Consider the following 144,179-nt stretch of genomic DNA (forward strand, 5'->3'; position numbering starts at 1 on the left):
CTGGTCCAACCAGACTCTCGTACATTCATTTCATTTGTACAATGAGTCTGGCCACGCTCCATTGCAAAGCGTTACTTCCGTTAAGGAGGGTCCATTGTTGAAGTTTAAAACTATTGGATCTGCCCAGAGTCACTCAGGATCTGCCAAAGCCAATCGCTAACATGTGGTCGTGACGTATATCATGCGCCGAAACGTCCGGAAACAACAAGTCAGAATAATCAGACAAACAAAACTTAGCAAAGCTGGTTCTTGCTCCGGCTTTAACTTCTGTATATTCGGCAGTTTTGCAACAACGGACCGAATAGCTTTTCTCACGTCTTTCTCCGCTGCCATTACTGAACTACAACTCAAACTGACGCACGACCTCAACGTCATCATTCTTAGCCACCCCCATCTGTTCGCTGATTGGTCCTGCAGATTTTTGCAGGAGAAAACGAAACTCTACAGAGATGAAACTGAAATGAAACTTAAGCGTACGCACGTAGGAGGGCGGAGCCAGGCTAGCATCAGATACAGTGATACCAAAATTTGAGTGTGCCTCATGTGCGACCAGTAAATTTGACCTTTTTTTTGTGATGTGACACTGAATTCGAATTTGAAACAGCACGTTGTACTTTCTGCATCTATCATTAAAGTATTTATTAGTAATACAGTGGTAATTAGTAGAAATGTGAATATTTGGTTTGCATGTTGATTTACGGTGTGTGCCCCTAAATTTTCTGGTTGCGCCCCCAAAATTTTCAGTTGGGGGCTACTGTGCTCCTAGTGAAAAAAGATAGTCTGGAGCCCTGCCTATTATGCACCAATTAGGTACAAATGTGTACCTTTGAGGTACCAAGTACGGTGTAAAAATGCAGCATAAAGTTAAAACTTGGTTTTGTAAGTCAATTCAACCTACTATTTTAAGTTTTGGCTTTAAAAAGTTGACATAACTTAAAAAATCAAGTTGGAATTGTTTAACTTAATTTTTTAAGATAAAGTATTATATAAAGTAAAAATACAGCGGGAAAAATAAGTATTTGACACATCAGCATTTTTATCAGTAAGTGGGCTATTGACACAAAATTTCCACCAGATGTAGCCGTCAAACCAAATATTGAATTCATACAAAAGAAATCAGAACATTTAAGTATACAAGTTGAGTCATAATAAATAAAGTGAAATGACTACCTCTATCAGTTTTTGTACAAACACCTGTGGCGTCAGTCGACGCGCTCCGCTGAGCCTGATTTAAGTTGCAAAATGGAGGGCATGCAACGTTGGCATCTACATTGTGCCGCCACAAACCGCAAGTGTGGAAAAAATTGGTATGGTGTTCCTGATTCTCATCCTCTGGATGTTTTTTACAGCTAAAAGGGAGTTTGGGAACTGACAATAAAGCACAGACGACAACAGGTTTGCTCGAGTCAGCGCAAGCTATCATGAAGGTAAGCGAATCTAGCTCGTCACGATTCTCTCAGACCAATCAATGGTCTACAGTGTTTTCACGTCACATTTTAGTATCAGCCCCCAAAAGTAAGCTGACCCGACCCAAACCATGGGGTACTCTGCCATGGAAAAGCGCCATCATGTGCATCCTTTATGTACAAATGTGTACCTTTTTGAAATTGTATCATCACAGTGACAGCTTTTGTCCATGGGTGAAATATGGATAACAAACATGAAATATCAAAGCCTCACAGAGTAGGTGTAAAGTAAGGCATTTTCTTTAAAGCTGCACTGTCAGAAAAAATGGTCAAAAACTGGTTCCTAGCTGTCACTGGAGCGGTACAGTTTCAAAAAAGTACACATTTGTAGCTAAAACATTTATATTAATACCTCAGAAGTACACATTTGTACCATATAGTGCATATTAGTACCTTAAAGTACATATTGGTACCAAATGTATAAATACTCTCTAAAAAATCTAAATAGCACTAAAAGCTCGTAATCATAGGGGAACCATTTTTAATGCTATATAGCACATATAAAGCACCTATGAAGAACCATACAGGGTTGATTTAGCACCACAATAGCACCAGATATGGTTTTAAATTGCAAAATATGGTTCTACACAGGTGCAATGGTTCCCATATGATTACAAGCCAGTGAACCACTTTTAGTGCTATTTAGCACCGTTGTTTTTAGATTTACCTTTTAAAAGAGTACTGCTCCTCTGTGAGAGCTTGGAACAATTTTTGACCATTTTTTCTGTCTGTGTTGTAAAAAGCGCTATGCAAATAAATGTGAATTGAAATGAAATATTTTTATCATTATGTATTGTTGTGGTGTCACATCATCTGTGGGGTATGAAGAGTCTCCACTTTGTTTTCCTCGAGTTGCCACGTTAATCAAAAGAAAAGCCATTATCCCCAATTTAACAACATCAGCGACAAGACTGCTAAATCGATTTCTCCAATAGACCCAACGCATGCTTTATACATGTCACATAATGATGTTCAGACATACTGCACATGCGTGTGCTGTAGCATTTGTCATCATTACCTTATAGGGAAGGAAAATGCAAGTTAATGCTATCCAATTAATAAAACCTTCAATTCAATTAAACCATCAGGTTTCTTAAAGTAAACGCAAGAATTACTATATGGTAAAGTGAATACAAAACTAACGTGATGGACAGTTAAGTAATAATTTGCAAGAGTGTGTGTTGGATATTATCAGTATATTTGAGTCTTGAGTGGATGGTTCGGCCTTCAGAAGCTGATGAACGACCGCTCATTAGAATTGCAAAGGCGGAGCGGGCCGTCGCCGTCAAACGTGCACTTCCAGACGGGGTTTGACAGGGCCACCAGACTCCATCGGGGTAATTAATTTGCCACATTAGAAAGGACGTAAGGTGTACTTTTCGAAATTAGGCTGGTAAAAAAAGTGCCAAGGGGGTCGTGATCGATTGATTACCACTCAGAGTGAGATGGAGGCGGAGCAGTAGGCTCTTAAAAGACTGATGCTTCTGTTTCTGTGCGTTCACAAAACCTTTCTCGTGCTACGTACACAAGGAAGGGATAACGTACAGCCATCCAGCTGTTAGCGCAAAATAAATCACTTTTGCTGTTGCAAGCTCACCAGCTTGACCGAGCTCAAAGACCAGAACATGACAGGTGTTTTTTCGTATCACAGCCCCAATATTATTATTTAAAGCAAACATATTACCAAATCTAGACTGGAACCGTGCACAAGGGTGTACATGCAAATTTTGTTTACTGATGATTTAATAATAAAAAAGTCTGAATAAAATTTGATCTCCATCTTTTGGTCAGCATCACCCCGTTACTACAAATACAACTTATTGCAGCATTTATAATGCTTTTAATTTATAATGGTCAATAGAAATACATGTGTTGTCTAATTGACTGAAATTTCTCGAATAAATAATGAACAATAACACAAAGTACAAATTGTGGATTGTAATTGTAATTATCTAAATGACATGCACAGCGCTGCACCCTAATGAGTGCTCTCCTAAGGGATCATTTCTGTTATTGATGCTGAGTGGGTGGTACGGGATAATTCCCAGAACAACATGAGACATCAGTAGACACAAAAACAAGGGTTGCACAAAATACAAAATCACTAAACAGGTTTAAGAGGTGACAACAACTGTATCTGTTTCAAGCCAACATGTGAGAACTTCAAGAGTTTCAATTACATCTTTTTCAAGACAAGTTTGCTGAAGTTTTTTGAAAACTGACTTGAGGTGCATCACTAAAGAATATGGAAAACCTTACGGTGAGTTTAAAGTTTTTATATCTGTAAATATCTGCTATAACTTTGGTTTTGAAAGTTTATAGACACACAAAGCTCAAAAGTTACTCTTTTTAGAAACATTTTAGGATAAGTGTTACAGAAAAACACAAATGTTGGTTTGGAAATAATTTAGCGACAAAAATAACTGTATGTTATATTTTAATATCTTCAGTCTAGTTAAACTTTGCTTAGAATTTGTAAAAATCTGTTCTGGACTCTCAAAAATTTGATTCATTATTTGGTCCAAGTCACCGATTTCAAAAACCTCTTTATAAAATAACAATTTTGTTAAGAAAATTAAAGAAACAAATATGTTTGAACGATTACATATTGTAAACTGTACAAAAAGAACTTTTAAACATTTAAGCAAGTGGCTTCTGTTCAATGTTTTTAAGATCATAAGAAACATTTCAGATAAGTGTGCAATGCAATTGTTTTTCGCAGCATGTATTAAATAATTATATAGCAGGGGCGACATGCACAAGTTTTTTAAAAAGGGGCATAGTTTGCACAGCTTACAGAAATTTGTGCATACACAGACATATTGTAAAATATTATAGATCTTTTACAGTCTTTTCCTTGGCATATTTCTGAGCCCACCTGCGTGTATGTAAAAACCACCAAAATAAATGCGTTGACTAACTTCATATTAAATACTTATATCTATTAATTCAATTAGAATAATGGCATTTTTTGTTAATTTACGTTCTGTTTAATGCATTTGCACAACAACAGCGTTATGTTTAAAATATAGTAACGTTATATAAACAAAATGCAAAACACATAAGCAGTCTAATGTTTGATAATGATTTAAAAAGAGTATGTTTTTTGAATAAAAATATTAGAGGAACGCATTGTCATAAATTTGACCTCATGTGAACATGTGACACTGACGTCGTATAAAGATGAATCTAGAAATCTACCATACGTCGATATATTGACACATTTTGAACCAAACATTTTCTACACAGCGGAGGTTAACTGCTTATTACCTTACAGGGGTTTAAAAATGTTGCAAATATTGATGGTCGCTTTTGAAGCACCGACCGCACTGCTTCATAAGGCTTCGAAACTTTAACGAATCTTTCGTTTCGAATCATCACGTGATTTTAGCAAACGAAGCTTCATTACGTCATAACTGTTTCGAAACGTTTAGAAAATCCGATGATTCACCACTAGGGGGAGCTGATCACAAATGACCGGTGTCTATGGTTAGGGGAACTCGGGTCAGATTTTAAACATATATCTTAAAAATAAATCTTGGTATTATTTTTCAAAAGTGTAAAATGCTTGGACAGATCTGCTTTTATACTATTGTGACCACTAGGTGTCGCCAGCGTGTTTGGGGTTTCGAACGCTTCGGAAAACTGAATCAATTTTTGAAGCAGTTGGTTCAATTGAGCGTTCTGACCATAGATGGTTCTGACGACGTTTAAATGCTTTAGATAGCAAAAATGCAGTTACAAGAAGCCCGCGTCCGCGCTCAGAGGCTGATGACGTCAGCGACTGCGCTGTTGACGTCAGCGACTGCGCTGTTGCGTCTCCAGCCTTATGGAGTCTGAATAAAGCGCTGCAAAATATAATTTTCTTATTTACTATTATTGTCTTGTTTTTCGTACAACTATCAACATCATTTTTTAATAAAGTTGCAATTTCTTGATGATCAATATTACCTAAGAAAATAAGTCTAGTATTTAGACAAAAACATAAAGGCGAAGTGAATTTGGCAGATTTTTTTTTTGTTTGGTTTTTTTGTTGCTTGTTTTAAGCTCAAATACACTTAAGTTTTTAATTTTTTTGCCAAAAAAACTAAATTCGTTTTCTCAAGTCATTTTGCTCATCAAGAAAATATATCAAGAATTTTTAGATATTTGTACTTAAAACAAGACAAGAATACTGAGTAAGAAAGTCATTTTTTGCAGTGAGTAACGCAATCAAAACCCTATCAAAACAGCGAAAATCTATGAAAAGTGACAAGGACTGATAATATTGTGCATATTTAACATATAAAAATACAACAAAATTAATGGATGTTTCTTTGATTTAGAGGTTGCATGCAAAATCCATTTGGCTCAAAAAAATAACTGAGAGTGCACGTTTGAATGGTCATGACACCTCTGATGAAAGTGAATGAAAAAGTATTTAAAAAAAAGTTCTTAAGAGCATTTCTCCCTATAGTTTTATTGATGTGTCTCATGTCTTTTATGTACTATATGAGCAGTCAGATAACTGGAGGGAGATTACAAACAAAAAGCTTCGATTTGCACCCGAGCTGATTTCCGCCATCCAAGAGGGCAACGGGGCCTGGGTGGAAAGTCTCCTCTCGCTCGGAGACGGGATCATTCGTCAGCTTGAAGAGTCCGAGGATCGGTTATGGAGGGAAACGTTGAACCTCTCCATCCGGCTGGGCAACGAAGAAATCATGTCATCCCTTCTGCTGGGAGTTAAATTTGACTTCCGTCAGATCCATGAAGCCCTACTGGTGGCTGTAGACACCAATCAACCCCAAGTGGTCAAAAAGCTCCTGGACCGCCTCGACCAAGAGAAAGGCAACAAGATGGACGTCCGCTCCTTTAGCACGGCCATCTTCGACCACTCCATTGACGACTCTCAATTCGCCCCTGGAGTGACACCACTGACGCTGGCCTGTCAGAAAGACCTTTATGAGATAGTGATGATGTTGACCCAGAGAGGTCATGATATTCCTCTCCCACACGCCATATCGTGCACATGCTTGGAGTGCACAAACGGGCGACAGTATGACTTGCTAAAGTTCTCGCTTTCCCGCATCAATACATACAGAGGCATCGCAAGCCGTGCGTATCTGTCTGTCACCTCAGAGGACGCCATGCTCAGCGCCTTCCACCTCAGCCGAGAGCTGCGCAAACTCTCCAACAAAGAACCAGAGTTTAAGGTGGGCTTGGATTCAGACTCAAGGATTTAAACAAAACATGTAGAGATGGTTGGTGCATACAAGTATCATTCACACAAACACTCATGGTAACACACACTAGAAATTACAATATTACTGGCAGCTGTTTACCAGTAAATTACCGTAGCATGAGGCTGTTTTATTCTGTAAAGATAAAGACTTGTTAATATTTAATGTTCATTTAACTTTGAACAAACTGTTGCCAGTAAATAACATGAATTTAAATTTACAGTAAGTTACTGGCTGGCAAAAAGCTGAATAACTACAGCACATTTTTTAAAGTGTACATGAAAATAACGCCATAGACATTAATTAAACACCACACAAAATATAACATTAAGCCCTCTAATGTGCGTAACTAGTAAAAAAATAATAAGATTAAACATAATTATTTAAATGAAATATCATCAAATGTGGAGGTTTATGCAGGGAATTGTGGTAAATGTATAATCCAGTTGAATATTATAGAGTTTTTCACCATAAAATATATGGTAATTCATACATTTTATTTAAAAAAAACCTTTAATTTTACTTTATTTTATTGTAAAATTAAATGTAATGTTTTGTTAAATCCATAACATGTTTTATAGAGATTTTCACCATAAAATGGTAATTCATAAATTTTACTTTCAAAAAAACTTTAATTTTACTTTATTTTATCATAAAATTAAATGCAATTTTTTGTTGCATTTTTTGTTGTTAATTTGACTTTTTTTCATTTTTTCATTAAATAATATTTTGTTAAATCTATTACAGGTTTTAACCGTAAATGTCGAGTTTTTTACAGTTAGCCAATTAACAGGTTTTTACCGTAGCATTTTTTACCCAAATAAAATTACAATTTTTTTACAATGTAATTATACATCAAGCACAATTTTTGCAGAACAATCAACATTATAGTGATTCATTATTTAACATTGTTTGTGATGTGTGATTGCTCAGCCTCAGTACCTCGCTTTGGAGCAACTGTGTCAGGAGTTTGCCGTGGAGCTTCTGGGAATGTGCAGGAACCAGAGCGAAGTCTCCACCATACTCAACAATGCCGAGGAGGACAGCGAGGACGAAGAACTGGAAGAGCAGACATTTGAGGAAGGTATCCCAAACCTTGCTCGTCTTCGCCTCGCTGTCAACTACAATCAAAAACAGGTACAGCATCTTCTATTGTCAGTGACTGAACAGTCTGATCAATCAGATACAGAGTCTATCATTTATTCATTACTTTTATCTAGTGCTGTGATGGATCGCCGTTGATCCGTACGGATCACGACCCATGGTTCGGCTTCCATGCGATTCGCGGATTACATTCAAGTGATTTTAACAATTTAACAGCAAAAAGGCGCTAAAGTGAGCAGCTTTCTTTACGCACAGACGCACATGCAGTTGAATGTTTCCGATCCAGATCCAATCAGAACATCCCTACACCGTTAAGAGATAAGAACTCTTGATGATGTGTAAACTTTAGAGATAGTTGCATACTGTGTCTTATGCTGTAGTCAATTAAAATACATTTGGTGAATAGCACTGAAAAACAACGTAACGTTTTTATGTGGGCCGACTGTTTATGCTGCGCCGTTCACCCTCCGTCTGTGTGCGCGCGCGTTTAAGTGCACTCAGTAGTGCACACACGGAGAGACGCGTTTCAAAAAGCAAGCGAACATTTAATCTTTCTGCTCTTGACAGGGCACATACAAACAAAATTATCTCCACAGTAGTCTTTTTCTAATAAAAACATTTGTTTATGTCTTAAGTGTAGATGAAAAAGAGATGTTTTTGGTGGAGTCCATTTTGGGTGGACTATGCCAAAAACTTGTTTTGCAGATAACTGCTGTCCTAACTTTTAGGTCGGAGGTCTCCAATTTTTTTAGGCCATGGGATATAAAGACCAGGCCACCCTTGTGTTAGGAGGTTAAAGCAGCACAGAGCTAAATCTGATAAAACACTAGATTTCATGTATTGTAGCTCTTATACAGACTGATAGATCTGAGAAGAAACACAGGGCACATGGACATCATAATTCAACCACACAGTTGCTTGACCTCCATGTTGCCTTATGGGATGGCTAGATGATTGACAGCTGGCCGGGAGACTACCGTAACTGTTTGCATCTGCTCTTCTAGTTTGTGACTCATCCCATCTGCCAGCAAGTGCTCTCCTCCATTTGGTGCGGTAACCTGTCTGGTTGGAGGGGGAGTCGGACTGCTTGGAAACTGCTGGTGTCTTCTGGGATCTTCATTTCTATGCCAGTCCTGTGTTTTGTCTACTGGATCGCCCCCAAGTCCAAAGTAAGTTTGAATCACCTGTGTTTCTGTATATACGGAGATCGTAAGTATATTTGTAGTATAATTTAATTGCAGATATCTTGTCTTTCTTGTTCTGCCAGCTAGGTAAAATGTTAAAAATTCCGGTTATCAAATTTCTCCTGCACTCGGCATCATACATGTGGTTCCTCTTTACCCTCCTGGCCGAAACTATTTTTATGGAGATCTACCGCGAAGATTTTGCTTCTCGCAAGCAAAACCTTCTCTACAATTCTCTCCACATGATATGGGTTGCAGGTACTGTAGGTTTCATATTCATTGAAAACGGTGAATTAACGTTCAGTCTAAACCATAATTTACATAATAAAATAATTTATGCGTGGTTTATGTGTGCGTCTTAAGGTTTTTTCTGGTTTGAGTGTAAGGAGGTGTGGCTTGAGGGTTTGAGGAGTTACTTCTTGGATGTATGGAATATTCTGGATATGATGGTGCTGAGCATGTATCTAGCATCATTCACACTACGCATCCTCATTATGCTAAAGGGCTATGTTTTCTGTCAGGACCCCAGCACACAAGAGCTGTGTGACTACTTCACCAATTCAGGTGAGATCAAGTTAATATTAAGTTACAGTATAGACAGACAGACAGACAGATATGGATTAACACAAAGCTGACAGACAGAAAGACAGATGGCTTGACATAAAAATATAGATTGATATAAATAGATAACAGACAGACACAGATGGATCAAAGACAGACATACAGACAGACATGGATAGATAACAGACAGACAGGGATATGTAACAGACTGACAGACATAGATAACAGACAGATAGACAGACATGGATAGATAACAGACATAAATAACAGACAGACAGACAGACAGACAGACAGACAGACAGACAGACATGGATAAACACATAGCTGACAGACAGACAGATGGCTTGACATCATTGATATTTGAGATAAATTGATATAAATAGATAGATAACAGACAGGTAAATAGACAGACACAGGTGGATAACAGACAGACCTACATACAGACAGACAGACATGGATAGATAACAAACAGACATGGATAGATAAGAGACAGACAGACGTGGACAGATAACAGACAGACAGACAGACAGACAGACAGACAGACAGGGATATGTAACAGACATAGATAACAGACAGATAGACAGACAGACATCCATGGATAGATAACAGACAGGCAGACATGGATAGATAACAGACAGGCAGACATGGATAGATAACAGACCGACAGACATGGATAGATAACAGACAGACAGACATGGGTAGATAACAGACAGGCAGACATGGATATATAACAGACCGACAGACATGGATAGGTTACAGACAGACATAGATAACAGACCGACAGACATGGATAGATAACAGACAGACAGACAGGGATATTTAACAGACAGACAGACAGACATAGATAACAGACAGACAAAAATACATGGATAGATAACAGACAGACAGACAGACAGACAGACATACATAGATAACAGACAGGCATGGATAGATAACAGACAGAAAAACATGGATAGATAACAGACAGATGGACAGACATGGATAGATAACAGACAGACAGACAGACATAGATAACAGACAGACATGGATAGATAACAGACAGATAGAAAGACATGGATAGATAACAGACAGACAGACATAGATAACAGACATACATGGATAAATAACAGACAGACAGACATAGATAACACACAGACAGGCAGACATGGATAGATTACAGACAGAGAGAGAAACATAGATAACAGACAGATAGATAGACATGGATGGATAGATAACAAACAGACAGACATAGATAACAGACAGACATGGATAGAAAACAGACAGACAGACAGACATGGATAGATAACAGACAGATGGAAGGACATGGATAGATAACAGACATAGATAACAGACAGACATGAATAGATAACAGACAGACAGACAGACAGACAAACATGGATAGATTACAGACAGACAGACAGACAGACAGGGATATTTAACAGACAGACAGAGAGACATAGATAACAGACAGATAGAAAGACATGGATAGATAACAAGCAGACAGACATAGATAACAGACAGACAGACAGACAGACAAACATGGATAAATAACAGACAGATGGACGGACATGGATAGATAACAGACAGACAGACAGACATAGATAACAGACAGACAGACAGACATGGATAGATTACAGAGAGACAGACAGACATAGATAGCAGACAGACAGACATAGATAACAGACAGACATGGATAGATAACAGACAGACAGACAGACAGACAGACAGACATGGATAGATTACAGACAGACAGACAGGGATATTTAACAGACAGACAGAGAGACAGATAACAGACAGAAAGAAAGACATGGATAGATAACAGACAAACAGACATAGATAACAGACAGACAGACAAACATGGATAGATAACAGACAGATGGACAGACATGGATAAATAACAGACAGACATAGATAGATAACAGACAGACGGACAGACATGGATAGATAACAGACAGACATGGATAAATAACAGACAGACAGGCAGACATAGATAGATAGCAGACAGACAGACAGACAGACATAGATAACAGACAGATAGACAATGATAGACAACAGACAGATGGACAGACATGGATATATAGCAGACAGACAGACAGACAGACAGACCAATATTAAAAACACATAATGCTTAAATATACACCTTAAATGCACTGTTGCAAGTTGCTATGGACAGAAGCCGAATAATAAATGTATTAAATAAATCCAAATGTGTGTTGTCTTTGTGTGTGAACAGTACGTGAGGATTGGAAACAGGAAGACCCTCAGCTCATTGCTGAGACCCTCTTTGCCGTGACGAGTATGTTGAGCTTCACTCGTCTCGCCTACATCCTCCCAGCCCATGAATCTCTGGGAACACTGCAAATATCAATGGGAAGAATGATTGACAGCATGATGAGGTGTGACCCTCACATCTGAGTTTGATCTTTAAATTTAGATATTCAGGTTCCAACATGCTTTACCATATACTACTTCAATATAAGCAAATGCTTTTCTTATTTTCCAGATTCATGTTTATCCTCATGATTATCGGTACAGCATTTTTATGTGGAATAAACAACATTTACGTCCCTTATGTGGTCTCCCCACATCTCGGCAGGTGATTATGTCAACCAATCAAGTCAAGCATTAGTTCCTAAAGTCACATGACTAAGAAGATGCATTTCTTGTATCTACTTTAGATTGAATGAAACCTTTAACTTCCTCTTCTGGACTATGTTTGGAATGGCGAATCAGGGATACGTGGACATGCCTGAATATGTTTTGGCCGAGTTTGTGGGAAGGGTCTTCTATGGGATCTTCACTCTCCTCATTGTTATTGTGTTGTTGAACATGCTTATTGCCATGATCTCAAATTCATTTCAAAAGATTGAGGTGAGCAGAACATAATGTATCACATAAAGAAAGATTTAAGGGTTTAACATTGACATCATATCATCTAATTCGTTCCTCACAGGATGATGCAGATGTCGAGTGGAAATTTGCTCGCTCTAAACTTTACCTCAGTTACTTCAGGGAGGGTCTCACCATGCCGGTTCCTTTTAATATCATTCCTTCTCCAAAGTCCCTGTTTTATTTCATAAGGTAAGAAACACAGTAAGCAATGCTTAAACAGTCATACTAAGCCTTGTACAGTAACTTTTGAGGCAAACTCAAATGATATTTTACACTAAGTGCAAATTTAGATCAAATGTGACCATCCTGTTCATCTATCTCATGTAGGAATATCTTCCAAAAGATTTGCTGTTGCTGTAACGACAAATCCCCAGAATATCCTCCCATCACATCTGTGGTTAGTATCTGCTCCTTCAGATCTTTCATGTTTCCTGGTTAAGCTTGGCTGACGGGATGTTTATCATTACTTATCAGTCTGGCAGTACCCAGAGTTTCGGCAAAGGTCAAGGTGAAGGCCGAGTGCCATACCGCCTGCAGGTTATCAAGGCTCTGGTTCAGCGCTACATTGAAGCGGCACGCAGAGAGTTTGAGGAAAGCATGCGTAAAGGTGGGTCATATCATCTGCATCTGCAAACCGTAGTACATTATGCTAACCATGTCCGACATGTTTTTTTCCGTTGCTACTAACTGTCAATATTGTGTTGTTCAGATGTAGGCAACAGAATAACCGAGCTGAATAAGATGGTCGGACGCGTGCATTTGGAGCTGCAGGAATTCCACCAGAAGCTGCAGTGGCAAAGCACGAGCGAGCCGGACCAGGCTAACATTCTGGGCAAATACATCATGGGGGCAAAGAACAACTTCCGTGACTTTAATAAATATGAAGCCATAAGGTATGAAAAAACAGATCTGCACATCCACACGCATCCTGGAGACGACGAAGACATGGAAGAAGACATGAAAGAAGGAGGGGGGGTTTCTGAGGAGAAGGAGGAGTCAGGGTCCGAATGTCCCACGGAGCCGTTCCCCGGAGAAGAAAGCACTTCTGAGACTGTTAGCACTCCTGATGAAACAAACAGCATAGAGTAAAGTCACAGGGTGATGGAAATACCCCTTTTAGCACTTATAGCACTTTCAGGTATTTGGTAATGATGAAAATTAGCTGATAATTTACTCAAGTTAATGCCATCCTTGATACAAACGACTTGCTTTCTTCAGCCAAAAACATTTAGAGTTATATGAAATAATATCCTGCCTCTCCCTAGCATTGTAATGGCACTGAATAGTAGCTGCGTATTTGAAGCCCATCCATCATCAAAAAAGTAATCCATACAACTCGGGTGGGTTAATATATAGCGCCCTCAATCTAATATGAGCACATTGAGACAATCGTCTCACAAGTGTTAAAGGTGCCGTAGAATGTAAAACTGTATTTACCTAGGCATAGATAAATAAGAGTTCTGTACTTGGTAATGACATATGATGAGCCTCAAACATGATTGTTTCCTCCTTATGTAAACCTTGTACATGCCAAAGACCGCTGGAAAACAGACAAATCTCATCCCCAGACTGTGATGGTACACTGCAAAAAATTATTTCCAAGAATGTTTTTTTTTTTTTTTTGACTTTTTGTCTTGTTTTCAGTTAAAATATCTAAATTAAATTAAATTAAGAAGCTTTTTCTTGATGAGCAAAACGACCCAAGAAAATAAGTCTAGTTTTTAGACCAAAAATGTATCAAATTTAAGTGATTTTGAGCATAAAACAAGCAAAAAAAAATATCTGCAAATTGGGTAAGCTAATTTTTCTTGAATTTAGTGTTTAAGAAAAATGCTCAAGATTGTTTTGCTTGTTTTATGCACAAAATCACTTAAATTTGATATTTCTGGTCTAAAAACTAGACTTATTTTCTTGGGTTGTTTTGCTCATCAAGAAAAAGCATCTTAATTTAAGGATTTTTAGATATTTTTACTGAAAACAAGACAAAAAGAGTAAGACTTTTTCTTGAAAACAATTTTTTGCAGTGTACAGTCACGATGTACACCCCCAACATTAAATAAAATATTGAATTAATTTCAGTGTTGTTACAATGCTAAAAACAAAGTTGTGACTGCTGAGTTAGCGTTATATTCTAGTTAATGCTATATGCTAACGTTTAGGCTGAAGTTCTACTATTAACGTTGCGGTTATGTTTTGCATGTCCATACTGAAAAAACAAACAAACTTACCACTGGAAAACATCCATTGAAGATCTCCAAATAATTGATTATACTAAAAATCTGTATCTTCGTCTGATATACTGCAAAAAAAATATTTTCTTATGGAATAAGAAAATCTGCCAATGGAATAAGAAACATTTTTTTGAAATAAGTTTACTTTTTTCATAAATACTTGGGAATAAGAAAAATTTTCTTGAATTAAGCCCAAATTTCCTTAAATTTCATATTTTTTTGTCTAAAAATTAGACTTATTTTGCTAGGGCATTTTGCTCATCAAGAAAATACATTTAAGAATTACTTTAAGAATTTGTAGATATTTTTACTGAAAATAAGACAAAAATACTAAGAAAGACTCAAACATAAGGCTACACACTGCAAAAATTACTTTCTTGCTTATTTTTGTCTTGTTTTTAGTACAAATAGCTCAAATATCTACAATTTAAGTGAATTTGTGCTTAAAACAAGCTAAATATCTGCCAATGGGGTGAGAAAAAAATCTTGAAATAAGAAAGTAGAAACTTTTTTCTTAAACATTTAATTCAAGAAGAATTCTCTCACCTCATTGGCAGATATTTTTGCTTTTTTTAAAGCACAATTTTACTGAAATTGTATATTTGTTTATTTTCTTAGGTAATTTTGCTCATCAAAAAATATAGCTTGATTTAAGAATGTTTTGTATTTTTGTCTTGTTTTCAGTAGAAATATCTAAAAATTCCTAAATTAAGATGTATTTTTTTTTTGATGAACTAGAGTTATCAAATTTAAGCGAATTTGTGCTTAAAACAAGCAAAAAAATCCGCCAATGGAATAAGACATTTTTGCAGATTTTTTCTTGTAAATGAAAAATTCAGCAAGATTGTCTTATTCCATTGGCGGATTTTTTGCTTGTTTTAAGCACAAATTCACTTAAAGTGTATAGTTTTGTCTAAAAAGACTTATTTTCTTAGGTCATTTCCTCATCAAGAAAATACATCTTGATTTAAGAATTTTAAGATATTTTTTACAGAAAACAAGACAAAAATACTAAATACGAAAGTCATTTTATATTTCAGAGCTACTGAAATAAGCCGCACTGAGAAACAACCAATCAGAGCAGAGCTCAACATTATTTTTCATGACCCTTTCAAATAAGGTACTGTAATTTTAGAACATTTCATTTTGAGGATAAATCCTTGTAAATGGACATGTAAAACCATCTCTGAATAATTTTAGCACGTAATAAAGCCACCAACCTTCTATGTAAATATCAGAGAACAGTGTAACATATTGAATCAATGCATTCTTTGGCACCTTAAAGTGATGAGCTGTGTCCTAATTGTTCACACATGAAAAGCACAGATTGTATAGCATCAGTTTGATTCATTTCTTCTGCAGTCAGAGTCCTGATTTTGTGACAACACACATAAGTCAGGATGAAGGATTGTTGTTCGTTGTTGGTAAAGCATGTGTGTTTTGAAACATAATGTAATGCTAAAGTCTGTGTAAAGTCACACATGGTGTAAAAAATGTGTTATCCACCAAATTTACAACATTAATTTACGTCATTTTTATTGTTTTGATCGTGCGCCATTAAGCTGCAGATACTACAAATTGTAGCTTTAATTGACGCTCGCGATTGTGTTAGGGGCGGGGCTAAAACAGTGGCTTGATGATGCACTCTGTGCTTTTGTCTAATATTCATCTTACACATTTCTTGTCTACACAGCAATGAGGTCTTTACTGTCCTAATACATGGGAGAGCAAAATATGCCTTTTGAAGAGAAATAATCTGTAACAACTGAGTTTCGTCACATGACTCAAACGAGAGCCATACTCTTTGAAGGATAATTCCGGTATTTAACACTTTGAGTCTCATTTCTGGTTTGTTTTGGATGAACTACAGTGATGGACACTGAAATTTTGACAATGGGTCGTGTCTTGACTTTTGACTCATTTAGAAGCGTCTCTTGACTGCTTCAGAATGGAAGTCAATGACCATGCACAAACATGTCATTAAAACAACACTTAACGTTCATTTTCAAAACTGTACTACTCACCGAGTGGTTTGTGGTGTTCGTTGATGATGATTAAAAACAAGTTGTGTAGCGAAATACAGTTTCTGTCGTGTTTTACTTGGCATTTTGTAAAATTCCATTGACTTCTCTTGGAAGACTCATTGCTCGCTGATATATCACTCCGCCACCGGGAAACAGAAAAGGGTCTGTTTACATGTGGTTGTAGTTTTTTCGCTCGGTTTCTCTCAAAATAAATTTTTCCCATATTTGATGGCTCAGTGACCAGCTTTAGGTTTGAAGTTGAGCTCGATTGTGACTGTCTATACGCTAGACACCGAGCGTACTTGTATGGCAAAGTGGTTGTCGCCATCAAGTGGTCTGGAGTGTGCTAACGCTTCAGACTCAAATATAGAGCGGAAGTATACGCGGTTGTGAGATATCTGAACAAATAGTTCCACTATAGCAAATAACACGGATTGAAATCATACATTGCGCTGATATATTTGTTTTTAATCATCAACGAACACCACAAATCATTCGGTGAGTAGTACAGTTTTGGAAATGAACGTTAAGTGTTGTTTTAATGACATGTTTGTGCATGGTCATTGACTTCCATTCTGAAGCAGTCAAGAGACGCTTCTAAACGAGTCAAAGACACGACCCATTGTCAAAATTTATGTGTCCATCACTGTAGTTCATCACAAAAAAAAACAGAAATGAGACTCAAAGTGTTAAATACCGGAATTATCCTTTAAATACAATTTGCTACAGATATGTACATATGAGGTACCAATATGCACCTTTGGAGGTACTAATATGCACTCTTTATGTACCACTTTTCTACTTTATTTAGACCAGAGTGTCACTAACATCAAGTGAAGAACAGTAATTAAATTTTTAAAGGCATCCAGGGTGAAAAACATATGGAGAGTTTAAAGTTACTTTAGCTATTAAACCCACTAAATGGTGTGCCGAGCTCAACCTATTCCCTCAACAATTTATATAAACCCATTTAATCACATTTACAATATGTACACTAGAAAAACACACACACACAAAAATGCCTAAAACAAAAATCCACAGTGACATCTTCCTCATCCTCCAATTTTCATTTAAACTCTGTACGGTGAACGTTCCCCGATGGTGATTCAACACATGCACTTTGTGGTGCATCCCCTCTGTCTGGGGATTACTCAGCTTTTGGGTGTTGTTTTAATTAATCGTGTGTTCCCGGGGCTCTGGGCAAATCACAGCTTGCTGTACACCTGCTGTTTGCTACACTTCGCGCAGAAGCCCGGGGACGCCTTACACTCTTTCATTAGAAACACACAGAGTCGCCCCTTCGGGACACCGTAACTCCAAGAGAGGGAGAAATTAGATGGGAGTCTGGAGACATTGAAGTGCTGCAGAACTTTCTGAAGAAGTATAACTCAGAAACAATGAACTAACTTCAATTGGCATTCATTTAAAAAATTTGACTTTATTAAAAATAATTATTCTTTTAAAGTGACGAATTGTAAAATGTAAAAAAAATTGTTGTACTGTAGTAAAAGCATATGAAGGTTAAACTTAAAATCATATTCAATACATTTCAAACAGGTATGGTCAGATGGTTTTAAAAATTTCAAGAGTAATTTTTAACTCAGCACTAGAAAGGGACAAACGCAGCCTTTGGGTTAAATTAACCAAGAAAACGTTATATTTGATCCAACAATGGATTAAAACAACCCAACAGTTTGGGTTGAAAGTATTCAGCATAGGTTAACGATGTTGGGTTCGTCCCTTTTTGACCCAGCACTGGGTAAAAAATAACCCAGTATTTTTTAAGAGCGTAAATAAAACAAATATGAATTATAATAGATTAATTTATAATAATTATATAATGAAATTTGATTACATTATATTACACATCACCAAGTGCTCTGTAAGGAACCACAAAGGACACTGAATCTAAAATAGAAAAAAACAAAGTTATCTCTGGTTTTAAGATTCCTCCTCTTCATGGGCTTGGCTAGATGATGAAGATGATGTTTGTGAAGGTTGGGTTATGGCGGTCGTCCTCCTTTTGAAAAGTCCAAATATATAAGATAAAGTTCCCAATCCTGCTGAAACTGTGGCGATGAGCTATAGGAACAGAATCAGAGAAGGTCAATGTAAACATTTAAAGGAGACATTTCAAGACTTTTTTTAAGATGTCAAATAAATCTTTTGTTTCCCCAGAGTACATATGTAAAGTTTTAGCTCAAAATACCATGTAGATAATTAATAAAAAAATTGCCAATTTGTAGTTTTGAGCAAATTTTCCGTTTTTGGGTTTTCCCTTTTTCTCTTTTCCCGCCATTGAGTCGTCATCTTGTCAATTAAGAGAAAACATTTTCATAAAAAAAAAATATTACCCATTTTAAACTCTGTGTATGTTTTGATAATCTTTTTGAACTGATCTCTAACAAAATTCCTTTATAAAAATGCAATTATTTCAGCTTTTTGCTAAAAAAAATATTTTTAAAGAAAATGGCCAAACTTAAGAGTTTATAAGCAGAGAAAAAATGTAGATATGATGACGGGATTTTTTCCGTTTCGTTTGTTTGTTTATTTGAAAGCAGAGGGTCTGTTCCTCCATTTGATATATTTGTATGTTTATATATTTAAAGAAGAAAATATGGATAGTGCATATTAAGGGGCGGTATTATCCCCTTCTGACATCACAAGGGGAACAAAATACTTGCAGAGATTGGTTGACCAAAACTAAGTTACTGGGTTGTTCTTTATCACATTTTTTAGGTTGATAGAAGCACTGGGGACCCAATAATAGCACTTACACACCCTTTAAATGTGAAATATATACATTCAGAGCCATTAATCATTATGACGTTAACACAGCAACTCCAGACGTTTTCCAGTCATTAAAATAAGAAGTCAAACAACCAGGAGTTCATTCAGGTAGGTTCTTGGACCAGACATACGAATGCAAACAAAATGCAAACATCCGAATATAAGGGGTATATACGGTGCACAAACCTTTATTGCTGTATTCTTATCCATTTGGAAGGATTGCAGATGTGCATTGAAGAGCGCCAGTGTGCACGGCAGGTATGCATCAATGCTGTTGGTTTCTATACATCTACAGCACAAAAACAGAAAGAGACAAATCCAACAACAGAGTAAATAGTGAAATTATATCTTTCAAAATCCTTTTATAAAACAGACATATGTCTGTATTCTGATTGAATATAAAATGTATAATGATTTGTTGAATACGGATGCTTTAACTGGATAAAAATAATAATAATAATAATAATAATAAATGTATTTTATTTTATGTGTCATAAAATATATTATTATTATTATTATTATTATTATTATTATTATTATTTTTATTATTATTATTATTATTATTATTATTATTATTATTATATTATTATTATTATAATTATTATTATTTTTTTTATTATTTATAATAATAATAATAATAATAATTAATTTTTTGTCTCACCTTTGAAACAAGGTGGTGATAAGCTGCTGTTTGTCTGTTAGGTAGAGATGAAGCAAATTAAGTTCGGAAAGCAGATGGAATGGCAGAGACTCTCCCTCCTGAACCAGCAGGCCGAGGTTATACCAACCCTGAGGAGATACAAGTTATTATTACATCATCAAAAACATGCAGAACACACGGAGACCATAACAAATCCCAAAAAGCACAATCAACAACTCATAACGTTCAGAAAATATGCCCAGTTTTGTTTCTTGACTAAAAATTAAATGTTATTAATTACAGTATATAGGATCAGCTGGTCTCTGTCATCACGTACCTGTGGGTCCTTCTTGAGCGCCGCTTGCTTGTACATCTCAGCTGCAGACGACACCCGTTTTCTGCCAGAAGCCTGTCCATCATACAGCAGATCTCCCATTCGGATCAGTGCTGAGAGGGAAATAAAGATCAACGGTATACAGTATACCTAAAGGATCATGCATCTCAGGTGCATTTCAGTTTGAGTAAAGCCGACTGCCGCCCCTGTGGTTTCACAGAGTTTTTTTTTTTTTTTCAGAAATCTGTATTCTGCTATATGTACCATTATTATTTTAAAGACCCATGGTCAAAGCTTTTGTAACTTATATTTATTTCTTAATCGTAGTATATTTACCATAAGGAGAATGATCATAAGCCTGTATGGACATGTTATAGTATCTCAACAAGCAGTCAGTCACCAGCGCTGGATTCAGTGAGCGCTATAATGGAAAAAAGTCAGTGGTCAAAGCTGATATTCATTTCAATGTCAAGTAAGTTTTTAGACGGACTCACAGTATTGAGTTCACAGAGGTACGCCACATTAAACTGAGCGCCTTCAAAGCCACTCTCCGCCGCACTGAGATAATAAATCAAAGACATTATCCTGTAAAGAGCGAGAGAGAGAGAGATTGCGACAGCCTTTTCTGATGTAAATCCAATATGAATGCCATTAATATTTTTATTTTTAATGAGAATTGCAGATCAATTTCCTCATTGAATTGTAAAGCATTACCAGTCTCCTTTCAGATAGGCATTTAATCCTTTTCTTAAGACCGTTCCCAAATATCCATTCTGTTCAGATGCCCATTTAACCCACCTGAAGTCCAAAGAGAAAGAAAACAATGAGGGAGAAAAATCGGTAACACTTTACATGAAGGGGTGTTCATAAGACATGACACCTTTATAATCTTGACATGAACATGGAGATTTTATGCATTTTTTGACAAGTCAATTATGTCATTTTTAATGCAAATATGACATTGTTTGAGATGTCTTTACCACAACTTGATATTAACCAATACATCATATCAAACTGACATTACAAATACAACATAACTGACCACTTTTTACCAGCGATAATGAATGTGTCATTAAAATGTCATTAAGTATTAATACTTATGTCAAATAGTTTTATAACAGCATCATGAATATCTTCGGTTCATAATGTTTTTAAGTTTCCTCGAAGTGTTTATGAAATAAAATCAATAATAATAATAATAATAAATTTTATTTTATTCCATTTGGAGAATGAGTTACCTAAAAATAAATGAAAATAGTACAATAATGGATTAAGCCATGCAGCGTTGAGAAATGGTTAATTACATTTAATTAATTTAATAATTAATTTATTTTTTGTTAGTTTTTCTTCTATGTAAGAAAATTTCAGGACCCTCTGTGTAAGGTAGAACAAGTTTTGTTAGTTGTCAGTTTTTAATGTATTGTGCACAGACAGGTCAAAAGATTAAACTTTATGTTCTCTATGTTGCATTTTGTTACGGTATTTAAAATTATTTGAAATATTATTAACACTTAATGACATTTAAATGACAAGTTCAATTTGTACCACTGTAGTTGAGGTCAAGAAAAATATTCATGATGCTATTATAAAATTATTTGACAGCATTTTAAATAAAACATCAATAATAATAATAATAATAATAATAATAATAATAATAATAATAATAATAATAATAAACTAATAAACTAATAATAATATTAATAAACTAATAATAATAATAATAATAATAATAATAATAATAATAATAATAATAAACTAATAAACTAATAATAATAATAATAAACTAATAATAATAATAATAATAATAATAATAAATAATAATACACTAATAATAATAATAATAATAATAATAATAATCAACATAATAATAATAATAATAATAATAATAATAATAATAATAAACATAATAATAATAATAATAATAATAATAATACACTAATAATAATAATAATAATAATAATACTAAAACACTAATAATAATAATAATACTAAAACACTAATAATAATAATAATACTAAAACACTAATAATAATACTAAAACACTACCAATACTAAAACACTACCAATACTATCAATAATAACTATTATTATTATTATTATTATTATTATTATTATTATTATTATTATTATTATTATTATTATTATTATTAAATTTTAATGGCAGTTCAATGTAATGTTAAACCCCTAAAGCTAGGTAGTTTCTTAAGTTTGATAATTATTCTGCTATGTCATGTTTATGACAGATTTATGACAAGTTATGATGTATTAGTTTCTGTCAAGTTGTCATAAAGACATTTCAAACAATGTCATGTTTGCATAAAAAAATGACATAATTGAAAAAATGACACTTAATGACAGTTATCATAAATGTGCATAAAATCTCCTTCATGTTCATGATTATGAAGGTGTCATGTCAGTCTTATGAACCCCCCCTTCAAGTACAGCGTTACTAAAAAATCTATAGACTGTAAACAAATATATTTTTGCACTTAAATTTTTAAGTTTAATATACTTTATCAAGTCATTTCAACTGTATAGACAGTTTTAACTTGATTTAATAAGTTACAGCAACTCATCATTTGTCATAATAGTTTAAATGACTTATAAATCCTAGTTGATTAAACTTAAAAATGTTAGTGCAAAATACTTAAACATTTTTTTTACATAAGTATCTTTAAAAATTACTGATGCGAGATAGGACTTAGGAGGTATTTGCTCTTACATAAAATACATTTGTTTGTGTGAATTTAGTTTCCTTTTGTCTTACAAGTATAAAGTATATGCTGTTAACTTCAAAAAGGCACATATCGTATCTATCATACTTACAAAACAGCATCTCCTGGACGTCTGGCCACTTGACCAGGAATCCCATGAATCCATACATTAGCCAGTGCGATACCACCGTTCACATGACCTCTCTGAGCTGACCTCAGGTAACACTGATACGCTTTAAACTGAACACAGTCCAAAAAATTACGCGTGCACCTCATTTGAATGTGAAAATCATGCAGATTAACTACTAATAAATGATGATTATGTTTAGCAGAACACTATGTTTATGTTACACACATCAGCATTCAAGGACTTGCCTCATCTGCCGGGTGTCCAGGATAAAGACCTTGGTGGAACATAGCTCCTAGATTCATAGCAGCTTCAGCGTGACCTTTAGCATCCGCCTCCTCCCACAAATTGACAGCTCTCTCGTAATCCTTTTCAAAATTCTCATAGTACCAACCGAGAGCTGTGATGGCGGGAATGAACCCCTGCGAGACAACAACAGGTTCATAGGATCATCAAGAATAAAAATATATTCAAACATCAGGATAAATTGTAGGGCTATACTTTGTAATGCACCATAAGTTACATAAGCGTTTGCCGAATGCAGAAATGTAAAAAATGATATTATTGTTAATGTGTCGTTTTAGGATCTACAGTAGAGATGTCATTATTGAAAAATGTATAGTTTAAAGGGAAGGCAAATATGACACCTGCGAGATGTACCTGTTCTGCAGCTTTCTTCAAGAATGAAACGGCCTTCTGCACATCTTGTGCAACTCCTTGCCCCTATTTAAAGCAAGAATATTACACTACAACAGTTCCCTCTACTGGACAGACGTGATATTACTAAGAGATAAATGATCATAACTGCACTTCTCAGAGCCATAAGAAACAAGTGTGCCAAACTTTTTATTACAAATACTTGTGCATGTTATGATCAGAAATATTAAAGATGCAAATCTGACCGTGAGGAGGACGATGGCGTAATCGTGCATGGAGGCGGGATCATTTAGTCTGGTGGCTCCTCTCTCATAGTGTTTCACAGCTGTTTGAATATCTGGAGATACACCTTGCTGACCCCAGAATAACATACGACCCATCGCTTGCTAAAGAGAACATCAAAACCCATAAATGCAAACTTTAAAAACAGAGATGTTTTTTTACAGGATAGTAGAGTCTTTAAAAAGTGTTCAGTACCTCTGCTTCGGCCACTCCACTTCTTGCTTGAAGTTTAAGCCAGTGAAACAGATCGCCATTTTCATTAGTTTGGGCCTTCAAGGTCACTTCGTCATTTAAGCGTATTAACTCTACAAATGTCTATAGAGAGGATGAAATTTTACAGATTTGCATGGTACCAAAGATAAGATCAGGTGCCTTTACAGTAAAAACACAATGAAACTGCACAGAACATTACTTATCAATCCATTATCATTTAAAGTACAATGCGTAAACAAATTATTCAGTCAAGGTTGAAATAATGAAAATGTGAAAAATTATTTTGGGTCCTTGCAGTTAAAGGACAAGTTCGGTATTTTACACTTAAAGCCCTGTTTTCAGATTGTTTATGATGAAATAGAACGGTTTTGACTGAAATTTCGACGGCTGCCCTGAGAATTTTCGGATGATTGTGTTTCACCTCACACCTCTACAATGGGTTTAATGGTGCACTGGAACAATCCTTCCTAAAATGCATTAAACTTTCGTTTACAAAGATGTGAAACTCACCGAGTGGTCAGGGGTGTTCACTGATATGCTCACACAAAAATCGCTGCAAAAGATGCTTTCCAACAGCTGTTTAAGCATTCGTTGTTAACTTGTGGACCTATTTTTCCAAACGCCTCACACCCGTACATTCTTCCGCTGAGAGCTTGAATAATAAACACTCCAGCCCAAGTGGTGGCGCTAATCCGCCATTGCCAATAGCAAGAATTGAAACAAAGTTCCCGGCGCGGAGTAATACCGTACCTCACAGCACATCTTAATACAAGTCAATGGAGTTGGCAAAAACTACGATAAAACCTGTTGGAATGCGTATTTTGCAGCGATTTTTGTGTGAGCATACCAGTGAACACCCCTGACCACTCAGTGAGTTTCATGTCTTTGTAAACGAAAGTTTAATGCATTTTAGGAAGGATTGTTCCAGTGCACCTATCAACCCATTATCGAAAACAATCTGAAAACAGGGCTTTAAGTGTAAAATACCGAACTTGTCCTTTAAGTCAATGATCCAAGGTTTTATTAATAAAAAGTTAAAAACTTTAGCATTTACAGAAACTTTGTCGCACAAAAGTTTCCTTGTAGTGGAAAAAGGTTTTATAACGTTCTTCACATGCAGCAATGCCATAGAAACCCCATTTTTGGTTCTTCAAACCACCATTTAGTCATAGGACCTTAGAGGAACAATTTCTTTCATACCTTTATTATAATCTAAAGAACCGTTTTCACTACAAAAAGTTAGTGTCCTTACCTGTTCTGGTGTTGGTGTTTTATGATCTGTGCTGGTTTGTCTTGCGATGTTGATGTAATACGCATATGAAAGCTCAGGGTCCGGCGTCATGTCCAAATCACCAACATGGTGCATGTGTCCTAAACGCAGCAGGGCCAATCTCCAGTCACCCTGAGCTGCCAACAGGGACAGCAGCCAAGCCTACGGGGCAGTGCATTGGGTTATATTTCAAAATGCACATCACATTGCATATATAACATTTTATATTTCCTTGCAAAAACAATTGAGCCTTTCAAATGTTATGGTTCTGATTTTTTGCATTTAATTCTAAATAAAGACCTTAAATATGAGCTTAATGACAAAATTTCATTCAAAGTGATAGTCCTGGCCAAGCTGGGATTGGCTGGTTGATGGTCTCGCACATAAGGTTGAGCGTTTATGGATCACTTTTTGTAAGGTTTAAACACTAAACAAATAAGGCAACATCTCTTTTCCAAAAGCACCTAGTCTATTATCTTAGTTCACCCAAAAATGAAAATTTTGTCATCATTTACTCACGTTTTGTTGTTACAAATAGGCATGGGCCGGTTACCAGTTTTAAAGTATATTGAGGTTTAAAACACTCAAGCTTTCAAAACCACTAAAATATTTTGTGATACCGTCTCCAAGGTCATGTGTAGTGCTGGACAAAGATTAATCGCGATTAATCGCATACAAAATAAAAGTGATTTTTTTTTGCATAATATATGTGCGTGTACTGTGTCTAATTATTGTGTATATTTAACACACACACACACACACATTCATATATTCATTTCAGAATTGTTTTACATATATATATATATATATATTTTTTTTTTTTTCATTTTTTTTTAATATAGAATATATAAAAATATAAATAAATATATATATAAACATGTAAATGTTTTTTAAATACATACATGAATGTGTGTGTATATATTTATACATAATAATTACACACAGCACATACTCATATATTATGCCAAAAAAAAAATCACTTTTATTTTGTATGCGATTAATCGCGATTAATCTTTGCCCATGTGATTGATTTGATGCTTACATTTAATATACATCACAAAAATATTATCTATTTTTAAAAGCATTTTATAATTTAAAAGGCTTTACTTTTACCTGGCATTTGAAAATAACAAATTTTAGTGTTGCAATGGCAGGGTTTCCCGCAGAAAATTTGTTAGTTAAGGTGGTAGGGTTGTGCGGGTGGGCGGGCCGGGGGCGTGGCAATCAAAGGGGCGGTAAGCCATGATAAAAATATTTTTATTTAAAACACTCAAATAAAACTCAATTTTAAAGAAAGTATGACAGAAAATGAATACATACTAGATTATTAATGAATTAAATGTTTTATCAACTGGCTAGTTATCCTCCAGACAGTGACGGACCACATCTTTTTCTCATTTCGGCCATGTGAAGCGCGTCCACGCTATTCTCCGAGATGCACTTGACGGGCTTTTGTGAAGGGAATTTTTTTTTTTTGGACGACCTAGTTAAGGTGGTAGAGTTTCCCAGCTTAGGTGGGCCGCCCGAACTGAAAAGTGCTGCGGGAAACCCTGAATGGCAATACCGCAACACAGTTAAACCGTGTTATTTTTGCTAAAGGTTATCATACCGCCAGAATCTTATACCGGCCCATGCTTTGTTACAAACCTATAGCTTTTTCCTACTCTGGAAGTTAATGGTTACCATCATTTATCAAAATTTCTTCTTTTGTGTTCCCCAGAAAAAAGAAATTCATACAGGTTTACAACAACAGAAGGATGAGAAAATGAACTATCCCTTTAAATTATTAAAAATCGCCTTCGCCCTCTTATTCAATTGCACATTCCCTATTTATCTTTCCTAGCCTAATACTATAGAAAGCTACTAGGCCTGGAGTTGGTGATGTTTCTTAGTAAAGAAACACTACACGCCTGCACACATCCAGTATGCTTCCTACAGAACGTCAAGTCAAAAAAGACGGCGATTTAGATTTAGCACTACAAGTGACCCTGGACTAAAAATTGCTACTTAAAATACAGTTTATCCAACAAACCCAGTTCTGAAGGTCACCATTGTTGTTATGGTTGTCAGGTACTTGCGCACACCCGCAGACTGGATACGTATCCGCATAATGTCACAGCTTTCACAGATTTAAGTGGAAATTATACAGGTGTTCAGAGATTTGCTTCAAAGTGCAAGTTGTTTTAAAACCCAAAATGCCACTGTTGTGTAAATGTACAGCAGAAACAAACTTTGCTGTTTTTTGTTGGAAACGTTCCTAAAGGCAAACCACAAATCTCAATGTTTGATCCATTTTACATCACTCTTACTGTATGTTGCTTTTGATACAGCACCTGCTAAATGAATATGCCGAAATGGAAATACACCTTGTATGGCTGTCTCTTAACTCCAAACCCACTGCTATAGAGAACAGAAGACAGATGAAGTGCTCTGTAGTCCCCCAAACATCCAGACTGCAGTAAGAAAGGCATCAGTTTGTTTATAACATCCAGTCCATCAGCTGCGCTCAGTTTACGCAGGACATAAGAATACAGCGCCCGACCCACCGTAGAGGCCATCACGCTACCTATAAAAAAAAAGACCAGATAAATCAGTGGTCTTCAACATGGTGCCCACGGGCACAGTCCGCGAGTTGCCCTCCAAAGCACATTCTATTAATAACCTCAATTTTAATATTTATTTATTACTTATTTTTATATTAGCTTGGCTTCTTTTATGCATGTTAACATTTTAAACAATTATATATATATATAAAAAAAATGTGTTACATGTAAAATAAAATAAAACTCAACAGTGTTGAGTAGACCATCAAAAAAGCCCTCCAGATTGTTTTATCCATTATCCAGTTGGAGACCCCTGGTATAAATATATATATTTAACTTTTACATTACATTTCTATACATTTTACAGCTGTTGCTAGTTAAGGTGTGCCACTGTTTGGCAGCATTTTTTGATATTTTATTGTACCACACAAATTAAGCAATGTGAAACAAACCATATTCATGAATGAATTTTGCATTGTATGCCGTGTATAATCGTACCATGTTTTTGTGACAGCAGCTTAGTCAATCGTGCCACTCGACGTCTGTAAGGATTTGCTGGTGATTCCATAAAAGTAGATTGTTCTGTTGTGATCTCTGTACTGTGATTTAGTAGCAGCTCGGTGTAGGTGTCCAAACAACTGCCTGGATGTAAACAGTAATGTAAAGGTCAAGTTTTTATTACGGTTTTAATGTGACATCTGATGAACTTAAAGGGAACTTACCAGACAGCCTCTTTACACCTCTGTAGCTGAAGAAAAGATCGGATTTGAATTTCTGACATGATTGCATCCATCCAGATATATTCACCTTTGCGATTATATGAGGAAGTTCAATTTCAGCCTGCAGGAAATAAAAAAATGTTGTGCTTAATCCAGAACTACACTTTCTTTTTCTCTAAAATGGAGAGCTTGAATGCACTTTAATTAGTTTTTGTGCAAAGTACACGTTAGTGATCCTATCAAGAACATTCCTGTTTCATAATTTTAAATATATCATATAAGAACATGTTTAGATATCATACCGGGTCAGCAGGCAGTCCCTTTGTGCGATAAAGTGTAGTCGGTCCAAAATATCCTTCAATGCCCCTAGCAAATTTACCACCACCAATAACAAAATAACCGTGGGTGTCATCCAGCATAGGGTTAATTCCAAACCTGTCACAGAGATCACAAAACATCACAGTCCTTATATTGAAGCATGCAACAGTATAATGAAACACAACTGCATGCTTTACTGAAGTTGAGTCATGTAAACAAGATGAAGGATCTTACACGTGCTCAAAACTTTTTATAAACTGCTCCTGTCCATCAGTGCATGCAATTGAAATCTTTGCCTAGAAAAGAAATGTAAAAATGGGATTTAAAGAGAAGTATTTTCCCATACGGCAAAAAAAAAAAAAAAAAAATCTCTAACCCAAAATAGGTTTAAAATTAAATAGATGCTAAATACATTTTGTAGAAAGTAAATCTTATTAAATATTTAAAGCCATTTTATAAAATATAAAAGTTTGTATAAAATGTATACATGTATAAAATATACAATTATAAGAAAAGTTTGCAGTTGAAAATATCTTTGTGGGTTTATACCATACGAAGGTTTTCTTCCAATGGGACGTGAATATAAATGCTTTAAAATAAAATTGACACATTTTACAAAAAAGGCCAAAAATAAATTTGTGAAAAATATTTTTGTAAACATTTTAAAATATATTTAAGCACATATATTTTTGGCCATTTTTTGCATATTTTGAAATGCATTTAAAATTATATTTGAAAATATTTTTTGATATATGGGTTGCAAAAGAAGAGGTCTACAGAAAAATAACTATTATATGTTTGCTACAAAATAATAAATCCAGCACGTCAGTAAAAACATGCATTTCATTTTAGGGTTTAGCGAAGATTCTCTTTGTTATTTTTGAATGATTTACTTTAAACAACATAGAAATACACAAACTGTAAAAAGCAACCTACTATTTTATGTTTTGACTGACTTGTAATGTTTTTTACTTAAGTTAAAGTAACATAATACAAATAATTTAATATAGTTTTTTTTACAGTGCATATGGTTATAGATGTTTTAAAGGTGCAGTGTGTAAATTTTTGCGGCATCTAGTGGTGAGGTTGTGAATTGCAACCAATGGCTCAGTTCACTGTTCTTTCCTCGCTTTTGAAACGCATAGAGAAGCTACAGTAGCCATCACCAAAATAAAATTACATAGACTGAGACAACTTTGTAAAAAAAAGTTTGTCTGTTAAGGGCTTTTGTTAGAAACATGGCGGCACAAAATGGCGACTTCCACGTAAGGGGACCCTCGGGTATGTAGATAAAAACGTCTCATTCTAAGGTAATAAAACATAACAGTTCATTATAAAACGGTCTTTATACACCCCTGATAATATAGTTTTGTATATTATTTTGCATTTCTGTCAAGAGATTCTTTTAAAAATTACACACTGCACCTTTAAAAATTTTATCATGACTAAATGATTTGCATTATTTGCATCTAAGCAGCATTCAAAGTTGGTCACCAATTTCTCAAGGCACATATCTGATCTCGAAAAAATCCAATAGGCTTTATGCCCAGCTGCACTACTTCCTGAACTTCAGCCAGCTCCTTGTTTCCTGTCTGCCATAATTGGACAAACTGATTAATCCAGGTGTGCCTGACCTCAGTAGTCACAAACAAACTGATTCATCCAGGTGTGCCTGACCTCAGTAGTCACAACAACAATAATCAGACACACCTGGATTAATCAGTTTGTCCAATAATGGCAGACAGGAAACACAGAGATTATTTTAAAAGCTAAAACGAATACCTAACTATTACATCATTAGAACATATGCGTGGTTTGCACATATGCATAAACAACCATTCCGGTCTCACCAATCTTCCCAGAATCTCCAGGCTGAGACGACACCACTGACCAATAGGAACCTTGAAAGGCGAAAGAAACGCTGACGATTGACCAGAATCTCCGACCAACTGCACGTGAATCTGACCTGAATGAATCAGATAAATGAGCAAACCCAATAGGCGATCATAAAATAATGTCAATAACAGTCAGAGGTCATCAAGAGGTTGCATGCTCACTGGCGTTAGTCAGGAACAAGGCAGGCGTGGTATAATTATTCTCAGCATCAATGTGGTACAGAAGGCCACACAGATGACTACTGCAGGGCTTCGTCAGCCAAACCCAGAGTGAAAAGGCACACCTAAAAAGAAGAAAAAAAAAAATTGCTAGCAGATTTAGACATTCGACTATTGAACAGGGTTCCCACGGGTCCTTGAAAGTTTGTGAATCTGGGGGGAAATAATTAAATGCCCTGGGAAGTTTTTGAAAATATACATAGATAGATACAGGTCATTGAATCCATTTTATGCAAGAAGTTTTCTGGAAACAAAATCCAATAACAAGATAGTCAGTCTTACCAGGGTTGGTAGATGGATTTGATTCTTAATCCTTCTAACAATTCACTTCTGAATGGCTCCAGGGTTTTTATGATCCCAAAATTCTCACCAGTAGATGCATACATCGTGGAAAGAAGAATGGCCACCTCTTACAAACAGAGATTTAAAAAAATAAATAAAATGTGTGCCAAACTTATTTCAATGTAACATCAAGATGGTTTACTGCAACACTTTCAAAGCAAAAAATTCAAACATTATTATGGAAACAAATCAAAATGTGATTGTTGCTATTAACATTTCACTATAAGTGTCCTTAAACTGTAAAAAAGCACTACGGTATTAAACAAGGATATAGACCTATGAGGCAGCACCTAAAACAAACTTACTTTTATTTACATATTCATTCACCATAATATAGCATTGACATGGCAATCATATCACATTTCATGGCTAAATACAATGCATTTTATGCTGCTTAAAGTTTTTCAGTCAAGCCAGATTGGCTTAACAAGTCATTTCAATTTACCATTTCAAATTTTATTAAATAAGTTTGCATCAAACTTAATTAATGAGTTGAAGTAATGTAAAACCATGCAAAACCAAGTAGGCTAATTTAAAGGCAATAAATTATTTCTCAAGTGTCCTACATGGTATGATCATGCGAAGCAAAGTATAAAAGCATAGCCCTTTTTTATAAGATGCTACTGTACACTGAACAACACAAAAGTCGTTACCATTTTCTTTTGCGCATTGTGGCCTCGCGTCTCCACGGACTCGCTGGAGCAACGCTGCGTCCCAGCTGGCGCAAACCAGGTGCTGCTTCACGGGTCGACTCAGAGGTGTCTGAACATCGAGGGATGCAGTTACTTTAGCCACGGAATATCTGTCCGGTTCTGGGGATTGGTCAGAGCCGATCCAGCCACGCAACAAACAACTGAGCACCCAATCTGAACCGCGTACCATCCAGTCGGGCCGATACACAAGCCAGTCGGGGAAACGCACGGTCAACACTCTGGTTCTGGTACGTCCGGGCTCGCAGGTCCAATATTTGTGGAAAGCGATTACAGTGGATCCAGTGTCGAAAGAAACCAGAAGCTGGACGTGCGCCACCGACGACTCGGAACAGGAGTAGAGGATGCGTAACGGATACCTTGAGACCGGCGCGTAAGGTGCGTTAAGAAAAGCCACATCGGCTGTTAAATAGCTCAAGCATGCAGTTGAAGAAATCTGGTTGTAAACAAAATAATGCATTTTCTTCACATAACGGGACATTTATGTTTCCAAACATAATTTTAGGCACAATACTTACCAAGATATAGAGAGGTAAACACAGCCAGTTGACACTTTTTGCCAGCTCTCCCATTGTAAAGTCATTCAATAGGCAGTGGTTAAAATGTTTAATATTTTGCTGCGCTCATGGTGCGCAAAAGATTGCGTTATTTGTCTGTTTGCGCAATATCTGCTAACTTCTGGTTTCTTGTGTACGTGGTCAAATAACAAAGCAGCCACTAAGGGACTTCAACAAGGCCGGAATAACATCCTGTTAAAGCGGCAGGTGTAGTAGCTTAAGTAAATAAGATCGACAGTTACACCCTTTTCTTATTGGATAATGATGATGATGCAGCAGTTTAAGTTGCTTGTCTGCCAGTAGCCTACTTTCTTATATGCACATGCCATGTAGGTTCTTATTTACACATGTGATCTGGGCACTGTAATTCAATGTTGGCAGTCGATTCAACCCTGATCACTTCAATTACATAACGGGAACTACATTTATAAAAAAATATATACTGTAGCATAGCCATAATCTTACTGTATATGTCTGGGTTGTCCCTTGTGACAACATACCCCACATATATGGTGGCATGCAACGTGCCATACTGGGCTTGTTGTCACAAAATGTCTGATAAACTTTTCTATATACAATAAATTGTGGAAAATGCTTGGCTTTTATGCAGCCCTCTCCCATATATTCATAAAAAAACTTGTTCACTCATGTTTTAAAACATTTTATTGCTTTCATGCAGGAGTGCCATAAAATTTGTAGACTACAGTTATGAACATTACAGATGCAAAATCATTTTTTTTCTCTTCTCACCTCTCCCTGTACAGTAAAGGCATAAACAGCTCAAACAGAGAATTGAGTGGGGACTATTTAAAGCGGGGACGGTGTCAAAACGTCCGCCGTCTCTCTTTGAGAACTGCTGTTGAGAACATGCATCAACACAGTGGACCAGACTGATACCGACACTCACCGATTAAACAGCTGCTTCGTGCAAAGGACGCACAAACGAAACAAACACATCTGTACGGTTTACAGATTAACCGTTTGGTCGATATACATTGGTGTTTTTTTACCAATTAATACAAAAGAAATGACAGAGGAAACAGACAGCAGATGACTCCAGGCCAAAACCGAACGGATCCGCCCCAAAATCCAGATCCGTGCCGGAGTCATCTGCTGTCTGTGAATTTCGTGCAGTGCTGCTTTGGTTGTCTCCGGGTTCGTGGATGCATTCAAAACCTGTGGGTATAAAACAAATAAAATGCATAGTGACATCCCTTACCAAGATTGGTTGTTTTATCTGCTTTACTTGGGAAGTGTGCTTATCATTTTTAGTGCTCTTTAAAGATTAAGTTCTTCTAAGTTAATCTGACAATTTTTCACCTGGCCTGCTTTCGAATAAAATAAAGGAGCACTGAAAATCGAAGATAAACTTATTGCGAGTTGGATTGACTGGTTTATATGGAGCGTCATCAACAAGAACAAAATAAATACAAGCTTTTTTAAAGATGATGTCAGTCTAGAATTATTTTACCGAAATTTAGACAACTTGCACCTTTACGAAAGCCTGGTCCAAGCCTCAGAACAGATGTTGCAATGCTAAAATATAAACTTGAAGTATTACATTTCTTAGACGGGGGCTTTGGCACTTCCAGTTGTAGCAAGTCTCGTAGCAACTCTTATTCTGACATTGAGCCTAACATACAAGAAAGTTTATAGCGAAAAAACAACAACACATTGAAACATTCATGTGCATATTCACAAACCACCTTATATTTTCTTAATGATTTGGAATGATCGACAAATTTTCGAATTGCTTGCTTTCAGTCACATCCCAGGAATCCCTGAAGCCTCGGACATACGTTCATTGCCTTGATTAATGTAAATGTTTTATCGTGTGTTCCAGCATGTTCTCAATTTTTCTTTTTGCAAATCAACATTCAGAAATAGTGCAACAGATTTAAGGGGGGTTCGAACCCACAGTTCAGCCCTTTAACAGTTCTCACCAATGACAAACACTGACCGAGGAGTACCGCAATACGTTCAGTTGACGATTTGTTTTAATGCTAAAAAAAACTAAGGAGAGAGTGTTCTGATAGAAACAAAAGAACCAGGTTATTGTGTTTAAGCAAAGGGGAACAAGAACCAAGCAAACATCTAGGAGCATTCAAAGTTCAATCAAACAAAGGCGAAGACATGCAAACTGATACGGATTACACAAGGAAAGAAAAGTCCATCAGAGGGAAGAACCCTTGGAAAGTCTGGCACCGTCTCCTGATGAATAAATAACGCAATACAATCCCTTCCAGAAAAAGTTGATGTTCCCAAGGGTGTTTTACCAACCGACCTACCCACCCACATAAATCATGCTATTGTTCCTTAAGGTCGTCTGAAAAACATTTCCACAGAAACATAGTAAGAATTGTAGTTGTGCCTTAACTTCTGATGGGAGGGGGACAAATCAAAAACAATCATAGTAACAATACAACCCAAAGAAATGGGGGAAAGTCAAACAAAACAGTTGTCCAGTTTATTTCTTCTGCTTCTTGAAGATCTTGAAGGTGTGTTTCTTGCGACTGGCAGCTGAATCAGTCTCTTCACCTGTAGAGCCGCTGTCCTCTTCTAGGGGGCTCTTTTTTGAGGATATTTGGGGGTTGCGACTTCCCACCTTCCCACCGGTCTGTCCAGTGGGTGATGGCGTGTCAGGCTCCGTGGAGTTCGGGCTCAGGGAGCGCGAGGACTCGGACATGGACATCGCCACCTGCGAGCCATGGATCTCGCTCATGCTGCCAGATTTCTCGTTGTTGGACAACTTCTTCATTAATATGGGACTATCGGGTGGTCCGTCGGGAGAGGCACCTTCATCTTGGACACGGTTGCCTCCGTTGGAAGTTTGCGAGTGGGATGTGGAGCCCTCCTCGGACCTTGTGAAGGGGCCGTGCAGGAGGGAAGTGGGCTTTACAGGGAAGGATTTAGAACTGTAGGAAAGCCGTAGTTGCTCGCCGGTCTGGGATATACATAGGGAGGAATCGGAGTCAGAGCGGTTCAGGTCCCTGTGAAAGAAAAGGTGAGATTAGCTTTGAGTATGTAATAACCTGACAACACACAATATAAATAACCAAGGTGTTGGTTTTAGTGTGAATGTGGAATAGTACGATAGTGGCCAACAGTGATGGGACAGGAAATTGAGGGGTGGCATCGCCATATCAGGCTTGTTTAGTGTAACCAGCTTTGTTGAAAACGATAGGAGTGATCTAGTTTTGCTTTATCTTGGGATTTTGTCTTACTGACTTGTTTGGGGCAAGCGTTATATTATCAGTTCCTGGTAAAGCCAAATGTTTGACCCAAAACCATTTTTTCTTTGTTGGAAACATGCAGGCTGGTTTTAAATCAGGCGTTAGCACAAACATACTGTCAACAACACCATGCCAGATATGCCCAAACCTTTTGCGATGAAAATCTGTGCACAGAAAGCCAACACCAATTACGTCAAAAACGTACAAATTAAAATGGTTAATGCAGTGCAAGGGATGCAAAAACAGATGTTATAGGCCAAATTACAAAGCCAATGTGTCAATCATTGCCTCAAAAAGCAAACCCAGCAAGTGGTAATTCAAGAAAAGCATGAAGTGTTTGAGGTAAATCAGTGTTGTTTTGGACTCCGTCCCAAGCTCATGCCAACAAGCCCAGCATAATGAACCAATACCCATAGCTGCCGGAGAGGTTGGGGCGTTGAGGGATTGTCTCATCTGGGAGGTCTGGGATGGTATCCATGGGCTGGAAATGTGTGGAGTGATAGTGGGATGAATGAGGGGCGGCAATGTGGAAAGAGGAGGAGTGGGAAGGGTGCGATGAGGAGGCGGAGAAGATGGCGGGATGAGACACGGCTGAGGAAAGCGGGGGCAGTCCCAGAGCGTCGTAGTGCCCGAACGATTGGCTGCGTGTCGGCCGCAGCACCTCCATAGATCTGGACGAGTACAAGCTACCCTCCCCTTTTTGCCTGAAACTGTCTACCAACCTCTGAGAGCCCAGGACAAGCTGCGGGTCAATGTGCCGTTGACGAAGTGACATCATACTGGGAGCTGTGGGAGCACAAAATAGTACGATCAGTCAGAGCGGTAATACAGAGCATGCGGACACTAACAAACATTTGTGGGGTGATTGGTGCAGGCTGAAGGAGGAACAGTGGGGAAACTCTGGTGACACTTCTAAAAAAGGAGAAAGGTACAGGGGTGTACAGGCTCAGAAACGGACATCTAAGGAAACTGGGGATAACCTTTGACTCTTAATTGCATATCTTCCTCTTGTACTTCCTATTATGAGAGTTACTAAGATCAAAATTACGACATATAACCTATGCAAAAGTGTTTATTAAACTTAGAAGAAATGTTGCATGCTGAAAGTCTAGTGTGACCATGGCATAAGCCAGGGATGGGCAACTTCGGTTCTGGAGGGCCGGTGTCCTGCAGAATTTAGCTCCAACTTGCCTCAGCACACCTGCCTAAAAGTTTCAAGTATACCTAGTAAGACTTTAATTGGCTGGTTCAGGTGTGTTTAATTATGGTTGGAACTAAACTCTGCAGGACACCGGCCCTCCAGGACCGAAGTTGCCCATCCCTGGCATAAGCCATGGACAAGCGCAAGATTAAGAGGTGAGGACACTGTTTGGACTGACTGGTTGTGGTGTTTTCTGCCCAGTGCCCCCTTGTGGTAGGGTTCCTGGGCAGCATAACACTTTAACAGAGAGTGGTTTAAAGAGACAAAAGGAAATAAAAAGAGGGCATGGTAATGTAGCCCACCAGAGTACTTCCAAAACGAATGGCAGCCCAAATTCAAAGACGACAGATCACTTGCTCGACGGCCCATTAGCCAGGGTGCATCTGGAGGGGGTAAGGGGCAAGGGCAAGTGCGACTGTTAATAGGTTAAGTACTAACACAGAACGATAAAACAGATTTATAATCGCACATACATCAGCAACACCCCATTTCACCAATGGTTTGTTCCTCATTCATTACTAGTCTACCAAAGTTTGTCGTTCTTTAGGTTTTTAACGAGTGGCGGCCAGTGACTACGTTTCCGAGGGAGCATGTATTTAGCCCATCATGTAAAAATGTGTTCGGCGCGTCATGTAAACCTATGCGGATCACGCGTCATGTCAAAATACGTTTCTGCTGCAGACACTTTGGAGGGGTGTATGATAAAAGAGACGCTTGCGTTTGCTTGATACTCACTTGTGCACGATTTTTAATTTTTTTTTGGAAAAGGGAGTCTGGCCGAGTACCGAAACACACTTTTAGCCAATCAGCAGTAGGGGCGTGTCTACTAAACAACAACATTGCCTGGGTTGCATATGTGTGGGGCGGGTCTATCAAAAAAAGGTCCAGATTCTATTGGGGTAGGGGCGTGTTTGTTTAGGTGATTTCAAATGTCAACACTGGCTTTCAGAGATCATGCACCCTGCCTTTAATCTCAAATTTAGTCTTAAGTGAGCGTCTTGCGAGTATTTTGTGAACATGAGCGTCTCTTTTATCATTAACCCTTTTGTCACGTGTGCATCAGGCAGATATTTTGACACAATGCACATCCGTTCACATGACGCACCATACACATATTTTACATAATGAGCCACACACATAATGCTCGTAACACACATTTCGAATTCCCGCCTCTTGGAAGAGAAGTCACAGACCGGCACTGTTTGTAACTATGAAAATGACATTTTTGTATCAAAAATATTAGCAATATATATATATCAAACTTAGATACAGATTCCCCAAACATCACCAATTTTATTTGAACACACTTAGGAAGACAACTAAAGTGATGGCTTCTTCAACCAAATTATTTTACAAGTTCGGATGAAGAATTACAATCTGCAACTATACAAAACCGTCCCCATTCACTTCTAGCCCAATGTGTAACAACAAATCAGATCTGTACAAAGAGCGCAATTATGCATATATTTTAAAAAGCTGTTTCTAAAACATATGACAGCAATGCTTTGTAAATATCTCCTTGATGTAAACCTGTAGGCAAAAAAAATAAAATAAAATACATTCCAGTGAGTTAACTAACCAACAGTGCATTCTCACACAACAAGTCAATACGAGGTGTTTTTTCAAAACGATTTGGTCAAGAGCCCCTTTATGTGTCTGTGCTGGCCCTTGGGGGGCAGGGCTTTAGGCCCCTCGCTGTCCGGCGAGTCCTTACATTGTAGGGTTGCTGGCGCCACTATATCCTCATCCATATCATCCATGTCGTCGGAAATGAAGTGCTGGGGTGTGCCGCGGCCGCCCATGAAGCTGGGGTCCAGGTTGAGGGCTGAGGCCAGAGAGGGTAGACCTGGGTTATTAACCACCGTGAAACCCGTCAAAATCTCGATCTGCTGCCAGCGATGGAGTCTCTCTCGGAGTGCCGCAGTGACCTCACCCAACGCCTGCCTGGGGGAAGAAAATACAATAGTTTTTTTTTGTGGGATTGAAAAATACAACCTTTCAGTTACCAACTAAATCTTTAAAGGCGGGGTGCATGATCTCCAAAAGCCAATGTTAATATTGAAATCACCTAAACAAACACACTCCTACCCCAATGGACCTTCTTTTGATAGACCGGCCCCACACATACACAACCCAGGCAATGATGTCGGTTAGTAGAGACGCCCCTTACTGCTGATTGGCTACAAGTGTGTTTTTGGTACTCGGCCTGACTCCCTTTTCCTAAAAGTTTTTCAAAATGTATGCACCCCGCCTTTACACACCACCCAAATACAGGGTTCACACACCTTAGTTAACTTCAAATTCAAGGACCTTTCAAGGACTTTCCAGGTCCAATACCCTCAAATTCAAGGACTAAATGTTGGGACACATTTTAAGTGAGAGCAAGGTTGCATCGTTTTACCTTTTTAGATACATTGTTACAGTTCCCTTTCAAGGGAACACGCGCTGCGTCACTCCGATGACACTTTGGGGACGCTTCCACGGGTAAGTGCGTCTGAATGTGTATATCAAATTCAACCAATGGTGAGGATTAACAACAAAGACAGGGTGACACGGGAGCCAGGAAGTATATCACTATCTGAAATATTGCCAAAGACGGCGTTACAGGGATGCAGGAAGTATGGCAAGGGAGACGCAGCGTCTCGTTCCCTTCTCAGGGAACAACAGTTACATACGTAACCCGAGACGTTTTCATGTGCCAAACACAACTATGCAAAAAAAGCATTTTGGTATGAATCAACATTCTCATACAGAAGATATAAGCATTTAAAGCGAACAGTTTAGCACGTGTGCTTAAAAAGTCTTGAATTTTTATGATATTATCCTACACTACACAGGGAATAATATGGATTTTGTTTCCAGCAAACTTATTGCATAAAATAGATTCAAGCACTTTCAATGACCTGTATCCATGTATTTATATTTTTAAAAACTTCCCAGGGCCTTGAATTATTTCCCCAGATTCACAAACTTTCAAGGATTTCAAGGACCCATGGGAACCCTGCAAATATTTTATATCTCCCAAACTTTTTAATTCATACAAACCTATCAAGAAAGCATTTCTTCATTGCAATAATTTATCAAAAGCGATGCTTTTTTGTTTCAGTGGTTGTTTTCATGCTCGGTGCAAACTCACTTAGCTGCAAGTATTTTGTGATCGACATCATCCAGTGAAGAGCTGTGTGCCACTTGAAACGTCCCGAACAAAGTGCTTCTTTTCTTCTTGATCTTCTCTGCCTAAAAAAAATCGTAAAATAAAAATGTTATTAAATGCCTTACATTGATATCCGAGATAACAGTAGTCTAATAATTCGGAGCCCAAGTTCAGGTGGGCGGTGCTCCAACACATGGTCAGGGCTCGCAAAATTTCAAAATCCCTGGTAGCCCTTTGGTGAGTCACTTTTTAATTTTTGGTAGCCCAAAATGAATATAAGTAGCCCGAATAAAAAATACATCGTTTAATGAAGAATATTGATAAATCCTTCCTGCCCATCCCCAGCTAACAATTTTTGGTTCCTAAACGTTCCCCTAACGTTTCTAGAACGTTAGTTTTTGGTTAGCTAGGAATGTTTTCTTTAAGAAAAATAGAACGTTATTTTTAGGTTAGTTTAACATTTCCCTAACGTTATTTTTAGGTTAGTTTAACATTTCCCTAACGTTATTTTTAGGTTAGTTTAACGTTCCCCCTTACGTTGGAATAATTGAATTATTCAATTACTGAAATATTATATGAATGTATTATAACAGGTTATTTTTAATAAAAAAAATACCTCAACACATCCCACATTGTATATAGATAAAATAACCAGTGACTTTAACACAATATAGAAGACTTAAAACAGTTATTGATTGAAAAGGAAACAACATTTAATTCCCTTTAGGTTAACAGTAGATTTTTGTCAAAGCTGCAACCTGTAACGTTTGCCACTGTATCGTGATCTCTGTCCGTACCACACCGCTCAACTTCTAAACAGATTTGTTAAAAATCGAATCACTGCAAATCGGAAAAAGTAACTTATTTATTGCTCAATGTTGCATTGCGTTTGCAACTCAAAAGGTCATGTGTTCGATCCCATGCAACACACACATACCGTTTATCTTGTAATGCATTGTAGATAAAAGCATCTGACAAAGGCATATATGTAAATCATCATTATTACTCTATTATATTAATTGCACTCAATCATCTTATATGATGCTGGAAAATCTTTATTTTTTTAATAGCTGTAAGTTCAATAGTTGTAAATCATGTGTCCTAACCCTAATTTAGATGAAGTCACACAGTACACGGAAATCTAAAGTTAGCTGGTTTCGTTGCTCACCCCCTCTTTGGCGATCTGCAGCTGTCTCTCAGCGTTTTGTTTCTTGATGTTGTAGTACTGCACCTCCACCTCATGAGTGAGCTGCAGCCATTTCTGCAGGGCTTCAGGAGGAGACCAGCAGCTGCGAGACTCCAGCTCCTTCTCTGCTTTCTTCAGAGCCATACGCACCTGCAGGGGGCGCCAGAGACAGCATGAAAACTCACAGGCTCATTTCCATTTATCAGATGCTTTGATCCAAAGTGACTACAAATGTAAGGAAAACAATGAAGCGATTCATCCTGAGGCAGTAACACAGAAGTACTATAACAGAGTGCCGCAGGAATGAGAGTTTTGTAGGCCAACACGGAAGTTGGGGGGACACTGGTTTCCTCACCAAAAAGCCCATTCATTTTTATATAGACATAACAATAAGCTTTTTTTGACAAGATAATCTTCACAGATGAAGAGTTTAAATGCATTTACTAGAAATAAAAAGCTAACTTTAGGCTACATGCACAACTACAACGCCATCCCCACCAGGCTTTCGACAGCTCTTTCAAGCTTTATTTAACACATTTGAAAACTTGCAACTATTCTGTGGATAAATCTTTGTTGGGAATTGTGCCCATAATGCATTGTTTTTGAGATTTTCATCCGGGATGACATTTAAAGTCCCAGACAAAGTCAGTAGTCCCATGTAGGAACTTGTTAGCAACCTCCCTTTCAAAGACACTTTAAAAATCAGCAATGGTGGTTTTATTGGTGTGTAATATGTTGTAGAATAGAACGTTAAAATATCTTGGGCTTATATTAACCGAAGATCTTATTTAACGTTTTTCCTGCCAGCGTTTTTAAAAAAGTTGCCAGCCAGCGCCAGCATTTTTTATCATTTTTACCAAATTTGAATGCCTTCTTATAATAAATAAACATACAATATATCAAATAAAAAAGATCAGAGCATTTGTTTTCTTTTTATCACTTTTTTTTTTTGGAGCAAAAAGCTGAGATTATAAAATTTTTGTGAAGGACTTTTGACAGCGATCAGATTCAGAGCGATCCTCAAATCATACACAGAGTTTAAACAGTTTGCTTTAAGGGAATACTTTCAGGTTTAATAAGTTGGGTAAAAGCGCAACATGGTGGATAATAGCGGAAATACGGATTGACTCGGAAAAACTCGTCATTGGCAGGGAAGTATTTTCTCTTAAAGAGCACTTATTGTCCTATTCAGGTTTTAACATATCCTTTGGTGTGTAAGTGTGTATTAGTGCATGTTAATGATATGAAAAAGGTACAAATCCCAAAGTAAACGATGATGCGAGTTATCGTTTTCAAAGCAAATCTTTTTTCTTGGAATACAACAAACACACGGATTGTAGGCAACCGTTTACTTCCTGGGATTGGTGATGTAGACAAGACCGACATTTTCATAATTCCTCCCGCTTGGACTTACAGCCTGTAAGTTAACTCCTGTTAGCAACCGAATCTTTCAAACATGGTAAGGAGCGTCACATTTCCGGCTGACGTCAGAGGTATTCAGACCAATCACAACGTACAGATTAGCTGGCCAATCAGGGACACTGAGCTTTCATATACATGTGTTTTAGGAAGAGAGTGAAATCTGGAGCTACAAAAATGTACGGTATGTGAAAAATAATGTTTTTTTAACCATAAACCATGCAAACACACTGTACTATACCAAATACATAAAATAACGTTGTTTTTTAGCCATGAAATAGGTGCTCTTTAATTGATAAGTTAAGGAGTATAACCAAAACCCCCAAAAACCCATTGACTTCGGGACGATGGAATCAGAAGTGCTAAATGCTAAATCGCTTTAGGGTTTTGCCTACAAAAATATGTCATCCCTGCTGCACTCTATACAGAGTTTCAACAGTTACCTGTAAAAAGGAAAGCAGTGGAAGAAGATACAGTTTTTGCTGTTTTTTGAATAATGGGTCATCACATGAGATAAGTAATTTGTAACAATAGTATTTTTGTCAGTTTAAGAAACGGCTTAGATCAGATTATGCATTTAAGATAAGATGGATAATTTAAAAGATTCAAAAAGCCACTGATGGGGCAACAGTGACAGTGTGAAGCTTTGAACTGAGTATAATTGAAATTCAAATGAAGCTCTATTGACTTTCAACCATGTTCAGTACTGTGATCTTCCAAGGGTCTGCAATAATTACACAAAAACATACAAAACAGGACCTTGTAGTAGTTTACTGCCCACACACAAACACTACAAGATCTAAAAAAATATAAAAAAACTAGAAAACCACAGTAAATTGACGCAAACTAAAATAAATAAAACATTGCAGTACTTAACCTTCAAACCCCCTGCATTTAGTCCTGATTTACATACGCCAATTACCTTATTTTTATGAGAAAAACAAGATCAATTAAAACATTTGGTTGCGAAAATATGCAAATGATCGAGCCACAAATAAACTCAACGGCCCACTTCCACCTAGCTACAATAAACACAGTTAATCTAATCTTCCATTACAACGGTAAATAAACAGACCTGGACCCGATAAGGTGCAACGAGGGTAAAAGAGGGCCTTGGGGAATCTGGAGAGCCGACAAACCCCATTTACGGACAAAGCTAACGAGCTTTAAACCCACAGGGAGTCTGTACTGTCCCCTGACCCAGATAACCCACTCAGTGATAAGGATTTAATAGGCCGACGTGGGGCGGCCATGTAAAAAACAAATCCAATTCAGGTCTATTTATGTCCAGTGCTGGAAAATGCCACTTCATTTCACACCAATAAACTGAAACCGAATACTGTCAGATGATGAACCGCTTCGCTATCCATGACACGGGAGACCTGTTATAATTCTCTGATCTGGTTTGGAAACAACTCATTAAATTAACATCAACAAAGACCGATCATTATAAGGATACTGCCATCTGAAACATTAACCTGTGCTTTCAAACTCAATGTAAAAGTGCTCTGGATCCTCACATGTGTGGTATTTTCACCTAGGAGAAAACTGGGGGAGGGACGGTATTAATTTCGAACCTGCATTTTGTAAAAACTTCTATCAGTCATATAAATCTCAAATTGCATGGCTGCTCAGTTTTCTTCCCCAGAAAATGACTTCCTGTGACTCTATAGGGAATCCTGCGAGTCTATCCACCCACTTCCTGTTCGATAACAAACAAAAATATTTTAAAGAAAGCACACCCAATAAAACCAAGATAAGACGCATACAGATTGCAACGTGTGGTTACGATAACAGTTAGGAAATTAAATTAGTTTCAAACTTATGCCAAGTATTAAACTTGGATCAGCAATGATCTGGCAACCATTCATAAAAACCAAGCATCATGGCAATGAGGAATAGCAGTACCACTGAAATTTAATGCGGTTATTGTTTGGTAGGACTCTGTTACCCTAAACCCAGATTGGTTTGCACAGTTAGTTGTGGTTTATGTGCTGAGCAAAAAAGAGGAAACATTTCAGAGGTGCTGAAATTCATACTGGCAAAACGAAAACCGCAATAATAGAAGACATGTCACTGCACATCAAAGAACGAACTAGGTCGAGGTATGCGACCAAAACCTCAACATTACAAAGTGGTTTGAGATTAAGCCAGGAGTAGGCCTTAGTTTATTTTAAGACATACCGTACAAAAACATCTTAACTTGAGATAAAAATAGCACTGATATATTTTATATATATAGGGCAGTGAGTGATAGCCTAATGTTTTGAGATTCTGGCTCGTAATCCGGTTCGAGTCTCACGTCCGGCAGGTTGCGTCTGAGGCGCCATTGAGCGAAGGACCTGTCCCCCAATACACCCCAGGCACTTAGAAACACACTACTAGTTCACTACTCACTGGGATGGGTTAAATGCAGAGGTCACTTTTTGAGTATGGGTCAGCATTCTTGACAAAACATGTCACGCTTTTAAGATACATCAGTGCAAGCTGTTTAGAGTTAAGACACCTCAAATATGCATTTTTGTCTGGGACTAGACTTACTCGATACTCCAGCCAAATACCAAAATACCAGCAATCCGAGATAAATGTCCATCATTATTCAGACGAATGCATTTGGAGTTATTTAAGTAAACTTCCTTGCTTTTCCAAGCTTATAATGGAAGAAAACAGGGATCAGGGAACAACTTCTAACTTTGAAATCCAAATGTGTTCGTCTCAACTTGGGTATCTCCGAAATTAGTGAGTAAATCATAATTTTGATATTTGGCTGGAGTATCCTTTTAAGCCCTGTCCGGGAAACCACCCCTACAACAACACTAGCCACTTACATTTTTGTCTGTAACACATGTTTCCTAAAGAGAAAACCATAAAGAAATACATTTTATGGCAAATATTTGCACAAAGTATTACATTAAATAGAGACAGAAACTTAAGCGAGAGTTTTAATATTTACTCCAAACATTATTGCTGGAGCTTTGCTTGTGTACAAAATCGTTCAAATATCAATTCCCGAGTCCCTGAGTTTTCAAAAGATGTATTGCTTGTAAACATTCATTTTTATTTCAGTCTCAGAATTTTATGTAGGTCACTGGTGAGCCATCTGTCTTTAAGAAGTCGTGCCTGACATTGTATTCATCTTGGTAGCTATGAGATCTACAATTTGGGATCTCTTATCCTGTGGGTCTTTGAAATGAATTACCTGCTCAAGTTCCTCTTCAGCATATTTCTGTCGACTCAACTCGTTTCCTGTTCCCTCCCGGAGCTCCTTCAGTCTCTGGGCCTCCTGTTTGGCAGCATTGATCTCATCTCTGAGCTTCTGCTCAAGGTTCACCTTCTCCACCTCCACTGAGCGATGCTCCTCCTGTGCGATCTGCAGCCTGTAGGGCAGAAAGTAGAGAAATTAGAAATAAATCAGAAAAACAACAAACCCAGGATCAAAATCTATCTATCCGTCTATCCGTCTATCTATCCATCCATCCATCCATCCATCTGTGCATCTCTCAATCTATCTATCGCTCTGTGCATCTCTCAATCCCATCTATCTCTCTGCGCATCTCTCTATCTATCTTTCTGCGCATCTCTCTATCTATCTCTCTGTGCATCTCTCTATCTATCTCTCTGTGCATCTCTCTATCTATCTCTCTTTGCATCCCTCTATCTATCTCTCTGTGCACCAATGCATGTCCCTCTTTCTTTCTCTCTCTCTCCATCCCTATCTCTCTATCCATCCATCCCTATCTTTCCATCTATTTATCTATCCATCTATCTCTCTATCTATTCATCCATCTCTCTATCTCTTAATCCATCTATCTCTCTATCTATCTATCCATCTATTTCTCTATCTATCTATCTATCTATCCATCTATTTCTCTATCTATCTATCAATCTATTTTTCTATCTATCTATCCATCTATTTCTCTATCTATCCATCTATTTCTCTATCTATCTATCCATCTATCTATCTGTCCATCCGTCCATGCGTCTATCTATCCATCTACGTCTATCTATCTTTCCATCTATTTCTCTATCTATCCATCTATTTCTCTATCTATCCATCTATTTCTCTATCTATCCATCTATTTCTCTATTTTTCTATCTATTTATCTATCCATCTATTTCTCTATCTATCTATCCATCTATTTCTCTATCTATCTATCCATTTATTTCTCTATCTATCTATCCATCCATCTATTTCTCTCTATATCTATATCTCCATCTATCCATCTCTCTCTCTCTCTATTCATCAATTTCTCTATCTATCCATATATTTCTCTATCTATCTTTCCATATATCTCTCTATCTATCTATGTCTCTATGTATATCTCTATCTATCTATCAATCCATCTATCTCTCTCTCTATCTATCTATCCATATATCTATCTATCCATCCATTTCTCAATCTATCCATCTATTTCTCAATCTATCCATCCATCCATCCATCCATCCATATTTCTCTCTATCTCTCTTTCTCTCTATTTATCCATCTATCTTTTCTCTATCAATCTATTTCTCTATCTATTTATCTCTCTTTCTCTCTATCTCTCTATTTATCTATCTATATTCAAGGTCATGGTCAGATAAGGACAGCAACACGGAAACTACGTCCACAGCATACTCAAACTGCAAACATGGGTGGATCCTATGAGAGGGGCGGAGCTACAAGGCACTGACGTCATAATGAGCAGGGAGGGTAAATGACATCGTGGCAACCCAAGGCTCATTAAGTTACAATGGGATAAAGGATTTTTCCTGGCGGCAGTGAGAGGAAAGACGCAGAGCTTTTGATTCGCTCAGTCATGTCTATATTAAACCCAAGATCAACCTTCCTTTAAGGGAAGAGGCTTTGTCCGTGTGCGAATTATACTCAAGGCATACAGTATCATATGACAAAGTTCAGAGGTCACTGGACTGGCTCAGAAAATATGAACGTCTAGAAACCACATGATATACGCCTAACCTTGCAGAGGAATTATGGGCCCATTGAATTCAAAACAAGCTACATACGTACCCATGGTATTCTATCAATCAGTTTCTTGAGCTCTTACCCTGGAATGCTTTTTATTAGATAGATAGATAAACAGACAGACAGACAGATAGATAGATAGAGATAGCAGACAAAACAATTTGAAGATAAAGAAAGACAGGTGCATTCAGGGAAGAAGTGGTCATTAAGTGAAGGACTAGTGTAAACCGATCTTTACTTCAAAGCAAGACATAAAATCTATGAGACAGCCCTGACCTCTGCCATTCGGCATCCACCAATCCAGTAAATGCACTCATCTCTACAAGCAACATAAACATTACAGGCAAGTCATCTCATTTCAAATTGCTTACGGTTTCACCACGCCTAACATGAAATGAAGATCTTAAATGCAAAAACTTTTTCTGAGATGTTTTCTTGTAAATAAGCATTTTTATCAGACTTTTTTTATGGATTCTACCAACAAACCGGTATTTCTGAATAGCCTGAGGATGGGATTAAGTGGATCTGAACAAAAGTATTTGATTAACGTATAATACGTGGCGAGAGCATTGAGTTAATATCAATAACACTTTTTTGAAGGAGATCATATTGTAATAACCACAAACTTAATTGGTACCACAACACCATATTCTTGGTGCTGAATCTTTAACATTCAAGCGCTATTACAATAAATTTGTGCTATCCATTTCTATTTGTTTAGTCCAACATTGACCTAGTTCCAACAAAGTACAGATCCACCATGTTTGCAAAGAGCAAATGTCCCTGTTTACTATCCTCCTATTCAAAAGACACTCTCTTTTGTCTTGTTCAACAATGGACTAAACCAAGCACGCAATAATTAATTAAACCTGTTTCTTTCAACCACTTAAACATGCTCTATGCTTCGCTGGATAACCTTGCCATGCATACTCATGAAAAACCTTCACTTTCATGAGTATTTAATCCTTCATGAAAGGTAAACACATCAGACTACGACACAAATGTGAGTCATGTGAGTTGACTCATACAGACTGAGCGAACCTGATGAAAAACCAAATGATTGTTCAGAAAATGCAAATCATTTGGTGCATTGGTTGAAAAATCATTCAAGTACTTTTTGATGTGTTACTCATCCCACACTGTTTGTCATATTAACAGGGATGCAAGAGGTGAGAAATAAGAAATTCATAACATGTTTCTAGGGTTCCTAAAGTGATGGGGTTTGTTAATTTTTGAACTTATGTATAGGCTACCGCTAAAACATTATTGTAATGATTAAAGTAGAAAATTGTACCAAACAATTTGAATAAATTAGTAGGGATGCACCGATATGGACATTTTGGTCGATAACGATAACCGATAACTCTTTATATTTGGGGGCAGATAACCGATATATATAGGCCGATAAATATTCATATTAATTTCACAATGAAAAACTCCCAGACTGCGGACATCTTGTCTTTGCGCTAGACTAGCATACTCTTCTTGAGCCCGCAACACGTGTCATCTTCGTGCTATGCTACAGAAAGCACCAATCAAAACTCCACATGGCCAGCAATGAGCGAGTGAAGTGGTTCAACAAACTGAAATAATCCATCATTTATCGGCTTTCATTTATCGGCCTAATTTTGCTATCAGACCGATAACCGATAATATTAAAAATAAGCAGTTATCGGCCGATAACGATATGTCGGACGATATATCGTGCATTCCTATAAATTAGCTAAAAAGTGCATTTAGCTGAAACTATTAAACTCTGTAGTAATGGATTCAAACTATCTTATAGAGTTAAGGCCTGTTCACACCAAGAACAATATTTGCGAACTTTAGACCGTATCATCGGACGGTCCGAACTTTTCTTCCGGTTTCTGTTTTTTTTAATTGTCCGACAAGTTGCTAAACTGAACTCGTGAAAAAATACCTAATTGAAAATAAATTTCCTAGGTAATCTACGTGTTGTTTATTTTGCTTGTTATATTAATAAACCACGTTTAAAGTACTGTTGTTATTTATTCTTAGCAGAGTGTACCGGAAGTTACGTGTTGAGCACGAACGCTGCTTGTTTATGTTGTTTCTGCTGAAACTGTCTTTAACTACAACAGTGTCCACATCAACCATTGACAATAGCGGCGTTTCCATTACAGATTTGCACCAATTTTAGCGATATTTTTAAAGGTGACATAGAATGATTGAACAGGGTATTTATCCTTGTTCTGTGATGTGACATGTAGACAAAAAATTTTTTGTTTGGGTCTGTAATGTCTTAGAAGCTTCCTTAAAACCTCTCCCAGATAGCTCTATTAGGGTGTGGGATTTTAAACAAGTGGTTTTGCACCTATTTGGCTCCCCCTACTGGCTTAACTTGCAATCTCATTACTGATTGGCTTACTTTGCTGCCACTCAAAAAATGTAGCCAATTATTTTAAAGTGGAGGGGCAGTTAGATGCCTGTGATGCCATAAGCATCAGTTTTTCAGATTGGGCCGTTTTCTGGCTGACATTTCTAAAAGAGGAATTTCTATGAGGTTGAGATGTTTAGCATGTCTAGCACTTTTTGTATGTTTGTGAATGTGGGTAGACTACCATTGTTCAACAAAGACAAGGTAAAAATGTTTTTTCATTCTCTGTCCCCTTTAAATGTCGATAAAAAACTATTGCAAAATGATCGCTTTCCATTAACTGATGATATGTGACTAAAATGTAGTTTTTGGTCTCGCGATAAGTCATTTCAAACATCGTGTCAACTGATGTTGGTTGGTTTACTAATATCGCATCCACCTCCGATCGATCGATTGGACTGCAGGGAATGGTTTACCAAAACAAAGTTACTGGGTTGTTCTTTTTTACATTTTCTAGGTTGATAGAAGCACTGGGGACCCAATTATAGCACTAAAACATGGAAAACATTCGATTTTCACGCTTTGACCCCTTTAAAATGTCTTTGTTATTAGTATAAATACAAACTTTGGTGTTTATACTGCCATTTCCAAAGCCATATCTAGTGACCAGAATATCAGAATACTCGAGGATAGACTCCTTTGATGTGGGTTGGTAAGCACATACCCAAACCATTTCAACAACCACATGCAAACATTTCACTAAGCATCCTGATAACCACATAGCGCCGTGCTTAAAGCTGGTCGGATCACCATAGCACTCTGGCAACCACCCAGGTTTCCAAAGCCGATCGTCTCTTATTATTTCCTTTCCATTAAATAGTTCAAAACATTAAATGCGATTCAGACTTTCCTTTCAGTAAGGCTACATTATGCCTTATTTCTGCTTCAGAGAGAACAGAGAGGAATCGCTTGTGTGATAATTTGGCAGCAATTGAGAGGTTTGTCTGGTGTGAAATGCACAAGCACACCTACACAGGAAACTGATGGGAAGCCTGACTCAACTGCAATGGCCTTGATAAGCCTTCACAATACGTCTTTAATGCCTACATAAAAACAGCCAGCAAAGTTTTTTTTAAAGGACACGCTGACAATTATTTCCTATTAGATCAAAACAAAAGTAAATATAGGAAAGGAGGCCCCACTACCATGCATCACGTAACAGACCGAGGCACTTTTGTATATCTATCCTCGCTAGTTCAAGCATCTACGATTAAAAATATCCGTGGTCAATTGCATCCCTCAGGGCCGACCCGAAGACCACAGACCTAACCCACCAATCACTAGAGATGTGACCCGCTGGTTGTGTCAAAACACAAAATACTGGATGTACTCCACTGTAACATACACACATGCACCCTGCATAGTTTCCACTGGGTCGTCCTCTACACACACTTTCTCACTTCATTCACATGTTATAGAGCTAAATGGAGCCCCTCCACATGCACACACAAACTCCTGTGTCTTTCAAAGGTGACAGACTGCGTGTCTATGTAAGGGCTCCGACAGGAAGCTAGAGGAAGACGGTGGGTATTAAGAGGGATCTAAAAGTTTTCCGCATTGTTCCAGAATTTCGAAGGCTATTTGGCATGCATGTAACAATTACAAAGATGTTATGTCTATATCAAAGAACATTGTCTACGTTGGGTGTCTCTGACATAACATGACTCACATTAATATTTGCATACGCATTATCATTTCGAATTGCAAATTATCACATTTATGCAAGCTGTAAGAGCTTTTAGTTAAACTGTATCGATAGAGCTGTCAAACGATTAATCGCATACAAAATAAAACTTTTTCACATTTGCATAATATATGTGTGTGTACTGTGTGTAATTATTATTATGTATATATAAATACACACACACATATATAATATAAAATATATAATAGAGCCCGACCGATTTATCGGCAGGCCGATATTAGGCATTTTCCAAACTATCGGTATCGGCATTCATAATGGCCGATAAATGAATATTTAAAAAAAAAAAACGGACGAAACAGCCTTCATTAGATTTCCTCACTGTTGGTGTTTTTGACAGAACGCTCTGAACCAGTAGCTGCTGGTGGGGCCCAGATTTAGGCGTCTAGCCACTGCCTGAGTCAAGTGATCAGCAATTTATATTTTGCTGTTGTTGTTATTTATCAGAACTTAAAAGAATTTGTCTCCAGTCCTATTCAAAGTTATATTCATGAACCAAGTCTTTTAAAACTGGTAACTTTGATTTGGTTGTTTGTTGTTTTTATTCCAAGGCTTTTATGTTTCATATCTTAAGTTTGTATTTTTATACATTTTATTTATCGGAACTTTAATACATTTTGATGTTCCTCTGTTATGTTGTGACAATAAAAGAAAAAGATTCTTTTTAAAATGCATTATCATATTATTTTAGTTAAAACTCATAAAAAACTACAAATATCTAATGTTAGGCAAATCTTTTAAGGTTTTGTTGCCGATATATCGGAATATCGGATTTTAAAACCAACAAACATTTGTACCGGTATCGGCCTTCAAAATCCTTTTTCGGTCGGGCTCTAATATATAAATAAATATATATATTCACATGTAATTGTTCTTAAATGTATATACATTCATGTGTGTGTTTTTATATATACACACACATACACACAAACTTTTATTTTGTAAACGATTAATCGTGATTAATCGTTTGACAGGCCTAGTTTTAAATGACATGGGAAAGGACTTCTGATGTCCCATGTCATCTATGTATGAGAAGGAAGCAGAGGGACAGTGTTGAAACATTTGGTTTTCTCTTCCTCAATTTTCTTGATATCTCATTCACTCTCTCAAACAGATGTCCATACTTGCAATTTTTCTCACGCAGGCTTCATATCCTGTTTTCCCAGACAGGATGCAAGTTGAACACTGTTTGCCCGTATCTATCTGCCTGATGGCAAAGTTCATAAGAACTCTATTCTGACAGCCGTGACATCATGCACGATGTCATCCTCGCTTTATGTGAGGACCTCTCCTTAAAACATACATCAGTGAAAGTGCAAAAGTCACATCTATGATAAACCAGAGTACTGGCGGTCCAGGTTACATCATTTTATAATTATAAGGCAGTATGTTAAGCTGCTAAACATTGCTTTGAAAAAGTGAGTTTCACTGTCAGCGCCAAAATTGTGCATTGATCTACTGTTGGTTTTTAGTGGCTGCTTTGTTGACTAGAGTATGTAACTATATATCACACAACAGATCAGAAACACTTCTGGCTCTCGTCTAACCTCAAAACATCAATTTCTTTGGAAAATACAAAACACTTAGTGCTAATGAAATCGCATTTTTTAAACTATAAACATTTCAAACACTGTTTGGCAATTTACATTTCATTCTCTCCACGCATGCTGGCAATCACAAAGGAAATTTTCTCAAAAAAGAAGAGGCTCTCACTTCTGCTGGAGGTCATGAAGGCTTTGCTCCGCCCTTTGGAGGCTCTCCAGGTCTTTCATCATCTTCTTCATGTGGTCTTTAGAGTGGCGATTCTGGATATATGCAAACCAGCAACCTCCCATTCCAATGACGATAGAGACCACCAGCATGAAGTCTTTCAGATGGTTGTGTCCATTCACTGTGAATTAGAAAATCAAAAGAGGCGATGTCAACAGTCATTTAGCAGACAGCTGTATCCAAAAGCATTCACATTAAAAGAAACATCCCTACAGGAGATAACCATCTCATACAAGGACACAATGAACAACACATGGTTTAAATATATAGACATTTGTTTACCTTACCAAGGCACTGGGCTAAACATCATAGACTGTAAAAAATATCTACATAGTGTCCCTGACATCACCCATAGGTTTGCGAAGAGCCAATAGTTGGCAGAGCTGCCTTGTTGCGGAAATTCACCTGTCACTCAAGTGGCCACGCCCTCAGTTAATGCAGAACTTTAAGGCATAATATAATTCAAATGGGTGAGTCACAAGAAAATTCACCCCACTCAAAGTGAAGTGTAGGTCTCTAAAAAGGGGCGTTTCCCAATTTTGAGGTGTTTTCAAACTAGAATTAGGCGTTTTTAACCATCCAATCAAAAAAGTATGGAAGCCCTGAAAAGGCATACATCATTATTTTTAACACCCGTTTCAGTTTGAATACGCCCGAAAATGGGAAATGTCTCTTTTTGTTCCACAGAAACCTTCTTCTCAAAAATGCATTTGGGAAATCGCCCACCCAATTTGAGCCAATCAGACAAAGAGGTCAAAAAACACATATTTTCGTTTGAAAACTCCCCAAAATTGGGAAACGCCTCTATGTTCTGCAGAGACCCCAGTCTCCTCAAAGTTGTCATAAATATAGCCATTTATACCAACACCACGTTTTGTAGCAGTCCTCTACTTTTTGCTTTAATGACGTCAGTAGAACCGTTTTTGACTAAACTCCGCCCACAGGAATACGTCAGTCACCAGCTAAGCTAACAGCAAGCTAAGCTGCTATCGAATCACAACACACTAAACAAACTACCCAATCAGAACTCGTTACGCATTTCTGAAGGAGGGACTTCATAGGAAGGAACAAGAAAGACTTCAGCCCGTTTTGAGGACAGTGAAAAAGCGGTAAGTAAATTGTCTGAAAAATACAGCGTTTATTTTACACATGAAACATTAACACATGTTATATTGCGCACTGTAAACACAATCAAAGCTTCAAAAACACAGAAAGAACAGGATCTTTAACATGGGGGGGTGGAGTGTCTCTAGTGGCCAGTCAATGAATTGCAGTTTAAGTAATTGCGTGTTGGATTAACGAGAGATATAGGAAGGTTGCATATCATAGGGTAACACTGATTTCAGCTAATGAGTGCGGTCATAGTTCTGCAATACTTACCACTGGTGTGTCTTTGGGCAAGATACTTAAACTAACAACAACCCCGGGGACACCACACTGTCCTGAGCCTGGCTGACTCTATTTCTTACACGGCTTCCTGTACAAGTCCATGTTTAAATACAAACAAATCTATGTTGAGAAATGGAAAATGATGCTCTCTTCTCATTTGTTCGTCTCAAGGGGAGAACGTCAGGCCACCTTGCATGAAAATAGTTGTTGTGCATAAGCTTTGATTAAAGCAAATTAACCAGCCCATTCTCATGAAATGCGTATAAATAGCACGCAGTGTGAAAAGTCGTGCAATACATATGCCAAATTCCAATTTTGCATGCATAGGATACTCCAGGGCTTCCTGTACACTTAATACGATACATCTTTCCGTCTCGTTTTATGTATTGGTTTCTTTTTTTACCATTGTTGTATGGGTTTGGGGCATAGTCTGTAAAAAAAGATGGACGTATTATCTGTGACGTCACCCATAGGTTTCTGAAGATCATTTTTGATGCTTAAAGTAGGCGGTGCCTGCCGTCGCCATCTCGGCAGCGTATCACTGCGCACCACTCGCGGATCTCCGAAAATAGGTAAAAAGGCGGGACGTGGGTGAAGCTGAGGTGACTGGTTGCTGAAACCACGCACGCCTAGCTCGACTCTAGTGACAGCAGTGGCCGTTCAACCGTCACTCAAGTGGCCACGCCCTTAATTATGCAGAACTTTAAAGCTTAATATCACTTAAACAGCTGAGTTACAAAAAAATTCACCCCCTCTCAGTTGTCATGAAGGGCAAAATTAGCTATACAGACAAAAAAAATTGGTACTAGGCTGTAAACATATTATTTTCTACTGTAAAGTTGGCCATTTTAACATGGAGATCTATGGGAAGTTGATGAATTGCAGTTTAAATCACTTCCGTATTGGCTTCATCAGAGAGATTGGAATGTTGCCCCTCGGTCTGGGGTTAATTCCCTTAAGGTGCATGATTTTTGAGAAACGCTTTCAAAAAGGGAATGGGGCCGCGTACCAAAACATACATGTAGCCAATCAGCAGTAAGGGGCGTGTCTACTAACCAACATCGTTGCCTGTGTTGTGTGTGTTTGTTAAGGTGATTTCAAATGTCAACATTGGCTTTCAGAAATCATGCACCCCGCCTTTAATATGATGCATCTTTCCGTGCCATTTTATGTATTCTGCCCTACAAAGCCAAAGCGCAGTAACTACGCATTGGGTCAAAATTGAGTTAAGGGTTGAAATGGGCTTTGTGAGATCTGTTGTGTCTTGTGACAAAGTCTCCTGGTCCAATTTTGACTGGCTGGTGTAAAAAACTTTAAGGGCTTTTTTCTCGGTTTTAGTGTTTGGGTAGTTACTGCACTAAGCCTTTGTAGGGCAGTATTGGTTTCTCATTTTTTACCATTGTCGCTTGGGTTTGAGGTTAGAACAACTTTTTGTTACATAAAATGACATTTCTATTCTAATCCCAACTCCAAGCGACCATAGTTAAAAAATAGACAAAAACATGGAGAAACCGACGTATTAAATTACATCCTAAAGCAAATCCCAAATCTAACCCCGTACCCAAATAACAACGGTTTAAAAAAAAACAATACATAAAACGGTACGAAAAAAGGCGCCATTAAGTGAACAGGAAAGATTGGCATATCAAATGCATGCAAAATTGGAATTTTCATACTGCGTGCTATTTATACACATTTGATGAGAATGGGTTGAAATTAACATATAAAATGCACTATTTTACACTTATATAAGATAGAAACAGTGGAGTGTTTTAAAATGAGGATGATAAAGCTAGGGATTAGGGCGCAAACCTGTATCATCCATATGAACCAAAGCTAAACATGTCACGAACAAACGCGCAAACAGCTGTGCCAAAGCGCCAATGTCAATGAAAAGCTAAAAAGCTAAGTGTCAAAAGCATATGTTTTTTTGCAAGTTAATTCAAATGCTGTTGGCCTGAACAAACCTGTCAACTATGTACGGTATGTCAGCTGTTTCACAAACACAAGACTGGAAATGAGCCGTGTTTCTGTCCTGAGGTAACAGGGCAGCTAAAGTCGGTGTAGGTGGTGTTAAACTGTCATATACAGATGGCACTTTCTGTCAAGTTTCCTGCAGAAAGACCTCTTTAAAGTCCACTTACACAATGAGATGTGACACACACACACAGACACCCTGCCTCTTTGTCTCACTATGATGGCTGACAGCAAACCCTTTATTAAAATTTAAAGAAATAAGTGTTCTGCTTCTGTGGAACATATTCATTTTATTTTAACTTATAAAAGTTTAGATTATAAAAGTTCAAAAGTCATACCATTTTGAAATGACGGTGAATGAGCGATTGACACAATTGTAATTTTTAGTAAACTATCCCTTATAGTTTGTTATGTTTTTTTAACCTGTTGTATGTGAAACTACATGTTTAGACCACAGTCCGACATTTGCCAATATGTGATTTTTGACCCATTTGATTGTTTTCTCCATTTTTATTTTCCCTTTTTAGAGGTCAATTCTGGACATGCGCTACTATAGAAATCTCTGTTTATGTATTATGGAAAATATACACACAACATCTGCAGACTTTTTATAATGTATAAGAAACTATACATTTTATTCAAAAATGTTGAGATGGGCAACATTTTAATCTATGTGTATACATTAACTAATGTTATATATAATCATGTTCATAAATGTCACCCATTCTTCCTCTATAAAACCATTTATGCATGTGAACCACACAGTTATGTCACCATTATGTTTTCCTGGGTGTGGTGTAAATCAATTTACGTAACAGCATTACAGTGCAACTATGATGTGTTATTTGGAACGATCTACTTTGTTGTCAGTGTAAAAAGGGCATGTGAGGCTTTGCAAACAGACACGAATGACTACTAGCACACAATGATCCCGTTATCAGGTTAAGACGGATACTTTAGATAACATTCCCAAGAATGCAACAGACTGTGTACGAATGCACACGCAAATACAGACTTATCAAAGTAGAAAATGTCCTACACAAAAACGTAGCTTTGTATGATTTAGATTTAGTTTTACTTTTACGGTACTGTGCAAGAAATTTGACTTACAATGAACTAGTCACAACCATCAATTTTAATACAACCTGCATCACTTTTAAACCCTTGTGGAATGCAAACCACTCCACCTTTATATTTACTTTTGAGGACAAATGCATACCTTCCTCGAGGAAAACCCATCAAGTTTCGGTTTTAAGATAAGACAAGCGGTTTAAATTTCACAAACACATTATTTGGTTTAATCATTTGTAAATATAAAGTCATATATGTTATTAAATGACATATTGTGTACTATTAAAATGAACCCATCAAAAATGATCTGCAGAATCCGGGTTACCGTGTTTTATAAGTCTTGAGCAGTTGTGGAAATAACATCATAACCTGCAAATGCCACAAATTCCCAATCAGAATCAAGCATTCCAACGAACCGTGTAATAAAGTTTCAAGCTTACTATTAAAATCATCACCCAGCTGCATTCGGATATTTTGAAGACAGAGATATTAGTTAAGAACACTTTGTGATATACAAGCAGTCGAGACAGACCTGACAAGTCAATTTTTACAGAGAAACCCCTAACACACAAACACACATTTTCTGCATTCCTGGGAACACACGTTTGCACAAAGATAAAAGCACAGGCAAAACCTTAAAAAACACCTTCGTAAAACTCGCTAGATCGATTTAACCTGCCTACCAGCATTCTGAAGCTCACGGTCTGATTGAAGGGTGAGACACGGCCCATATCTGTTTCAGTGCGCTAAAGGCATGTGCTCAGAATACAGAGCACCGCTCCACATTCCTCCCTCTCCAACTCCACCAGCGCTCCTCCATGGAGAACAGGAGCAGACTCGGAGCATCATATGGCTTATGGATGTTGTGTGATTAATTTTAGAGACAGTGTAAGGAGGTGTAAAAATGAATAGGGAATATAGTAACGGTCAATATGGCGGATGTAGGATCCAGAGCATGTGAGTGGAGCGGGAAGTGAGCGAGGAGCGGAGTGTGCGAAACATAGTCGGAGCGCAGAACGGGTTTTTATTCAAGTGTCTGATTGATCACTCGGCCTTGCTCTGGTTCTACTCCGATACCGCTCACACCACGAGTGATTTAGGAATAACAAACCTGTAAATGTGGCGACTGGCCAATCAGAATCAACCATTCCAACGAGCCTTGTAATAAGGGGGTAATAATAAAACAATTGTGATATTTTACGATAATTTATACAACAGTGACTTTTTATTAGTTTAAATAAAAGATTTTTGTCGTAGGAGACGACTTTGAAAATAATTGTAACCAAGCAGACACAAGGGCACCACTACTATGGAAGTCAATGGTGCCTCAGATCTGTTTGGTTACAAACAATGCTCAGAAATATCTTCATTTGTGTGCAGCAGAACAATAAATTGTATAGTGGTTTGGAACAACTTGAGGGTGAGTAAATGATGACAGCATTTTTATTTTAAGGTGAACTATCCCTTTAAGATCATAGTAGCTGACCCAGAAAAAACGCCTAAACCACACTTCCTGCTACGAACCAGATTACATCAGAAAACAAACCACACCAGATCAGTTGATTTTACTTAAAGGGACACTTCACTCATTTGCATTAAGCTTTGTATAGTTAGAACCCCAGTCATGTTTTTGAATGGTCATGCATCATTTTCTCAGTTGCCGCTCAGACAGGATAAATACAGGTTTCAGTGTTGCACTTCCTTCTTTCAGTGATGTAAAAATCATCATATTGCATCATTGAAAGAAGGAAGTCCAATATCTTTGTTGAGGGGGTGAGACTACAAACACCCCTTTTCTCGGTCAAATAGGCACCAAATTCTAAATGTATGTTACATTTCGACTACAAATATGACACACTTTCAATAAAGATTAATGTTTCTACGGGTGAAATGCTCCTTTAACCCCTTTAGACCTGATTGTTCAGGTGTTTAAAAACTGATTTTGTTTGGTTGATCAGCATTTTTTATTGGTTTGAACCACAAAACATGTGATGTCCATTCCAGTGGATGCACGGTCTGAATGGGTTAACTGTTTAAATCATGCCATGTTAAGTAAATGACAAAACAGAATAAGTTCAACCATTCAAACATAATAGAAATGTGTTCAGATTTCAGATGTTTTAAATTAGTTTCATTTCACTCACTCGGAGGAGCTCCAAACAGAACGGTGTCGAGCGCCTTGAGCTGCAGTTTCTGAACGTGACTCCGGTCCAGAATCTTCAGGACCGTCTGCGTTAGCGTCACATTCTTCACGGCCAATCTAAAAAATAAAAAAACATAAGTGCAGCCCTTTCATAATTTGACTTTTAAGAGTTAAAATCTGTCTTTAAAGGACAATTACTCACCGGGGCATGGAGGTACCATTAAAATTCATCTTGCAGAAGGTTTCCGCGTATTGCGACAACTTGACGTACCCGATGAGCCAGTCCACGACTTCATTCACAGTCCAGTTATACACTGAGGAACAAAAACACAAACTTTATAAACATCACATAACACAAGCCATTTAGTCCTGTAAATCAATCAAAGCTAATAAACACGGAGAGGTAAAAATGGGTGACCAAAGGTGGGTGGTTTTGCTTTAAACGCAAGTATCCTAATGGAGTTTTGCATTTAATTTTATAAGAATCGTGACAGTTTTTTAAAAAAAAATATATAATTAATCATCTGTTGACAATAGCACTTAGTGAAATACGCTATTTGGATGGGACTAAAGCGACGTTCAACTTAGAATTATTAACAGAACACCTTAAATTACATGCCATCATCAGGTCATGTAATTTTTGGATCCGACCCAGACCTTTCTAAATGTTACTTAGGTTATTTATTACATGGATGTGGTCACTAGTTAACATGCTCTGACTGTGTATATCACAAAACTAAAATGATGTAACCATTCATACAATTATGGGACGAAATAAAGATTTACATTTGTGGCCAACAAGTTCTCCTTTTTGATTTTTAATTTAGCCTGCTTGAAACATGACAGGAAGGTCAACACAAATATATGTGAAATAATGTAGATCTTCCTATCCAGATGCACTTTATTTCCCAAAGGACCTCCGAGTCAGTTTCACAACAGCAGGTCATTTGCTCTGCAAATCTGAATGAGGTTGTGCAAGAAAATCACTGATGCAATCGATCCAACAACTTACAAATCGCAAAGTCTGTCTGTTTGTGAAACACAAATGTGCATGAACATATTGTCAATAGACATCTGAATCCAGTTCTACTTCATGTGTTTCTGTAGCTCAAATGGTAGGGGATCATGTTAGCAGCACAAAGGTCATGTGTTTGATGCCCATTAAGATCAAATGTGTAATCTGTAACTTGTAAGTCATATGCATGATGTGCCCGATCTAGATCAACTGATCAAACAAACTAATCTTATAAAATAAAACAAACACACATATAGCAAGCGAACCGAATAAAATGTAATTTGCTGCATGCTACCAGAGTATAATTTTTACAGTGATATTAATAATAGGGAGCTGTTCAATGTCATAACAGCAATAAAAATGACACAGGCTGCCACCGCTCAATGAAAACGCTGTGAGGGTAGAAAGCTCTTGCCTGACCAGAACCTGGCATTGGACTGAACTATGCTCTCTGTGTATGTGTGCGCTAGTTAATGTGCTGCTAGCGTCAGACAGATCAGCTTTTATAGCCTTGGCTATTCAGCTGTGCTTTAGGGAAGAGCTGCAATGCAGGATAGAGAGAAAGAGAAAGAGATAGAGAGAGAGAGAATAGGGTAGAGCAATACTGACTAAAATTCATGCCTTGGATATTTGGCGATGAATAAAGTGCCGCAGGGATGACGTATTTTGTAGGCTAACCCGGAAGTTACAATGTTAACATTGTTTACTTAAACAGTAAACTATACATGACTCAGGGTTCCCACACCTTCGTTAACTTTAATTTCAAGGACCTTTCAAGGACTTTCCAGGTCCAATACCCTCAAATTCAAGGACTAAATGTGGGGACACATTTCAAGTGAGAGCAAGGTTACATCGTGTTACCTTTTAAGATACATTGTTACAGTTCCCTTTCTAGGGAACTCGCGCTGCGTCACTGCAGTGACACTTTGGGGACGCCTCCAGGGGTAAGTGCATCTGAATGTGTATATCAAATTCAACCATTGGTGAGGCTTTACGACAAAAACAGGGTGAGGTGGGAGCCAGGTATTATCCTGTGACGTGACTGCTTAAGCGCATTGGGATCATTCACAGCTGTTACTGTGGGTTCACACCAGACGCGAGTTCAACGTTTTGCACGAGTAGATTACATGCAAAGTCAATGCAAAAACGCGATCAGATGCTTCCTCGTGTTGGGCGATGCGATTGACACAATATGGGCGGCACTAGGGGTGTAACGGCCGCTTACGTGACGCGTCTAAAGTAGGGCTGAACGATACATCGAATTTTCATCGTCATCGCGATATGAACTCACGCTATGAACACATCGCAACCGACAGCCTTGACACGATAAATGAAGGGAAAACGGTAAGCGCATGTAATAACCGTTAGACCTATCACGTTTAGTCCTGATGGCATCCCTGCGTCCCAAACCGCATACCTCCATACTATATAGTAGGCGAAAAGCACTACTTCTTGTACTCTTTGCATACTATATAGTATGGAAGTAGGCAGTTTGGGACGCACGGAGGGTTTGCGCGTTCATTCTATTAGGCCAATCAGGGGAACCCCCAAGTGTCAGGTGCGACACTGTGCCTGTTAGCAAAAACGATGGCGGAGAAAGGAGAGAAGAGTGAGGAAAATGTGTTGTCAGACGAAGACCTTGTGGTGAAAAGGAACAGCACTTCAGCTATTTCATGGAATTATTTTGGATTTAGGAGAGATGACGCCGCAAACACAGGAACTGTGGAAGCGGTGATTCGCATATTGTGTCTATTGCGCGCTCAAGTTCATTATTTCAAATGTAGGCGCGCAGTATGTGCGCTCTGAAAGCGCCGCGGTCGCGACTCGCACGTGGTGCGACGCATTCGTTTTCCAGGCTTTTCAAAAACATTTTTACTTTTCAAAATGACACAAGCGCAGCGTGCAGGTCATGTGACAATAACCTACGTGTCTAGCGTTTTCCACGCGTTTTACGGCGCGACATGTGAATGGCCCCTAAAACATGAAAAAATATAAAATATTTATCGCAACTCACATCGTCATCGCAACATTAAACAATGTCACAGCACATCGCAACTTTTCCTCACATCGTCCAGCCCTAGTCTATAGCATGTGTTAAACGCGACACGCAAGCGGCCCGTAAATGTTTACATTAATAATCAAACGAATATACAACTAAGTACATAAAAATCTTTCTGTGGGCCGAATTATGTTATATGTTTGACAGAAGACTTGTCTGAACGCGGAGACTTCAGCCACTTAATACGTTCGTGTGGAAAAATCAGTGCACATGTGCACCTTGCCGAAAGCCCTGTACCGAAACGGTCCGGTACAAATACATGTACATTTACACCCCTAGGCGGCATGTTTGATGCGAAAACACCCGCTATTCGCCCCAAACGCGAAAATATTCAACTCGAGCGAAAAATTCGCATGACACGAAGTTAAATCTCGGGAGTAATCTAGAGCGAGTAACGTGATGGCCCGCGTTTGGTGTGTACGTAGCATAACTCATCAACAACCGGCAAAACCAACATCTCTCTGACTTAATTTTAAAACAGTAAATTGTGAAAAGCGTTAAAATTTTAGATTTAAATTTAATTTTAGTTAAAAAAGTTATTTTTTATACTATGCATTGTTGCAATGTGCTAAATTAAGATTTGCATATTTTGAAATTGATTTATTTTTTTAAAGGAACAGTATGTAAGAAATTTATATCAATTAATCATAAAATGACCCTGATATGTTACTAGACATTAAGAAATCATTTTCATTTCAAATACTTATATCACTGATAACAGTGGTCTGGCTAGGATATTGTCATTTAAAAAGTGGAGTTGCAGCCCTCAACTGATGTTTATGTTGTCATTTTGTGTATTGGCCACCAGTTGGATGATTGCAGTACCAGTTTTAGCCACAAGTTTTGTTATTGCAATACCAGTTTTGGCCACAATCCTACATACTGTTCCTTTAAACTTCAATAATAATTTATGCAATTGCAATGCCTTGACTTTGAAGTAACAGTTTGTACACAGTCATAGCCATAAATGCAATGGTACTAATTATTGGCGTGAGAGAAGAGAAGAGAAGAGAGAGAAAGAGAGCGAGAGACACTTGAATCCCCCATTATCCCTCACTGCAGTAGACTAGCATTCTGATTTGAATATGGGTCCTGTCAGTGTTTGGATAAGGTCCTTGTTCACAGCTGAATGTTATGAGCAGGTCGATTGTTTTGCATCTAGAGTTTATCTGGATTTGAAGAAGGTGTTGAAAGCAGTGGATCTGTCTCTAACACTCGCTATGTTACGAGCCTGTTTTAATCTCTGTCATCACTTGAAACAACACATGGCCTACACAACTACTACATACTAGTACTAAAGGTATCTCAAGGCAATACCACGGTGCTTTAATGTTTATAAATGATCAAAAACACAAACCATAGAATTATGGAAACTAATAGAGACACAAAGTGACTGACACTTAATTCAAAGAGACTTACAGCACATTGCATGCAATATATTTTATCAGTATGTGTGTTCCTTGGGTTAGAACCCATGACCTTTTGAACTGCTAATGCAATGCTCTTGCGCTTTTTATTTCACATTGCAAGATAATGCAATATGTTAAATAAACAAAAATGCATTCAGCAAACTCAGCAAAACCAACTTTGTAGAAATTTTGTAGAGTCTGCAAAAGCAAAGGTCAACCAATACGTTGTCCTTCATAAAAACGTTAGGCAATATCACACGGTTTTAGCATTAATAGCTCATTATGAAAAAATCGATGCTTACCTTTTGAACTTTTCCAGGTGTTCCACAGGTCCTCCACACTGATGAACTGATCGTCCCCATGAAAACTGTTGTGTTTGGCTTTGGGGTCATGATAGTTGAGGTCCTCTCTTAAAAACTGTTAATTGAAAGAGAGAGAGAGAGAAATTCAATTGAAGCCATTAGCAGCCCCCAAGATATATAGGCATTCTGAAGAAATAGTTTGATTTTTGACAACGTTGATTCCCATTTACAATGAAGGAGAATAGGGTCAGTCCATAAGTGTTAAAATATTATACAAGTTTCAACAGTATACCCACAACAAAGGTCTACAAGTACGTTTTCATCTACTATGATGCAATCGGTCTCAACAGGCCACAGATTGCTGTTTATAAGGAAGTAAACAAGAGTAAAAAAGTTATTTATTACACTGTTAAAAAAGTGAATCTGGGAAAATAAGAGTTTGTTTGACCTCAATGAGCAAAAGCTAATACAAAAGACAATAACTGTTTACCCCAGAGAACATCCAAAAAAGGGAGCACGTCATTGGATACAGTTTATCTTAGGCTTTGATGCGGCTTTGTTTGGAGTTATTCTGGATCTATTAATACAGTTGAACATCTAGCGGGCAAAGGCCGTGTTTGCTCAGACACAGAAAATGGCAAAAATTATTATACGCATAACATAAAATAACATAACGCAACGGAATGCTAGAGCACAGTTCACAACTTATTAAATATGTTGTTTTCTTTACTTCCGTTTAAGTCATTTTGGATAAAAGCGTCTGCTAAATGCTTAAATATAAACGTTAAACGTTTGGCAAACTGCAACCCCTGTGATTGATTTCTCAGAACTGTGTAAACATTAGACAGAATCCATTAACACCCACTATCTAAAATTTAAAAAATGAATTTTTAATACTTGGTTGACTAGGAAAAATAATTGTTCATCACCTAAAACTAATCATATGAATCATAGCATATGTAAACCTTCACAGCAATTTCTTCACACTTTAAAATAGCTTGAATGTAACTCTACACCCTTTCCTTGACTAGTACACATTGATGCATTAATATGTGAATTAGTCCTCGCCTCTACTCGCACCGACTTGGACCATAGATATGAATATGCAAATGAGTCCCCCTGACCTCACTTAATCACACCACCATGAACATAGACGCTACATTCGTCAGTTTCAGAAACATCCCTGCTAAGTTTTTTAGCACTTATATTAAAGGGGACATTTCACAAAAAAATTAAGATGTCAAATAAATCTTTGGTGTCCCCTTAGTGCGTATGTGAAGTTTTAGCTCAAAATACCATATAGATAATTTATTATAACATGTTAAAATTGCCACTTTGTAGGGTGTGTGTCCATTAAATGCAAATGAGCTGATCTCTGCACTTAATGGCAGTGCCATGGTTGGATAGTGCAGATTAAGGGGTGGTATTATCACTTTCTGACATCACAAGGGGAGCCAAATTTCGATGACCTATTTTTTCACATGCTTGCAGAGAATGGTTTACCAAAACTAAGTTACTGGGTTGATGTTTTTCACATTTTCTAAGTTGATAGAAGCACTGGGGACCCAATTATAGCACTTAAAAAAAATGGAAAAAGTAAGATTTTCATAATATGTCCCCTTTAACAGATTAAATCAATTACACCTCAAGTGTGAGCAGCGCATGCTTGCATCACAGAAGTAGAGATAAGCAGCAGTGCTGCAATCGTTTCAGCACGAGTCTATGCAGTATCCATCCATTTTCAATGCTCGGACTACTGATCCACTTCTTCATGATGTGATTGGTTACACATTTGTGATGTAGAAAACATGGATGCCAATTTATGCAATTTCCCATATTTGATGATCGCTTAAATTAACGATCAATCAATCGAATAATCGTTAACTGTAATAGTGAAAAAAGCCTTTACAGCAATGGCATATAGCCAATGACATAAAAGTGTGAGTAAAAATGCCAGCTTCCTCATGCGAATTAAAAGATTTTATTTTGTCTAAATAACATGCTAATGGAATTGTAAAATGAGTCAATTTAATCTTGTAATGAAATCTGGCATGACATGCAGTCAACATAGCTGATGGATCTGATAAATAAAGACAGAGTCAAAACATCAACACATCATGTCATAATGCCAAACTGACATTGATAATTTCACTTGAAACACCGTCACTCTCTCTATTGTATAAAACATGAGACATAGGCAAAGACATTTTTCAACATGCCCACACAAAGTGTCAAGCAAGACGAGTCTAGCCATGCCATGTGACCTGCTTTCAAATCTGCTCTGTGTGAATGCAGTACAACCAGATCTGTCTATTATATGTGCTTGTGAAACATCTCTGAGAATGTGCAGTATGTGATCGTGAATAAGAGAAAGAGTTTCAAAAGGGCCTCTAGCCAAAAAATATACAGTAAACACAAAATCCAAGACACGAATGATGAAGATGTGCTTTACCATTCGGTTTGATTAGCCATAACACTGCTAAGAGGAGATTGGACGCGTGAGGACACCACACCTACGCAACATATCGCCAAGTGGGACAGAAGCCAAAAGGCAGGCCTCTTTCACTGTTGCAAACCTTTCCAAAATGCTACCCACGCACCGGTGCACATGCTAACTAGGTTTGTTTTGGGTAAATAGCCAGGACTTCAAATGTAGCATTAAAGATTTGTTGATACATCATTACGGTGACATCAAAGGCCCAGTGCCAAAAATGTGGTATTCAGAGATATGACACAACTGGTCCATAGGGCCTTTTTTTCCAACGAGATTTTTAGACTAATGTTGCGCAATGCTAGCGAGTGTGATGACTCAGCTAGGCTAACTCAATGTGGGTCAAACAGAATTGACATATTGACGAATGATCAGCTGTGCTGATGCTTACCAGTAGTGAAACCAAATCTACATGTTTATTGTTTCCAAAGGCTCCTGATGGCTGGGAATGGAGATTATCCACGTTCTATGCAGCTAGTGATAGGACATATAAGATAGGAAACATACAGTATGTCCTTTTCTAGGAGTGCACTATAAAATTGGACACGTTTGGCCATTTGACAAATGCTTTACCTCAGTCCTTCAACAAGCTGGTGAAGTACGACATGTAGTTAGTATACATGAAGTACGACAAGTTTTTATATATATAAATGCCAAGTAATGAAAGTCCCCCAAGAAAACTACAAACATATGTTACATATGTGAAATGCACTAAAGTCCACTATATGGAGAAAAATATTTCTTTTTGACTGAAAATAGAAAGACATAAACATCTAGGATGATATGGGGGTAAATAAATTATCTGGATTTGTTTAATGAAAACAGAGTAATCCTTTAAAGCCAGACGATGCGGATCCAGCGGCACTGTTTCTATGAGACACCTACACAGGGATCTAAAACAGCATTTATGGCCCTTGCGGACCACCTATCTGAGAAACTGATGGCTTCTTGCCTTCTGCAGAAAAATTTTGTGCATCTTGCATAGTACAGATAACATGGTCAGAGTACCAACAATGACATTTTGTACACACACACACTGAAAACACACATCCTGGACTTACACATAAGCTCCCAGACAAAAGGACAAGCATTACAAAGAAGGAATTAGCCAAATCTCAATATTTATAACCATCTTTAGTTAAAAGGAAAACACCACCTTGTTTCAATATTTTACTATGTTCTTACCTCAACTTAGATGAATTAATACATCCCTATCTTTTTTCAATGCGTGCACTTTTAATCTTTGTACAGCGCCTTGTGAATGTGTTAGCATTTAGCCTAGCCCCATTCATTCCTATGGCTCCAAACAGGGATGAATTTAGAAGCCACCAAACACTTTCATGTTTTTCCTATTTAAAGACATGAGTAGTTACACGAGTAAGTATGGTGCTTTTGTTTGGAGCCATAGGAATGAATGGGGCTAGGCTAAATGCTAACACCTTCAAGAAGCGCTGTACAAAGATTAAAAGTGCAAGCATTGAAAAAAGATAGGTATGTATTAATTCATCTAAGTTGAGGTAAGAACATAGTAAAATATTGAACATTTTTCTTTTTCTTTAAGGTACAAAGATACTGTGAATTTAAGGCTTGTTCAGATGATAACACACCCTGATCTCACAAGAAATCGTACATATGAGGTGGCTAATTCATATGAAGTGATTTGTACAAAAAGTATGGTTATAAAGGGAAAGAAGCATAAATGAAACCCAACGTCTACAAAAACGTTTGAAATGTGACTGTACAAAATATGTCTGAGCGATTAACCAAAATGAATCACGATGTGTAACATTGCGATTAGCAAATCACAAAAGGCTGCAATATGCAGCGAATCTGTGCCAGAGAAAAAGCATAATGCACTCTTTGGGACAGCCTTACTAACCAATTGAGTGAGCGTGCCTCTGTTCTCCCCAAATTAATGTAATGTTTAATGTATAAATGTTAACTACATATCTACTGCCAAACCTCCCTTCATACAGCAGTGATCTATGATCGCCATCTCTCTTCATCATAGATCGTTGATCACCGCTATGTGAAGGGAGGTTTGGCAGCCAAACTGTAGTTAAAACTGTATACATTAGTACACAGTAATGTCAGCTCAGAGTAGTTTTTGCTGCGCTTTATTAGCTATGATTTGAACTAAGGTAATCTATATGTTGTTTATTTAGCTTGCTATTCAGAAATAAAGTATTCTAAAGGAACTCTGTTGTTATTGATTCTTTGCAAAGTTTAGCGGACGTTACGTTTGTTCCACAACCAGTTTGAGGTTTTAGCAACCAGGCCCTTCAGCTTCACCTACGTTCCGACTCATTGTCCATTTTTGTTTATCCGCAAGTGACGCGCTACCAAGATGGGGCCGGGAGACTCCGCCAACTTTGGGCTACAACAATGTTCTTCAGAAACCTATTGGTGACATAACGGACACTACGTCCATGGTTTATACAGTCTAAGATATTTTCCCCAAATCGCACAGCCCTAGTACAAATTCATATGAATTAACCACCTCGTAAAACACATTCAAACTACCATGAGATAAAGTTGGGTAACATGTTGGGTCTCAGCAGTGGACCCAGTGGAACTTAAAACTATATCCTTTGGTATCCAAAGAACATGTTTTTTGTTTACGACATTGGCATTGATATATGGGTGCGTCTCATTCAGTAAATTGTACCTTTTTTTTACACGTTAAACGTGAGAGAGTTAAAACACGATACACTTGTCAAACACAAAGTTAGTAGAAATGTGAATATTTGGTTAGCATGTTGATTTACAGTGTGTGCCCCTAAATTTTCTGGTTGTGCCCCTAAAATATTCAGTTGGGGGCCACTGTGCTCCTAGTGAAAAAAGTTAGTCTGGAGCCCTGTCATTTCTCGGTCTTACCCCTTACCCCTCTCCTTTGTTTTTGTGGGTTTATGTGAGGGGAGGTGGCGTCTCAATTCTCCTTTTGATCAAGGGCTAGGGCCAAGGTGTAGGGATACATAGCCCTTGAAATGAAGTGTGATAACGACCACACTTGAAAGAAAGGGGTAAATGTTAATGTAGGACTTTCTCAGGAGTGCCGGCATCAAGATTTTTTTATGGCTGAACGTCGAACTGTCAAGGCGTCGCACAAATGCAAGTAACGTTATTTTCAGCAGTTTAATTGATATTATATTATGACACTCATGTTTTATGATACCTTTAATAAAATGTTCAAGCGTTTTTAATTGTAATGTTTTTTTTATCGGTAGTTAAGCCGCTAGCTAGTAGCTAAGTTATGCACTATTTGTCGAGCTCAGCTCAGGCAATCGATACCACAACCTGAGATGACGGCATCTTCCTTGTTTATGTCAACGCTTGTCATCTCTGTTGACGTAGCAGCCAGTTAGCGGCAAGGTAAGATGGCGCAAACGGTACTTGAGTGGCATCTAATTTTTTTAGAGGAACAATCTGTCTTACCCCTTCCCCCTTCACTCGGTTTCAATGGGCAAGGGGAAGACAAAGACAAACGGGTAGGGGTAAGATAGAGAAATTAGATTGGCTCCAAGTCTGCCGCAGGTTATTTATTCTTGGGCTGCACAATATATATTGAAAATGATTGAAATATCGCTGGTGTGCATATGGCAAATATCACAAAAGTTTGCAATAACTGAATAATTTTATTACTTTGAAAGGTCATGTACAGTCAAAGTATTAGCAAAGAGATTGGCACATGAATGAGTGCTGCCTGTGTGCTCTGAAAAGTGAAAAATGATCAGAAAGAATCTGAATTTGATGATTTTACATTATGAACTTAAAGGGATAGTTCGGCCAAAAACGATATTAAACCCATGATTTACTCACCCCAAGCTGTCCGAGCTGCATATGTCCATCGTTTTTCAGACAAACACATTTTCGGATATTTTAGAAAATATTTTATATCTTTCAGTTGATTTAATGTAATGTTACGGGGTCCAGCAATAGTCCACGACCTTCAAGTCCAAAAAAAGTGCGTCCATCCTTCACAAATTAAATCCAAACGGCTCCAGGATGATAAACAAAGGTCTTCTGTGGGTAATCCGTGCGGTGTTGTTGTAGAAATATCCATATTTAAAATGTTATTAACGTAATAAACTACCTTCCGGTAGCGCCGCCATCTTAGACTCAGGAGAGAGTATTAGCGTAGTGTACGCACTTTTCTTAGTGATATATGACAAATTCGGAGGGCGGGGCACAGAGCAGCAGCAGAGAAACTCTGTACGCTGCGTAAGCTCTCATCCTGAATGCGCATCACTCTAAGATGGCGGCGCTACCGGAGGGTAGTTTATAACGTTAATAACATTTTAAATATGGATATTTCTACAACAACACCGCACGGATTACCCACAGAAGACCTTTGTTTATCATCCTGGAGCCGTTTGGATTTAATTTGTGAAGGATGGACGCACTTTTTTTGGACTTGAAGGTCGTGGACTATTGCTGGACCCCGTAACATTACATTAAATCAACTGAAAGATATAAAATATTTTCTAAAATATCCGAAAATGTGTTTGTCTGAAAAACGATGGACATATGCAGCTCGGACAGCTTGGGGGTGAGTAAATCATGGGTTTAATATCGTTTTTGGCCGAACTATCCCTTTAAAGCACTAAAGTTTTGCATATCGTTTAACGCATCATTTGGCAAATTATTTTTTTCATTAATATAGTGCAGCCCTAACTCATTCCCCAGTCTTACTAACTAGGACATTAAACATATTAGAAAAAAATAATTAATGGACCGTTTAATCAACCACCCTAAGTTCGAGGTTAGTGGTAAATTAAACTTAATCAACTGCCTAATAAACCGAACATCAGACACGTAGAAGCAGCGCAAAAGGCAAACCACTTACCCCGTCAGTCTCCAAAACATCCACGTTTCCGTTGGCGTCATCATCCATTTGCTTGTGAATGCTGCGGATGGCCTCGAAGCTGAGGATGGCGTTCTCATCCTGGCATAGGGGTTCATCAATGCGGCAAAGCTCTATGGAAAGAGAGACATTTAGTTAGATACTGAAATTGACGTTGCCTAATTCTAATCTTAAATGTAATTCTTGGATTCTTATGGAACGTTGGATCTCAATAAGTTGCAGGTTAGTTCGCAAAAGCCTTTAATCTGAAATGAATGTCCCATTAATATTACAAGCTTTTGCCATTAAATTAGGGACTAGCACATTCAAATCTGAGACTGCATGAAACAGATAAGCAATTAAACTGCAACTGTTTGGAAATTATAGCAAGACAGAGACCCAAAACAGCCTGAAGCCTTGTGAACCCAGTGATGGTTACTATGTCTTGAGCCACATAGCACAGTTTAATGAGAATCTTGTGTTAATAAAGACTCTCAGCATCTACAATGAGAGGATCAAATCCAAATCTTCATAGGTCCTCCTAAAGACACTCCTTGACAGCTCATGTGAAGATTTCCAACTCAAACTTTGAGTGTGGCTAAATATAGGCCTGACTGTGGTATTAACAAAAAACTAGCTAAAGACTATTTTTAGACCAACAATCTTTTCAGCTGTTGTGTTACAGTCAAGGTGACGTGGTTTGTGCTCTTCTTTCGTTTCCAGATCAGAAAGGATTTCTAGTTTATGTGAACCCTTACGAATACAACACAAGTTGGCCTATATCATAGCCTATAAGAGACCACAGGCTTAAAAAAAAAACTTAGTGTCTGTCTCTTAACAAAATAAGTCGAAAACCCAAGGACCTCCTTTAAAAGCAGAGACGGGAGTCGTAGTAGGTATAAGGATTTGGGGTGGGTGCTGGGTGGGTGACGGCTTCATATAAGGTTTCTGAAATATAACACCAATTAGAATAGACTTCAACCTTGGAGGACATTGGATAAGGTCTTTCGTAAAGCAGCCTGGGGTATAGGGCTGCACGATGTGAGGAAAAGTTGCGATGTGCGATGACATTGTTTAATGTTGCGATGACGATGTGAGTTGCGATAAATATTTTATATTTTTTCATGTTTTAGGGGCCATTCACATGTCGCGCCTAAAAATGCGTGGAAAACGCTAGACACGTAGGTTATTGTCACATGATCTGCACGCTGCGCTTGTGTCATTCTGAAAAGTTAAAATGTTTTTGAAATACCTAGAAATAACGAGCGCTGCGTGCGAGTCGCGACTACGTCGCTTCCAGAGCGAACATACATTTGAAATAATGAACTTGAGCGCGCAATAGACGCAATATGTGAATCACCGCTTCCACAGTACCTGTGTTTGCGCCGTCATCTCTCCTAAATCCAAAATAATTCCATGATATAGCTGAAGTGCTGTTCCTTTTCACCACAAGGTCTTCGCCTGACAACACATTTTCCTCACTCTTCTCTCCTTCCTCGCCATCATTTTTGCTAACAGGCACAGCGTCGCAACTGACACATCACAAATCAATCTGAGCGTAGCTGACTTGGGGGTTCCCCTGATTGGCCTAATAGCATGAACGCGCAAACCATCCGTGCGTCCCAAACTGCCTACTTCCATACTATATAGTATGCAAAGAGTACGAGAAGTAGTGCTTTTTGCCTACTATATAGTATGGAAGAATGCGGTTTGGGACGCAGGGCATGTCTTCAGGACTAAACCTGACGGGTCAAACGTTCATTACATGCGCTTACCGTTTTCCCTTCATTCATCGCGTCAAGGCTGTCTGTTGCGATGTGTTCATCGCGTGAGTTCATATCGCGATGACGATGAAAATTCGATGTATCGTTCAGCCCTACTGGGGTATGCACAACAAATTGCACAAACCTGATCAAATTGAGCAATATGAATACGCTCTTATTTTACATATACAAACGATGATAGCATAATCAAAGGAACCCTTACAAAAGACTGAACCTGTATCCTTTGCGCTAACAGCCCAGGGGCCCGTTTCAATAAAGAGGTTCAAACAACTCTTGAACTCTGAGTTGACTTACAAGTAGTTGTTTACAAAACAGCTGAAATTAGCTAGTTCAATCGACTCTTAGTTGAGAGCATGCACAACTACTACGAAAAGCCATCATCAATGAAGCTCCGATATTACTATTTGCCACAACAACAGCACACAAAAAAGAGGTTCAGATAAGTTTTACTAGTAAACTAGTAAACTTAACAGAATAAAACCTGCTCCCTGATCAGGTTAGGTTCACAAAGTAAGTTACCATGGAAACAGACTCGGACTGAGTATAAGTCTCGGATTTAACAGAACTCCCATTCTGAAACAGAAAACTCACAGCTTCCCTCATTTCAGGGTTAACAAACTCAAAGTTTTCACTTAACCTCCTTTCTGAAACGAGCCTTAGTTCTTAAACTGTTAAGCCCAAAACACAAATTCTACTCAAAGACATAAATGCAAACTCATGCATTAATGCGATTAGTCATTACATAAAAGAAACACTCGTAACTCCGTTTTTTTTTTAGTGTTGCAACAAGGGGGCCATTTGGCACAAACTGTGCACTACAATCAATCTTTTCTTCAGCTCATCTGAAAGAGAAACAGTTTACAATCCTGCTGAATAAGTTTAGCTGACATATTTATAGTAGGCTCCCTGCAAATAACATCTGGTTTAGCATCACATTTTTAAATGCACCAAACCTTTATTGCCCTCAGAAGTTTGTTTTCTGTAACAGTAATAAAAGGCATGCGGTTAAGTGTGTATGAGCATGCAATTCACTGCATTAGCCTAGCATTTGCATGCTTGATCGGATTAGATACTCACCAACTGATATATGCAATTCAACATAGACTACATGTTAAATACATCTTATATAAATGAGTCATATTTCTACTTAAATATAAAAAAGAAATGATTGCATTGCAACAATTGCGACAAAACTACTTTATTCTGACCCAAATAAAACACCAGTTATTGAAAGCCCAGGGTTTCCAGCAGAAAATGTATTAGTTAAGGTGGCACACGTGCCCGCTCGCAGTGTGAAGCGCGTCCGCACTATTCTCCGGGATGCACTTGACAGCCTTTTGTGCAGCTAAATATTTTTTTTTTTTTTGGACGACCTAGTTAAGGCGGTAGGGTTTCCCAGCTTAGGCGGGCTGCCCGAACTGCAAAGCGCTGCAGGAAACCCTGAAGTCAAAGTGTCTTCATTTAAAACAGATATCATAATATGTATGGGAAGGAAAAAACAGGAAATCTCACACATTTTAAGTCTTGAGAGTAAACTTGATGAAGACGAAAGTCTCCACAGTTCCCACATGCCTTTTAATCTAAATGCTGGGAAGGTCAAGGAAATCCCATTATGTCAAATCAATGTATGATCCTCAATAAACTCGAAATCTCTTTAAAACCCCATATAATACCCATTTACCATCATTTCAAAGATAAACTGATTTGGCCATGTTTACTTTTTCAATTGTATTACCGGCAAATCCACTATACTCAAAGTTTTGAAATAATAAATCAACTAATGAACACAATTTTCATGCAAAAAAGAAAAACAGTATCATGGTTCACTGTACAACAAATCTGTTAGTGTTTTTGCAAGAAACACTGAATCAATTTAAGAGCGCACTCACATTATCCAAACCAAACCATGCCCCAGCACAATTATCACCCCTCCCTACTCCCCCAGATGCATGCACTCACACTATACGCCCAGGCACGCTTTCGTAATTAAGATGCAATTGTTTTGAAAAAAAGCAGGAAGTAAAGTCGTTTTATGCGATGACTGATAGCCCTCTCACATGTCATCATATTGCTTAGTCACATGCCATCTGTAACGTGTGCAGCTCGGACGTTCACGTAACCCTGCTGCGCGCATCAAACGGTTTTTACAGATGCACATGAAGGTGAGTGGTCGCGCAATTGACATCTTCACCTATTGCGCTTACACCATAGCCTTCCGCGCTCCAGCCCACCTCTGCAACCCGGCCGGTGCACGATAAACCAAACTGCGCCCGGGCACGGTACAGAGCGATCACACTAGTCAAACGAACCAGGCTTTGGGGGTCAAACGCGCCCGAGCACGGTTTGGTTTGGTTAACGTGAGTACGCCCTAAAACATCAATACGAAATACTGGTTTGGTTTCAGCTATATTTGACATCTCTTATTTTAAAAAGTGAGCCAAACTTGATCTGAAGGCAAACTATAGTATAACAAACCACATCAAACAGTATTTAAGAACACTGCAATGAACCCACACCCATTGGATGCATTCGAACATCTTTTTTTCAGCTGACCTGAGGGTTAACCCACACCCATAGTGTGTGTGTATTTGTAATACGCGTTTTAGATCAACCACACAGCAATAACACACTTCCACTGTTTGTAACAATCATGTACAAACCACAATAATTTTTTCTTTAATAAGTAGGGTGTGCAAAAAAACTTTTATTTACAATAAATAGTTGGTTTGTTGCATAAACATGTTCGCACTAAAAATGCCTTTCCCTTAGTACTTGTACTCATGATAGCTTATTGCTTTATTGTATAAATGTTTTATTATTTAACTAAAATAAAACACTATCGATATCAGTATCACATTGCATTTTCTTAACTGCAGTCTGCTTGCTGTTGCTACGCAACACAGAAATTTGGTGCATCAATAGAGAATATGTGAAGCAGGTGTGTATATTTTACAACAAAATGTCTCTCAACCAATCAGAATTCAGAGTTACTTAAGAAATTAGGTAATACAATTATCACAAGTCAAAACTTTAAAAAATAGGTTCAATTGACTTGATTAAGTTGAATATGAAGAATTAAGTTTTTTTTTACAGTCTTGGCCATAATGCATCACCGCTGACTCTTATAAAACATTTACACAAACCAGTTTTCTTATGCAACATAACTTTTAAGCCAACACACAGATCGGGGCCTTTTCGTGTAAACTCTGCATAGCTACAAATCAGACGCCCTCCCGAAGCCACTGACCCTGAGCCGAAGCAGAAAATGAATGTTTCATTCGAGGCATTTATCTGTGAGCAAACCAGTGGACTTCAAGGCTAACAGCATTATAATGAGACCTAGACTTACATCAGACAACTCTTTAAAGGTTAATTCAATAAACAATTTAGTCAGTGAAAAACATGTCTGGCCCATAGTGCGTGTTCAACAAACAGGGAGATGATGTAGTATGACTTTATGACTGGGCCCAATTCCAAATGTAGAAACGTTGTACGGCTCACTCTGGACTTTGTGCATTTTTTCCATGTTGCGATCGTTCACTTATATGACACAAGAGCACCAAATGGTCATGGCCATTCATTTTAAAAGACAACTATTGTAACTATTGCATCTTCAAGTTAAGTTTGGCCCACTCAGGCAGAATATGATTGATTGGCAGTCCAATATTAATTTAAATTAAATTAGGGCTGCAACTAACAATTATTTGGATAATCGATTAATCCGGCAATTATTTTTCGATTAATTGACTAATCGAATAAAAACATTATTTATTCTAAGCGAAGTTTATCGGAAGTTACGTGTTGACCACGAAAGCGCTTTTTTATGTTGTTCCTGCTGAAACCGTCTATAATTGTTAAACTAATAATTTATATAGTGCATTTTCAAAGCTCAAGCTCACTTTATAAATACACAGACAAACATAAAAAGTAAATTGGATAATCGATTAATCAGGCAGTTATTTTCCGATTAATTGACTAATCGAATAAAAACATTACTCAATTAAATTTTTCACTTATTATAGCTAAATAAGGCATTAAATTGGGGTATTCACGCGTAGAAGTGTACTTTAAACACACACACACACTCCTACAAAGATTTGCTAATATATATTTTTTTTGATTTTATTATTTTAAGCCTTAAATAAAAAAAAGGTTGTGCTACTTTTAAATAGTAAAACATCTTTAAATGTCAAAAAATAAAAAAAAATAACTGAGTCTTCAGGGATGTGCTGGTGAGGAAATTTTGCCACAGATTAATAAACTCATTTTAAACTTTAGACCATCATGAGAATGGACATTGTTCGTTATTAAAGTGCACCTATTTTATTGCTAAAACAACACTATTTTGTGTATTTGGAATAATACAATGGGTTTGCGTTGTTTATGTTTTTCACTTTATTTTACATTATTTTTCACATTTTTAACATAACTTTTTTGATTTCACTCTCTTCCTGAAACACACGGATTTCAAAAGCTCTGCATCCCTGATTGGCCAGCTGATCTGTATGTTGTGATTGGCCTGAATACCTCTGACATCAGCCAGAAATGTGACATTCCTTACCATGTTTGAAAGATTCGGTCACAATGCAATGCTAACAGGAGTTAACTTACAGTATCTACGTCAACAAGCCCAGGAAGTAAACTGTTGTCTACAATCCGTGTGTTTGTTTTAGTCCAAGAAAAGAGATTTACGTTGGGTACGATAACTCGCGTCATCGTTTCCTTCGGGGTATGTACTTTTTGCACATCGTTAACATGTACTTGTAGACACTTAAGGAGATGTAAAAACGTGAATCGTCGTGTTAGGGTTGACAGATCCACATAACAAAACCAGCCCAATGACCATTCAAAATTAGTCCAAAAGCATCTCAATGACTATTCACAGCCCAAATACCAACAATTAATCAACCAAATTCTTCCATCTCTAACCCCGCTGAAAAACATCAACCTGCAGAAACAGTTTAAAAGAAGCCCAATTCAGCAACTCTAAGCAACGCAGCCTTGAAAATGTGGCAGACTTTAATCATAGACTTATTTAGCACAGTTCGCGCTAAATAAGCAAACTTGTGTCTGCGCTGTCCGAGGGTGGTGAGGGAGCGTGTCACATCACAGACCAACTAATCGATAATGAAATTTGTTGCCGAAGAAAATTGCTAGAAAGCTAATTCTAGCTAGTGATATTTCTAAAGAAGTATAGCAATTTCTAGCCAACTTGTCTATAGACGTTTCATAGAACGCACGTGCAGTGACGCGATTACGCATCTGGTCCAAACTTTACTTCCGGTTTCTGTTTGTTTAATAGTCTGACTAGTTGCTAAAACTGAACTCTTAAACAAATACCTCTTCGAAAATAACAAATGTTTTGGTTTCCTCCAATGTGTTGTTTAATTTGCTTGTTATATAAATAAACTACTTTAAAAGGACTTTGTTGTTATTTATTCTTAGCGGAGTTTACCGGAAGTTACGTGTTGACCACGAAGGCTGCTTGTTTATGTTATTCCTGCTAAAACCGTCTATAATTGTTATACTAATAATTTATATAGTGCGTTTCCAAAGCTCAAGGTCACTTTATAAATACACAGAAAAACATTAAAAGTAAAAACACAGACTACAAATTCATCAGCGATTAAACGGAAAGATAATTTTACCTAAGCTTTGAAAACAGAGATCGAAGAGATATTACAAAGACTTAGAGGAAGTGAATTTCATGGTTCAGATGCAAATACACATAAGGATCTGCCAACAACAGTGGAGCGACAAAATCAAACTATACAGATGGAATAATAAATATGGTTTTCATTTTACATAAGTATAAGTGTAATAATCCAACTCTTTCATGACTTTTCCAAGATATTATTTATTTACTATACTTTTCTAATCTTTAAAATGCTAATTCAACAAATTCCAGACAAACATTTAAGCCATCATTTCAAAACTGGAATCTAGGCAAGACACAACACATCCCAAGTATCTCCTAACGGTCAACTCTGATGAACCCCAAGTTAACTTTTTAGGGTTTAATGGTGCAATGTGGGACTTTTAGCATTATCTAGCAGTGAAACGAACAGCTCAGTCCGCTGCAGCTCACCCCTCCTTTTCGAAATGCATAGCTAAGCTACATACAAATACTTCATTGTCTGAAACGGGGTAGTAACAAAACGTGATCTATAGACATGCTTAGGGCTACTGTAGTAACATGACAGCGACTTCCATGTAAGGGGGCCCGTGGTGTATGTAAATTAAAAGGCATTTTAAAGTAATATAAACAATACAGTTCATTTTGTATGGTCTTATACACCACTGATAATATAGTTAATTATGCATATTATTTTGCATTTATGCCAAGAGATCCTTCGAAAAGTCCCACCTTTAAAATGTATTAATGAAGCAACTGTGCACACTATGATGCTCTCAGCAAGTTTATTTGACAGGCTGCCACAACACAGCACAACAGAGGACAGTGCTTAACAGAGAATGCATTCCCTACCTATTCTCAGCCCGGACGCATTTAGACCCCCACACAACTTCTAAATAAGACTTCAGCACTCGCTCCAAAGTACAGAACGTTTCTGTGTGTACATTGCTTGATGAAAGGGACCATCACCTTTGGTCTATGATGACACAGCGACTTTTCATAAAAAAAAAAAAACTCAGGTCATACTCACCGGACACATCGCTATCTGACGGTAGAGGGTCCGTGGTTATATGATTGAGTTTGTCCGTCCGGCATTTCCTCACGCAGCATATCCAAATGATCCACAAGGTGACCAATCTGCTCAGCTCCATAGTGTAAGAGCTGGTTTGGGATAGAAGAGATATGAGGTGTTGTCATTCCTTAACTAGCAAATCCACAACCCAGCAGTTAAAGTCAACTGTAATGCAATGAAGTCACAAACAAACCAATGAAACAAAGACAGTGATTCTGCACATGCTCAGTAAAGATCTCTTTATTATTTTCTTCTGCTTTCTAAAGTTAAAGTTTGAATTTTAACATACTTAATCACTTATGGCTTTGGTTAAAATGAATGATAGGGCCACTAGTCAGTGGGCAATTGTAAGACACTCCCCTATAGTAAATTTTAAAGAGATAGTTCACCCAAAAATAAAAATTCTGTCATCTTTAAGCACTCTCATGTTGTTGCAAACCTGTATAAATTTTTCTGTTCTGATGAACACGAAGGAAAATATTTTAAGGAATGTTCGTAACCAAAGCACCAATCACTTCCATAGTGTTCTTTTTTCCTACTATGAAAGTGAATGGGGCTCACGAATGGTTACGTTAGACACAATCCTTAAAATATCTTCCTTCGTGTTCACCCAAACAAAGAAATGTATACAGGATTGTAACAACATGAGAGTGAGTAAATGATGACAGAAATTTAATTTTTGGGTGTACTATCCCTTTAAGTGCATTGAAATCATAATATTTATAAGGGGCATTGTTTATGCTGCACGCAGTACTTTGAAGTATTATTACTTCTGTCACATTTATGTTTCAGACAACAAAAGATGCAGATTTGTAGTGGTCGGAGTCGTACAGGAACTGTTACAGATGTCAAAACCACTATTTAACTAGTACCTTGGTTTAAGGAACAGCAACATGGATTTGGAAATGGGGTTACATCATACAACCCTTACAAAACCAATCTGGCCACCTAAAAGGTTTTTTTGCTGCATGATAGGCCCACAGTATTACTTCATAATTACAAAAATAAACACATAAATGAAATAATATCCAGGTAGGTCTTAGATCTCAGGTTTAAATGCAAATTTCGACAAACTGAACACTTTACATATGCTAATGACAACATACTACCAAAGCAAGATATAATACACAGCCTATGCACACATATGAACAAATACTGTAGTATACCTTAGTGTTTAAAATTAGTAAATTAAAGCAATTAAAACCTGTATTAGTAGTTATGTTTATGGTAAGGTTAAAAACCCAACGGTGTCTAGGAATTTCACTGCAGTTCACTATAGTAATACTAAAGTATGCTACAGTATTTCTTCATGTGGGCAACCATAATATCTGTCATATTTCATGCAGTTATGCGCACCTGGCTTGGTAACAACACGAGGCCACTGGCACCCACCTTTCCCTTTTTTAAACAATTAAACCCATCGTTGAAACGCCATGAAATGTGAAACGCTGTAAAATCAGCTGTGGTAAAATAAAATACACTACCTCGTTTCTTCGTCTCACTGGTTGAGATTAAACCCTAATGTTCGCCTTCAACGACTGCGCTCTTCCCCCGCGAGGCTCCATGGAGGCTTTCTTATAAAAACACTGCCAAGATCACACGATCACAGTCCGGCGAGATTTTCCGTGCCTGTAGATGAGAGAAAACGGCAGGTGGACGGTAGTTTCCTCGCCCTCTGTCAGCGCGAAAGGCCGTTTGAGCTGCGCTTCCTCATCGATTCACGCCGGGCTGGCAGGCTGCGGCACGACGCATGCGCAGATACACGCGCGATTACAGATCATCGCACCCTCGGCCTCATCACAATCACACTTACAGATCAATTTTAATTACTTTATTTGCATGATTGTGTTTAGTGACAGTACTGGTAAAGCATTAGAAATACAATTATAATAATGGCAATGCGATATTATACAATATCCCAATAAAAACAAATGGTGAGGTGCTAGGTAAAGGATACAGTAGAATAGGACAAATAAACATAATACAGTATATTTAAATATGAAAAGGCATTTAATATTACAAAAGGTAAAAGGCCCTATCTCAATCCAAAGGCTGCCCCCATTTTTTGTCTTTTTTCAAAATATTAAGAGTTATAAAGTTGACTATTAATCGTGGTTAATCATACATTTTTGTAATATGCTTATACTTGCGAATGTAATGCTCAGTTAACTTAATAAATAAACCAGGCTTGATGACGTATGCAGCCTGCATATGCGACCTCCGTAGGCTGCAGCCTTTGGATTGAGAAACGGCCATAGACATACATGCCATATCATAGACATAGAAGCTGCATTGACTGCTGAATCGTTTGCCAACAACGCCGCCATATTGGGAAGGTCAAGAAGTCAGAGGTTTTCTCATAAGCACAATTACGCTTACATTTATCGACGATCTATATGGAGTACGAATTTGTTTAGTTATAATTACTTATAATTTCGAAAGTTAGACATGCAAAATTAGTCAGTAGAAATTGTGAGAGCTTACTTGCTTAGTAATTGTGGAGACATTCCTGACATACAATGCCTAATCAGCGTGGTCCGAAAGACCACTGGCAGCAATTATTTTGCATTATGTCATTAAAAAATGCATATTAAAATAATTGTCATTTAAGTATTTGGTGTTGCTCTTTTTTTTTAATGACACCACTTAAAGTCTTTGACTTAGATATCTTATATACATGTAGTAGCCTAATGCTTGAATATCGTAACCACCACTGATTATAATGTCGCTTTATTTATACTTATATGTTAAATCATTTTGCTAATGTAATATTATTAAATTATTCTCTTAACTTGTTTAACGCGCCAAATGTTATAATAAAATAAAATATAATAAAAAGACTGTCTGCCTGATCACCAGAAGACACTTTTCCACGACGGCCCGTATATAATAATAAGACTTCTGAGGAAATTGGGATTTATTCTTTTAATTGGTAAAAAATAAATAAAGACACATTTGGTGGGATGTCCACATATTTTCTCCAGTTTCATTACTTTCATTCTCACCTCCCTTTTTTGAAGAGATTGCAGTGTGTATGTGCGTGTGTGAACATGACTACACTGCCGACTAGTGGTCGGGTGATGACACTACATCATTCTGTGTTAAAGTATGACCAATTGCGCCCTCTTGAGGTGTGTTTTGAAACACATTTATATATATTTACTATTACTATAAGTTTATTAGATGTTTTATTAAATAAGACAATTACTGATCATCACAAACAGTGCTTTATATGATTATACTGCTGTTACAATAAAAATAACGCAAATGTGTTATGCATTGCAATTTTAGTGCATGTGTGAAGGAAACTAAATGCTTTGAAATAAAATAAAAATGCATTGAATACCTGTGACAATCAACATGCAATATGTTGAACTATTACTGGTTTTAATGTTTGACACACTATACTGTAGCCCAGCTTTATGGGCCTCCAAAGTATACTTCCCCATCAGCTCTGCCTTTTTGTGTCACTAACTTCCTCTTAGTGAATTAGTCTGCATTAACTTCCTCCTGAGCTGCCCTGTGTGATTGTATTCAGGGACAGCTTTATTCAGTTCACAGTTATAATTGTCTGGACTGTTCTTCTGGATCAATGACTGGTAAGTTGCACATCTCTTTTTGGCATTTTAACGACATTTATTTAAGTGAGAACACATTGCAATGCATGATCTTACTATATATGGCACCCAATGGTCTGTCCTAAAACCACTGATCAATGAGGCTTTATGTTACAGGGCCAGATTGTTTATTTCTGTTGCATTTCTGGTTTGAAAATGTAAACATTAATGAAGACGTGGTGATGTCATAGATAGATAATTTACTATTTGGCAGTGAAATGAAGCTCCATCTGTTTTTTCCCTTTTCATGGAATTTTGTACTGCATTTGCTTGTAAGTTAAAAAGTAATTTGTGGGTAATAACTAATAAGATTGCTAAGGAAATATAGCAAAGGTTACAAGTACATACTTCACTTTAACTATAGTACATGCAGCCTACTCAAATAAAGATATTCAAGCATATATATATATTAAAAAAATCATATTTATAAAAGTATCAAAGATATTACACCATAAGATTTTATAGAAAACATATGACAAGTGATGTGGACAAAGTGATAAGGTAAGTGATCTGATGATAGTCCTCTTAACAGTAGCAGTACAGTCTTGGTCTGCAGTTTTAGTTCCCTTCTAAAAGCAAACCCTCTTTTCAGCATTTTATAACCCTAAACTAGTATTTACCTTCAAAATCAGATGTATATAAGAACATTTGAGTCCACAAACGCTGTTCATCAGTCTCTAAAAGACTTTCTTGAAAGATTTCCTTTAATATCTCAATAGTTTTTTCCTAGAAACCAATAAAATTTGATGTAAAGCAAAATATGAGTTATGCTTAATGTCTTCTGCTTCTCAGACACACACTGTAAAAATATGAAAAGTTGGTTTAACTGGTTTTACATCAATTGATAAATTGTTTACTTCAATATTCACTTTTTACAGTGTAGTTTTCCTGAGACACAGACCTATCATCATTAATGCATTTGATGCTTTTATTAAAATCAATCTACAGTGCACTACAAGGTATTCACATAACGCAATGCTCATACCACTGGGCCACAGGAACTTATGTCTACAATTGTCTAAATTGTGCCCATCCTTATTACTTCCGAGGCTTAGTAGGACTGAGACAAAGTTGATACTACAACAAAATACCACGTAGAAGTCAATAATGTGCAATGCATGAAAGAATAATTTCTGATCAATGACACAGATGACATTTATAAGATTATTGCATTGTTTCTTTGTAATCCAAAGATTTCCGATCCACCACTGCCAGCTCAGCTCTCATTTTCACAGAACGATATAAATAAAGTTAGTTGACATCATTGTAAAGTTTGTGGGCGTAAGTGCAGTCAAATTTAGCTGAAGTAAACACGTGATAATATTACATCAATGTGACTTGCACAACTGTGACGTCCGTCTATATGCTGCTGTGTGTTTAGTTTTATTAGTATTGAGATATCAAATTATTTAAAACTTTTAATCATCTTAATTCATTTCTGGTATAAAGTGACATCAATGCATTCATTTCTAGTTTGACTTTTTTTTTAGCTTTTTCATTACATGCCAAATTTGCATGTCATTTACATGATAGTCAGAAAAAAATGCACTGTTAAAAAGATCCTATTTTTACCACTAACTACTCTAATGTTTTTACTGTGCTTTACCTTTATTTAACATTATAACTAAACTTTGTAAAATTACAAACATTATATGTCAATCAACAGGTCGATTTTAAGAATTATGTCATTAAAGGTATAGTTCATCTAAAAATGAAAATAATGTCATTAATGACCCCCCCCCATGTCGTTCCAAACTCGTAAGACCTCCGTTCATCTTTGGAACACAGTTTAAGATGTTTTAGATTTAGTCCGAGAGCTTGCTGACCCTTCATTAAAAATCAAATCATACGTATGGTATACTGTCCATGTCCAAAAAGGTAATAAAAACATCATCAATGTGTTGAAGCATCGAAAATGCATTTTATTCAGCATTGTCTTCTCTTCCAGTTCTGTTGTGAAGTGCATGCGCGAGACTAAAGTCACGTGACACGGACGACGTGTTATCTGGTGCGCCCCAGCTGTTTTTTGGTGCACCTGAGCTTCGTTTACAGTCTGAGGAAGATGCACGCTGTAAATAAATAAAAAAAGGATAACTGAGGATAACATGTCAGCCATGTCACTGCAGTCATGTGACTTTAGTAAGTGACGTAATACAGTACGTAGATTTTCAATGAAGGGTCACCAAGCTCTCGAACTAAATATAAAACATCTTAAACTGTGTTCCAAAAATGAACGGAGGTCTTCCGAGTTTAAAACAACATGAGAGTAAGTAAATGATGACAGAATTTTCATTTTTGGGTGAACTATCCCTTTAAAGAGCACCTATGGTCCGATTTACATTTTTACATTTCTTTTGGTGTGTAAGCGTGTATTAGTACATGTTAACATTATGCAAAAGGTACAAACCCTAAAGTAAACGATGACGCGAGTTATCCTCTCCAACGTAAATCTCTTTTCTTGGACGACAACAAACACATGGTTTGTAGGCAACAGTTTACTTCCTGGGATTGGTAGACAAGACCGACATTATCATAATTCCTCCCGCTTCGGACTCACAGCCTTTAAGTTAACTCCTGTTAGCAACCGAATCTTTCAAACATGGTAAGGAACGTCACATTTCCGGCCGACATCAGAGGTATTTAGGCCAATTACAACATACAGATTAGCTGGCCAATCAGCACAGAGCTTTTCAAATCAATGAGTTTTCTACAAAATCAGTGCGTTTCAGGAAGTGAGGGAAACCTGGAGCTATAAAAATACGGTATGTGGAAAATAATGTGTTTTTTAAACCATAAACCACGTAAACACATTGTATTATTCAAAATTCATAAATAACCTTATTTTTTAGCAATGAAATAGGTGCACTTTTAACATGGAAAAAACGAAATATTTGTTTTAGAATTATTTTTTTGTAAAAAGGTATAGGGTCATTTAAAGGAAAACACCACAGTTTACCAATACAGTATTTTACTATGTTTTTACCTCACCTTAGATGAATTAATACATGCCTATCTTTTTTCAATGCGTGCACTTTTAATCTTTGTACAGCGCTTCTTGAATGTGTTAGCATTAGCCCCATACATTCCTATGGCTCCAAACAAAAGTTTTATTTTGTGCCATCTTACTTACTCGTGTAACTACTCATGTAACAGTCTTTAGGGAAAACATGGAAGTGTTTGGTGGCTTCTAAATTCATTCCTATTTGGAGCCATAGGAATGAATGGGGCTAGGCTAAATGCTAACACATTCACAAGGCTGTACAGAGATGAAAGTGCACGCATTGAAAAAAGATAGGTGTGTATTAATTCATCTAAGTTGAGGTAAGAACATAGTAAAATAATGAAAATGGTGGTATATGTAATAATGATTGGTGAAACCAATGGTCGTCCATTTACAATATTTTCTAAGTCAATGATCACCTAACCCAACCCAACTTAATTATCAGTGAAAGGTGCAAAACACAAACACGTGAGATCATGCGATGAGATCATCACAGTGACATCACACACCATTCTCATACTGTGAGATTCTCTAATATGCAAACTTAATGTAAATTCAAAATGTTGAGTTCATGGTATAAATGCATAATAAGTGTGCCATATAAAATGTCAAGATGTAAATAAATGTTCTAATCTAGAAAGCTTTGTGTTGCCCAAGCATTGTGGCCTGATGGTAAGAGAGTCAGACTTGGTGTTGGTTTGGTGTTGGTTTGATCCCACAGCTGGCAGGAAGTGACTGCGGTGATAAATTCACAGTATTTGTGTCTGTGTGTGTTTATGACAAGGTGTCAAAACTGGCCCCTAGCTGTCACAGGGGTGTCCTTTCAAAATGTACACCTTAAACATTGCATATCAGTACATTAGAAGGTACACCATATGTACCAAATATCTGTACCTAAATGGTACATATTTTGTACACTACAAACAACTCATGTTCTTTTCTAATTTCAGTGATTTGAGTCCGAAAAAAAGACGACAATGCAGAACATCAAGTGTGTGGTGGTTGGCGACGGTGCCGTGGGTAAAACCTGCCTCCTGATTTCCTTCACCACCAAAGCCTTTCCTAAAGAGTACGTCCCCACCGTCTTTGACAACTACAGTGCGCAGCTGACAGTGGACACGAAGCCCATCAGTCTGAACCTGTGGGACACGGCGGGTCAAGAGGAATACGACCGCCTGCGGACCCTCTCCTACCCGCAGACCAACGTCTTTGTGATCTGTTTCTGTGTCACCAGCCCGCCTTCCTATGAGAACGTCAAGTTGAAATGGTACCCGGAGGTGTCTGAACACTGCCCGAATGTACCCATCCTGCTGGTGGGGACTAAAAAGGATCTGAGAGACGAACCGGAGGTTATAAACAAGCTGAAGGAGAAGAACATCTCACCCATCACCCAGCAACAGGGCGCAGCGCTGGCCAAACAGATTCATGCCAGCAAGTACATGGAGTGCTCGGCGCTCAACCAGGACGGCGTGACGGAGGTGTTCACAGAAGCCGTTCGCATTTTCCTCAACCCAAAGCCACCTCCCAAGAAACCTTGTGTGATACTGTAAATATGCTGGGACATAAATATGATTTATCATTTTTAAAAGAGGTATTTGGTTTATCACATGTACTGTCAATTTGTAAAGTATCGTGTTTTGACAAGTAAACCAAACTTTTATAACATACACTGTCAGAAAAAAATGGTCCCTTGGGCGGTACTTCTTCAAAATGTACACCTAGTACCTCAGACTTAACAAATGTATATATACACTTTAAACATTTAGAAATGACAGTATTACTGGCAGCTGTTTGCTAGTATCTTACTGTAGATTTAAACGTATCTTATTTACTTGCAAAAGTTTGTTCAAACACGAACAAGTCTTTACAGAATAAAACTATAAAATAACAACCTCATGCAAAGCATTCTGGGAAACAAAATCTGAAGGAAATACACAGAAAAGGTTGATGAGGATTTCCCAGAATGCTTTGCATGAGGCTCTTATTTTATAGTTTTATTCTGTAAAGATAAAGACTTGTTAATGTTTAATGTTTAACTTTGAACAAACTGTTGCCAGTAAATCACATAAATTTAAATCTACAGTAAGTTACTGGCAAACAGCTGCATAACTACAGCAACTTTTTACTGTGAATGGTACACATTAGGTCCATACTGAAAAGGTCCCACTGCCCAACGCAGTGATGGCTATAGGGATGATTTTTTAAAACATTTTTTTCTGACAGTGTATAAACACTTTTGCATGATATAACAATGGCATTTATTTTAAAGAAATACATTTAAATTGAGAATACATTTTATGTGTGGCCTAAGCAACCAAAAAGGTCATTTTGAGGCTATTGCATGTTAATTGTAAAAAATAAAAATTAAAACTTTAGCTGAAGGACATAGTGTAATATAAACCAGATCTCACTGGTATTTGTATGTATTTAATGAGGTTGAGGTGGCTAATACATATGAATTTCTATATTATCACCTATAAGCATACATTGCCATGAGATTTTGTTAGTATAAACAATATGAAAACTTAAAAAAATAATGGTACAAATGCTGTCACTGCGGTAGAACCCTTATAAAAAATACACATGGGTGCATATTAGTACCACAAATATACATATTGGTACCTCAAAGGTGTACCTAAATAGTACATATTAGGACCTTTTTAAAAGGTACCGTCCAAGTGACAACTTTTTTACCTTTATTTTTGACAGTGCACTATGTACTGTAGATATTGATGTAATTGTAGAAACTGAAACAGTTAACCATCTAAAAATGCATTAAAAATGCTTTTAGATGTTTTTCTTGTTAACTTTTCTTTTCTGTTTCACTCAAACAAAAAATAAGTAACCAACAATTACTCTCAATGAGACTTATTGTCAGAAATGGGACGCATTGTTTTAAAAGGTCCTAATATGAGCTACTTAGCAGTGGCGGCTGGTGACTTCTTTTTCGAGGGCGCTCGATGCGAAGTTCGTCACATCATGTATGTAGCCCTTTGTGTGTGGTTCCTTTTTTCAAAATATGTGTTCTGCGCATCGAGAGATCCTATGTGCATCACGTGTTTTGTCAAAATAAGTGCCTGCTGCAGACGCTCGCGTTTGCCAGATACACACATAATCTTATGCGTAATCTGTTAAGGAAGTGTCTTGCGTTTATTTTGTGAACGCGAGCGTCTCTTTTATCATAAACGGTTTTGACGCGTGTGCAGCAGGCACTTATTTTGATAAAACACGTGATGCACATGGTTCACATGACACAACAAACAAATATTTTGAAAACGCAGGCAACACATATGACACTCCGAACACTTATTAAGTGAATTAGCGCCCCTCGGATGAACAAACACGAGTTGCCAATGCTATTTAGGTATGGTTATGTACCTTTAAAGTACTAATATGCACTCATAAGGTACAAATATGTATTTTTTGTGAAGGTACCACCCCTGTGACAATTTTTTGTAAATGTTTTCTTTTCTTTTGAGAGTGCAGCGAGCAATCAAACTGAAATCAAACTAATATTCATTATTAATATGCATTGATTATTTTTTAACAATTTATATGATGATAATCATTATATTCTGATGTAAAGAATATACTGGGGGCTGTGGCATCCTGGGGGGTCGCGAGATTGCACCAAGGGGGCCCCAGTTTTATGACATTTTATAAATACATTCATTTATCATAAATTCTGTGTAAGTAAACTTCAGAAAAATAAGGCTAGTAACCAACAGCACTACATTGTATCATTTAATATGTTTTTTTTAATTCAAATTTTATGTTTTAGAATGGTTTATGTCATACATTTTCACAAGGGATGGCGCATGCCGAAAAAGTTTGAGAACCACTGTTTTAGAGATCATCTTTAGACATCTAGTATATACAGGGTATCGTGGAAATCAGTGGTCTCCAACATGGTGCCCACGGGCACCAGGTTGCCCGCACAGAGTCTGTGAGTTGCCCACCAAAGCACATTCTATTATTAGCCTCAATATTAATATGTTTAATATATTAGCTTGGCTTATTTAAGGACTGTTAACCTTTTAAACAATGATAAAACATATTAACAAGTAAAATAAAAAAAGTTTTGAGTAGACTATCAAAAATGTAGCCCTCCAGATTGTTTTATCCATTGTGGTAGCCTTGCTAACAAAAAGGTTACACCCCTGATGTAAATATATATATGTAAGATCTTGCCACATTTAGGTTTTTTCGAACCACTGTGTACAGTATGACTCCTTCCAATGAACTGACTAGTTCTGTTTATAAAATGCTGACGTTGTACTTTTCTGCATGCATAATAAAAAGCAGAAACCGCTTATGAAAATCTGGGTTTTACACACCTCATGATTGCAAAACCAGAAACCCAGTGTAGTTTCAGGTTCAGCTTTCTTCATGCGCATGTCAGTTTGCGGCTGCTTATTAAGCGATTTTAATTCTTTTCATGTAAATTTAATTGGGTTTGTCAGTGAGAGCAGACAAAAGGAGAACGTTCACTTCCCTCTTATAATTCCTGAGCTATTTTTGTTTGCTGCAGTTTTGGTCTTGCTGAAGCTTCTGTGTGTACACACACGCAACCCAACAATGGATCCATGCAACAAAGAGTAAAAAAGCAAAAAGAGACTGTATTCAATTTATAGGTTATGCGATTTATCCATTTTGGGCCTAGCTTTGTACATGAACCATCTCCTTTGCGGACCAGAAACAATGGTGCACTTCAGAATCAGTATATCACGTACATGATTTCAGGCACATACTAGAACCCGGATAAGTTCATTTTCAGCAACATGACAGCATACTCATATGCTCAACGTCACTGGGTTCACCAGTCGGTAAATGGAAAATCCCAAACTGTGTAAGATATTGGCACATCTCACAGTGCGTTTGCTACATTGTAAAAAATCTTTGCTGCCTTATATTTTTTGTTCAATCAACTCAACAGATTTACATTTCATGTCAACTTACTTTTATTTATCTTGACAAGAGATGAGTTGCTACAACTTATAAAATTAAGTTGACTTTTTTCAACTATATTTTTATAACAACTCATCTGTAGTTATAACATCTCATCTCTAGTCAAGATAAATAATAGTACTGTAAGTTGAAATGACTTGTAAATCTGAGTTGATTCAACAAAATATTTAAGGCAGCAAATATTTTTTTACAGTGTACATTTGCTTCAGTCTGATTTGAAAGTAAAATGAAGGAGACACACACAAGACTGATACAGTATTATTCACAAAACAAACAAAAAAAGATGTTCATTTACTTTAATACTGACCACAAACCAATGGATTTGACAGTAAAATTAGTTTTATGCCCTCTGGCAACAAACAGGAATATTTGTCTGGATCTTATGATGTCACCTTTATTGTATTGTAAAGTTAATATACATTTGAATTCAGGTGGCATACACATACATGTATAATATGTATGTAAATTATTAATATATACATATCATCTTAATAAAATGTATTGTAAAACTTTAAGAGACAGGTGTATATAAAGTATATAGATATATATAGATATAAAATGTTAACATTTTATTTTTGAGTGTTGAAAGATATTATAAATGCTTAATTATTATTACTGTTTTTTTTTAAATACTCTTCATTCCCAGACAATTTCCAGTTATTACACATGCAAATACTGCCACACTGTGGCTATACTGTAGTTTAAAATGATCTCATAACGTATAGACAGTACTCCATGCAAGTGTTTTTGTTAGAGATAAGGTTGTGAAAGTTGAAAGGAGAATTTCTAATGATAAATTAATATGCAAGTTATTATGTAGTATGAATATGAATGTTTTACAGCTACAAGCGATGCAAGTCCAAAATAAAGAGATTTTGCTCAATGTAAACAACAACTAGACTTATAGACCGTGGGTTTGGGTTTTGTATTCTTCAGTAATTTCATGTAAGAAACTCTCAGTCAGTAGATTGGGATTTTTAATGCAATGCTGGGTTGTTTTAACTTATTCAATTCAATTTCATATAGCGCTTTTTACAACTGGTAATCAAATCTGGTTTCAAAGCAACTTTACATTAATAGAAGCAGGGAAAAACACAACAGACAACATAAGTAGCAAAATACAGCGCTATGAATAAACTTTACAAGCGAGCGTATTGATAATGTAACGCAGTGGTTCTCAAACTTTTTCAGCGTGCAGGTCCCACGTTGCATTCCTTCGCGCCCCCCGCAAAGAAAATTCATGACAAAAACAGTTCTAAAATGTAACATTTTAATTAAACAAAACATATTAAATTATACAAAGTAGTGTTGTTAGTTAGTAGGCTTATTTGTGGTTTAATTACACAGAATTCATGATAAATTCATGTATTTTATAAAATGTCATAAAACGCGGGCCCCCTTGGCACCATCTTGCGGCCCCCCTGAGAACCACTGATGTAACGTATAGAAGAGGGAAACCCCCCTAGGATAAACCTCCAGACTTTTTTAGCCAGGAGGGATAAAAGTCCTAGGAGGAAAAAACCCTTTGGATATATATATGTAAATGGATAAGGAGATTAAATGCGTTCCGCCGGTGGTCGTTGGTCAGGCATCGGCTGGGCATTACGTTGAAGGGCGGCCATTAAATCAGTGGTGTGTTGACCTCTACGGCAGCCGGAGCTGGGTCTGTTTGTTTCAATGTCCTCGAGATCGAGGACGAGACAGGGAGAGAGAGAAATAAAATCCTATTAGCGTAGGGGCCATTCGCATGTAATGCAAGTGTCACACAGTGTTGTGGTTTAATATATGCTCCGTTCCAGACAGGCTAGCTATTGCGGCATTAGTATATTACCCAGACGAGTTATGTGAACGCTTTGTTCTGTACAAGCTAACTATTGTGAGATAAGTACATTTACTAGACAAATTTTGTAAATGCTATGTTAAAGAAAAAACTCTTAAGTTTAGATTTAAAGTGGTCGACTGTGTCTGATTCTCGGACATCAGTTGGCAAATCATTCCAGATCTTTTGATTTTCTCGAGATAGTTAAGAGACCAGAATTTTGCGACAGCAGTATATGTGATGGTTTGTATTCTGATAGTAATTCTTAAGAGTGCTAGGCCATTTAAGGCTTTGTAGGTAATTAGAAATATTTTTAAATGTTTGCGATATTTAACTGGTAGCCAGTGTAAAGATGCCAAAATTGGGCTTGTGTGATCATACTGTTAAGATTGAGTGAGCACTCTTGCGGTGGCGTTTTGAACCAGCTGTAGCTTGTTTACCTGATTTGCATGGCATCCCCGAGTAACGAGTTATAATAGTCTACTCTAGAGGTCATAAAAGCGTGGATAAGCTTCTCTGCATCTGATGCAGACAGTATATGCCGTATTTTTTTGATATTTCTATGAAGGAAATATCCCATAATAGGTTTATTTATATACCAACATGTTTTCTGTCTAATATTCACCCAGCATTGGGTTAAAAAATGACCCAGCAGAATTTAAAGTGCTTGTCTCTTTCTCTTACACTTTCCTCTTTCTCCACATGGAGGCACAAATTGAACACTTGAAAGCCAATTACGACTCAGTGTTTAGGAAAATGTCAGTTTCTGTTTTTTATGATTATAAAAAAATATTATTTAGTGATTTGTGGATCAAAAGATGCAAAAAGCCTTTAATACATATATAAAATCAAAATGTGTAACTGTTAACATCAGTTACAGTTACTGCAATGAACTAATATGAAACAGCATTAACAAACATTAAGATTCATAAATGCAGAGAAACTATATATTGATAGTTCATGTTAACTAATGCATTTACTAATGTTAACAAATACAACCTTACTATAAATTGTAACATTTTATTTAATATTTATTTATCAGGTACTTATTTCTAATTTCATATGGGACACTTCAGCCCTCACCATAAGCTCCTGAAAGCCGGTGGACATATCCTTCTTCACTTTTGATGCTCAGCAGTGCCATCTGACCTACGGATCCTATAATGGTAACCAGTTGGATGAAGGTAATGGAAAGTACATATCTTGCCAACCTAATCGACAACTGCAAGGCCGTGACCATCTTTATAATGAACATACAGTACATCACTGTGGCCTGGAATCCAGACCCATCCCTTACTAGGCCAAGAAGTTTATCTTGCAGTATCTAGCCAGTTTGACTCATCTACAACCACAGCCGCAACACGAATGGCAATACCAGGAAAGAAGATGTTGTATTTAAAGAAGTGAGGATAACATCTCTCCAAGGCTAGAAGACAAAGAAGAGTTATTTCAGATCATGAGCCCAATGTGCTCACCGGCCAACCCAGAAACAGGAACTGAAAGTTGAAAGATTAAGATTATGATAAGTTAACATAGTATGTGGCAAACTGGCACAGTGATTAGAGAGCTACAACAAATATGAAAGCAGAAGGTTGCCAAGGTTTTTTATGTGGCTGTTCTTCATTATGGTTTTCTTCACGAGTTTACTCATTATGGAGAAAGCTATACGAAACAGAAATGTCTGGTACAAAATGTATTGGCCTAAATGTGATGTAAAACTGTCATGATTAAACAATAATAATAATAAAAAGAGCTGTAAATTAACTTTCCATAAATATGATAATCATATTGCAACTTAATATCTAGTTTCTCATCCGAATCTGTACATAAACTAATAGAGGATGTGAGTATCCGTTTTACATTGTATATTATGCGTTTTCATGTTTTGCATATAGCAAGTCCCACCCCTTCCTCTATTCAACATGATATGCTAAATAAAGAAGCATTACAAAAAAAGGAAGGATGAGTGCTTATTTGCATGTTTCCCAGAGCATGACACAAAATATGAACCTGCTTTTATCTATTATTAAAGCAGAGACAATATCTTCTGGAGCGAGTTCATGTTATTATGGCTGAAAAAGTATTTATATTTATAGATATGTGTGATCACTGGCTGATTGTGGACATTAAATACAACAGAAAATGTGATTGTTTTTAATGCATGAACTTTGCAAGCTCTAACAGTGTGTGCTAGGTTATATTGTATTATTAAAACAAGACATTTAGAAATTATAAAAATATTGCAAATGTGCATATCACAGTTTGCATATCACAATGGTTTGCAAAAAAAGATTTGAACAATTTTAGTCTATAGTCAAAGTTTTAGGTGGCACAAAATAAAACTTTTGTTTGGAGCCATACTGTAGGAATGAATGGGGCTAAGCTAAATGCTAACACATTCAAGAAGCGCTGTACAAAGATAAAAGTTCACGCATTGAAAAAAAGATATGTATTTATTCATCTAAGTTGATAGTAAAATATTGAAAAACTGTGGTGTTTTCTTTAAAGCATTATCGTATTGCTGCTATTTGGCAAGTTATTGCATTGTGGAGGTCCCCTCAATATTGTGCAGCCATTCAAACCACTTGCATAATCAAAATCATGACATTTTGATTATGCAAGTGGTTTGAATGGCTGCACAATATTGAGGGGACCTCCACAATGCAACATCAACTAACATTTCCTCATCTTCCTGAGATTTTACAGAAACTAGATAAACAAATAATTCAAATCTTTAAACCTCAGAAAATGGGTTTGGCTTTTATTATTTCTCTCCCTACTAAATCTTTAGCTCGATTTTAACACAGCGCAGCAATGTTATCACTCACAATATCAGTTTCAGATCAACGCATGATCTATTCGTGAAGTGTCAATCTTACACTTCCAGCAATTATAAACTACATTTGCATATGATATAGCAACGTGCAAACCCCACTACTGTGCACTTTTTTTTATCACTGCAGTGTTCTTCTTTCTGCATTTTTAACATGCATCCACTTCCCATTTGTGGAAACTCATTTTAGAAAAAGTGACAAAATAGAGGAAACCAATGTCTTTTACTTTGCTGTGCAGAACTGTGCAATACTGTGCAAAATGCATATTATTTTGTTGTATAATAGTTTTGTATGCATTTTTGAGTTGCAGTGTGGTTTCAGGTTTTAATGATCTGATTTCAAATTTAAGGCCCCAAAAAGTGGTCTGGAGCATCACTTTTACTCCATCAAAATTGATTGCAGTGTCTGGAGTATGTGCACTCATTTCATGTAGCCTACCTAACTTATCCAAACAGAGCAAATGCCAATATAGACTGTAAAAAATACGGGCGTAGTGTCTTTGACGTCACCCGTAGGTTTCTGAAAAGCATTTTTTAAGCAAATTCGCTTCTGGGTCCAACTGACCAAAAAAAAAATCATACTAATATACTCTCGTATCATAATGCAAAAGTACCCCGAAAACCCTGATCCTTATTTTTAATACCATAACAAAATCTGAGATGACCAGACATGGATTATATATTGGGTGATTCTTTGAGTCTGGAGATTGTTGCGTACAGTGTGAGTTTATAAGCTTTTCGCTTGAATCTGTAATATGAATAAATAGTGCTCATAAATCCTCTATTGAAAGGAGTGGAGGATTGACTCCCTTTTGAAGCCTGTCTCTAGCAGTCAATGAATTGCAGTTTAAGTCCTTCCATGTTGGCTTCATGATAGCTACCGGAAGGTTAACACTTGTTAGAAACATGATGTGGTATGAGTGTATAAAAAGACCAATGTGAAACTGAAATATGCAACTGTGCTAAATATAAAAAATAAATGCAGAAAGAGGGGATCAAAAGATTTTAAAACAAAATGGATTAAGATGCTTGAACCTGATCAAATACACAAATAACTGCAGCTTCATTATGAAAGCAGTAAATGCACAGATACAGGAGAATGCTTTTAAAGTGGTAGGATCTCGGTCACATCAAACCACATATAGCCATATTTAGGCACAAAATGTAAAGACATTAAAGTAGGGGTGGGGCAGTGATGTGTGTCAAACGGAAGTGAAAAATAAACAGTGGATATAAAGATTTTTCTTTTTATTTAAGTGCACATAGACACAAATTCATTTAAAGAAACATCAAACAATTAAGAATATTGTAAATATGAGAAAATAATTTGCTCTGCTGGTGTTCTACTTCTACAAATGTTACAATGTGTACTTTTTATGAAGACAGCTTAACAAGGAAGTGACACAACAGAGGAAGTGTGAATGAGATCTGCAAATTCTTATTATTGAGTTTCTCAGAGCAGTCTGAAGAAGTTCACAGGAGGATAAGGTAAGACTCAGATTTTAATGCTATTCATACACTTAAATTCTAGTATGTAAGTTTTGTTTTAAAAAGCCCTGTGTATTTTATTTTGTGCAGATCTGTGGAACACAAATTAAAAATGCATATCGTCTCAAGCTGTATAATCCTCTTTATGATGTTATTAAATATTTTGTGTCAAGGTTTGTATTTTTGAAATAATAATTTTATTAAGTTTCAGATTAACTTGACATTTTTGTGTTAAATGTATGTGAATAAAAAATACTGAACTACAGTATAAATAACCACACATTTTTATTCAAGGTGAAAATTTCACTCGAGCAGAAGTGACTGCAGTGTCAGGATTATGTGTTGTCATTCCATGTATCATCACTATTCCAAAGCAAGCAAATTCTAAGAACCTGCAGTTGTATCAGTGTACAGAAGACAACAAATGTAGTGAAGTTAATAACACAAATGATAAGATGCTTAAATTTGATAAAAAAACATGCAGCATCAATATAACCAATATCAGTGCAGAAGCTAAAGGACAATATGAGATCAGAGTGGAGGAAGCTCATTCAAACACATACCGCCCCATATTTAAATTCGTCATTCAAGGTAATGCTGCTTATGTTTGTAAATGTTATAAGCTTATAAAAATATTCCTGACTGTGGTTTCAATTACTGCTATTCTGTCAGCAATGCTTAACTCATTTTGCACAAGATGTCATAATGTCAGCTGAGGAAGCTTCACTGCAGATCACATTACATAGAGTTATAGTTTCCTAAATAAAGAATTTTAGTTGTGTGTGGGGTTGTGTGTGAACCACAATGCAAAGTAAACCGTTTTGCTCTTCAATTCAAATTAAAATGAGCTTCTGTAAGTTACAAATACATATTTAGTCTGAAGAAATAAATTAAGGTTTAATAACATTTAGATCTCTTGTCTGCCTGTTGATTCACAGTTTGCCTCTTCTTCTCTTTGCAGATGCGCCTGTAATAATCATTCCTCCTCTCAAAGAAGTAAAGCAGGCAAATCTGAGCTGTTCAGCTCCTGCTCCATGCCCTGAAACTAACCCTGATATCACATGGCGAATCAATCAAAATGAAAAAAACATTAAATTGAAAGAGATCACATTTACAACCTCCCAAGGCTTTTACGTCGCAACTTTGACCATCATGCCAACCGCTGAACTACACAATGCAACTATTGAATGTGAAGCAAGATGTGGAAACACAATCATCAGTAGAAGTACGACCATAGAAGTGATATGTAAGTTTCCCAGTCTACTTTTTATTTAAACTACTAGAAAAGACATGACTTAATATACATATCTATCTATAGATGTACTTATACAGACTGTTGAAGGCTGTGCAGATGTGTCATATCCATTTACACAGCACTTACATGAAACATGTTGTCTTGAACACATAACAAAAACTCATGACTGTAGGTTATAAATGTGAAGAGGCCTATATGTACTTTACAAAATACCATCAAATATAAAATTTTAAAGCAAATATGTATCTCATCTTCACCCATATACAGTAAATGAATTTAAAACAAATTCGACAGTCAGTCCAAACAACAAAGACAATACTGAAAATGGAAACCGGACCGTAAGTCCTACAGAGCCACAGAATACCACTGTAAATAATCCAGGTAATGATCACTAAACCTAACATCCTAACCAAATTAACATGTAATCTTTATTGATCGAGTCAGATATATTCCTGGATCAACATTTCTATCAACCAAACAGATTTTAGGGGGAGGTTTAGGACTGGGGTTAAGGATTAAAAACATTCTAATGCCCTGTCCACATGTATACGGGTATTTTACGTGTAAAGTAGGGGAGAGTGGGGTGAGTTGTGCCAGTTTTTACTCAAAGTGACTTTAAAGTGAGGCCATGACAGTAATGCCTTTAACTTAAGTGTGTACATATATTTTAGGATGTTGTGCATCCCTGAGAACAATAACTTTGGATCTGAAATAAATTGTTTTAGAAATATAGCTTTTGGGAAAAAAGTGGTCTTTTTGGCACAACTTGCCCCTGGTGCGGGGTAAGTTGTGCCTTTAGGGAAAATAAGTTGGGGTAAATTGTGCCAGTGATTTTCTGAAGTAAAACAGAACATTTTAATGTTATGAACTGTAATGCTATATTAAAGCAAGACAAATTCAATACACAATTACTCATTTAAGGTTTATTTAGATATTGCCACTCTATTAAACTGTTTGAATAAGTCATATTTTGTAGTTTTTGGAAAAACACAACTTAAATGCATAATATATGATATTTCTGAATAATTTCAGGCAAAGTAGCTTTGGCAATAGATGGCTGTTGACATACACAGAACGCTGTCTGTCAATTATGTAAAATATAAGAAAAAAAGTGAATAGACTAATTTCTAAACATCCTATTGTGACTTGGCCAGTGGCCACTTAAAAACTTAATAAAACTTCTCTTTAATAACATAGAGCAAACTCAAACTGAAATCAATGTTACAGTAGCTAAATGTAACAAATGGCAGTATAGGCCTAAGTAAAACACTGATGAAGCATGTCTATCTCACTTCTCCAGATTATGTAGGTCTAGGTGGTCTGGATCTGGCCTACTATTTAACATCCCACTTGTCAATACTGCAGGGAAATATAAACTTATGCTGTCTTATGGCTGTACCACCAAATTTTTGGGGTGTGGGTAGTTTCTTCAGCACATCACCTCTACAAGCCGTGCATGAAATTCTAGCCATTGGAGACATTCACGCGGAAATTCACAATTCGCTTAATGTAATCATGTCACAACTAGAGCAAGCTCCTGATTGGTTAATGCGGGAGAATGAAAGAGACATGTTTTTATATTGACCAAATTAAATGTGACAGATAATTACTCAACATGTTTAATCTGAGTGATTTCTTAAGTTATTTACGCCTGCCGGGTGTGTACGAACGTTGCTTTGTTCCGCTATTTTGTACGGAAGTCAATGTGAAGTCTAGTTTGTTTTCCCCCAAAAGTGGGCGTGAACCTGTTCAGAGACATTCTATGAAGTTGCGCCGGTTGTGCGTATTCGTGTCAATTCGCATCATTCGTGAAAAAAAAGATCATATTTATTATTGGTAAAGTTCTGTTTTGCTTTGCATTCTTTATTTGGGAGTTTTTGCTGCCGCTGGAGGAAGCCAGTGCTGTCCACCGACTGGAGTAACATTAAAGGGAAACTTCACCCATTTGCATTAAGCTTTGTATGGTTAGAACCCCAGTCAAGTTTTTAAATGGTCATGCATCATTCCCTCAATTTCTCCTGAGACGGGAGAAATACTGATTTCAGTAAGACACTTCCTTATTTCAATGATGTAAAAATCATCATTTTGCATCATTGAAAGAAGGAAATCCTGTATCTCTGTTGAGTGTTAAAGACTACAGACACTCATTCCTCATTTATCCAAGGTGGGGGCTATGGGTGGGACCCACTCACGCTAAAGACCTATTACAGATCAGTGGGTGGGACCTACGGAAATATACGAACACAGACGAAAAAAAACGATCAGCCGCCATCTTTATGCTAAGCTAAGCTAAACAGACGTTGTGGAGCGAGCCAGACTTCGTGTTACAATAACAGCGGAAGTTAATCAATATGATATAGAAGAGGGTGATTTCGCAAGCGTGATGCTCTAATCAGCTGTTCATTGCACCTTTATGACCCACAATACAGCAAAGACCTCAGGCAGATGGAGGAACAGAAGCCCGAGGAGTAGGCCGGAGCCTGGGCTTCGGTTGAGGAGAGGAGCCCGGGGATGACGCCGCAACCATCGGCCTCTGTTGCGTAGAGAAGCCCGGACTGATAGTGCCTGTACTCTCGCTGTGTGCCTTCTTTTTAACATTTCTGCATCAGATAAGGATATGGAAGTTTGTTTGGTGAATGTTTCCAGGCAAGAGAGCAACTTTGCGCGTGTTTGGACATGTTTATTTCAAAGATGTGTTTCCACTTACGAGCACAGAGCTGAGGCTGTGCAGATATTGTGCAGGGGACGCGTTTGTGTGCAGGATGCAGGAATAAACGGACGTCTGACTGTAATTATCACATAACAAAGCATATGACTGTACGTTATAAATGCGAAGAAGCCTATATGTACTTAGGACTGGGGTATAGAATTAAGTTTTTTACACATACCTTTTTCTATGTGATTTTGGCTGTTTGTCCACACACAAACCCAGTATCAGATGACTAAAACCGAACTTTTATAAAATCTCCTGCCAGGGTAAAATTTTTTAGAGACTCTGTAACAGCGCTGCCAAGTAGCCGGTAAAACCAGACTTTTTGGCCTGTGACGTGCTGAGGGGAAACTCTGAAATGGCTTTTGATTGGCTGACATGGCTTAATGGTTAAGGAAATATTGCCACCTGCTGGTTTTGGCATGCTATTGACAGCGCTTCATATTGGGTTTTTCTATGTCCATGTGGACAGGCAGACTTTTTGTAATGGAGGAGTGAAAATGTAAAAGAAACCTGTGTACGTGTGGATTAGGCTTAATGACCTATGATTTTTGGGGTAGTTACTGTTAAGGCTGTATTGGGGAATAACTTAGCATGTTTGTTTAAAACCTCTTCAACCCTGAGGACCCTGTCCCGGGTCCAGAATTTCGTATTTTGACTTAATATAAAATATTCTTTTAATCTTTGATGCTCCGTCATGGACCCCAGTAACACATATGAGATACTGTTTGAAAGCTTAGAGTCTCTACTTTCTGCAGATATGCATCACTTTGACACATCTTTTACTGTAAGAAAGTTATTTACACTTAATTTACACTATCACCCCCCCAATATTTTATTATATCATTTAATATTTACATATTTCATATTTTTCAAAAATGACAAAAATGGGCAAGTCTTATATCAAATGAAAGCTCTCACTCTCAGGAATAAGGCTACAGCGTTATTTTTGTTCTAATATCAACACATATCCAAAAATCGCTGAATGAATAATAAGGTAAAAAATGGTCTTTTGTAAACATAGGTGAAACTTGAGTGTGGACTGCCTCAGATAGCACATATAGCCACAAATGATACACCATCTTTTATTTTAGGTCCTACTCTAAACAATGAGTCCATTCACAGCATTTTCTTTGGTTGTGTGCATATATAATCCCTTGCTATTTATTATATGTGCAAAACAAAAAATTAATATTTATATGAAAAATGTATTTTCACACCCTTTAGTAAAATGAGAATAACTTTTGAATGCGACATGCTAAAGAGTTCATTCTTTTTTTGGGTGTTTACTGTCTGCTGCTGGTAACAACCAGAACTGTCTGCAGTCTGCTAGAGCACCCAGAACCAGAGTTATACACTATCAAAGACAGTGTTTACAACACAAAAAAAGAAAATTTGGTGTTTCATCATATGAAAAACAACATAAATAACAATATTTGTCACAAACAGCAGCTTTTTATGTAACTTCAAAGGGTTTTCTTTAAAATGATATAAAGATATTGCATTTATTCCACTGTATGTGGTTATGGGAGCACTTCAAATGTTTTTAGGCAGAAATTGTATACAAAAAGGGTATTATTCCTCCCTTCAGTTGGAGTAAAATAACTTTTGCATAGATTATGATAGAGAAAAAATTCCTTTTTCCTCTGTAAGCTGACAATTGCTGGAATCAAACAAAACTGTCTGCAGGGACCTGAGATACCCAGGGCCAGAGTTATATACTTTCAAATAAAAACTTTAGAAAAAAACATCAAAAAGCGCCTATTTATTTTTGTGTTTATTAGAGGCCTGACATCACATACAACCATGTTGAGCACTTTTAACAGTGTTTTATGTAATTTCAAAGGGTTTCCTGTAAAATGATACCAAACTTTTGTATGTAAACCTCTGCATGTGGGTATGGGATGCTTTTGAAATTGGGTAGGCCAAATCCAGGCGAAAATCCCCAAAATAGCTTCAGGGTGTAAGAAGTTAAAGTAATGCTATTCCAGGACAAATTCATTTTTGACAAACACTGAAGTATATGTACATTCAACTACAGGTGTAAGTAACATGAACCAAAGTCATCCTATAGAAGATTTTTTTCAAAGTCTGGGGCTGTCAAGAGTGCACATGCTTTTGGTGGGAATCGCAACTTCAGCAGTCTTTTTCTCTGTGGTCTTGTGTTGTTGGGTGTCTTGCAACAGGTAACATATTAACTTTATTACCGTCACCATCTAAAAAAAGTAACAAAATTGATCAAAATGCATTTGTTAAATGTTTTAGACATTTGACATAGTTTGCTTTGATTTTGTCTTTTCCACAGAACCAAAAAACCTGAAGTGGTGGCCATACCACCAGATTCTGCAGTTCATTTGGAGGCAGGTTTAAGACATTTAACTGATTGTGTTTTAATATTTTTTTTATAAAAAGTGGCTTGTGTTTTTCCCTGTGTTAATGTATTTCGTAAAACAAGCTGCTTGGTCAGCACATGAGGACATTCATGTTTTTTATTTGTTTTCCTATAACGTGTTCTCTTTGTTTTAGGCGGTGCAGACGAACATAGATTCAGCTGTGAACGGTGAACAGACCAATGAAGAGACGCCTCTTCAAAACCAATTTGACGTAGAGATGTCAAGCACACAGGTGGAGATGACAGGTCCAACAGAGGACAGTGAAGCAGGTGGGGCAGATGCAAATGTTGATTATGCCGCAATCGATTACTCGCTTCTGAAGAAGAAACCTGAAGAGGAAGAGGAGGAGACAGCGAACACAGACTATGCAGAGATCAAAAGGGATACGAAAGGAAGAAAAGACCCCCAGGATCAAGATGATCAAGTTGAAATGGCCAATGAAGGATACGAAATCCAGAAGCAGAATGAGGGCGAGGAGAGGCTTTATTCAAATTCTCAGGAATTGGAAATTTTGGCATAAGGAAGTATGCAGTTGTTTGCAATGCGTTTTATGAACTTTCAAAAAGCATTTCACATTTATTTTTGACAAAAGGTTTGAAATGTATTAGATGTGCATTTACTGTAAGGATATGTTAAAGGGAGGGTTCACCCAAAAACCCAAAACTCACTCTCATGTCATTTTAACCCTCATTTCTTCTCTTTGTTCTTCCAAACCCCAATATTTTTGTTGTTTTTGGTTTTTTGGTTATTATGTGGTTGGTGATAGAGGTGTACTCTACAAGCTTTAAAATAACCAAAAAGTGTTAAATAAATAACTCAACTTGACATCTGCCATAAGCAGTTTTTAAGTGAAGATATTTGATGATCATATAATAAGTGACGAGAGCATTTGGTTAATATTATTACCTATTTTTTTTGACGGAGGTGGCATTTAGTGGCTTTTTCCTTTAGTGCATTGGAGCTCCTCATTTACATCTCTACTTTATTGTTGTATCACTGTTTTTCGTTACACATTATTTAAAATAAAACATCTTACCTAAACAATGCTATGGGCACAGAGAATGTAAATGTGACACAGGTCAAGATTTTCACTAAATAATGGATTATATTTTAGTTTGCTTTTCACCTAAATCTTTTGTATGTCTTCAGGACATCTAAAATAAAGTATCTGCAGTGCTAGCGTTTGAGTCATGCACAATATAGACACCTCACGTGCATTGACGGCGTGCAAACTGTAATTAATGATAAGCCATAGCACAAAAAAGTATGTATTCCTCTGTTGCCTAAAAGAGAAAGAAGAAAAGGACAGAGGAGGAGAAAAAAAGAGCAAGATAAAGGTATGTTTGCATGAATATTTACAATTAATTTAATTTGTGCAGCAGCAGCAGCTAGTGGTATGACAGATCGCAGTTGATCCGTGATCGACCCGCAGTTCGTCTTGCATGTGATTTGCGACTTACACGCAAATTTTAATAGGGAAGATTTATCATTTCACGTGTTTCAAAGGCTTGCTAATGTTAACATTTCAAGTGATTTTAAACCATTTAACCCGCAACAAGGCGCTAAAGTGAGCAGCTTTCTGGACGCACATGCGGTTAAATGTGTGTCGGGTCCAGCTGCAGTCAGATGCTACCTTAATGCTTATTTTAGCCCTTACTTAATCTGCAACTTTGTTCTTTTTATAAATGTTTATAATTATTTTTCAATAAAAACATTGGTGAGAAGGGGGCCCCCAAACAAATTCTGCTTAGGGCCCCTAGAAGGCTCAGGCCGGCACTGGGTGGTCACCATCCACTCCCATAGTAACCAGAAAATCCAAAACACTTTTTTTATTCTGAGTTCTGAGGAACAAACAAAGATCAAATGACATGAGGGTGAGAAATAATGAGAAAGCTTTAATTTTTGGGTGAACTATACGTTTTTTAGGCTTCACGGCTATCAAAAGCTGCTGAAATTGTGCTTGATTTAGTTAAAAAATTTTGCATGCATCTTGTTACCTTGTGTTTGACTGTTTTAGTACTTGAAAATGTTTTTTTAAAAATGCATAATTTTTCAGTTTTTATAAAATGTTTAAAGTTTAAGTTAAAATCATTCTTTGCAGTGAACATGAAAGACTGTTGTATATATAATTATAATATTTTTTTTTGTTTTAGCTGTTTGTTGTATTTAGCAAAGAGTATTTTACTTAGTTCTTTTTCTTTAGTCATTTAATTATGTTTTATTAATTTATGAAGCCCCGAAATGCCCATAAATTTAGTTTGCTGCAATAAAACCGATTCTTATCTAAAAGCCCTTTTGGGATTGTGAGGCAATCTCACCCTTTACATGCACTATTGTGGAGTTTATTGACATATTATTTTCCACATTGGAAAAGTCAAGTGTTATTCTTTTCCACCATTCCCGGGTGTGGGAGAAAACTTTGACTTTTACACTACCCAGTCTCACAAAATTATATACCTAGTCACGTAATTTTTTAAAATTCTTTTCGTGTCACGAACTTCCGTGTTTTTTTCGTGATCGTATCACGAATTTCTGTTTGCAGTATGTGTCATTGTCATGTATTGGTTACCCAACTGCTTTTTCTTATTTTCAAACCATGTTCGCTTCGGTTTAGGGTTAGATTTGGTGTTTGTGTAGGATGTCACTTTATTATATTTTTTTATCAGTTTTTTCTGATTATTTTTTTATATTTTCAAAATTTTAAACCATTGTCGCCTGGCGTTATGTTAGAGTTCGGTTTGGGCATGGATGTCATTTTATGTAAATCTAACCCTAAACCGAAACAACAATGGTAAGAAAATAGGAAAAACAATAATCAATATGTGACAATGACACATAAACAAAAATTTGTGATACAACCACAAAAAAAAAACGCGTAAATTCATGACAGCATCACGAAAACCTGATCTCACAAAGTTCCGTGGGATAGACACAGAATTTTTGCTAATTTTTCCGTGCCATTATCACGGATCTCCGCATTTTTCCGTGGCTCTGCTATGGACTGTCTTTTTCCGTGGCATTCTCACGGATTGGTTCCTCAACTGCTTTTTCCTATTTTCAAACCATTTTCGCTTCGGTTTAGGGTTAGATTTGGTTTTTGCATTAGTATGTCACTTTAACTATTGGTTTATACAATTTTTATACAATTCTTTAACTATTGGTTTATACAATTTGATTCCATATTTCCAGTAATTTTATCATTTTATTCCTTATATTTAAGGCCCAAAAAAGTGGTCTAGAGCATCACTTTTACTCAGCGGCGGCGTTTGCGTATGGCATTCAGACAAAACACCAGAAATTAACAGGCTATAATGATGCTCATTAAAGATAATGTTAAATATTTTCAGAATTTCAGTAGAACATATCTGAACATTGGTACATCACTAATATGGATAATTTACACGTGTGCTCGACTATAATACAGGAACTGACATGCGGATGACATCAACGTGCCACGAGAGCGGTTTGAAAGCAAATTCTTCCGATGATTTCTCGCATCACCCTCGCGGTACTTTGATGTCATCAGCCTGTCATTCTTGCAGCGCAGCTTGAAGTCCTTGGAGGAGGTTTCATGATGACCGCTGTTGTTATTGTTGTGTTTAGTCAATAAACACACTAGAGTTTAATGTAATGAACTGGCGTGTAGCCTCTTTATTTTTTCACTACTTCACATCTTCACGTCTCTAGTTCTTCATCTGATCTCTCTTAGATATCTCTTAGCATCAAACACAGTGTTGCCACCTACAGGACGTATCCTGAATTACAACTATCACCACATCTCCCTTTCTTTAAAACATATGGTGATGCTCGATAAATCAGAAGAGCTAGATATTGATCTGAATTTCCTTCTGACGCCTTCTTGAGCAATTGCTTCACGATGTGCACACCTTTTTCTGCCTTTCCATTGGACTGAGCGTGATGGGGACTCAAAGTCACATGTATAAAATCATAGGATGTGGCAAAGTCCTGAAACTCTTTGGAATTGTAACATGGGCCGTTATCGCTTACAACAACATGCGGAATGCCGTGCCTCGCAAACATGGATTTCATGTGCTGTATTACGCATGTGCTTGAGCATTTTGACAGCAGGGCTATTTCTGGATAATTGGAAAGGTAATCCACCACCAATAGGTAATCTTTCCCATGAAGATGAAATAAATCAGTACCCACTTTCTGCCATGGATGCTTAGGTAAGTCTGTTGTGATCATAAGTTCTCGTGCCTGTTTGTTCTGATGCTTCAAACATATTTCACATGTGCTGACCATTTTCTCAATATCAGTATTGATTCCGGGCCAATAGACTGACTCCCTAGCCCTACTTTTGCATTTCTCTATTCCTAGATGTCCTTCATGTATCCTAGAAAGCATCTCTTTTCTCATGACTTCAGGAATCACTATCCTTTCTCCTCTCAAGAAAAGGCCTTTCAACTTGACTGAGCTCAGCTCTGATGTTGAAGAATTGTGAACAGGAACCTTTAACCCATTCGTTGTTCAGATTCTCAATTACAGTTTGCAGAATTGGATCCTCTTCTGTCTCCTCAGCTATTTGTTTGGATTTTAAATCAGACACCGGAAGGGTTTCAACAATCAGATTCACATGCATGTCTACATCAACTTCTGTGGAACTTTTCTCAGGTGACTGACAGGTTATTGGTGCACGAGATGAGGACAATGTACTTTCCTGGAGTGTAAACAAGTTCAAAGTCATATCGTTGTAATCTCATCATTACTGTAGGCGCTGAATGCGTGGAGACATTTCATTCAGATTTTTTTGAATGATTGCAATTAAAGGCTTGTGATCAGTTTCTGCTGTGAATGATGGTAAGCCATATACATAATCATGAAATCTTTCAAATCCAAAAACGAGTCCTAGACACTCTTTCTCGATTTGAGCATATCTGCATTCAGATTGTGTCATTGTTTTGGATGCATAGGCTTCAGGTTTCCATCCTGGAGTAGAACTGCGCCTAATCCATCTTTTGATGCATCCGTGGAGATCTTAATTTTCTTGGACGCATCAAAGTAGGTGAGAACTGGTTCTGTTGTCAATGTTGACTTGAGCAGTTTCCATTCTTGCTCATGTTTGCTTGTCCAGTTGAACTCATTTTTGTGATTCAGTAGTTCCCTGAGACTTGCTGTTTTTGCAGAGAGATTAGGAATGAATTTACAGATGAAATTTATCATTACCATTATTCTCATTACTCCTTTCTTGTCCACAGGGCTTGGCATTTCCAGGATTGCATGGCTCAACGCCATTTCCAGACAACTTGTCACCTAGGAAAGTAATTTCAGTCACACAAAACTGACATTTGTCTTTGTTTAGTTTAAGTCTATACTTTTGTATTCTTTGAAAGAGTTTTAAAAGTCTCTCATTGTGCTCCTGCACTGAAGATCCCCAGACAATTATGTCATCAACATATGCACGCACTCCATCCAGCCCTTCTATGATATGCTCCATAGCACAATGAAATATTTCGGAGGCTGAGATTATGCCAAAAGGCAGCCGCTGGAACGAATATCGTCCGAATGGTGTGTTGAACGTGCAGTATTTGGTGCTTTCTTCATGGAGTTTCAACTGCCAGAATCCCTGAGAAGCATCAAGCTTGCTGAAATACTGTGCACCAGACATTTCACTTGTTATCTCTTCACGCTTTGGAATCTTTAGTGTTTTAGTCTTAGTTGGTTAGCTGGCTGGGTTAACTATGTGTGCTCTATCACATCATTATTAAGTGTTTACTGGCGGCGGGATTTTACAGTATGTTTTGATATTATCTGGTTTAAAATTATCTGTTGCTGGAGTTGCACTTAGTAAATAATGACAACATTTGAAAAGCATTTTAAACAACCATGATTTCTATTTTTGTTTTTCATTTGCATTGCTTCCGTATTGTTGTCAGTAAGTGTACATCCGTGCAATCATAGTATGATTTTGAACAGGTTGGTGGAGTATGTACACATATAATGTGGTTTCATAGATTCGTTATTTGAATGTTCTTCTTGTACGAAGAATTTTTGCCATACCCTAGGTTTTCGTGAAACGCCGCAACTGCTTTTACTCCATCAAATGTGCCTGCAGTGTCTGGAGTATGTGTGCTCATTTCATGTAGCTACATGAATATATCGCTCATGTCCTACCTTTACTTATCCAAACAGAGCAAACCCCATTATAGACTGTAAAAAATGTGGGCGTAGTGTCTGTGACATCACCTGTAGGTTTCTAAAGAGCATTTTTTAAGCCAATCTGCTTCTGAAACCAATAGACCTTTCTCACAGTAACCGGAAATACGTAATCGTCGTGTAAGCGGAGTTCCTGTCAAGCGTCAACACACTAGAAAAACATAAACCCGGGCAAGTTTAAAATGGATCAAAGAGTCTACACAACTTCGTTAACGGATTTGTCAAATATTACATTTGCTCATGTGACACGACTAATGGAGGAAAACTTTTTCCATGAAGAATTTGTCCAGAAATTTCTAGGTAAGTAGAGAGCGAGTCTAACTGTTACTGAACTGTAAACTAAAACGACACATTATAAGTCTCGCCGGATAGCCTGAATCCACTTCTGTCTAACTTCACCATCAACAGGGAATTGATGGAACAGATACGGCTTTTTACATTGCCTTGACTGCAGAGGAAGTAGATTTCCGCGACGATTGCGTATTTCCGGTCATAAATACGGAAGTTGTGAGAAAGGTCTATTGCCATAAGGAAATAGCAAAATAAATAAATCAAACCAATATACTCCCGTATTATAATGCAAAAGTACCCCCAAAAACTCTGATCCTAAATTTTAACACGCTGAACACATATACTTTTAAATCACGAACCACACACATGACGGGCTACATACATGTTGTGAAGAACTTCGCATCGAGTGCCCTCAAAAAAAGTCACCGGTCGCCACTTGGCGAAGCCTGTTGTCGCCATCTTGGCAGTGCATCACCGTGCATCACTTGCAGATAACCAGAAATTATAAAGAGGTGTAAACCAAATCAATCAGATTTTACAAATGATTTCAAATTATACAGTACCCCTTGGAAAAAGTAAAAAAAGGTCTAAAAACATGTAATATTTTAACAGTACTTTTTTTGTAACTTTTTTCTCACTTAGGTCCCTAAAGCCACAACCGCCACTTTTTGTACCAAGCTGTAAACACATAGGTGTCATTTACACTGGGGACGCTGGGGACATGTCCCCACCACTTTTTGAAATGGCTGATTTTGTCCCCACCACTTTTTTAAAGCATTTGGTTAAAATGTTCTGAAAAATCAAGCAATACCTGTGCGACATACACTGCAAAAATGACTTTCCTACTTTTTCTACTTTTGTCTTGTTTTCAGTAGAAATATCTAAAAATTCTTAAATTAAGATGCTTTCTCTTGATGTGCAAAATGACCTAAGAAAATAAGTCTAGTTTTTAGACAAAACATACAATTTAAGTGAATTTGTGATTAAAACAAGAAAAAATGTCTGCCAATGGGGTGAGAAAAAAATCTTAAAATAATATTAGTTTTTTCTTAAAAACTTAATTTAAGCAAAATTTTCTCACCCCATTGGCAGATAATTTGGCTTGTTTTACACTTCAAAAAAAGGATTTTTAAGAAAAAAAATTCTTAGTATTCTTAGTATCTTAAATTAAGATGATTTTTTCTTGATGAGCAAAACGACCCAAGAAAATAAGTCTAGTTTTAGACCAAAAATATGAAATTTAAGTGATTTTGTGCATAAAACAAGCCAAAAAAAAAATCTGCCAATGGGTTAAGCAAAAAATCTTGAACCTTTTTCTAAAAAAAACACTAAATTCAAGAAAAATTCAAACCGATTGGCAGATTTTATTTTGGCTTGTTTTATGCACAAAATCACTCAAATTTCAAATTCACTTAAATTGTATGTTTGGTCTAAAAACTAGACTTATTTTCTTAGGTCATTTTGCACATAAAGAGAAAGCATCTTAATTTAAGAATTTTTAGATATTTCTACTGAAAAAGTAGGAAAGTCATTTTTGCAGTGCACACTGCAAAAATTGATTTTCAAGAAAAAAAAATTCTTAGTATTTTTGTCTTGCTTTCAGTAAAAATATCTAAAAAAATATTAAATTAAGATAAATTAAGTCTAGTTTTTAGACCAAAAATATCAAATTTAAGTGATTTTGAGCATAAAACAAGCAAAAAAATCTGCCAATGGGGTAAGCAAATTTTTCCTGAATTTAGTGTTTAATAAAAATTTCAAGATTATTTTACTTACTCCATTGGCAGATTGTTTTGCTTGTTTAATGCACAAAATCACTTAAATTTGATATTTTTGGTCTAAAAACTAGACTTATTTTCTTGGGTCGTTTTGCTCATTAAAAAACTACATCTTGATTTAAAAATTTTTAGATATTTTTACTGAAAACAAGACAAAAATACTATTTTTTTTTTTCGTGAAAATCATTTTCAGCAGTGTATGTCTGGTTTTGTGGTCCAGGGTCACATAAGTTGCGTTGTGTGCTTATGGTGTGTTTTTGCCCATTTTTATGCATCATTATTCAATATTTTTCCCGTCCTGCTGTAATGTTTTTTCATCTGATCTTTTGTCCCCACCACTTTTCAACACAAACTGACGCCCCTGTGTAAACATATGTATTTCTGCTGTAAAGTTGGGCATTTAAACATGGGGGGCCCTATGGGATTGACTCCCTTTTGAAGCCTGTCTTTAGCGGCCAGTCGATGAATTGCATTTTAAGTCACTTCCATGTTGGCTTCACGATTGCGACCGGAAGCTTGTTAGAAACATGATGTGGTATGAGTGTATAAAAAGACTGAAATTTCATGTGAAACTGAAATATTCAATTGTGATGAAATAAAAAATAAAAGCAAAAAGAGGGGATCAAAAGATTTTAAAACAAAATGGATTAAGATGCTTGAACCTGATCAAATAATCAAATAACTGCAGCTTCATTATGAAAGCAGTGAATGCACAGATACAAGAGAATATGCTTTTAAAGTGGAAGATCTCGGTCACATCAAAACACATATAGCCATATTTAGGCACAAAAATTGTAAAGACATTAAAGTAGGGGTGGGGCAGTGATGTGTGTCAAATGTAAGTGAAAAATAAACAGCGGATATAAAGATTTTTATTTTTATTTACGTGCACATCGACACACATTCATTTAAAGAAACATCAAACAATTAAGAATATTGTATATATGAGGAAATAATTTGTTCTGCTGCTGTTCCACGTCTACAAATGTTGCAATGTGTACTTTTTTATAAAGACAGTTTAACAAGGAAGTGACATAACAGAGGAAGTGTGAATGCTCAACAAGACACCTGCAAGTTCTTATTATTGAAGTTTCTCAGAGCAGTCTGAAGAAGTTCATTGGAGGATAAGGTAAGAGTCAGATTTTAATGCTATCCATACAATTAAATTCTAGTATACAGGTTTTGTTTAAAACGTCCTCTCTATTTTATTTTATGCAGATTTGTGGAACACACATTAAAATGCATATCATCTCAAGATGTATAATCCTCTTTATGATGATATTAAATAATTTGTGTAAAGGTACGTATTTTTAAAATAGTAATTTTATTAGGTTTTAGATTTTTGTGTTAAATGTATGTGATAATAAAAAATACTAACTATAAATAAAAACACATTATTATTTAAGGCAAAACAAACACGGACTGGGACATCAGCTTCACTCCAGCAAAAGTGACTGCAGTGCCAGGATTATGTGTTGTCATTCCATGCACCTTTACTTATCCAAATAATGCAAAGCCTGAGAACCTGAAGTTGTATCAGTGTAAAAAAGAAAACATATGTGATATAGAAATTTTAGAAAAAACAAAAGTTTTAGATTTAGACAAAAACAAATGCAGCATCACTATAAACAATATCAGTGCAGGTGATGAAGGAGAATATGAGATCAGAGAGAAGGAAGATCCGTCTCACACAAACAGCCCCAGATTTAAAATCATCATTCAAGGTAATGCTGCTTTTGTTTGTAAATGTTATAAAGTTCTGCTTTTTATTGCTTTCTTTCAGTGCTTGTTATTCTGTCAGCATTGATAAACTCATTTTGCACAAGATTTCATAATGTCAGCTGGGGAAGCTTTATTGCAGAGCACATTACATACTGTTATAGTTTCCTAAATAAAGAAGTTTAGTTACTTTAAGGGCACTGTTTTGTTCCTCAATTCAAATTAAATGAGCTGATTCTGTTATTCTGTCAGTAAATGAGTTAATAACATTTAGATCTCTTGTTTATATGTCTGTTTGATTCACAGTTCACCTCTTCTTCTCACTGTAGATAAACCTGTATTAAACATTACGGCTCTCACAGGACAGGAGGCAAATCTTAACTGCTCAGTGCCCTTTCCATGCCCTGAAACACCTCCTGAAATCACATGGTGGATCAAGCAAAATGAAAAAAGCATCAAATTGAAAAAGATTACATTTTCAACCTCCGAAGGCTTTTACGTCGCAACTTTGACCTTTATGCCAACCCCAGATTTACACAATGCAACTATTGAATGTGAAGCGAGATATGGAAACACAATCATCAGTACCAGTAGGACCATAGAAGTGATTAGAAGTAAGTTTCCAAGTCTATATTTTTATTTAAACTACTAGAAAAGACATGACTTAATATACATATCTATCTATAGATGTACTTATACAGACTGTTGAAGGCTGTGCAGATGTGTCATTTCCATTTACAGAGCACTTACATGAAACATGTTGTCTTGAACATAACAAAACATATGACTGTAGGTTATAAATGCGAAAAGGCCTATATGTACTTTACAAAAATGCCATCAATAACCAAATGTATCTCATCTTAACCCATATACAGTAAATGAATTAAAAACAAATCCGAGAGTCAGTCCAAACAACAAAGACACTACTGAACATCGAGATCAAACCATAAATCCTACAGAGTCACAGAATGCCACCGGAAATAATACAGGTAATGATCACTAAACCTAATATCCTAAGCAAATTAACATGTAATCTTTATCAATCGAGTCAGACATATTCCTGGATCAACATTCCTATCAACCAAGCAGATTTTAGGGGGAGGTTTAGGACTGGGGTTTAGGATTAAAAACATTCTTAGGCCTTGTCAACATGCACACGAGTATTTTACACGTAACTTTGTGTCAACATGCAAACGCACTATCAGGTGACTAAAACCAAACTTTTATAAAAACTCCTGCTAGGGTAAAGATTTAAAAACTCTGTTGTCATGTAAAACCGGACTTTTTGGCCTGTGACATGGTGAGAAGAAACTCTGCAATGGCTTCTGATTGGCCAACAGGGCTTAACGGTTAAAGATAGATCGCCATCTATTGGTTTGGCACACTATTGACAGCACTTCATATTGAGTTTTTGGGCCCTATTTTAACGATCTGAAACGCAAGTGCGAAGCGCAACGCGCAAGTGAGTTCGTGGGTGGATCTTGGGCGCTGTTGCTATTTTCCCGGCGTGAGAAATAACTCTTGCGCCGGGCGCAAATCAATAAGGGGTTGGTCTGAAGTAGGTTCATTATTCATAGGTGTGGTTTGGGCGTAACGTAAAATAAACCAATCAGAACGCTATCCAACATTCCCTTTAAACGCAAGGGCGCAAGTTCCGTGGTGGGTTGCTATTATTATGACGGATTTACCAGGCGCACGCCAGGAGCGGTTCACAGCCGAGGAGACCGACGTCCTTGTACGGGGGAATCCCAAGCTTGCCAGCATAAATCGGGCACGCCGTGTAACGGGAGGTGGATCTGCCTCAGGACCTGACGCCAGCAGAGGAAATCGCTGCGTCCACCCTCACCGCTGAAAGGGTTTGGGGGCTTTGAAATCGGACCCAAGAAACGCAAGGTCCAACCCCAAAGTAGACTAACAAATCAAGTTCATATACATTAAGGTTTTTTATGAAAACATTTAAATTATTATTTACATAAAATAAACGTAATTCAGCCACACAACAAACTTATGAAAATATTTTAATCGTTATTTGCATGAGAATTTTTTAACGCAGCCACACAATAAATAAAAACTATCACCACAATGCTCACCACTATGATTCCCCTTATCTCGTGTACTAATATTTTTTAGTGTAACAATTTATGATTTGCAAAAATAACTGTTGCATCTGTGTAGATTAGATGCAAAGTGTATGCGCGTTGTGCACGCTATACATTATGGTCAAGCATGCGCCCTTAAAATAGCATAATGAACAACGCGCAACGCGCCACTGACTTTAAACTTTTTTTTTCTGGTCAGTGGCGCAATTGTTTTTTGAAACTGCAAAATAGCACCAGGGATGGTTTGCGCCGGAACACGCCTCTTTTTTGCGCTGAAACGCCCAGGGAGCGCAAGTTCATTCCCTAGTTTGTCGATGTGCGTCTGTGGAGGGAAAAACCCGCTGTGCGCCGTTGAAAAATACGAATGATACATGCGTCACTGACAAAGTCAATTGCGCTGGGTGCAAGATAGGGCCCTTTGTGTGTTTATGAGCATGGGAAAACTCCGTTTATAAAAATACCCATGTATGTGTGAACTTGGCCTTATTGACCTATGATTTATGATTTTTGGCAGGAATTTTTTAAAAGTGTTGTTTTTGGTTTTCTGGGGCCTCATTTATTAACATTGTGTAGAAAATACTCTATATTTGTACCTACGAATGAAATTTAGAATATGCCTAAGTACAAAAAAATCGGGATTTATCAAACGTTATCAGTAAGTAATTATAAATCCCATGTGTTCTTAAGCACTAAGCTTGTGCACGTTCATGGTCATTTGCATTCCGAAACACCTTCCGTTATAAGTCACGTGGTTGTGCTTTTTCCCCTCATCGCAATAATGGCAAAGAGAGCGTAAAAGAGGAACTTTACAGACACAGAAATTGAGTTACTGGTGGATGAGGTTAATAACACATCTGTTTGGTTCACTTAGTACGGGAGGAATGACTAACAAAAGAAAACAAATCTGCATGGGAACATGTTACCAGTGAGTTTAATTCCATTGGGTATGAGAACACTTCTAGAAATAAAAAAGTGGTTTGACATTAAATTATCAGCAAAAAAAAAAAAAAAAACCTGTCACAGCACACCGACAAGTAAGGGAGCGGGAAAAAAGAGACGAGACCCGGGAAATGCGTTGTCAGAAAAATTCAATACTAAAACCACGCATTTCCCACATAGAACATGGTACTGCCAGGACCCTGAAGACAAAGACTAGATATAATTTAACACATGATTCATAACATTATAAGTAACATTAAAGAAGTACTGAATGCATTAACAAAGATGACATTTCATTAATATGACAGAGACGAGCATCTGTATCTAAAATAAAACAGACAGGAGATCAAGTGATTGATGTTTGGACTTTTCATTACATTTACATGATGTTTACTATAGGAATTAAGCAAACGCTTGTATATAGAGATTTAAAAAGTGAGGAAGGAAAGCATGAAGATTTGTCATTACGGGAATCTTCTTTATATGTGTAGAAAAAATAAGTAGGCTATAATAATGTATAATATAATGTATATAATAATAATAGATCATGTATAATATATAATACAGAAAATATTATAATATAAAATATTATATCATGTAAATTTTATATATCAACACATAATTATAGCCTAGTATTTGACTATAGTCTATGTGATTATTGCATATGTGTGGTTTTAGGTTCTCTTGAATTTTCGCATAAATTTAGAAGACATTTTGATATGAAAGTTTTTGTTGATTCACAATTTGTTCAAGAAAACATCCATGCACATCTCACGCACAAATTTGTGCGTACTCATGCTTAGTGAATGAGACCCATTATTTTTTTTTTGACGGAGGTGGCATTTAGTGGCTTTTGCATCTGAGCTCCTCATTTCCTTCTCTACTTTATTGTTGTGAATATCACTGTTCTTTAAGTCATTAAACATTATTTAAAAGTAAACATCCTAAAACTGCCTAAATGTGATATGTGACACAGGTCAAGTCTTTTATCAAATAATGGATTCTATTTTACATCTTTTGGTCCTTTTAAAGTTTAAAGAAGCAGTCTACATCCACTACCATAGTAACCAGAAGACCCAAAACAACACTTTTTTATTCTGTGTTTTTGAGGAACAAACACAGATCAAATTACCAGAGTGTAAGAAATAATGAGAACTTTTTTGGGGGGGGGGGGGGGTGAACATCACTTTTTAAGCTTAACTGCTACCAAAAGCTGCTGAAAAAATAAAAATACCCGTGTATGTGTGGAATATACCTTATTGACCTATGATTTTTGCGGTAGTCTCCCATTAAGGCTGTATTGGGGAATACATTTGGCATGTTTGTTTAAAATAATGCTGTTCCAGGACAAAAATTTTTAACAAACAATGAAGTTTATGTACATTCAGTTACAGGTGTGAATAACATGGACCAAAGTCACCCTATAAAGAAATTTTTTAAGATTCTGGAGATATCAACATCAATACTCATGTTTTTGGCGGGAATCGCAATTTCAGCAGTCATCTTCTCTGTGGTGTTGTGTTGTTCGGTGTCTTGCAACAGGTATTGCCTTCCTTATCGTCCATTAAAATGCATTTGTTATTCAATGTTTAAAGCATTTTACATATTTTGCTTTGATTTTGTCTTTTCCACAGATCCAAAAAAACCAAAGTGCTGGCTGCACCCCCAGACTCTGCAGTGCATTTGGAGGCAGGTTTAAATTTAACTGATTGTTTTTTAATATTTTTAATAAAAAAACATGATTAGGCTTGCATTTTTCCCTGTGTTAATGTATTTCTTAAAACAATCTGCTTGGTTAGCACATGAGGACATTAAATTCATCTGTTTTTTATTTGTTTTCCTATAATGTGTTCTCTTTGCTTTAGACGGTGCAGACGAACATAGATTCAGCTGTGAACGGTGAACAGACCAATGAAGAGACGCCTCTTCAAAACCAATTTGACGTAGAGATGTCAAGCACACAGGTGGAGATGACAGGTCCAGCAAAGGACAGTGAAGCAGGTGGGGCAGATGCAAATGTTGATTATGCCGCAATCGATTACTCGCTTCTGAAGAAGAAACAACCTGAAGAGAAAGAGGAGGAGACAGCCAACACAGACTATGCCGAGATCAAAAGGGATACGAAAGGAAGAAAAGCCCCCCAGGATCAAGATGATCAAGTTGAAATATCTAATGAAGGATCCGAAAACCAGAAGCAGAATGAGCGTGAGGAGAGGCTTTTTTGAAATTCTCAGGAACTGGAAATTTTGGCATAAGGAAGTATGCAGTTGTTTGCAATGAGCGTTTTATGAACTTAAAAAGCATTTCACATTTATTTTTGACAAAAGGTTTGAATTATCTTAGCTGTGCATTTAGTGTAAGAATATGTTAAAGAGGGAGGGTTCACCCAAAAAAACATTATTTTGACATTATTTATTCACTCTCATGTCATTTAAACCCTCATTTCTTCTCTTTGTTCTTATAAACCCAAATATTTTTAAAGTGTTGTTTTTGGTTTTTTGGTTATTATGGGAGTGGTTGGTGACAAAGACATAACTTTAAAAGAACCCCACAAGCAGTTCAAAACAGTTTTGAAGTGAAAATATTTGTTGAACATATAATAAGTGACGAGAGCGTTTGGTTAATATTATCATCTTATATTTTGACGGAGGTGACATTTAGTGGCTTTTGCATTTGAGCTCCTCATTTACGTCTCTATTTTATTGTTGTATCACTGTTGTTTAAGTTGTTACACATTATTTAAAATTAAACATCCTGCCTAAACAATGCTATTGGCACAGAGAATGTGAAATGTGACACAAAAAGTCAAGACTTTCATTAAATAATGGATTATATATTAGTTTCCATTTCACCTAAATCTTTTGTATGTCTTCAGGACACTTAAAATAAATGGCGAGTTATTTTTTTTTAACACTTTTGGGTCCTTTTAAAGTTTGAAGAGGTGTCCACTACCATAGTAACCAGAAAATTTAAAACAACACTTTTTTTTTCAAAGAAATTCTGAGTTCTGAGGAACAAACAAAGATCAAATGACATGATGGTGAGAAATAATTTGAAAGGTTTAATTTTTGGTGAACTGTCAATTTTTTAGGCTTCACTGCTATCAAAACCTGCTGAAATTGCGCTTGCATACATTTAACTTTTTTTTGCATGCATCTTTTTATCTTGTGTTTGACTGTTTTTACTAGTACTTAGAAATGTTTTTAAAAAATGCATAATTTTCCAGTTTAATAAAATGTTTAAAGTTTAAGTTAAAATCATTCTTTGCAGTAAACATGAATGACATACTGTTGTCATATATAAAATAATAATTTGTTTTGTTGTAGCTGTTTGTTGTATTTAGCACAAATTTTGTTACTCAGTTCTTTTTCTTTTGTCATGTAATTATGTTTTGTTAATTTATGAGGCCCCAAAAGGATTTAATCTAAATTTAATTTGCTGCAATAAAAACAATTCTTATCTAAAGCCCTTTTGGGATTGTGAGCCAATATCACCCTTGGCTATTGGGGAATTAATTGACATATTATTTTTCACATTGGAGAAGTCAAGTGATATTTTTTTCCACCATTTCCGGGTGATGGGAGAAAACATTGATTTTTACACTACACAGTCTCTACACTACGTAGTCACATAATTTTTTAATTCTTTTTGTGTCACAAATTTCCAATTTTTTTTGTTTTCTGTTTATGTGTCATTGTCACGTATTTACTCAACTGCTTTTTCTTATTTCAAACCATTGTTGCTTTGGTTTAGGGTTAGATTTGGTGTTTGCGTTAGGATGTCACTTTAAGTATTGGTTTATACACTTTTTTCAGTTTTTTTTTTCAGATTTTCAACCATTGTCGCCTGGCATTAGGGTTAGAGTTGGCTTTGGGTAAGGATGCCATTTTATGTACATCTAATTCTAAACCGAAGCGACAATGGTAAGAAAATAAAAAAAAACAGTTGAGTAACCAATAAGTGACAATGAGACATCAACAGAAATTTGTGATATTATCACGAAAAACTGCGTGACAGTATCACAAAAGAAAAAAAATGACGTGACTATAGGTACGTAATTTCGTGAGCAATAAAATCACAAATGTGTGCATATAAATATTGCTGTTTTACCAAACACCAAGGACAACAAAAATGTTAATTCTTGTTTAAATTAATATTTACAGCATTTAATAATCTCAGTTCATCTTAAAGGCGAAGTGCTTGATTTTTAAAAAAACACTTTGGAAAAGGGAGTTGGCCGACTACCAAAACACACTTGTAGCCAATCAGCAGTAAGGGCGTGTCTACAAACCAACATCATTGCCAGGGGTGTATTCCAGAAAGCAGGGTTAATTTACCACCAGATTAACCCTAAACTTTGGGTATGTCGGTTCCAAAACACAGTTTGAGTTAGTTCAATTAACCCGCTGAGAGTAACCCAGAGTTAACGCGCGCTCAGGGTAACAACATAAAGGCATTGTCAATGGATCACAGATTTCACGAGTCACCATGGAAACGGCAGATAACTTAAAAGTTTTTAAATGAGAAATAACATTATAAACCAATACTTTCTGGCAATATCAACGTTTTATAACGTTACATAAGTGCGTGATTACAAAACAAATAAAATGTATTAATTAAATAATTAATTAATACGAACCTATTTAATATTATATGTGTCTCAAACAAAATACACATATTATTTTAATATTATTTAAAAGCCTGTAAAAAGAATCATATATTTTATGTATGATTTTAAATATATTAATTATATCTTTTTTTAGTTAAACCATGGTTAGTGTAGTAAAACCATGGTTTTGCTGATTGTAATCAATGCACCAACAAAAAAAAACATGGTTACCACAACTTTACACCAATAAAACCATGGTTAATTTTTGTAAGGGTTGTGGCACATAAAGTGCATCTGTCATTAGGCTTATTTACAGTTCCCTTTCAGCCGGTCACTACGACGTCACGTCGTGACCGACGAATTGGGAACTCGCTTAGAGAGACCAATCTGCTTCGAATACTACTAAAACGCCAATGAACTTGGCATTGAGATATTTGCATAATGCTGGCGCCGCCCCGCCAGGTGCGTATATAAGCAGCAGGTGCAAATAGGGAAATCAGCTTTTTATCGCTTCGAAAGCCGGCAGTGTCTGCTACTGAGAAGCTACTTTACTCTGTTGGGATTTGATTGCTGAAGTTGGTTGAACTAGCAGTATCACAGCGGACGCTTCGCTTATTCCACGGCTCTACATCTGTTTATTGTTTTGAGTTTAGTGTGTGCGTTGCCTTCCTGTGCGCTCATCAACTAAGCATCTGAGTGAATTTCCCTAAAAGAGTGATACGAGAGAGCTTTGTGCCTTGTTAAAGGCAGCCACTCTCTCGTATATGCGGAGATCAGCGTCCTTTTCAGGATAGCTTTTCGCCCGTGCGATCTTGGATGCGAGAAGTATAAGGGTTCCAGTGACGGTCACGAGCGCTGTCTTCGTGCTCAGGCATCGAGCACTCCGGGGCTGCGTTCGTGGAGAGTTTCTGTTCTCTCTGTGAGAGCGTAACCCTCTTGGATTGCGGAGACGACTGTCGTTTCTACAGGAACGCTGTCCGCGCCTTTGCAGTGCTGACGCCGCCATGGTGCGGCTGTCAAGCACTCGCAGGGCGCCCTTCGCGTCACTACGCTGAGTAGGACGGAGGATGCGTCCTCCACCTACCGGCCTTCTCATCCTCAGCCGGTTGAGGCTCCGGTGGAGACTGCAGAGTCGTGTTCTACGATGTCTGCCGAATCCATTGGACCTCCTTCTGGTCCCGTCACTTCTGCAGCATCAGAGGGGTGTCCATTTTTCCTCCGAGGCAGAGTCGTTCCGGAGATGGCGGCCGTGCCCGCTCGAGCGGCGGAGACGGTAGAGTTGGAAAGGTTAACCCCTCTCCGCCCGAACCGTCCCGCCCACATGATTGGTACTTCGGAGCTGCTCGGGCCTCTCGGTCCTCTCCTCCTGTGCCTTTCTTCCCCGACGGCACGAAGAGCTGACGTGATTTGCGGCCGTCCGGTCGTTCATCTTTCACCCCCCACCTCCCTCACCAACGGAGCCGCTAAGGGCAGGGACCCCGTCAGTGGAGCGGGATGCGTTCCTGGAGGGACCACCCAACCCTTCCCTCCCCTGCTTTGTAGACAGTCGTCTGGTTACGGACGCTGCCCATCAGGCATGCCGGAGAGGCGGCTTCAGCCCTGCACGTAATAACGTTGCTGCAGGCTCACCAAGGATTTACCAGGGAGGCCGCGACCTTCAGTCGTGCGATGTCCACCTCAGTGGTTCAAGATTGCCACCTTTGGCTGTGTCTGGCTGACATGACGGACGCAGACGAGAACAACTTGAATGCTCCTGTCTCACAGACCGGCCTCTTCGGCGAGCCAGGGGAGTCGTACAGCTCCGCTGCGCAGACTGAGGTGATCTCCTAGGTCATGCCCCGGCGGAATTGAGCTGCCCTTGGTCCACCACGCCGGCTCCTCAGTCTGCCTCTCGCTGTCGGCGTCCTGCAGCGACCACCCCCGTTCCCCTCCTCGGACCCCATCTCGGCAGCGCAGGGGAACCGGTAGTCAGCAGCTCGCCCCGCCCGCTTAGCCGCTTCTCGTGAAGATCGGGAGTTTAAGTGGCTAGTAACGGGCGACCCGGATTGGCAGAGGATCACTCTTCAGGAGATGGAGCTCCTTCCCCCGATAGAGGGTCGGGTGGAAAATCCTTGGTTTGCATATGTTCCACCGGCTGTTCGGCCGGTACCCACTTAACCACACATAAGAGTGCATTCCTCTTCCCTCTCTAGGTCTCCGGAGGATCGAGGGAGCCGTGAGCGGGTACACACCAGCTCCCCTACCTCTCCTCTATCGCCAGCGGGTGACCTGAGGAGTCCGAGCTCTCCGCTGAGGAGACCGGACCACCAGCACCCTCATCGGAGTCTGCGCACTCCGTAGAGGAGACCAGACGACCGTCACCCTCAGCGGGCTCAGGTCAGTGTCACACACACATACTGTAGATGTTTATGCTGTCACAGCAGACGCACCGGCAGTCCCACCTGTCTCGCTTCGCTGCCCCACCGCGGGTACTTTGGTAGTGTCGTTAATTCTCCTCGTACGGTGCCTGGGTGCTTGGCTTCAGTTCCCAGCCCGTTTCGTTGGGTTTTACGCACGATCCGCCTCGGTTACAAAATCCGGCACACCCCAAAATTCTCGGGCTTTCGTTTCACTGTGGTGAAAGCGTCCGATGCACATGTACTGCGTGCAAAAGTCGATGTCCTGTTGGCGAAGGATGTATCGAGCCGGTCCCTCTTACCGAGATGATGATGATAGGGTTTTTCCAGCCTTTATCTCATAGTACCCAAAATACGCGGCGGGTTACGATCGATTTGATTTACGCACCGGCTCTACGAAGGTGTTCTTTTTGGATGATAACGCCGAGGCTCGTATTTCAATATTCAGATCGGTTTGCAGCCTTAGACCTGTAAGACGTGTGCTTTATGTGTCCATCTCCCCTCGCTTTAGACCGTTTTTTCGCTCTGCGTCGTGGGGTGGGCATATTAATACTAAGTACACCATTCGAGCTGTCTCTCTCTCTCCGTGTCTCCATGTGCTAGTCACGGCATTAAAATGTCAGAGAGAGAGCTTTGTTCGCATTCTGCTTTTTTCTACGTCGACTTATAATAGCCCGTTCTTGGCAGACGTGCGCGAACACAGAGAGTTAATGCTTCGGCATCTCGCTCGTTTAAGTCTTCAGGTCGACTGGGAAAGAGCAACTTTGCCCAGTGCAGAGGATCCTTTTTCTCAGTATGGAAATAAGACTCGATCGACTAATTGGCGTGTTTAACAAGAGCGCGCAACCAGTCAGTTCTGACTTGCCTCGGTTTAATTCGAGGGAAGTACGCAGTCTCTCTGAAACAATTTCAGAAGCTCCTGGACATATGACAGCATGCTGCGGCTGTGACACCGCCCGAGCTGCTTCATATGAGACCGCTTCAGCGTTGGCTTACGATCGAGTCTCGAGGAGAGCGTGGCACACCGACATACACCGTGTAAACATTGCACCTGCGTGTCATTAAAATTTTTCCCCGTGGTAGACCCGGCATTTCCGATAGAAGATATGCCCCTGAGGGGTCTCCTGGCATTCTGTATATTGCAATGCCCTCAGCACGGGATGATCAGCCACGTATGACGGGCTTGCAGTCTCAGGGGTGTGCATAGCACCCCAACTGCCGCGAGCGGTGCGTTGTATATCTGGGACTTGTACGCTCCGCTATGGAGATGCGAGGGAAGGATGTATTAGCCGACACCAATAACATTGCGACTGTTGCGTTATTTACCGTTAAGGCGGTTTTGCGCTCTCGTCACCTGTCGCATCTCGCTCGTCATCTCCTCCTTTGGAGTCAGAAGCATCTGAGGTCCCTTCGTGCCATTTACATCCCGGGTTCGCTCAGTACAGCGGCAGACGCGCTTCCCGAGCTGCGCCCCCGGCGAATGGCGACTCCACCTCCAGACGGTCCAGCTAATTTGGAGATATCGCTGCTATTTCTGCTCATCACTCACTTATCAACGGCAGACCAGTTGGCCAGCATGATTTAATTATTACATTTTAAGAGGCGCTCGCAGGCTAAACCCCTCGCGCCCTCCCTCTTTCCTCCTGAGACCTGTCCATGGTGCTGAAGCCTTCAGGTCTCCGATTTTAGCCTCTGCAGTCTGCGAGTCTGAAGTTTTTTATCAATGAAAACTCTGACCCTGATAGCATTGGCCTCCATGAAGAGAGTAGGGGATTTACATGCATTCTCTGTTGACGATTCGTGCTTTTAGTTTGGTCCTGCTGTCTCACTGAGACCCAGACCAGGCTACGTGCCCAAAGTTCCCACCACTCCCTTCAGAGATAAGGTGGTGAGCTTGCAAGCGCTGCCCCCGGAGGACGCAGACCCAACCATGGCTTTGTTGTGCCCCGTACGCGCACTGCGACTCTACGTGGTTCGCACGCAAAGCCTCAGGACCTCAGACCAGCTCTTTGTTTGTTATGGTGGCCAGCAGAAAGGGAAAGCTGTCACTAGCAGAGGATGTCTCTTTGGATAGTTGATACTATCGCCCTGGCTTATAATCTTCAGGGTATTCCTTGCCCCTTTAATTTGAGAGCGCACTCCACACGGAGCGTTGCCTCATCTTGGGCTTTAGCTAGTGGTTCCTCGCTAACAGACATCTGCAGAGCTGCTGGTTGGGCGACACCTAATACGTTCATTAGATTTTGCAGTGTTCGTATCGAGCCTGTATCCTCTCGTGTTCTTTCCTCACCAGGGGGAGCACGGAGAGCAGTCTCGCAGGTCGGCTTGCAGCCTCCAACTGATGCTTCATAACTGTGTCAGTATGGAAGGCCTTCAGAACAAAAATGCGTAATGGTTTGAATTGTTCTTCCTCCACTGCCTTGGCAGCCTTTGTTGCGGAGCATTGGCTGTCAGCCTTTCACTAGCTGTATCCTCGCGAACCTACGTGTCTGGCTCGGGCTCCACATTGCGTCCCAACGGGTTCCTTTGTGAGTATTTTCCGTGGGGTTAATCCTACTAGCCCACGTTTCCCTCAGCAGAGCACTGCTTTGCTTACACAGCCAAGGCTGTCTTTATTCCTCAACTACGGTTGACTTTCGCCCACCATTAGCCCTTAAGAGGGGCGGCGGCTTCCTATCCCGCTCAGGTAGGGCGCTTCCCAGTCGCTGGCACTTCTGTGGGGTTAAAGGAACAATTAGTGCCCGGCCTTCTGCCTTAAAACCTACCTCCTCCTCCTTAAGTGGAACCGGAGGGCTTTACGCAGACACTGGAAGAGGTCAGCCCCTAGTGGCGTTTTGGTAGGGATTCCCAATTCGTCTGTCACGACGTGACGTCGTAGTGACCGACTGAAAGGGAACGTCTCGGTTACGGATGTAACCCTCGTTCCCTGAAGGAGGGAACGGAGACGTCACGTCCCGTCGCCACAGGTGCTGCCACCTGCTGTTACGGCCGGTCACACTTCCGGCTTTCTCAGCGAAAAAGAAGCTGATTTCCCTATTTGCACCTGCTGCTTATATACGCACCTGGCGGGGCGGCGCCAGCATTATGCAAATATCTCAATGCCAAGTTCATTGGCGTTTTAGTAGTATTCGAAGCAGATTGGTCTCTCTAAGCGAGTTCCCAATTCGTCGGTCACGACGTGACGTCTCCGTTCCCTCCTTCAGGGAACGAGGGTTACATCCGTAACCGAGACGTTTTTTTATATGATTGTATTGTGTATGCATAAAATGCACTATGATTATATTCACTAAATTGTACTTATTTCACTTCTGCTCCTTTGCTTAATGTTGCTTGGGGAACTGTGGGGGCAGAAATCACATTTTAGGGAGGCTGTTCCCAGGTTGTGCCACCCGTTGGACCAGGAAGGGCAAAAAATTTTGACTCAAGGGCAACATCAGGTTTTGAAATACATTTGATGAGCCAAGACAAATTTAGCTTTATATATAATATCCATTGGAGGCATATTTACAGTTATAGTATCATCATGAGAAAAATGAACCGTGGCTTTATTTTGCTTGACTAATGCTTAAGCTTTTAAAGGTGATGTGGCAACCGTCAGGAAATCAGGGCACATGCTCTCCTTCTGGCCCTGCCTGCTTTCTCCAACTCATGTCTCCACCAGAAGAAAGACGCCTTCAAGGCACTTGTATGGGCAGTGGCATCTTTATCTGGTGGAGATTCTGGCATTCCTGTACCCCTGGTGACCCCTATGGTGGACGCTACTGTGGCCGTAGGCTCAGATCTCACTTTGTCTGGATGATGATTCTCTGCAGCGACTAGCAAGGCAGCGAGGTCTTGACCCATCCAGGCTGAAGGCTCTGAGGACTTTCTGTTGAGCAAATAACTCACTAGACTTTATTTTAATTTTTTTAATAGTAAACTAACATTTGTGGCGTTTGTTTTATGTGCATAAATGCCTGAAGTTGATTTACTATATTTGTAAACATGCACATTATATAATGTAGGCATGCTCTAAGTGTACTGTACAGCTATTTTTTAGCAATTAAAGATCAGTCCTCCTACAATTTCATTCTTCATTTTTCATGGTCATAAAACATACTTAAACTGGATTATGCATAAGCTTCTGTCGGCATTTTGTTGTTAGCTATTTAAACATTTGCTATGGTCTTTTTATCTGATCACATTTAAGTGTCACTGCTCGTAATTGTAATACTGGATGTCAAATAATCAACTTTGGGTTTGTTTATGGAGAGACATTATAAAACTTTGGTTGGTGCCTTCATCTCCAGTTGACCATCAGGTGGGGCTGTTGACATGCATTCGACCCCTTTGATCTCTCCAAGTGAAATTCTCTCAGCCTAAATCTTCCCCCAAGCCATCATAATATATATGATATTATGTATATAGTAGGGGTGGGAATCGCTTGGACCCTCATGAATCGATTCAGAATCGATTCTTAGGGTCCCGATTCGATTCAGAATCGATTCTTGACGTACTAATTTGCATATCTGTGACGTCATTACATCGCATTTGCTTTCAAAGCCAGGTTAATGTTTGCGCTTTTGCTAGTCTCTGAACTGTCATATACTGTACTTTAATGCAACTAGGGATAAATAATGTCATTCTTATATACATACATGTCCTGTTTCCGTTGTAAGACATTAAAACCAGTAAAAATATTAATTTAACGTGACATATTAATTCTATATGTTAACCGGCATTAACTTCCACGAACGTTAAGCGTCTAATCATCATCATTATACACAGTGATTGGCAGTATTACTGTATTTATATAATGCAGCGCACCCAGCGACTGAATAACAAACTATGTGCATATTTTTACAGAAGTATATTCATGTTATATCTAAACAGTCTGCGGATGGTTTAGGGCAGGGGTGTCCAATACGTCGATCGCAAAGGCAATGCCGGTAGATCGCACAACTGCTGCTCCACGCGCAAAATTGTCATTATGGTCTTTTGGAGTAATTGTGAAACATGCAGGTCTTTTTGAGTTGCTGCGCCTTTCTTCTCAAATGTGTTTTGCCATGCCACTGCAGCTCAGTCGTCTTTAACTTCCAAAATTCACATGGATGCGCATTTTTGTCTCACGCAGTTCCTGATTCACACGCACGGTGTGTGTGAGCGAGCAAACGAGAGGGAGAGAGAGGCAGTAGCGCTGATTTGTATGCTTCTGTTTGTTTCACTAAACCGCATCTCCGCTATTTTAAGGAGTACTCGACATGTACTCAAGGATTTTTTTTAAAACTCCTCAAAAAGAATAGAGTAATGGTGACAGCCCTAAATTCAATGTAAAGATATATGCAGTATAGTCCTACAAGCATTTAAAATGTTCTTTCTCTTCTGCTCTTGTAAGCTCCGCTATGCGCTCTTGCAGGGCGCGCTCTCTTAAGTTGTCCGTGTGCATCACCGCTCCCCCAGTTGAGTTCCGCCTTTTGGTTCTGATAACGTGACGTTATTTTGTAAACTAACATTTAAGAATCGATTCTTGACATTTGTGAATCGATTCAGAATCGTCCCACGTCCGAATCGCGATTCATCTAAGAATCGATTTTTTTGCCCACCCCTAGTATATACAGTATGTTGTTCTGAGATATTCATGTGTGGTATCATTTTAAAGATCATGGTGCAATGGGTAAATAGGTCTAATTTCTATTATTCTAAGATAAAGTTTAACGAAGTTAAGAACTTTAAAATAGTGTTTAAAATAAATATACTGGAGGGGGCATAGATTAGTTGAATTACCTCTATTGGAAATATTACTGGAGTAATTGCCTCCTCGTTTTAGGTTGAATGGAGAATTGCCTCAACCTAAAACATAGATGGATCCTCTTATTTTCAATGTGTTTTGGAGAACTGTAAGTTAGAAGGAGAATGCCTCTATGCCCAGCTGTAGTGTCCTGCCGCACCTTCAGAATTACATCTTATTCTAAATAAATATAATAATTATGATCAGCATTAGAATATATTTGGTATTTTATAAATTGCAGTCAGATTAAAATTTAACCACAGATGTCAAAGAAATACATTTGAAATCTAATTAAAGGGAATTATTCTTCTAGAAGCACTAAAGAAAAACGAGAACACAAAATCCCTTCTCCAGGCCATTGGATACCTTCGTTGGGTCGATGGGTTGTACCTTACAAAATCAGTCGAAGAAACTGATTAAATGTATATTTTATTTAAACATAAGGATAGGCTACCAGTGGCATATGAGCTGGCAAAGCTTTTTCTTAGGGTAGCAGTTGCCGCCCCAGTAATGTGCCACTGTGTGTATGATCCCTGGCTTATTGTGGATTTTAAATGCATAATGTAGGTTCAGACCAGAACACTGCAGTATTAATAATTTTGTAAGCTCTGACATTTCGTTCTTTCAGCTTTAACCCATTTAACACTCAACACATAATCTGTTAGCGAAGTGTCACTCTGACACTTTATAAACTGCATTTGCCTTGCAACTTGCAAACCCAACTGTGTGTTTTATCACTGTTGTGTTCTTCTTTTTGCAATTTTAATGTTTCTCATATGCATCAATAACAGCCCCCCACCTCCCATTTGTACAAACTCAGTTTTACAACAACACTCTAAGAAAGGATGTGTTCATTTTTATACTTTTTTGTGTGTTATACGTTTAACACATTGTGTCTTTTTGTGTTCATTTTGTGTTAAAATAAAACACAAGTTGCTGGAACAACACATTTGTGTTGTTTTAAACACATCCGTTCTAAGAGTAAAGTGACAAAGTAGAGGAACCATAAACATTTTTGTGCTGCAGAATGCATTGTGCACTTCACTGTTTTAAAGTTTCTCATAGCAGCGTGGAGACATTTGCTGAGGAAATGAGTAAGAGAGACATTTTTACTGATATACACATAAATTGTCCAAGTTTGTGTACAACAGGTTCCAGTTTTACAGAATTAAGTATAATGGTGCACACAACAAAAAATGTCATGTCCACATGTGGACACACCAGGGGCCTCATTTATCAACAGTGCGTAGAAAATGTTCTATATTTGTACCTACGAATGAAATTTAGAATGTGCCTAAGTACAAAAAATCGGGATTTTTCAAACGTGCGCACGGGGTTCGTACGCACATCAGTAAGTAATCCTTGATGATAAATCCCACTTGTTCTTAAGCACCATGCTCGTGCACGTTCATGGTCATTTGCATTCCGAAACGCCTCCGATGAACCATATATGGTGACAAAACCTCCCGTTATAAGTCACGTGGTTGTGCTTTTTCCCTCATCGCAATAATGGCAAAGAGAGCGAAAAAGAGGAACTTTACAGACACAGAAATTGAGTTACTGGTGGATGAGGTTATTAACACATTTGTTTGGTTTACTTAATACGGGGGGAATGACTAACAAAAGAAAACAAATCTGCATGGGAACATGTTACCAGTGAGTTTAATTCCGTTGGGAGAACACTTCTAGAAATAAAAAAGTGGTTTGACATTAAATTATCAGCCAAAAAAAAAAAAAAAAAACGCGTCACAGCACACCGACGTGACAATGACAGAACTTACCTTGGACAGCCGCATAACCAGCATCATCGGCGCGATCTATGAAAACGCGCTCCCGGCGGAATGGATGATTTGCAAAGTCTTCCAATATTTCAAGATAAGCCACTGTGTCAAGCATTTGACGGAGCTTTCTAATATAGGGTTAGACACTAATTTAATTATTTAACTTCAACACTGATTTGCAGTTACTTTATTAACAGTAATCATTTTTAACACCTTGGGGTGGATAATAAATAGGCAAAGTGTTCTTTTAACGCTGCGGATGGACGGTCCTGAGTAGTAACGCTATTCTACCACTAGATGCTCTGCGTACGCATACTCCGAGGTGTGCGTATATTTACACACATTTCTACGTATAAGTGCAATTTGATAAATTCCACACTTTGCGTAAAACTGTTCCTACGCACACTTTACGCACACTTCTGTTCGTACGCACGCTTGATAAATGAGGCCCCAGGTCTTGAGGTTAAGAACCAAAGTAGTGTGTCCGTGACTTTACCCGTAGTTTTCTAAAGAGCATTTTTGAAGTAATCAACTTGTTAAGTTATGCACCGCTTTCAGGTCCAACCAACATCAAATGCCACACAATACAAGGGAAATAACCAAAAAATTTCGCTAATATACGTTGTATCATAATGCAAAACAACCAAAAACACCCAATCCTAATTGTTTGTCTCCATAGCAAAATTTGACTCATGGACATGGATTTTTTTTCTATAATATTCAACTATGATAAAATAAAAAAAAGAATATAAAGAGGGGATGAAAAAGATTTTAAAACAAAAATAATTAAGATGTTTGAACCTGACCATAACTTAAATAACTACAGCTTCATTATGAAAGCAGTGAATGCAACAGATACAAGAGAATATGCTTTTAAAGTGGAAGATCTCAGTCACACAAAACACATACAGACACTTTTATGATACTTGTACAAAATGTAAAGATATTAAAGTAAGGTGGGGGCTGTGGTATATGTCAATCAGTAAAAAAAATTAAATTAACAGCAGATATAAAGATTTCTCGTTTTCATTTAGTACACAATAGACACACATTCATTTAAAGAAACATAAACAATAATGAATATTGTAAATATGAGAAAATAATTTGCTCTGCTGCTGTTTCACTTCTACAAATGTTGCAATGTGTACTTTTTATGAAGACAGTTTAACAAGGAAGTGACACAACAGAGGAAGTGTGAATGAGATCTGCAAGTTCTTATTATTGAAGTTTCTCATAGCAGTCTGAAGAAGTTCACATGAGGAAAGGGTAAGACTCAAATATTAATGCTATCCATACACTTATATTCTAGTATATAAGTTTTGTTTAAAAAGCTCACTGTACTTTATTTTGTGCAGATCTGTGGAACACAAATTACAAATGCATATCATCTCAAGCTGTATAATCCTCTTTATGATAATATTAAATATTTTGTGTCAAGGTACGTATTTTTGAAATAATAATTTTATTAAATTTCAGATTAACTTGACTTTTTTGTGTTAAATGTATGTGAGAATAAAAAATACTTAACTATAAATAACCACACATTATTATTCAAGGTGAGGAAATCAAGAAATGGAACATCAGCTTCACTCCAGCAGAAGTGACTGCAGTGCCAGGATTATGTGTTGTCATTCCATGTACCATCACTAATACAAAGGAAGCAAAGCCTGAGAACCTAATGTTGTATCAGTGTAAAGAAAAAGACCCATGTATTGAAGTTAAGAACACAAACGTTAAGATGCTTAAATTTGAACCAAAACAAAAAAAATGCAGCATCAATATAAACAATTTCAGTGCAGAAGGAGATTATGAGATTAGAGAGAAGAAAACTGAGTCACAACCATACAGCTCCAGATTTAAAATCATCATTCAAGGTAATGCTGCTTGTGTTTGTAAAGGTTATAAGTTGTGTTTTTTTTTCTTGAATGTATTCTTTCAGTTCTTGTTATTCAGTCAGCAATAATAACCTCATTTTGCACAAGATTTCATAAAGTCATCTGGGGAAGCTTTATTGCAGATCACATTACATACAGTTATAGTTTCCTAAATAAAGAAGTTTAGTTGTGTGTCAGGTTGTGTGTGAACCACAATGCAAAGTAAACTGTTTTGCTCCTCAATTCAAATAAATTAGCTTCTGTAAGTTACAAAAAACATATTTAGTCTGGAGAAATAAATTTAGAGTTAATAACATTTAGATCTCTTGTCTATATGTTTGTTTGATACACAGTTTACCTCTCTTTCTGTTTGCAGATGCGCCTGTAATAAACATTCCTCTTCTCAGTGAAGGACAGGAGGCAAATCTGAACTGTTCAGCTCTTGTTCCATGCCCTGAAACACCCCCTGTTATCTCTTGGTGGATCAATCTAAATGAAAAAAGCATCAAATTGAAAAAGATCACATTTACTAACTTTAAAAGATTTTACGTTGCAACTTTGACCTTTATGCCAACCGCTGAATTACACAAAGCAACTGTTGAATGTGAAGCAAGATATGGAAACATAAACATCAGTACCAGTACGACCATAGAAGTGATATGTAAGTTTCCCAGTCTACATTTTTATTTAAACTACTAGAAAAGACATGACTAAATATACATATCTATCTATAGACGTGCTTACAGACTGTTGAAGGCTGTGCAGATGTGTCATATCCATTTACACAGCACTTACATGAAACATGTTGTCTTGAACTATCAAACAACTAAACATATGACTGTAGGTTATAAATGCAAAGAGCACTATATGTACTTAACAAAATACCATCAATATCCAATTTTAAAGCAAATATGTATCTCATCTTAACCAATATACAGTAAATGAAGTCAAAACAAATCCGACAGTCAGACCAAACGACAAAGACACTGCTGAACATCGAGATCTGACCGTAAATCCTACAGAGCCAAAGAATGCCACCGGAAATAAAACAGGTAATAATCACTAAACCAACATCCTAAGCAAATTAACATGTAATCTTTATTGATCGAGTCAGATATATTCCTGTTCTCTGTTTATAAAAACTACCCGTGTATGTGTGGACTAGGCCTTATTGACCTATGATTTTTAAAAGAATGAAAAGTGTTTTTTTTTTACTAGACCTATGTCTTCCAAAAAACCTAGAAAACCCTACAAGCCAATAACCAAAAGTGTTAAATAAATAACTCCACTTGACTTCTGTCATTTATTTTGGGTGTCCTGAGGACATTTGGAGAGCTGAACTGCACCTGACATGTTTTTGTTTTTTGTAAATTAGTAATTTTTTAATCAGACTCATAATAGATTCTGTCAACAAAACAATATTTCTAATGCTGGATTCACACCAAGCGCCGTAGAGGCAGCAAAAACACGCAGTAGTTAGTAGGGGTGGCACGGTCCACAAAACCCTCGGTTCGGTTCGTATCACGGTTCTATGGTCACGGTTCACGGTTCAGTACGGTTCTTGTTGTTATTTTTTCTTTACATTTTTAACACTCCAGAAATGTATTATCTTATTAATGTATTAATTATCCACAATTTAGGATACAGTATAAAAAAAAAGTTATATCATGTAATCATGCACAAACTGAATTTGACTAAGCACATTATTGGGACCATCTCTGAGGAAAGCCCGATGAGATTTTGATAGAGCAAGAGGGAAGACATTGATGATTTCAACATGCTTTTCATTTATTTGGCAAACAAGAGAATGTGTATTAACATCTACATAAACTTTATGTGCATTTTTAGCACACAAAGATAACTTGCATTTATTAAAATGCCAACTTCAGTGTAGCTCTTATATTTATCACTGAGACGCTGCTTAAATACTGCAGAGCGTATGTGGACGAGAGAGAAACATAACCTTTGCACCTGTAATATTTAAATCTCTTTAAGTCTCTTTTGTCCACTTTTGACCACTTCTGTCCTGATTACTTTGAGGGGCAATTTCTGAAATAAGATCGCGCAACTTTCACACGCTAGCAAAATGAAACTACGCGGAAATCAGCCGCTTTAATTTTATCAATGAAAGGCTAAAAATAGCGCTGATTACGAAAAGACGTAAAACTTTCAGTACCTCAGATTAGATAAATGGTCGGAGAGAAGGCGATCTCCTGTGGCTGTTGGAGCATATTCAACCCATAGACTGCAGTTCTATCTATTGTTTTATTTCCGCTGTCATCATAAGTAACATGAAATAAAAATATGTTTCCACACACCAAACTTATACGACGCTGGCGCATCCTCCAACTGCGGGCAGACTTCCTTTTCTCTCCCACTTGCCATTTCTACACGTAACATAACCCGCAGTACTTATACTCCAAACCAGTCACCTCTTCTTTCGCGCGAAAGGGAAACACGCTATCTGAGGTCACATACAGGGCATGAGACTACATTGCGCATGCCTTGAACCGCTGAACCGTGCGGCACACACGCGCTCCGAACCGAGACAAGCGAACCGAACGGTTCGGATTTTTTTCATGGACCGTGCCACCCCTAGTAGTTAGACGCTTGAACATTTTGAGTTTACCTAAAATTCTAGTCATTCGAGATATTCACCCAGAAATGTGCATCATGGGAGGGGCTTCTGCGACTCGCTCGCTTCATATAATCACGTCACAACTAGAGAAAGCTCCTGATTGGTTAACGCGGCGTGATTTTCTGAAACGTTTCCGATTTTTCAACTCTCAACACTCAATTCGCGTCATTCGCGCCGTGTCAAACGCCACATTCATGCCGTGAGACCTCCAGACTCGCGTAAACACATCTTTACATTGACTTAACACTGAAATCACTCACACTTGACGCCTCTACCACAGCTGGTGTGAACGCAGCATAAGGCGGGATTAAGCGGATTTGAAGCGAAAGTATTCGATAAACATATACAGTGGTACGTGAGGAGAGCATTTGGTTAATATCGTTGGGTCTCATTCACTAATAATTGCATACATTTTTCGTATTTATACGCACACTTGGACTTCTCACAAAAACTTTTCGCCTAATTCACAACACGTGCATACACACGAGTTTGTTCTTATACTTGTTCTTACGTTAGTGAATTTGAAGTGTTCTACATGAGCGGCCGCGTGTACGAGTTTGGTAATTTGCATAAAACACGCCCAAACCAGCTCCATATAAGGGCTTTCCGCAGCACAGCGCTGGTCCACAGAAAACTTTAGAGCAGTTTGTCATAGAAGAAAAAGAGTTCGAAAAGAAATCCCTGATCGTATTTATTATCGGTAAAGTTACGTTTTGCTTTGCATTTTTATTCAGGAGGTTTTGCTGTTGCAGGAGGAAGCCAGTGCTGTCCACCGACCAGAGTAATGTTAAAGAAGTATTGATGCGTTAACAAATATGAAATTTAATTCATATGACAGAGACGCATCTGTAAATTAAACAGAAAGGAGATCAAGTGATTGACGTTTGGACTTCTCATTACATTTACATGACATTTACATTAGGCATTAAGCAAACAATTTCATACAGAGCTTTAAAAAGTGAGGAAGGAAAGCGTGAAGATTTGTCATTACGTGCATCTTCTTTATATGTGTAGAAAAAAATAAGCATCTTTTGTATGTCTTTAGGACACTAAAAATATATGGCAAATGGCAAATCTTTTGTCCTTTTAAAGTTTGAAGAGGCGGTCATGCCATCCACTCCCATAGTAACCAAAAAACCCAAAACAACACTTTTTTATTCTGTGTTTGAGTTTTGAGGAACAAACAAAGATCAAATGACAAGAGTGTAAGAAATAACAAGAATTTTTTTTTTGTGGGGAACTATCACTTTTTAAGCTTCTCTGCTACCAAAAGCTGCTGAATTTGTGCTTGCATATGTTTTTAAAAATTTTGCATGCATCTTGTTGTCAACTCTCACATAACAAAACATATGACTGGAGGTTATAAATGCGAAGAGGCCTATATGTCCTTTACAAAATACCACCAGTAACCAATTTTAAAGCAAATATGTATCTCACCCATATACAGAAAATGAATTCAAAACAAATGCGACATGCAGTCCAAAAGACACAGACAATGATAAACATCAAAATGCGAATGATACAGAGTTAAAGAATGCCACTGGAAATAATACAGGTAATGATCACTAAACCTAACATCCTAAGCAAATTAACATGTATCTTTCTCAATCAAGCCAGACATATTCCTAGATCAAATTTTATTATCCACCAAGCAGATTTTAGGGGGAGATTTAGGACTGGGCTTGAGGATTACAAATATTCTTACACTTTAAAAAATTGCTGTAATTATGCAGCTGGTTGCCAGTAACTTACTGTAGAAGATAAAGACTGAAAATGTTTCATGTTCATTTAACTTTGAACAAACTGTTGACAATAAATAACAAAACTGTAAAATCACTGCAGTTACTGTTAAGGCTGTATTGGGGAAAAAGTTTGTTATGCTATAGTAATGCTATTCCAGGACAAATTCATTTTTGACAAACACTAAAGTATATGTGCACTCAACTACAGGTGTAAGTAACAATCATATAGAAGATTTTTTTCAAAGTCTGGGGCTGTCAAGAGTACACTCGTTTTTGGTGGGAATCGTAACTGCAGCAGTCTTCTTCTCTGTGGTCTTGTGTTGTTGGATGTCTTGCAACAGGTAACATATTAACTTTATTACCGTCACAAAAAAAAGTAAGACATTTGACATAGTTTGCTTTGATTTTGTCTTTTCCACAGAACCAAAAAACCTGAAGTGGTGGCCGTACCACCAGACTCTGCAATTCATTTGGAGGCAGGTTTAAGACATTTGACAACTGATTTTTTTAAATATATTTTTTTTTTATAAAGGGCTTGTACTATTCTGTGTTTATGTATTTCTTAAAACAAGCTGCTTGGTCAGCACATGAGGACATTAAATGTCTTATGACCAGGGTTCTAAATTAACACCCGCCAACCCGCCAAATGCGGGTTAAAATTCATTTTGGCGGGTGTTAATAAAAACTTACTAGCCAGTTTGGCCGGTGATGCATGAGGCATTGCATGCAAGATACATAAAGCTTCGTTCTCGGTCATTTATCCCTCTGGCAGGACATTTCCCATGAACACTGTGCCGTAATACGTGATGATGTTTATACGCCAATTGGCTGCGCAGTTTGCAGCGAAACCAGCGCGAGAAACCATGGAGAACGAACGGGCAGAGCAGGGAGGATAGACTAAAAGACAGCGGTGTCGCCACACCCCTTTACTGGGGCAGGTGATCCAGTGTAAATCTTTTGTGCCCATGTGTAAATCTCAAGTTTAAATTTTAGCAGTTAACTAGTGTATTCCTTAACAAAGAAAATAGCGGCAAAACAGATCTATATGCAATGTAGTTAACCAATTTACGCTTGTAAAGCGACGAAGCAGTCGCACGGACGTGTGCATGCATGTATCCATGTCCACGCGCGTCTTTGCGTTCCTCCGCGCGCGCAACTGCATCCAAAAGGGGACGCCACGCGAATGAGTAATTATGAAAACATGACGAGAAGTAAGTTTCTAAATCATAATGCTAATCTTACTTTTACTCGATCATTATTGGCTTCTGTAGATGGACATCAGAAATGTTTTTTTGCAAAGCAGGGAAAGGGAAGCAGAAAGGAAAGATGATGAGATTAAGGGAGGTAAGACAAACTACATCCTCACTCTGTCAGGTCTCAAACATTAGAGGAAAAATCTCAGGAAAACCTTTTGTCAAGTCTATAGGATTGCATTGTTGCTGAGAAAATCCACAGATGTATGTGTTATACTGTTCTGTATTTGCAGATATGAAATTAATATTTAGTTTACTAATATTTAACTCTAGGACACTAACTTGCATAACAGTTAGCAGTAACTGTGATTTAGATTATTTAGTATAGCAGTCATAAAATGACTGGTTTCTTAAAATATTCTTGTAAAAATAAGTTATTAATCATTGCTATCATTGTATAATGTAGAAAATATTTCTCTGCTGTCATTATTACCAAACATTTTCTGCCATGTATGCCTCCAAACATGTTAATAATGTTAGGTATGATGAAAATTATACTTAAATATTATTAAATACATATAAATCTTTCACAGTAACTGTTGCACTGTAGAATAGTGGGTTAAGCAAAGGACATTGTATACTTGCACACAGCAGGCTTTCAAAAAAGTCAGCAAAAAATGGGGGGCATGTGCCCCAGTAAAGCTTTATGTCTATCGACAGAGAAATGAAGAAATCTTATGTTTCATCACAAAAATGTTGTCATGTTTTGTCAGGATTGTCTCATGCACGCGAAAGAAAAAAAACAAATCATTGTTGCATTCAGTGGCACTCATAATTTCTCTTATTTTCACCGGAAAAAATTTGGCTAGTGGAAATGCTGATTGGCTGGTAACTTTAGAAAGTTACCAGCCACTTTGGCTGGTGGTCAAAAAAGTTAATTTAGAACCCTGCTTATGACATCTGTTTTTTTATTTGTTTTCCTATAACGTGTTCTCTTTGTTTTAGGCGGTGCAAACAAACATGGATTTGGCTGTGAATGGTGAACAGACCAATGAAGAGACGCCTCTTCAAAACCAATTTGATGTAGAGATGTCAAGCACACAGGTGGGGATGACAGGTCCAGCAGAGGACAGTGAAGCAGGTGGGGCAGATGCAAATGTTGATTATGCCGCAATCGATTACTCGCTTCTGAAGAAGAAACCACCTGAAGAGAAAGAGGAGGAGACAGCGAACACAGACTATGCCGAGATCAAAAGGGATGCGAAAGGAAGAAAAGACCCCCAGGATCAAGATGATCAAGTTGAAATGGCCAATGAAGGATCCGAAAACCAGAAGCAGAATGAGCGTGAGGAGGAGCTTTATTCAAATTCTCAAGCAGTGAAAGGTTTGGCATAAGGAAGTATGCAGTTGTTTGCAATGAGCGTTTTATGATATTTCAAAAAGCATTTCACGTTTATTTTTGACAGGAGAGGGTTCAACCAAGAACTTTAAGGATATTTATTCACTCTCATGTCATTTTAACCCACATTTCTTCTGTTTGTTCTTCCAAACCCAAATATTTTTAAAGTGTTGATTTTGGTTTTTTGGTTATTATGGGAGTGGTTGGTGACAGAGGTGTACCTTTCAAAAAACACTACAAGCTTTAAAATAACCAAAAAAAATAAAAAAATAAATAACTCCACTTGTGATCTGTCATAAGCAGTTTTTAAGTGAAAGTATTTGATGAACAATTAATAAGTGATAAGAGCATTTGGTTAATATTATTATCTTATTTTTTTTTGACAGAGGTGGCATTTAGTGGCTTTTGCATCTAAGCATCTGATTATTTAAAATTAAACATCCTGCCTTATATTAACAATGCTATGGGCACAGAGAATGTGAAATGTGACACAGGTCAAGACTTTCATTAAAAAATTGATTATATTTTAGTTTGCGTTTCACCTAAATCTTTTGTATGTCTTCAGGACACTTCAAATAAATGGCAAGTTATTTTTTTTAACACTTTAGGGTCCTTTTAAAGTTTGAAGAGGTGGTCACCATCTACTCCCATAGTAACCAGAAAATCCAAAACAACACTGCTTTTTTTCAATACTGAGTTCTGAGGAACAAACAAAGATCAAATGACATGATGGTGAGAAATAATGAGAATTGTTTAATTTTTGGGTGAACTGTCAATTTTTTAGGCTTCACTGCTATCAAAAGCTGCTGAAATTAAGCTTGCATCAGTTAATTTCTTTTGCATGCATCTTGTTATCTTGTGTTTGACTGTTTTACTAGTACTTGAAAATGTTTTTTTTAAATGTATAATTTTTCAGTTTTTATAAAATGTGTAAAGTTTAAGTTAGTGAACATGAATGACATACTGTTGTATAATATATAATAATAATATTCTGTTTGTTGCATTTAGCACAAAGTATCTTACTTAGTTCTTTTTCTTTTGTCATGTAATTATGTTTTATTAATTTATGAGGCCCCAAAAGGCCCATAAATTTAGTTTGCTGCAATAAAATTTAGTTTGCTGCAATATCTTGTCTGCAAGTGTTCATTTATCACAAAATAGAGTAACGTGAGTAACCAACTCATTTAAATTTCATTCATTGTAACTGCGTTTTTTTGCAGTGTATTGGCAAGATTATACAAATTTACATGCAATACATAAAAAAACACAAATCATGAATAAATCATGTGATCACGTAACACTCAAATCTTAAATGCATTAAATTCAACAAAGCAGTTAAATAAAAATGTGCCATTTAACTAATTTCGGGAGGAGCGTGGTCATGTGATCCATCAAGGTGCCTATAACTAGCAGTCCCTCTCTTCTGTCCCATGACAGTTTTGCAGCATCCCTCCTCCACCCCATCACCTCACTCTCATCTAGTTTAATTTATTCCAGTTAAAGAGGGGGGAGTACTTTGGGTTCGGGCTAAAATCCGATCTCGGAGCCCTCTCCTCGGACAGCACGGCAAATATGCTCATCTCATTATACCTATAGATTACATGTTAATGCGAACTTGTGAATTGTCTATTAAAGGTGTTCTAAGCGAATCTGTGTGATGTCACTTCTTGTTGACGTTCGAAGTGTTTTTAAACAAAATGGAGCGCAGCTAACTCCTCCCCTCGTGGGGTCTCAATAATCCTAAGAAAGGTGAGAAATCAGCCCGGAACTAAACGGGAGGAGCTGGTCAATTGCCTGAAAAGAGCTGGGACCACCGTTTACAAGGTTACTGTTGGTAATACACTAAAACGTCATGGTTTGAAATCATGCATGGCACGGAAGGTTCCCCTGCTTAAACCAGCACATATCCAGGCCCGTCTTAAGTTTGCCAATGATCATTTGAATGATCCAGAGGAGTCATGGGAGAAAGTCATGTGGCGACTGCACTGTATTAAGGAGAGGATGACCGGGGCCATGTATTGCAAGATTTTGGGGAACAACCTCCATCCCTCAGTTAGAGCATTGAAGATGGGTTGAGGCTAGGTCTTCCAACATGACAAAGACCCGAAGCACACAGCCAGGAAAACCAAGGAGTGGCTCTGTAAGAAGCCTATCAAGGTTCTGGGGTGGCCGAGCCAGTCTCCAGACCTAAACCAAATAGAGAATCTTTGGAGGGAGCTCAAACTTGAGCTCAGGCCAGAACCCTGACTGATCAAGGGAAGATTTTGTGGAGGAGTGGGCCAAAATCACTCATGCAGTGTGCGCAAACCTGGTGAAAAACTACAGGAAACATTTGACCTCTGTAATTGCAAACAAAGGCTACTGTACCAAATATTAACATTGATTTTTCTCAGATGTTCAAATACTTATTTGCAGCTGTATCATACAAATAAATAGTTTAAAAAAATCATACATTGTGATTTCTGGATTTTTTTTTTAGATTATGTT

General features: G+C 37.6%; 8 protein-coding genes across 11 annotated transcripts in view; 6 read left to right on the forward strand and 2 right to left on the reverse strand.

Moving 5' to 3' along the window:
- The first annotated feature begins 3,711 nt into the window (after positions 1-3,711).
- Positions 3,712-13,631, forward strand: trpc2a (transient receptor potential cation channel subfamily C member 2a). The gene is made up of 13 exons (XM_065280034.1): positions 3,712-3,726; positions 5,966-6,658; positions 7,619-7,822; positions 8,794-8,958; positions 9,057-9,231; positions 9,337-9,537; positions 11,747-11,909; positions 12,017-12,109; positions 12,192-12,384; positions 12,467-12,594; positions 12,733-12,802; positions 12,880-13,012; positions 13,115-13,631. Exons 1-13 carry the CDS (start codon positions 3,712-3,714, stop codon positions 13,492-13,494), a joined length of 2,613 nt encoding a protein of 870 aa, XP_065136106.1. The 3' UTR covers positions 13,495-13,631.
- A 4,476-nt stretch (positions 13,632-18,107) lies between these two features.
- LOC135770757 (protein sel-1 homolog 3) lies at positions 18,108-33,216 on the reverse strand. The gene is made up of 23 exons (XM_065280540.2): positions 32,952-33,216; positions 32,377-32,869; positions 31,664-31,790; positions 31,325-31,446; positions 31,118-31,233; positions 29,502-29,563; positions 29,252-29,384; positions 28,953-29,070; positions 28,729-28,872; positions 28,054-28,253; positions 25,670-25,849; positions 24,400-24,519; positions 24,168-24,308; positions 23,926-23,988; positions 23,514-23,687; positions 23,251-23,378; positions 21,139-21,222; positions 20,919-21,009; positions 20,761-20,845; positions 20,428-20,537; positions 20,112-20,239; positions 19,637-19,739; positions 18,108-18,742 (listed from the first exon to the last, which is right to left on the reverse strand). The coding sequence occupies exons 1-23, from the start codon at positions 33,003-33,005 to the stop codon at positions 18,602-18,604; spliced, it is 3,117 nt and encodes a 1,038-aa protein (XP_065136612.1). The 5' UTR covers positions 33,006-33,216; the 3' UTR covers positions 18,108-18,601.
- Positions 33,217-33,635: 419 nt separating this feature from the next.
- stim1a (stromal interaction molecule 1a) lies at positions 33,636-82,966 on the reverse strand. 3 transcript variants are annotated; one of them, XM_065280545.2, is made up of 14 exons: positions 82,691-82,966; positions 81,165-81,295; positions 72,719-72,849; positions 65,382-65,496; positions 60,799-60,910; positions 60,598-60,713; positions 53,960-54,137; positions 46,383-46,560; positions 41,747-41,914; positions 40,561-40,661; positions 39,139-39,368; positions 37,727-37,807; positions 36,634-37,009; positions 33,636-35,980 (listed from the first exon to the last, which is right to left on the reverse strand). In XM_065280545.2, the coding sequence occupies exons 2-14, from the start codon at positions 81,283-81,285 to the stop codon at positions 35,458-35,460; spliced, it is 2,430 nt and encodes an 809-aa protein (XP_065136617.1). In that variant the 5' UTR covers positions 81,286-81,295; positions 82,691-82,966; the 3' UTR covers positions 33,636-35,457. The 3 variants fall into 3 exon arrangements, with proteins under 3 accessions (XP_065136617.1, XP_065136613.1, XP_065136615.1); XM_065280541.2 differs by lacking the exon at positions 37,727-37,807 and having other exon boundaries at positions 82,691-82,965; XM_065280543.2 differs by lacking the exon at positions 37,727-37,807 and having other exon boundaries at positions 36,946-37,009; positions 82,691-82,964.
- A 1,741-nt stretch (positions 82,967-84,707) lies between these two features.
- On the forward strand, positions 84,708-96,527 carry rhoga (ras homolog family member Ga). 2 transcript variants are annotated; one of them, XM_065280547.1, is made up of 3 exons: positions 84,708-84,805; positions 88,775-89,415; positions 95,654-96,527. In XM_065280547.1, the coding sequence occupies exon 2, from the start codon at positions 88,802-88,804 to the stop codon at positions 89,372-89,374; it is 573 nt and encodes a 190-aa protein (XP_065136619.1). In that variant the 5' UTR covers positions 84,708-84,805; positions 88,775-88,801; the 3' UTR covers positions 89,375-89,415; positions 95,654-96,527. The 2 variants fall into 2 exon arrangements, with proteins under 2 accessions (XP_065136619.1, XP_065136618.1); XM_065280546.1 differs by lacking the exon at positions 95,654-96,527 and having other exon boundaries at positions 88,775-90,616.
- A 2,860-nt stretch (positions 96,528-99,387) lies between these two features.
- On the forward strand, positions 99,388-108,888 carry LOC135771888 (uncharacterized). Its single transcript, XM_065282239.1, has 6 exons — positions 99,388-99,523; positions 99,894-100,178; positions 100,455-100,568; positions 104,939-105,083; positions 105,203-105,257; positions 105,424-108,888. The coding sequence occupies exons 1-6, from the start codon at positions 99,388-99,390 to the stop codon at positions 105,808-105,810; spliced, it is 1,122 nt and encodes a 373-aa protein (XP_065138311.1). The 3' UTR covers positions 105,811-108,888.
- Positions 108,889-114,629: 5,741 nt separating this feature from the next.
- LOC135770765 (sialic acid-binding Ig-like lectin 5) overlaps positions 114,630-144,179 on the forward strand; it is a 54,329-nt gene continuing 24,779 nt past the window's right edge. The window contains exons 1-3 of the mRNA XM_065280557.2: positions 114,630-114,665; positions 114,755-114,836; positions 114,943-115,260. Coding sequence (XP_065136629.1) covers positions 114,776-114,836; positions 114,943-115,260 — 379 coding nt within the window. The 5' untranslated portion in view covers positions 114,630-114,665; positions 114,755-114,775. The remainder of the gene's footprint in view (positions 114,666-114,754; positions 114,837-114,942; positions 115,261-144,179) is intronic.
- Positions 115,593-120,835, forward strand: LOC135770320 (uncharacterized). The gene is made up of 5 exons (XM_065280038.2): positions 115,593-115,869; positions 116,131-116,244; positions 119,682-119,835; positions 119,928-119,982; positions 120,159-120,835. Exons 1-5 carry the CDS (start codon positions 115,773-115,775, stop codon positions 120,516-120,518), a joined length of 780 nt encoding a protein of 259 aa, XP_065136110.1. The 5' UTR covers positions 115,593-115,772; the 3' UTR covers positions 120,519-120,835.
- LOC135770768 (uncharacterized) lies at positions 135,113-142,914 on the forward strand. Its single transcript, XM_073815550.1, has 5 exons — positions 135,113-135,381; positions 135,659-135,772; positions 139,309-139,441; positions 139,522-139,576; positions 141,299-142,914. Exons 1-5 carry the CDS (start codon positions 135,288-135,290, stop codon positions 141,686-141,688), a joined length of 786 nt encoding a protein of 261 aa, XP_073671651.1. The 5' UTR covers positions 135,113-135,287; the 3' UTR covers positions 141,689-142,914.

This window comes from Paramisgurnus dabryanus, chromosome 8, assembly GCF_030506205.2.
Source record: "Paramisgurnus dabryanus chromosome 8, PD_genome_1.1, whole genome shotgun sequence".
Classification (NCBI taxonomy): Eukaryota; Metazoa; Chordata; class Actinopteri; order Cypriniformes; family Cobitidae; genus Paramisgurnus; species Paramisgurnus dabryanus.

Coding starts and splice junctions, on each gene's coding strand:
- LOC135770757 (XM_065280540.2), bottom strand. CDS start 33,005: ATGGGAGAGCTGGCAAAAAGTGTCAACTGGCTGTGTTTACCTCTCTAT. Junction 31,447..31,663: donor AAATCCATCTACCAACCCTG/GTAAGACTGACT, acceptor TCTTCTTTTTAG/GTGTGCCTTTTCACTCTGGG. Junction 25,850..28,053: donor TTAAGAGACAGCCATACAAG/GTGTATTTCCAT, acceptor ACTGCCCCGTAG/GCTTGGCTGCTGTCCCTGTT.
- LOC135771888 (XM_065282239.1), top strand. CDS start 99,388: ATGCTTAAATTTGATAAAAAAACATGCAGCATCAATATAACCAATATC. Junction 100,179..100,454: donor TACGACCATAGAAGTGATAT/GTAAGTTTCCCA, acceptor ACCCATATACAG/TAAATGAATTTAAAACAAAT. Junction 105,084..105,202: donor TGTTGGGTGTCTTGCAACAG/GTAACATATTAA, acceptor TCTTTTCCACAG/AACCAAAAAACCTGAAGTGG.
- LOC135770768 (XM_073815550.1), top strand. CDS start 135,288: ATGCCAACCGCTGAATTACACAAAGCAACTGTTGAATGTGAAGCAAGA. Junction 135,773..139,308: donor TGCCACCGGAAATAAAACAG/GTAATAATCACT, acceptor ACTCAACTACAG/GTGTAAGTAACAATCATATA. Junction 139,577..141,298: donor ACTCTGCAATTCATTTGGAG/GCAGGTTTAAGA, acceptor TCTTTGTTTTAG/GCGGTGCAAACAAACATGGA.
- stim1a (XM_065280545.2), bottom strand. CDS start 81,285: ATGGAGCTGAGCAGATTGGTCACCTTGTGGATCATTTGGATATGCTGC. Junction 41,915..46,382: donor CTGAAGAGGAACTTGAGCAG/GTAATTCATTTC, acceptor CGCCCCCTGCAG/GTGCGTATGGCTCTGAAGAA. Junction 37,010..37,726: donor TTCGTTTTGGAAGTACTCTG/GTGGGCTACATT, acceptor GTGCTCCCACAG/CTCCCAGTATGATGTCACTT.
- rhoga (XM_065280547.1), top strand. CDS start 88,802: ATGCAGAACATCAAGTGTGTGGTGGTTGGCGACGGTGCCGTGGGTAAA.
- LOC135770320 (XM_065280038.2), top strand. CDS start 115,773: ATGCCAACCCCAGATTTACACAATGCAACTATTGAATGTGAAGCGAGA. Junction 115,870..116,130: donor GACCATAGAAGTGATTAGAA/GTAAGTTTCCAA, acceptor ACCCATATACAG/TAAATGAATTAAAAACAAAT. Junction 119,983..120,158: donor ACTCTGCAGTGCATTTGGAG/GCAGGTTTAAAT, acceptor TCTTTGCTTTAG/ACGGTGCAGACGAACATAGA.
- trpc2a (XM_065280034.1), top strand. Junction 11,910..12,016: donor ATGATTGACAGCATGATGAG/GTGTGACCCTCA, acceptor CTTATTTTCCAG/ATTCATGTTTATCCTCATGA. Junction 13,013..13,114: donor TGAGGAAAGCATGCGTAAAG/GTGGGTCATATC, acceptor TGTGTTGTTCAG/ATGTAGGCAACAGAATAACC.